At 32.4% G+C, this 123284-nt stretch overlaps 8 protein-coding genes, 2 long non-coding RNA genes and 1 pseudogene across 16 annotated transcripts; 5 read left to right on the top strand and 6 right to left on the bottom strand.

Annotated features, from left to right (window-relative positions):
- Nucleotides 1–5751: 5751 nt before the first annotated feature.
- Nucleotides 5752–8665, bottom strand: LOC105778273 (guanylyl cyclase 1). 6 transcript variants are annotated; one of them, XM_052621643.1, is made up of 11 exons: nucleotides 8518–8665; nucleotides 8084–8120; nucleotides 7867–7977; nucleotides 7660–7784; nucleotides 7440–7551; nucleotides 7279–7353; nucleotides 7008–7096; nucleotides 6742–6803; nucleotides 6358–6430; nucleotides 6176–6251; nucleotides 5752–6072 (listed from the first exon to the last, which is right to left on the bottom strand). In XM_052621643.1, exons 2-11 carry the CDS (start codon nucleotides 8090–8092, stop codon nucleotides 6028–6030), a joined length of 777 nt encoding a protein of 258 aa, XP_052477603.1. In that variant the 5' UTR covers nucleotides 8093–8120; nucleotides 8518–8665; the 3' UTR covers nucleotides 5752–6027. The 6 variants fall into 6 exon arrangements, with proteins under 6 accessions (XP_052477603.1, XP_052477605.1, XP_012457406.2 ...); XM_052621645.1 differs by having other exon boundaries at nucleotides 7867–7964; nucleotides 8518–8664; XM_012601952.2 differs by having other exon boundaries at nucleotides 7867–8120.
- Nucleotides 8666–11944: 3279 nt separating this feature from the next.
- LOC105775713 (uncharacterized) lies at nucleotides 11945–13049 on the bottom strand. The gene is made up of 2 exons (XR_008189792.1): nucleotides 12654–13049; nucleotides 11945–12389 (listed from the first exon to the last, which is right to left on the bottom strand). It is a non-coding gene; the product is annotated as an uncharacterized LOC105775713 (long non-coding RNA).
- Nucleotides 13050–15363: 2314 nt separating this feature from the next.
- Nucleotides 15364–16902, bottom strand: LOC105775712 (F-box protein CPR1). Its single transcript, XM_052622932.1, has one exon. The coding sequence runs from the start codon at nucleotides 16888–16890 to the stop codon at nucleotides 15655–15657; it is 1236 nt and encodes a 411-aa protein (XP_052478892.1). The 5' UTR covers nucleotides 16891–16902; the 3' UTR covers nucleotides 15364–15654.
- Nucleotides 16903–35479: 18577 nt separating this feature from the next.
- LOC105776569 (rop guanine nucleotide exchange factor 5) lies at nucleotides 35480–38492 on the top strand. Its single transcript, XM_012599298.2, has 7 exons — nucleotides 35480–35935; nucleotides 36082–36198; nucleotides 36303–36457; nucleotides 36703–36777; nucleotides 36868–37158; nucleotides 37237–37593; nucleotides 37673–38492. Exons 1-7 carry the CDS (start codon nucleotides 35665–35667, stop codon nucleotides 38231–38233), a joined length of 1827 nt encoding a protein of 608 aa, XP_012454752.1. The 5' UTR covers nucleotides 35480–35664; the 3' UTR covers nucleotides 38234–38492.
- A 1190-nt stretch (nucleotides 38493–39682) lies between these two features.
- On the top strand, nucleotides 39683–40437 carry LOC105776571 (uncharacterized). Its single transcript, XM_012599299.2, has one exon. The coding sequence runs from the start codon at nucleotides 39813–39815 to the stop codon at nucleotides 40350–40352; it is 540 nt and encodes a 179-aa protein (XP_012454753.1). The 5' UTR covers nucleotides 39683–39812; the 3' UTR covers nucleotides 40353–40437.
- Nucleotides 40438–40485: 48 nt separating this feature from the next.
- On the top strand, nucleotides 40486–42269 carry LOC105776572 (uncharacterized). Its single transcript, XM_012599300.2, has 2 exons — nucleotides 40486–41891; nucleotides 42000–42269. The coding sequence occupies exons 1-2, from the start codon at nucleotides 41540–41542 to the stop codon at nucleotides 42014–42016; spliced, it is 369 nt and encodes a 122-aa protein (XP_012454754.1). The 5' UTR covers nucleotides 40486–41539; the 3' UTR covers nucleotides 42017–42269.
- On the bottom strand, nucleotides 42255–45103 carry LOC128034027 (7-deoxyloganetic acid glucosyltransferase-like; annotated as a pseudogene).
- Nucleotides 45104–45788: 685 nt separating this feature from the next.
- Nucleotides 45789–47089, bottom strand: LOC105776573 (uncharacterized). Its single transcript, XR_008190282.1, has 4 exons — nucleotides 46811–47089; nucleotides 46633–46729; nucleotides 46448–46551; nucleotides 45789–46358 (listed from the first exon to the last, which is right to left on the bottom strand). It is a non-coding gene; the product is annotated as an uncharacterized LOC105776573 (long non-coding RNA).
- Nucleotides 47090–53340: 6251 nt separating this feature from the next.
- Nucleotides 53341–54170, top strand: LOC105778678 (uncharacterized). Its single transcript, XM_012602426.2, has 2 exons — nucleotides 53341–53821; nucleotides 53941–54170. The coding sequence occupies exons 1-2, from the start codon at nucleotides 53470–53472 to the stop codon at nucleotides 53955–53957; spliced, it is 369 nt and encodes a 122-aa protein (XP_012457880.1). The 5' UTR covers nucleotides 53341–53469; the 3' UTR covers nucleotides 53958–54170.
- A 43159-nt stretch (nucleotides 54171–97329) lies between these two features.
- On the top strand, nucleotides 97330–98475 carry LOC105778531 (ribonuclease MC). The gene is made up of 4 exons (XM_052622559.1): nucleotides 97330–97363; nucleotides 97636–97868; nucleotides 97952–98141; nucleotides 98333–98475. Exons 1-4 carry the CDS (start codon nucleotides 97330–97332, stop codon nucleotides 98473–98475), a joined length of 600 nt encoding a protein of 199 aa, XP_052478519.1.
- Nucleotides 98476–106812: 8337 nt separating this feature from the next.
- Nucleotides 106813–108468, bottom strand: LOC105778396 (uncharacterized). 2 transcript variants are annotated; one of them, XM_012602086.2, is made up of 6 exons: nucleotides 108188–108468; nucleotides 107977–108004; nucleotides 107575–107744; nucleotides 107363–107438; nucleotides 107169–107223; nucleotides 106813–107059 (listed from the first exon to the last, which is right to left on the bottom strand). In XM_012602086.2, exons 1-5 carry the CDS (start codon nucleotides 108320–108322, stop codon nucleotides 107207–107209), a joined length of 426 nt encoding a protein of 141 aa, XP_012457540.1. In that variant the 5' UTR covers nucleotides 108323–108468; the 3' UTR covers nucleotides 106813–107059; nucleotides 107169–107206. The 2 variants fall into 2 exon arrangements, with proteins under 2 accessions (XP_012457540.1, XP_052478749.1); XM_052622789.1 differs by lacking the exon at nucleotides 106813–107059 and having other exon boundaries at nucleotides 107314–107438.
- Nucleotides 108469–123284: the final 14816 nt, after the last annotated feature.

Below are 123284 nucleotides of genomic sequence, written 5' to 3'. Positions count from 1 at the left end.
ATGATTATTGAATATTGAAGAGTCTCAGATAAAATGAAAGGTAAAAAAAAAAAAAAAGGCAATGTGAATATGTTGGTTACTATCTTCATGCTTAATTAATAATGCCAAAAATTATAATGAGTAGTTTGGTTCATGAAATCTTACATTCTCGGCGGTGATGTAAGATTTTGGAACACAACTATCTGTTTAGATTTCAAACATTCTCAACAAAGTCAAGGTTCTGGAATATAAGAGATAATCTCAATATCACATTTTCCAAGTAACTCCACGTACCACATTCAGCACAAAATATGAAATTTGGACAATTTTATCATTTACTTTTACAATTTATAATTATTCAATGAACTTAAAAGTAGTTTTACCAATTTTTGGAAGGCTAAGGCGATTGCTTCCCCCTTTGGTTTGCCCTTGCATGTGCGGCTCATACCTAAAGTTATCAGATATTGTTAGTACTCATATTAGATCTATCAATTTTTACTCAAACATGAACACCTAGCCTAATCAACCCGAGCTAAATTTGATAATAAAAAGTTAATAACCTAAACTTGTATGACTATAGAGCCTAAAATTAATTTAAACTCAAAGACAACGACTTACTAAAATGACTCGACCTTCAACACAAATTCAAAACAACTTAAGCTCAAGATGATCCAAACTTAATTGACTTATAATTGAAATTACTCGAACCTAAAACTAACCCTAACTGGAAATTTAAAATTTTAAAAACCAAACAACTTGATTCACTCAAAAACCAATCCAATCTGCACAATTTTCATTCATCCTTATCTAACACACAACATACTTTTAAAAAACAAAATAAATGTATGAAAACACGTTCACATGCTACATAGGTAAACATCACTTTTAAGACATCACAACTTCCACGAAAAAACATAAAAATCGAATGAAAACAACCGATCCATTGTATTTATATATCTCACTCCATCATGATAAGCATACATCCAAACTTGTCACCACATCAGCTTACCAATACGAAAAATTTAGATCACAAATAAAATAAAATAAAAATCATTTACTACTATTTTGTTGATTTGTACTATTATCTACTCAATCAACATTTAAAATAATAATTAATTTTTGGATCTGATTTAGATTTTTTTTCTTCTTTTTGGGGATTGTTTACACGGAATTTGGACTTCAACCTTCAATAAATACAACTAGAGAACGATTTTGCAAAAAAATGGTCTGAAAATTGTTTTTTATAATGTTTGTGAAATGTCTTTTTGCAGTGGATCCACATGGTTTTAGGAAACATCTTGGTAATAAAAATGGGTAATGGAAGATGAAAGAAAAAAACATGAACAACTGATATCCATGTGTCTATTTGGAGTAACCTAAGTCAATTTTATTTTATATGTAATGTTTCCTTGTAAGTTCTTGAGATGAAAAATCTCAGAACATTCTTGATAATAAAACTTTTGTTTTTGGTATCAATAATTAATCATTTAGATCTTTCATTTCCTGTCTGTAAATCAAACATCTGGTTAGTAACAGCTGTTTTAACAGTTCTTTGATAATCTCAATGTTAAATTTGGAACTTCTTATAATCCTTTATATTGCAAGGAAGATAATCAAATTCTTTTTACACGGTGAATATGTAATTTAATGTTAGTTTATTATTCTGATATAACGCTTGCAAAAAATCATGTTTATTTATAGATTGATACGAAATTAATAACAAAATATAACCTAATTGATTTAACTATTTTTTGGTGGAGATTGAAATTTTAAAATTTAAAATTTATATATAATACATGAGTTAATAGTAAAATTTAACTATTTTAATTAAATATTAAAATTATAAATACAAATCAATTGGATTAACATATTCTCTATAAAGTATTTGTGGCAATATGTTTGCTAGTAATTAAGTCGATGTCGGCATGGGGAAAGAAGAAAATCAACGTTTTTCATTTTCAATCGACTTTACACTTGCATCGAGTTATTGGGAGTTTAAATTTTGGATAATATTAAATTAAAGGGATTAATTTTTAATTTTGTAATAGTTCACAAATTATGTAATTTGAGATCAAATATTCTAAGTATTGGGATATTAATCATATATTAATTGGACTTAATTAAAACCGAATTTTGAATTGTTGATGAATAAAAATTAAATCAATTTGTTCATATAAAGTCTTAATTGAAATTTTGAGAATTTGAAAAGTTCTGATTTAAGCGGTTCAATTTAATGCTTATAATGATTGATTAAAATAAAACGGTTTATACAGTTAATTACTTGTAACTTAACAAAATCAAAATTATTATTTTATTTAAAAATCAAAATAAATGTTTTTTTACATCAATTAAGCTATTAGTGTAATGGTAAAAAGATTGTATTGATTCAAATCATTAATTAACATTTAATCCCGAATTCAAACCTTGAACATAGAACGTTAGATTAATAGATCGTCCGATTCACAATTCGGTTTCGATTCGTTTTTATTCATTTATCAAGTCAGAATGACCATGAACAAAAATTTTTAGGCTCATTTATATTTATTTATTGTCCTTTGTTTTGAAAAAAAATTGCTAATTTATTGTTCGATAATTATAGATTAATAAAATTATTATTGTTTGTGTGTTTATTTTATTTATAATATAATCATTAATATTTATATTTGATTATTTTGTTTAAAAATTAAAATATATGTTAATTTATTGTTTGTTTGTAATAATTCATGAACATTGTTCTTGAATATATTTTTGAACATGTTTATTTAAATTAAATGAACAAACATGAATTCACATAATTTAGGTAAACTACACTTAAGATCATTAAATTAATAGTAAATTTATATTTTGGTCACTCAACTTTAAAAAGTTACAAAATAGTCACTAAACTATTTGAAAGCTTTCATTTAAGTTATTGGGCAATTAAGTTTTTTTTTTTAAATCGGGCTAGCAAGCTCCAATTGATGATGCATCAATCAATAAGGTGGATTAGTACCCATCGATGAGTAGAAGAACATATCTTAGCTCCAAGTCGATTTTACGATCATGTCGGAGATTAGTAACTATTTTGATTTTGGTTTGTAGATTCGTGATGTTCAAAACTATTTCATTAAAAAAATTTAACTATAAAAGAGAAGGTGAATGAGAGTTTTCGATTGGTTCAACTGATGTACGAAGGTCACACAACATCGATTTTAATAGCCCAACGATTTAAATGAAAACTTTCGAATAATTTAACGACTATTTTGTAACTTTTTAAAATTGAATAACAAAAACATAAATATACTAATAATTTAATGACCTTAAATGTAATTTATCTTAGTTTTAAATAAATAAATACAAATTAAATACGAACAAGCTCATAAATCAACAAACAAAAAAAATATAAATTCAATTCGATTCATTTACAACCTTATCGGACAAAACCCGAAATAAATAAGTGAAAGTTATGGGGTTAGTGTAAGGGAAACAAAGGACATGTTCTCATTGTTATGCGGGAAAAAATTAAGAAAGGTGTGTCGGAAGCCATGCCAATAATTCCTTGTTTTTGGAGATTCTTGGAAAATACATGTTTCATTTTATTGGTTATTTAACTTTGCATCTCAACCTTTTTGACTAGGATTGCATTAAATAATTATAATTAAAAAATTATTCATATAATTAAAAAAATATTTGGTATACTGTTAGTAGAGTTTTTAGACTTCGTAAATAAAATTGACAAGTGTCTTATAAATGAACAATAAAATATTTAGAAAAGAAATACATGACAAATTTTTAGAACTGCTTGCAGAATAAAAAAAATATATACTAACAATGTACCAGATAGTTTTCTTTTATCCATATGTCCACAAGCACCACCGCCATCATCAAACATCCTTTTCTTCCACTTGAATATGTATGAGAAATTTTTTGGTAAATAATCGATGAAGTTTTTAAATAAAGGGTTTACAGATGTTCTATAGAGATATAGTAAAATATTTTAAAAATATACGATAATTTTTTTTAAAAATTACTTATGGAATAAAAAACGTACACTAACAATGCACCAGATACAAGCCCATAAAAAATACAATTATATTACAATAAAATTTTATTTTATCCCTATGTCCACAAGCACCACCGCCATCACCAAACATCCCCTTCCACTTTGACATATATGAGAAATTGTCAATAAAATTTTTAGATATAGGGTTGACAAGTGTTCTATAGAGGTATAATAAAATATTAAAAAAAAAAGAGACATCAACATTTTAAAATTACATGTAGAATAAAGAAATACACTACCAATATACCATACACTCAACCATATATATAGATATAATTAGTATCTAAAAACATGTCTAAGTTCCTTGTTTTAATTTGATAAATTAAGTGTATTAGGGTTTGGTCTCAAAAGTGTGGATTAGGAGCCCTTGAAACATGGTTTTGTTTTTCTTTCTCCCCAAAAATTGAGGGCTTTGGTTTAGTTAATTAATAATTTTAAATTACAATACCATCTGCTTAGTCACAGATGCTTTTGTCACATGATTTGTAATTTTTTAAAACTTTTTTTTAGGTATAAATGCACCCATGGTTCATGGCTTTTTAAGTCCTCTCATTCAAATGCTTTTTGTAACTTGTTTTAGAATTTAATTATATAAGGTTAGCGGAGTTTTTAATTTTTACAAATAAAAGTAGGAGTTGACGAGTGTTCTACATAAATATAATAAATTATTAAAATATGTATATTTAAAAAATTATATGTTAATTTCTTAACTTGTTTGTGGAAAAAAGATACACGGCTAATTTAACATATATATTTATATATATTATGTTTATTTTATTTGCTTGTAGTTGAGAGATAAGAAATATTTCTTTTTCTTTTGTAGATTTTATTGGTTTGTTTTAAGATTTTAATTTACCAAACATTCATCTATATATATATATATATTATGTTTATTTTATTGGGTTGTTCAAGTTGGTTGTCGAGACAGATGTGAAAATTGTAAAGGCACAAAAATGAGACCAAGATTGTTTATTTAATTTGAATATAGTTAGATATGTTTAATAGTCGGGTTATTTGTTAAAATTTGAAAGCCCATTCAAAATTTGAAAGGGTTTGGATAAAAAATTAGATTCATTTAAAATATGAGCGAAGTTTGGGTTTGAACATTCGAGGCTTGAATTTACCTCGGTCCGACCCATTTTCTAATTTTGTTAAATATTACATTATGTAATTTATAAACACACACAAAAATTAAATCTATGGTAATATATAATACTATAACATAAATATTAAAAAAATGTTTAGTTATCTATATATAAAATTAAATTAAAAATTAAAAACAATATAAATATTTAAAAAAAATAAAAAAATAATATAAGTGAGCCTTAAATGAGCTAAGGTTAACTAATTACAAATATAAACAGGCTAAGACAATTTTAAGTTTATATTTTAGATTAGATGGGTTTAAACAAACATAAAATGTGATAATATCATACTTAAGATCCCCTTGGACTCGACCCAACCCGTGAACGCCTCTAATTATAATCCTACACCATTTAATTTTATCTCATTATCGGCTGGCAAAAACCGATTTTAGCCAACTATAGACCATCAATTTTCAATTTAACTGCCATCAGTTGATCGATTCAATCGGATTTTTCTAACAATGCATAAAGGACAGTAACCATCCATCAAAAGAAAAACACTTGATCTTCATTCATGTGAGATTTGACAAGACTTGAGTTTCATCAAAGGGACAAGTTCCCAACATTGTTAAAGAAATATGAGTATAAAAGAAAAAAGAAAACATGATTTATTATACAACAATTATATATTGCAATATACAATTTCATGTACAAAATGAATGCATTGTTGTACAAATTGCCAGTAATTTGCAGATTAAAAATCAAATCATTAGACCAACTACACCATACAAAGACTAGTTATTTCTTCCAAGAGCTTACTATACACAATCTTCAAATACGAGCAAGTGCAGAAAATGGTGAGGAGAGCTCGACAAACAGTTACATGGCATGGATCGTGGCATATACATGAAGTACAGAAAATTATAAGACGGAGTAGTTTGGTTTCCGGCTCTCCTCGAGTGATATCTGCATAGGGAAAATACCGATGCTTGAATTCATGATAAATGATGTTATAGTCCATTTCGTTGTTCAATTTGAATATGATGCAATAAGGTAAAAGATAAATTACCAGAAGAAGATCTTCGTCGGTACCGAAGGATTTGCGTGCTTCTTCGAGACACTTTGATGAGACCCTGTCGTGTTCCCTGCACATCAGGAACTTGTTGGATAATCCACCAGTTTATAAATGGATTTTTGGATTCAATATATTGGTAGCTGTTAAAGAGTTATCAAAGGAAGCTTAGATTGTACCGAGAACTCGAGGGATCTCTGATCTCGAACTCGTCTGTTCCGGAATCGTAGCCGCATATCACAACATAGTGACCTACAAAGAGAACAAACTCCTTAAAAACTAGATCAAATGTAGAGTGATTGTTCTGTTATCAACCGAATCGAATTTGAGCTTCGAAGCAATAATGACGAAAATGTTATCAGTCAGGTTATTAATCTAGTTTGAAATAGTTTAACGAGCCAGGATGACTATTCCTATGGTTGAACTATCCGCCTAACACTAGCAGTCTTGTATTTATATAAAGCAACAGCATGATATATAAAAGTTATTACAATGATATGTATCCTCATATCAGCATTCTGTTTAGTATTTTCAAATTGTATACGAAAGTGTGCAACACTAACCGGTATATCCTACATCGTTTCCCTGAAATCCAGGGATGATGACATCCTCCATCCAAGACTGACTGCAATGCAAGATTTCAGCAGAACTATTCAGCACAAACTAGTTAAGAAGTCATCATTATCATGCAAGAACTTAAACCCGCTAAAATGCCCGAGGCAAACAAAGGGGGAAATACGGAACACTGGAAATACAAAACACAGCGGAAAGTTGTACAATAACAATTTACAACCGACCAGGGAAAAAGTCTTAAAAGGAGAATGTATACCTCAATTTGTACTGGTCAACCAAAGCGATTGCAATATACTTTCCCGACAAGATCCAACAAGAGATTTCTTCACCACTGATGGACCTGCACTGTAAAATGGGGAAAAGTTCATAACCCCAAGCAAAAGGTTTAATTGCGACAAAGATCATCGGAATTATGCCACACAGAGAAAAGACAGAGTAAAAGGGAGCTAAAACTTTCATCACAAACAATCGAACGTATCACTACATTCAATCAAAATGCAGTCATGATTTAATGTTCCAGTGAATACCCCTATATTGATTCCTGCTTCCACCGCTTTTTTAAATAGCGTATCTACTCGAACCAGATCGTTAGGCAGTTGCTCCTGCAGAATAGTCAAAGAAATGTGAAAACCACACACCGTCTATTTAAGCATTTAATCATGCGTGTCATGGTACAAAGATAAATTACCTTATAATATGTCTCACCGGAGTAGTTCGGGTTAGCTCCGAATGTTACGGTATAATAGGAAAATCTAACCGAAAACTTTTGCAGTAAGTAAGCTAGATCAACTGTCCAAATGCTGCATATACACAAATGCAGCTTATCATCAAAAGATGAAATGAAATGATATGAATGTACATCATATCCGAAATTTCTGGGTTTTTGATACATCATAACGACAACATACCTAGTTGTGCAGCAAAGTTCAGCTAAATTCTCAATACTACAATCATTAACACCAATAGTAGTTAAAGCCATTAACACACAAGCAAGTCCACAATCCCAAGAGAACAATTGGTTTACATGTGGAACCTATAAAACACCATTAAAACAAATTCATAATTACAGCTTGTAACACAAGGTAACTTCAAAAAAATCCCATAATTTCACTCACTTGAACGAAATGGGATCGTGGCAACATCGATTTGTGGCTGATTCGATGCTCAAAACCGTAGCATCGTGTTGTGGTGTTCATTTGATCTTCATCTTCATCTGTTTTAAGAATCTTGTTTAAAAGAAAATATAAAGGCCACATCAGGAGAGACCTGTTTTGGATTAAATTATAAAAATTATGCCACTGAGAGCAATTATTTTAATTAGTTAATAACAACCTTAACCATCAAATCCTCTTCCTCTTGCAAATTTTTCCTGCAGAAAACATTAAAATAATTGAAACTGATTTCTAATAGCTAATATAAAGCTCATAAATTTCCCAAAATATGGTTAATTTTAAGAATGTTGAATAGATTAAAGTCAAAATTAGCTTTCTTTGCATTAAAATTAACTATTTACAATCTAATTAATTAACAGAAAACAACCTAATAAAAAGCAACGAAATTCGGGGGGGGGGGGAGGGAGAATCAATAGCTTTCAAAAAGAAACAAAATTAAATTCTTGGTTTCTGATCTAAAGCACGTAATATTACGAAGAATTATAGACAGGGGATTGAAACTCAATCAATAAAAAAGGGGAAAATCGAAGAACTTGTAGAATAAATGTAAATAAAAACCCGAACTTTTGAAAGAAAATGAGGAAAACGAAATACCTTTATATTTGATTTTTTTGGGTTTCGGAAGCTTTTTTTCTTTCAATTGCATGAATCTGGTTGGTGATTTTCCATTTTCTTTTTTTGGAATATCCCTTTTCTCTGTATTGAAGACGACTTTGAAGGAAAAAAGTAACATGTGGAGGAATTGCATTGGCCTTTCTAAAGTTAAAAAGAAACATATTAAAAATATGTATTATTAATTTTATTTTTTTTTGGCGAATTACAATAATAGAATAAAACTCGAATAATTAGCGCAACTCAAACTTAGATTACACCTGAGACAATGAACACCCTTGATGTTATAAAAAGTAAAATGATTATATGAAAGAATCTGGTTGAATGTCATATCAGTAATTTCATTTTGAATTTTAGCATTTTCATCCTTAAAAATATAAAATTCAAATGAAAATTTTGAAATTCGAATAAATTATTGAAAATGAATAATATCCTTATTTCATATAATTCATTCTCATTATAAAAATTATGTGTATATATATATATAAAGATATTGAATGTTATCGAAATGGGTTTGTGTTATTTTAAATTCGGGTAGTTTTGGGTTTAAGATATTCAAATTTGTTAATTGGGGTTTTTGAGTTTGATTATCTTTATTTTATGTTGTTTTGGTTGCTTTTAGACGATGTTGTTGGATCGGGATATATACTATTTGGATAAAGAGACCGAATTGACCTATGAGTGAATTGTTTAGAATTGATAAAAAACAAAAAATGTAGACAAAAAAAAATTGACTGTTGTATCAACTTATAATTTTTTTTTGCTATTGTTTTAAAAATTATGAAAAAATATGAATTTTATGAATTTTTCAATTGTTTATTTAGTTATTGATGTACTAATAGTTAAATTGATTGAATAAAAAGTGATAGTCTAATAAGTTTGATTATTAGTTCGATTTTTAAAATATTGATTTTCCGACATATTCAAGTTATTTTCGGATTCGTTATTTTAATTTGAGTTATTTTGAGCACAACCCATTTTAAATTAAGGTTATTTTATAATTTCAACTATTTTTACTTGTTAGATTTTGAGGATATGCTATGAGCTAATCAGACACTAAATTCAATGCATCTAGATTTTAACGATAACAGATCAATTTAATTAGAATAGCCACAATATCACATGCCATGAGAATCGAAACAAAACATAACTTATCACACAAGATAACATACACACAACAGAAACAACAGATTTCATTGATCGGATAATCATACATATCATTCATCGGAGTTTACAAAATCACTGACCTAACTAAACTTACCCAAAATAGATTTATACGCCCATGTGGCCCACACACCTTATCTAGCACAGACTATGTGTCCCACATGGCCTGGCGTAAGACCGTGTGGCTCACATGGTCTGACACATGGCTGTGTGGCTCACACTGTCTAGCACACGATCATGTGGCGTTGATAGTTTCAATTTTACTGTTTTACGAAGTTTTGAGTTAGCATTACACAACTAATTACTTTCGGGATGTCGGCATAACACCAGCACACCAAAATCCTAGAAGAGGAGATTGCCAAAATCCTCAATTCGTCGGGAGAGTAAGCGCTGCACAAATCTCACTTGAAGATTATAATAGGAAGAATCACCATTTGAATGGTGGCGAAATAGAAAATAGGCGGCACAGAGTGAACAACAGAGCGCTATTTTGCAATTTAATGGAAACCAGCGAGAAGAAAGAAAAAGAAAAGATAGAAGAAGTAGATAGCTAAATAAATTTGACAGAAGGAGTTGCAACAAAAGAAATCCACATGAAAAAGAAAATTTAGTTACATAAATTGAAGACTGAGAAAAGAATCAAAGGAAAATTAAAAAAAAAGAAAAGAAAAACAGAACGTGAGGAAGTGGAAAAATGGGACGATAAAAGTGGGAGAATTTTAGGTGATGTTAATAATTCTACTTTGCACATACAAGATTTGAACTTGAAATCTATGAGTAAGCTAAGGCCTTACCATTGAATCAATAAACTCATTCTTATTACAATCAAACAAAATTTTTAGATAAGCTAGCTGCTACTAGCCAGATATAGGGATAAAAAATAACCAAAATTTAAGGGAAAGAAATCGAACACAGGGCTTGAAGCACTCATCCAAAACACTTATCCATGTAATTAAGTTAACTTTCTTAACACAACTCCTACAACCTTTAATTAAAAATAGGGCGTGAATCCTCTTGATTCATTAACTCAATTTCTACTAACTCGATTTTTGGGATGTGACAAAATGAAATATCTAAACCTCAAAGTCAAAGGTGTATGACCTACACACTTGAGTCCCAAAATTAGCACTAGCCCACTTTACAATGCCCATCAGACAAAAGGTCAATTTATTTAAGGTGGATTGGATTGGCCAGTTCAAACAATTCAATCAATAATAGATAATTTAGTTTAAAATATGTCATATTCTTGTATTTTTTCAAAAATTTGAAATTTAATTTTTTATTTTTCGGATTTAAAAGTTCAAATCCAATTGTTATTAACAATATATTTATTTTTTTGCTAAATTTAATTTCATTACAAAGTCAGTTTTTAACTACATGAGCATCAAGTGAGTATTTTTTCATTTCAGAAGGTCACACCAACAAATTTAACAGTGCTAACAACTGAACTTGGATTTTAAAATCTGAAAAATAGAGGGATTAAATTCTTGTAAGTAAAAGTATAGAGACTAAATTTTAAATTTTTTTAAAAAGTCATATTTTAATTATAATTTTAATGACTTAACAGTTTACATATAATCAAAAATTTGTTGACACGACAATAACTTTAACAAAAATACTACATCTACCTTGTTAGGTCACCCTCGTTATCAGCGATATCCTCGTCAATAATACTTTCAACACTTAACTTCGTTAAATTATTACTTCCACCTTCTAAATTAGTTCACCAACATTCTCCTCCTCTACCAAATAAAAATAAAGAGTATGCAAGTCAACTATCCTTAACAACCTGGCCACTCTAATTATATACCTATTACTTGTCACTCACATACCTACAATTTAGTAACATCACATCATATTGCCGACCTAACCAATAATCAATGAATGATAGGTTAACCTATCACAAAATGCCAAGTGGCAAGGGGTTAATCAATTTATATACTCCTTAGCAAATGATTTTTCTCTCTTTTTCTTCATCCTTGTTAAACCTTTTTCAAGCATCACACTCAAATCCTTCCTCTTCGTTTGTACTCCTTCTCTAACCGACTCCAACATCTTTACATCGCGACTCTCGACCCATTGGATAAACCATTACATCTGCTTCCACCATATTTTTCTTTTTTCTTTCTTAAAAAAAGAACCTTTTATCAAAGGTTACAATGTTCTAATTTGTTAGGATTTATAATCATTGTTGTGGTTGAGAATAAAGTGAGAGCAAAGCGTATGGATAGTGGAAAAGAAAGAAGAAGATAAAACATAGAATTTTTATTTCTCAAGTGGAGGTCAAAAAGTCTTGCTATTTAAACTCAAACCAACAACTATTATTATGTATAAAATATATGAATAGAATGATTCAATTGATTAAATTAAGTAAACTATGTATAAGCCCAAATTTGCCCAAGGCCCAAAAAATGGCCCAAAACCCTAACAGACCCAAACTAAACTAGACTTGGCCAAGTCTAAACCCGAGCCCAGTACCCAAAACACAGACCCTAGCCCAATTACAGACCTAACGCACTAGCCCAAATGAACCCAACTCAATTTGACCCAAAACTAAAGTCAGCCTTTCTGAAACCCTAAGCGCCGCATCTAGGGTCTTTAGACCCTTGGTCTTCTGGCGCCGCACTTAGCCGTCACCCGTACCTGTCACCACCGGACGTCCCATCGCCCCACTTGTGCCCATCAGCCACCTACAAAGAAGAAAACAAGCAGAGACAAGACAACAACAATAGCAATAGCAATCGGTTATAAAAGCCGAGGAAAAATGTAACTATTACTTCTTCCAACTTTTGTAAAAAAAAAAAGAAAAAACACATATTAGCAGAAAGAAATAAAAAGCAAGAAAAAACATTCAAGGTGATTTTTTTTCTTTTCGGTTTTATAGATTTTTCCTATTTTTTCTTTCTTTCATTTTTTACTCATACGTAAACAAAAGCAAATAAAAAGGAACTTACCAGACAGTCGTGGCCTCGCCGTTGGAGGCTTCTCCTCCGTCGTTTGGCTCGGGCCTAAAGGGGGCTGGAAAGTTTTATTTTTCTTATTTTTACGGGTTGAGAGAGCTTGGCTCTCAAGGACACCATGTGGTGAGGCGAAAGGCCATTTCACGACGCCGGCCACCGCATACGGTGGCGGCCACGGCCACGGCCGGCAACCATGGCCGGATTTGGGGATTTGAGAGAGAGCTCCAAAGCTCTCTGAATTTTTTTAAAAAAAGGATGAATCTGTTTTTTTAGGGCTTTTTTTAACATTTATATCAAATGAAAAACGACGTCGTTTCACCTGGGGGTCTCAGTGCCAAAACAGCGCCGTTTTGCGCGACTTGCGCGTGACCCGACCCATTACCAAGAGGATCCGCGTGTTTTGTGACTAGGGTACAATTACTACCCTAGTCCTTCCACTTTGTTAATTTTTTTAAATCAAGTTTTATATTTTTAAATTTTACCCCATAATTTTTTGGGATTTCAGTTCGGTCCCTATTCGACCGACGCCGTTTTAGAGGAGAGGGGAAAATTGCCCTTCCAGCCCCTCTATGTTATGTGCGCGTTCAAAAGAATCCTTTCCCTTTATTTGTTTACGGATTTGCCCCCTAAAATTATGTTTTAAATTCAAATTAGTCCTTTTTATTATTTTTGCTATTAATTAATTAATTTTAACAATATCATTATTTTTATTATTATTATTATTTTTTAATGTTATTACTATTATTGTATTTATTGTTATTACTTATCTCATTATTATTATAATTATTTATTCATTCATACAATTTTATTTCAAATCTAGTTATATATGCATACATTTTCATAATATATGTGTACACGTATTATATTTCTTTTAAAAAAGAAAACTTATATATACATACATGCTCATACATATATATTGTATATTTTACATACATATCTATACATATATTTATCTATATACATATTTTTATTTTCATGAATATATACATACATATATATTTTTATATTCTATGATTTTATATATATATATTTGCACATCTATATATATCTATATACGCATGCTTATTTTTATAAATACACGTATATAAAACATACTTTTGTACACCTTTTATAATATATATATATACACGCATATATGTATGCATTTGCTTATTTACATTTTATATATAATAATTTTAAAATGTATACATATGTATGTAACTTTTACATTTACATCATCTTATTCATTTTCTTTATTTATTTCTTTATTTGTATTCACATTATTTAGAATGAATGCTTTAATTTTATTGTTGGTATGTTTGCCATGGTGTACTATATTAGTTTGTCTTTTTATTTATTTTATTTTATAGCCCTTGCTTGTATTATTTTATTTACATTATCATCATTGTTATTACGTTACATCTATTTTTTATTCGGACTCGTCAAAAGGGAAAAGTTTCAAAATTAAAAGCAATACTCGGTATTTGGGATTTTAGAGAGAATTGAGTCCTAATGTATTGGGTTCCGATTTTCTTCGTTGAATCTAAATAATTGAGAGTGCTCTTTAAAATAAAAAAGGTAAATAAAAGCTCATTATCGGGAATTCAATACGTTGTGTTCTAATGCATTGGATATGACGTGTTGTTCTCTTGAGACGAGGATTTTAAAAAATAATAATAAAATAAATAAAGGCAATATTCAATGTTTAGTATTTTGAGAAATTGTGCCCTAACGTATTGGGTTGCAATTTTTCTATGACTTAAACAATTGAAAATCCTTTTAAATTTTATTGTGCGAGCTCTTAGATAAGCTCATTTCTGAAGAGGCGAAATATTGTGCCCTAACTCATCATTGGGTGTAACATTTTCTCTTTCCAAAATGAGAGGATCTTAACAAGTAATTTGATTTTTATAAGTTTTAAAACAAATGATCATATTTTAAATCTCTTCAAAGTTTTCAATTTTCGATGCTAAGACATTAATTAATCAACTAGGTACCAATTTTGGGTGTGACGAGGATGCCAATCCTTCCTCGTACGTAACCGACTCCCGAACTCGTTTTTCTGAATTTCGTAGACCAAAAACATTATTTTAATAAATCCAAACCGTTTATTAAAGTGACCCGATCACACCTCATCAAAAAATATTGGTGGCGACTCCCGTTTTCATTTTCGTTTTCAAAAACTAAGTCGACCCCGTTTTCACAAAAAAAAATAGTGTCGACAAACTAAAAATCAAAAGTATAATAGGATAAAAAGTTGGAATAATTTGGACAAAATCCACCTAGACAACCATCCTCTTATTTTAGAGCTAAGTATTATTTTTACTTGTTGGATTTTGAGGATATGCTGTAAGTCAATCAAACACTAAATTCAATGCACTTGGGGAATATAATGATGATAACACTAACATTGCAAGATAAGACGAGAAACTAGATGTAATCACAAGAGTTCGGCATTTTTTCATTAAATTGTGCATTATAAAAAAACAAATAAATAAAAGCACAAATTTAGGGTAGGGCACGTTACTCGACTGACATGCTACCATTATAGTCAATAAAGACAATAATGAAGATACAGAGCACACTTATCAGGGCTAACACTGGTACATTGTTTGAAAAGTCGAAAAATCTCCACTCATCAGGGATAGAGCTTTGAATTTCATAAACAACACAATATTGTGTGCTTTTTTGAGGGTATACAATGCAAAACTTTGTAATCCCGTAATGTTATGCATTTTGAGCTTATATACATTTCCCCACTTTGGAAGTTTATTCATACAAAATAGCATTTTCAAACTATGGCAAAAATCTTATAAAACACTAAGCAGTTAAAAATAAACATATACTTAACAATTCTCCAAATCCACAAACCAGACAAAGGCTAACATCTCAAACAATAGTAGCAATATCAAGAAGCTCAAAACAAAAAGTTCCAATTACATCCTACACCTTTATGTTCTAGTTCCCTATCCATCTTCATATTGGGTATCCATTTCATGCATATTCCTCTTCATATTCAATATTTTTTTGATGCATCTCCAGCCAGTTGACGTATTATATGTTTCTCATGCTCTTGTATTCCATTGATACGAACCAGGCTCTCAACATAGGCGTGAAGGGAGATGGACTCTTGAAAATGATCTAGATAAGTATTAATCTCAAGCTCCTTAAGCTCTTGGGTGGAGAGGTCAAATAGGACTATTTCATTATTTGTGTCTCTAAGAAATAGCTCACCGTTTTTCCCAAACCCTAATGGGTGTAAAACTCCAGAAATAGATTCAATACTGAATTGTTTAGTCCATGCTCCTTCACTCGTAACCCATAAATCAAAAGACATGCCAGTTCCTTCCAATAGGCAAACAATGACACTAAGTGATCCATTAAACATCAATATATTATCATAGTAATGTAAGCAAGACCCAGTAATTTCTGGGAAAGGTAAAATTGAAAACTTCTGATTTGCCAAGTCAAATAAAAGAATTAGTCCAAGATATGCCTCTGTCATTGTTTTCCAATAGCAAATCCCATCTACATAATTATTTCCCAAAATTAAATCAGTTGGTGTATAAAGAGGACATGGAAGTTCCTTCCAGGAATCACTTCTACTTGAATACAACTCAACTTGGAACTCATAATGAGGATATGCATATCGTTGCTCTTCTTCAATATTAACAAAAGTACGAGTAACAAATGGACTATGATAATAAATAAAACTAACAAATCGTATGACTTTGTAGTCATTAGTTTTAGAATCAAACCCCAAAGCAGCGTGGTCGAAAGAAACGCCATATAAAGCAAGGTTACCTTCCATGGGGGAAAGATATGGAGGGCGTTGGATTGAAGATGGTGGAAGGATTTTAAACTCTCTGGTTGATGGGTTCCAAAGGGCAGCCTTATCCGTTGAAGGTTCTTGTAAACACAATAATCCATGGCAAGCACCATAAACAGAGGGGATTGCATTCTTAAAAAAAGGCAAGTGAATGTTCTGTTTGACTAAATCTTTTTGATCTTTTTCGTTTGAAAGTTGAGAGAGATAAGGTTGGAAGGTGTTACCATCATGGCGTCTAAGAAGTAGATTAAGGTTGTTGTTTTCAAGGTTGTTGTGATAATGTTTAAAAATGAAATGAGGAATTTGAAAAGAAGAACACCAATACTTACAAACACAGTTGAAGCGAATAAGGGATTTAACTGGAAGCTTTGACAGAATTTCCATAACCAAAGCTTCTGGTAATTCAATTCTTGCCATTTGCATCTTCCTCCTTTTATTTGCAATTGACTAACAGGAATAAATAAGTGACATCTATGGTGCAAAGAAGCATAAAAGGTAAGCATAGGAAAATTTCCTTTTCATCTCTAACCACTGCCAAATTTACTCGCCAAAAAATAGGTAAATTAGTTTTTCAAGAAAATTAGTCAATTTTAATTTTTCATACAAATAAATATTAGAATATGACCACTCATAGGAGAACATCAATAAAAATTAATAATTATTTAAAGAGATAATGTTATATTTGGCCTCTGAATTTTAAGAAAATATCCATTATGCTCATTTGAACTATCAATATGTATTTTATTATACGACATGTATTTTTATAAAATGTTCAATGTGATACTTATATTGTAAGAATGTCTAATGTGGTTAGGGGTGAACAAAACTTAAGTCAACTTGAAAAATAATATTTTTTGAACTTTAAGTTAATTGAGTTATTCGATTTTTAAGTCAATTCAAATAAGTATTTTGAGTTTTGAGTTTTGAGTTCAAGTCGAGTTAAATTGTACAATTCAATTAACTCGAATAATTCAAATAATATAATATTATGAATACCTAAGTAATAATTCATATCGTTTTTTATCGAATAATAAATCATATAATTTATAGGTCATGTTTGCATTATTTTTATATTCTATTATTATTTTTATATGTATTTTTATCTTATTTAAAATTATGAGTTGAAATATCTAAACCTCAAAATTAAAGATGTATGACCCAAATACTTAGAGTCTCAAAATAAACACTAGCCCAATTTGCGGTGCCCATGAGACAAAGGGGGATTAGATTGGTCTTTTCAAGCAATTTAATCAATTATGGATAATTTAGTTCAAAATATGTAATAAATTTTTGTATTCTTCGTACATTTAAAATTTAATTTTTTTATTTTTTGGATTTTAAAATTCAGCTTCAGTTGCTAACATTGTTATTTTTGTTAAATTTAATTTTATTATAATGTCATTTTTTTACTACTTGGGTGCCAAGTAAGTATTTTTTTAAAACAATTGGACTTGGATTTTGACATCTCAAAACTAGAGGGATTAAATTCCTATAAGTAAATGTATAGAGATTAAATTTCAAATTTTCAAAAAAAAAAAATACAGGAACTTAAGACATATTTTAATCATAATTTCAATGGTTTAACAGTTACATATAATAAAAAATTTGTTCACACAATAATAAGTTTAAAAAATGTTACATCTACCTCATTAGGCCACCCTTGTTGATACGAGCAACTCAGCCCAATTCAAAGGCCATAATAGAGATGAGCTTAGTTTCCCTCAAGGCCCAATTACGAGATCCAAATCCAAACAGATAAAATCAAAACTCAACTTAGTGGTTCAAGACTTTATCACGAAAAAAATTCGAGAAGAAAAGTTGAAGTTTCAAGACGATGAATTCTAGAGTAATGATAAATTAGAAGAGACTAATTATGTTCGTAGGCCTAAATTCTCAATCTATGATGACAAGCCCATGTGAAAAATGCTAACAAGCTTAGGCATTTCACTTCAAGAACCCCAATTTATCTCAGAAGGCTAGACGTTTCATATTAGGTTTAAGTTTTAGGCTTAATTTTTATTATATATGAGCCCAATATATTTATTAGCTCTTATAATATTATTATTATTTTATTCTAAATTTTTTTATAATTATTAAGTATTTTAAGTTATTTAGGAATTTTATGTTAACAATAAAAATTTAGTTTAAAACTACTTATTGTTTAGATTAAAATTAGAGTTCTAGTATACTTAGGAGTTTTATTTAGATTTATTTAGCTAGCCTATATATAGGTCTTTGCATTGTACATAATATAGACAATTCATTATTATTCTATTTCTTTTTTAAGTTAATAATTTCTCTCTGGATTTTTCTTTTCAAGCATTTATCTTGAGTTTCTTTTAGAAGAGTTTTAACAATATTTTTAGATTGTGGGGATCATTTTCAAACTTTTTCTTACCAAGGTTTTTATCTTGGAGGGGAAATTAGAGCCGCTTGAAGTGGGTTGTGGATTCTTTGTGTTTCCAAGGCTTCTTAGGACTTCTACACGCCACGTTCTATCTTTCCATTTATCTTCTTTATTCGCTTCCTTAATCTTTGATTTATTATTTTATTTTAGTTATTTGTTTTAATTATTTTATCTGACTTGGATTTAATTTCATTTCAGGTTGTGTCAAAATCCAAGTTTCTTTCCAAACTTCTAGAGCCTAAGTCAAATCTACGATTTTAACAAACTTTACGATCCACTTTCGCATTCATCCTTCTCATCCTTTATCACTTGTTATCAACGATATCCTCATCAATAATACTTACAACACTTAACTTCGTTAAATTATCACTTTCACCTTCTAAATTAGTTCACCAACATTCTCCTCCTTCACAAAAAAAAAAAACCTATTCCACTAGGTTGCCAAGAGTATGCAAGTCAACTGCCCTTGACGACCTAGCCACTTTGACTATACACGTATTACTTGTCCCCTACATACGTACAATTTAGTAACATCACATCACCTCGGCCTAACTAATGATCAATGAATGATAGACCGACCTATCATGAAATGCCTAGTGGTATGGTGTCAACCAATTTATATACCTCAATTACTCCTTAAGAAAGGATTTCTCTCTCTCTTTCCTTACCCTCTCCTTTGAACTTTTTCAAGCATCACACCACATCCTTTCTCCTCATTTGCTCTTCCTTCTTCTCTAATCAACTCCAACATCTTTACATCGTGATTCTTGGCCCACTGAATAAACCATCATATCTGTCTCCACCATATTTTTCATTTTAAGAAAAACATTTATCAAAGGTTTTAATGCTCTAATTTTTGAGGATTTATAATCAATATTGTTGTGGTTGAGAATGAAGAGAGAGCAAAGCATATGGATGATGGAAAAGAAAGAAAAAGATAAAACATAGTTAGAGTTTTGATTTCTCAATTGGAGGTCCAAAAAGTCTTGTTCTTAGAACTCAAACCAACAACTATTATTGTGTATAAAACGATATTTCATATATTTGGATAGAATGATTCAGTTGGTTAAATCAATTAAACTAAAAACTAAAGGTGTGATCGAACAAAAAATTGGAATAATTTGGATAAAATCCACCTACGACAACTATCATCTTGGATTTTGAGAATACGCTATGGGCAAATTATCCTTAAAGACAGTTTTTACATGCCTCAAGTTTTAGTACTCGAATTTTAGATTTTTATTTTTCTATCCATTGATACAAAATTGTTGTCTTCAAGATGTTAGTCCAAGTGATTCTTTGGCAAAGAAGTCTTTTATGAATTTGGCAAATGAAATCAAAGTAGAAGAGACTTTTCAATCCATCATTTAAATGAATAATTCATACCCTTGTTTTGCATGTTTAGACCATCTAATGGCCAGCCTTTTAAGTGCCACAATCTCAACATATATGATGAGTTCTTTTACCAAAATATTTATTGATTTTAATGGTTTTTTTATGATTTAATATTTTGTGTAAATCATTAAGATACAAATATTGGACATAAACTTGTGCATGATACATGAATGAATAGTTGTAATATTTTAAACATAGGACTAGTTGTATATATGAATTGGATGAATAAACTTATCTAAAAAATAGTTTATATTAATTTATATATAATTAATAAAATTAACTATTAAATAAAAATTGGATTAGGTCAAGTTAGTTCCCAATTTTTTTGGAATCAATATATTTAAGAACGAAGTTAGAAATTTTTTAGCGGTTGAGAAAATTTATATAAAATTTAGGAGATTAAAGTTAATTTTGTTAAAAGGGTTTAAATTGAATTGACAAAAAAATTGCCAATTTTCCACTAGTAAAAGGGTAAAAAATCTTAAATTAATCAATTATTTATTACATGGGGCTATAATTGCAATTACACCCTTTAGCAATGGGGCTAGGGCCTCTAGTCCATAGCTTCGTCCCTGTAAGTATCTTTTATGTCAATTTTATGATCCATGAAAATTAGTCCTTTTTAGACTCGCAACTATCTCTCTTAATAACGTTATCTCTAAATAGCTTAAATTTAAATGTTATAATATGCTTCAAGTTTTTGTACTTTCTGTATATTTGGAATTTAATCTCCAATTTTTTATTTTTAAGAACTTAGTCTCTCTATTTTTGAATTTAAAAATTCAAGTATTGTTAATATTGTTAAAATTCTTCATTAAATTTGTTGTGTGACATTCTAAAATTTAAAAAAACTCAATCGATAATCATGTTACAAAATATGACATTATAATGGCCTTGAATTTAACATAAAAATTTAATGGTGTTAACACTTCTTTAAATTTACATAAGAATTTTAATTAGAATAAAATATTTAGACTAACTAATGACATTATAAATGTTGAATCACCAAATTATAAAAAATAAAGTATAGAGATCAAATCTAAAATTTTAACATAGTATAAGGACCAAAATTGAAATTTAACTATTTTTATATAATTAAAAAGTAGAGAGACTAAAACTGAAAATTTACCATTATTGTTAAAATTTGAGGTGATAGTTTTCTGTCACTTGCTCTAAACTATGTGACAAATTTGCAAAGTTATCACTGCTAAAAAACAATTATACACACCACCTTAGAAAATTATTTACTTAAAAGATTTCAAAGATAATTGGTGTAGTAAACGTGGATCAAACACGTGACCTTCAGATCTTCAATCTGACGCTTTCCCAACTGAGATATCCTTGTAAATAATAAAATTGTTTATTTATTTATGTAGGAAGGTTGCAATTTACAAATACTTTAAGTGTTTGATGAAAATTTTTAAATTAATCCAAAGCTTTATTATACAAAAAAAGATATCAAAGATTCCATAGAGAGTAAATAATATATAAATGGGATTATTAAGTTAATACCTAAGAAGTTGATTTTAATGCAAATTACTAAAAATATAAAAATCTTTTATTTAAAATGATATATATTATTTTTATATATAAAACCTTCCATTTAATGCCTAAAAACCTTTGGTTTTTCATGTTGAGAAATTCATGGTTCCCCCGAAGCACATTACATAAGGTATTTGATAAATAATGAGACGGATGAATGCGGAAGCGGATTGTAAAGTTTGTCAAAGTCGCAGATTTAACTTAGGGCTCTAGACGTTCGGAAAGAAACTTGGATTTTTGACATAGCGTGGCATGTAGAAGTCCTAAGAAGCCCCAGAAACACGAAAAATCCACAAACCCCTTCAAGCGACTCTAATTTCCCCTCCAATAAAGAAAACTTGACAAGAAAAAGTTTGAAGATGGTCCACACAATCTAAAAAGATTGTTAAAACTCTTCTAAAAGAAACTCGAGAAATTCTTAAAAAAAGAATATTCAAAGAGAATTTATAAACTCAAAAGAGAAGTTGAATAATAATGAATTGAATGAATTGTGTACAATGCAAAACCCTATATATAGGCTAGCTAAATAAATCTAAATAAAATTCTTAAGTATACTAGAACTCTAATTTAATCTAAATAAATAGTAGTTTTAAACAAAATTTCTTATTAACATAAAACTCCTAAATAACTTAAAATACTTAATAATTATAAAAAAATTGGAATAAAATAATAATAAAATAATAAGAGTTGATAAATATAATATTTGGCTCATATATAATAAAAAATAAGCCTAAAACCCGAACCCAAAATGATTTAAACTCGAAAAAAAACCCGAAACTCGTAATTCCCGTCATAAGTACCCCGCTCAAAAATTCTGGTCGCGTAGTCTTCACTAAAAAGGTCATAACTTGAGCTCCTAACCTCAAAATCGAGTGATTCAAAAATACATTTCGAAGCTAAGAGATATATCTTCAAACGCCATGAGACATCTCAACCCAGAAATGCCAGGATCCTATCCAAAAAGTCATCGCAAGTTTGCTGATTTTCCAAACTTGAAAATTGGCAGCTCCGGTGAATGGAATTTAATAAATTTCACCCCATCCGTGCATGTATCATTCCCTCTGTCCTCGAAAAGATTCGTCCTCAATTCTTGTATTTGATTGAACCCTAATTTGATTTGCTTAGCCTTTAACATTGTTATTGGACCTTGAGGTAGTGTGAGCCCATTACATTCATAGGTCTAAAATTGGGCCTTGAAACTCGCATCAGTATTGGTGATGATAGTACTTCAACAATGATTGCTAAATTGTACATGTGAACTCCTTCATGAGGAATTGCAACCAATCACCGTAGCAACCAACTTATCACTTTTTTTTTGTTTCTAAATAATTAGAACTGTAATAGCATATTAAAAAATAATTGTAAATTAATAGAATTAAAAACTTATTATCATTTAGTTCATTTATGTGTATTACATTTTTATTGTCTGTGTACCAAATAATTATATATATATTATAAGTGTAATTTTAACTTAGACTTAGAAGTCCCATAAAATAATAATTTATAATTATATAAATAATCCAATTCGAAAAATATTTAAACTTCGAACTCGAAATAACTTAAATACAAAATTTTTATTTAAAAATGGTGAGGGATATGTATATGATGAAAATTTTGAATTATTTGAATACAAATCCATAAATCTCCCTAAACCGAATTGTTCATTATCCAAATCTCCAAATCCAAGAACTAGGCAAAGGCTAACATCTCAAACATATAATCCAAACAATAATAGCAATATTAAGAAGCTCACGACAAACAATTCCTATTACATCTGACACCTTTATGTTCTAGTTCCCTATCTATTTTCATATTCAGTATTTATTTGATGCATCTCCAACTAGTTGGCGTATTATTTATTCCTCATGCTCTTGTATTCCATTGATACGAACCAGACTATTATTATGTATAAAATATTTGAATAGAATGATTCAATTGATTAAATTAAGTAAACTAAAAATCAAAAGTATAATAAGATAAAAAGTTGGAATAATTTGGACAAAATCCACCTACGACAACCATCCTCTTATTTTAGAGCTAAGTATTATTTTTACTTGTTGAATTTTAAAGATATGCTGTGAGTCAACCAGACACTAAATTTAATGTATTTAGTGAATATAAAGATGACAACACTAACATTCCAAGATAAGACAAGAAACTAGATGTAATCACAAGAGTTTGACATTTTTCATTAAATTGGGCGTTATAAAAAAATTAAAAGCACAAAGTCAGGGTAGGGCACTTTACTCGACTGACATGCCGTCATTGTAGTCAATGGAGGCAATAATGAAGATACAAAGCACACTTATCAAGTCAATATAGTCATTAGTTTTAGAATCAAACCCCAAAGCAACGTAGTCAAAAGTAACGTTATTTAAAGCAAAGTAAGCTTCCACGGGTGAAAGATATAGACGGTGTTGGATTGAAGATGGTGGAAGGATTTTAAACTCTCTGGTTGATGGGTTCCAAAGGGCAGCCTTATCCGTTGAAGATTCTTATAAACACAATAATCCATGACAAGCACCATAAACAGAGACTGACATCTCAATGAAGGGCAAGTGAATGTTTTGTTTTACTATATTTTTTTGTATCTTTTTCGTTTGAAAGTTGAGAGAGATAAGGTTTGAGGGTGTTACCATCAAAGCGCCTGAGAAGTAGATTAAGGTTGTTGTGATAATGTTTGAAAATGAAATGAGGAGTTTGAAAAGAACACCAATACTTACAGACATTGTTGAAGCGAATGAGGGATTTAACTGAAATGACTTGTGTTTTTATAAAATGTTTAATGTGGTACTTATATTATAATAATGTCTAATGTAATTAAGGGTGAACAAAATTCAATTCAATTTGAAGAAATAATTTTTTTCAATTTTCAAGTTAATTGAGTTATTCGGTTTTTCCGGTCAACTCGAATAAGTAATTTGAGTTTTAAATTTGAGTCGAGTTAAATTTTACAATTTAAGTAACTCGAATAATTCAAATAACTCAAATAATATAGTAGTGTAAATACTTATGTAATAATTCAAATCATTTTTTATCGAATAATGATTCATATAATTATTTTTATATTCTTTTATATTTTTTAATCTCATTTAAAATTATTAGTTGAAACATCTAAACCTCAAAGTCAAAGGTGCATGACCCAAATACTTGAGTCTCAAAATAAGCACTAACCCAATTTGTAGTGTGGAAAGTGGATTAGATTGGTGTTTTCAAACAATTTAATCAATTATGGATAATTTAGTTCAAAATATGTAATAATTTTTGTATTCTTAAGAAATTTAAAATTTTTCTTTAGATTTTAAAATTCAATTCTAGTTGTAAATGCTAGTTTTTCTTTGTTAAATTTAAATTCATTATAATGTCATTTTTAACTACACGAGGGTTAAGTGAGTATTTTTTTAACAACTTGACCTGAATTTTGAAATATTAAAACTAAAGGAATTAGATTCTGTAAGTAAGATATAGAGACTAAATTTTAAATTTTGAAAAAATACAAGAATTTAAGACATATTTTAATCATAATTTAATGGTTTAACAATTTACATATAACCAAAAATTTGTTCTCACAACAAGAACTTAAAAAAGTGTACATTATTTTTATATATAAAAACTTTCCATTTAATGCCTAAAAATCTCTTTGGTTTTTCATGAAGTTAGGAACTGACTTGAGAAATTCATGGTTCCACCAAAGCACATTGCATACGGTATTGGTGATGATAGTGCATGAAGAATAATTGCTAAAATGTACATATGAAATCCTAATGAGTTGCCTAGAAGTCCAAACATTTATTATCCAAATCCGAAAATCAAGCTAGGGTAACGTCTCAAACATATAATCCAAACAATAATAACAATATTACGAAACTCACAACAAAAAAGTTCCTATTACATCTTACACTTTTGTTCCCTATCCATCTTCATAATCAGTATTTATTTAATGTATTTCCAACTGGTTAACGTATTATTTGTTCTTCTTGCTCTTGTATTCCATTGTTATGAACCAAGCGCTCAACATAAGCATGAAGGGAGATGGACATTAGAAAATGACCTAGATAAGCATTAATCTTAAACTCCTTAAGTAATTAGGTGGAGGGGTCAAATAGGACTACATCATTTGCGTCTCTAAGAAATTAACTCACCATTTGTCCGAAGCCCCAATGGGTGTATAGCTCTAGAAATAGATTCAATACTGAATTATTTAGTCCTTACTCTATTCTTAACCCATAAATCCAAAGACATGCCTTCCAACCCGTAAATAGTAACACCAAGTAATCCATTAAACACCAATAGATTAACATAGCATTATGGGAAAGACCTAACAAGTTTTGGGATAGGTAAAATCGACAACTTCTCATTCACCAAGTCAAAGGAAAGAATCAGTGCTCTAAAATCAAGATATGTCCCCATCTCTGTTTTCCAATAGCAAATTCCATTTAGGTAATTATTTCTCAAAATTATACCAGTTGGTGTATCATTAGGAGATGGAATTTCCTTCCTGGAATCACTTTTAAGTGAGTACAACTCAACTTGGTACATAAAATGAGGATGTGGATGTTCTTCTTCACTATTAAAAAAGTAAGAGTAACAAATCGTATTTGTAGTCATCAAACCCAAAAGCAGTGTCGTGGAAATAAACGTCATCTAAAGTAAGGTAACCTTCCATGGGGGAAAGATACGAAGGACGTTGGATTGAAGATGGTGGAAGAATTTTAAACTCTTTGGTTGATGGGTTCCAAATGGCAGCCTTATCCGTTAAAGGATCATGTAAACACAATAATCCATGACAAGCACCATAAACAAAGACTTCATTCTTAAAAAAGGGCAAGTGAATGTTTTGTTTTAAATAGATAATGTCAAATTTATGAAAAGGGCTTTCAAATTTATCAAATAATATTGAAAAATGCACAAAACAAAGTCAATTTGTCAAAAATAAGTCTAAAAATTCAAAACTAAAAATTAATATGAAAAAAAAATCAAGAACTAAACTACGATGGATAGTTTAAAAAATCTAAAAAACCTGACCGAACCAATACCATCCACATAGCAATACTCTATTTATTTATAGAAAAGAAGGCGCCTACGTATTACTAAAATATTTGAATTTAATATTATAATCATCACAAAAATGACATTATAATGGACTTGAATATTTAACAAAAAAATTTAACGATCTTCTTTAAATTTACGTTAATTTTAATTAGAATAAAATATTTAGACTAACTAATAACATTATAAATGTTGAAGTATCAAATTATAAAAACAAATCAAGTATAAAGGTAATATCTAAAATTTTAACACACTATAAGGACCAAAATTGAAATTTAACTAATTTTATATAATTAAAAGTAGATAGATTAATGATTTATCTATTTATGTATGAGGATTGCAATTTATAAGTACTTGAGTGTTTGATGAAAAGGATATAAATTAATAATATAATATAAACTACCATGCCACAATATTTATATAATATACAAATTCTTTATACCCATACAAACTTCATTTATGCCTACAACGTAATTTTAAAATCTAAAGGTGTATATAATTTTAAATTTTAAAGATTTGATATGTATTTTATCTTATTTAAAGTTATATATGAACTGAAATATCTAAACCCTATGAACCAAATATTTGAGTCTCAAAATAAGCACTAGCACAATTTGATTTCATTTAAGGTGGATTAGATTGGTTTGTTGAAACAATTCAATCAATTAATATGGATAATTCGGTCGGATAACCGAATTAAAACTACATATAATTTGTATTATTAATTATTAAGTTCGGTTAATTATCTGATTTTGAATTGAATTAACCGATAACCGAACTTCTAAAAAATCATTAATCGACCTCCACCCAAATTAAATTGATTAATTGAACTAGATCAGTTCAGTTGGTTAATTCGATTTTGATCGAAATTTGAACACCCCTACTCTCTTCCCACTAAATAAACCATCATATCTCTCTCCACCATATTTTTCATGCACCACCCTTCATTCGGTCCGGTCATCGGACCGAACTATAGGATACTATAACATTCTTAATTACCAATGGGGTTAAGACCTCTAATTTTATCCCTCTAAGTATCATTTATATCCATTTTATGATCCATGAAGTTGATGTTTTCAAAATTCGTAACTCTCTCTCAAAAACATTATCTCTAAATTAAATTCGAGCTAACAATACGTGATATGTAAAACACACTGTACAGTGTCTAACCATCAACTTTTTAGTTTTGAAAATTTTAAGTCATGAACAATATTTTAATAATTATTCTTTAGTTCCATATGCCAAGCAAATCATGAAATTGGAACAACATATAAACAAAGTGGATCACGAAGATCTGATTTCCTCCTTTTTATGGAACTGTTTTTATTTTTTTAAAACGATATATATATATATATATATATGAAATTCATGCAATATATGTGTACAAAACTTTGCATGAAAAAGTTCACTCAAACCATTTCAAAGTATAGCTTCAATTTGTATATTGATATTATAAAAATTTTGAAAACTCTAAAGTCAATTATGTATAAAATATACATAGATTTAACTTCAACCTTTTACTTTGTTATTACAGAAAGTAATCCGGTACATTTTTTAAATAAATAAAGTTGTAGCATGCTAATAAAGAAATATAATAAATATCGAGATTTGAACTTAAATTTACTTTGGGTAAATTGTTAAAATAGTTATTTTTGTTTGTTTCAGGTTATATTTTAGTCATTTATGTTTGAAATGCTATGCTTTAGTCACTTATGTTATTGCGTTGTAATATTTTAGTCACTGAGCCATTAATTTCCGTTAACGGTGTAACGATAAGCTGACGTGGCACATTAAATCATCATTTCAAACGAAAATTTTAGGTTAAATTTTTTAATTAGTCTCTATATTTTTTCATTTTAAGCAATTTAATTTTTTTCCTTTTATCTTCTTTTAACTTTTTTTTTCATTCTCTTCTGCATCTCCCTCTGTTTTCCTCACTTCTTCATTTCTTTTAACGTAGTTTTTCTATGTTTTCCATTTGTTAAAACTAGTCAGCAAACTTTCTCACTCGAAAAATTAAATTTTTCTAAAAAATAAAAGTATAGAGATTAGTTTTAACAAATGTCAAACATAGAAAAACTACGTTAAAAGAAATGGAGAAGGGAGGAAAACAAAAGGAGAAGCAGAAGAGAATGAAAAATAAAGGAAAAAAAAAAGAAAGTTAGAAGAACATGAAAGAAAAAAAATTTCTCAAAATGAAAAAAATATAGGGACCAATTATAGAATTTAACTTAAATTTTTTGTTTGAAATGATGATTTAATGTGCCACATCAGTTTACCGTTACACGGTTAATGGAAATTAATGGCTCAGTGACTAAAATGTTACAACACAATAACATAAGTGATTAAAATATAACATTTCAAATATAAGTGACTAAAATGTAACCTGAAATAAACAAAATGGCTATTTTAATAGTTTACCGATTTACTTTTATATCTATAATTACAACCAATTGAATTAAGTTTCAAAATAAATGATGCATGTCTCTCATTTTATAAAGTCAAACAATACGGAATAAACCAACATTTAGTATTTGAATTTGATTTTTTTCTCAACTTAATATCTGAATTTTTTATTCATATTAATCTCAAACTTAACTTTTTTTTCTCTCTGAACTTAAATTCCATCAAAGTATAGACTGTGATGACGTCACTACATTCATCGTATCTTAACGAAAAACTACTAAATTTTAAAACTAATGTAGACTAAAACAAATTTAGGGATCAAATTAAAAAAATTCCCGAATTTAGAGACTAAATATTATTTTATCTCTCTACAAAGAATAAACTAACGGTTGGAAATTTCAAACTGGCTCACTTGTTTTTTTTACCTAAAGCACCATCAACTTTTTACATTTTCATGTAATTAAACAATTCCTAGGATTCATGCAAAATTCAGACAAAAGGGCTTTATGTTCAAACAACAAGAAAAGGTCAAAATAGTAGATAAGAGAATAGTGCTTCATTTTTTTTTACACTAAAAAAGGACCAAAAGGCAAAAGTGGTTTCTGTCTTTTTTTCTTCAACTTTCCCCCCTCCAAACGGCTATATGTCATACTCCAAAACCTTCAACCTTAATTCAAAAATCTCTATCTCATATTTTATAGTTTTATATAAATTTTTATTCATTCAAATATTTGTGTTATTTTAATATCATTTTTGTCGGTTTTTTTATATAAAGAGTGAGAATAATGATGTTTAGAGATCGAACTAAAAGCCCGATGTCGTTTTTTATTGTATTTCATATCATATTTTAAGTTTTTTATATTAATATTACCAAGTCTACCCAAACCGTATTTACCATTCAACTTTCTTGATATTCATCGTTTACCTATAAGTTAAAATATGTTATAAGTTTCTATTCGGTCCTTATACTTTTCATTTTTCAAAATTCGATCCAATTGTAAACATAATTCAATTTTTTGAACAAGATAACAATTGGACTTACATTTTAAATTTAAAAAGTAAAATGACAAAAATGTATAAAAATTATAGCATATTTTAACTTTATTTATAATTTAAAGCTCTATATATTGATATAAAATTTAACATTATTGTTAATTTATTGTATACATATATTCATTTATTCACTTAGGGTTATATTTTTATTTTTCAAAATTACTATATCTATTTTAAAAATTTTACCCTTTTAATAAAATTATTTAATATTTAATGCAAAAATACACAAGACAATATGATATGGGCCCTAACATTTTATTTTTCTCAACTTCTAAATAAATTACTTTCATGGACCATCACGGCTTTATATTAACGGTTATAAATGGTAGTTACATTTGAAATCTACTTTCTAGTTAATGTATTTTTTATTATTAAATAATAATACGAGTTGGAATGAAGTCTTGGTCGAAATAGTAAAGTTGAGGTATTAAAAATTTTGATATCTTTATAGTTCGTGCTCTTGAATATCATGAGTCGATTTAGCTTCTATGGTATTCAAAGTCATCGAGACTTTAGCTTAATGGTAAAGTAGAAATTCTAAGAATTTTGAGATGTCAAATTCGAATCCCACCGATATGGATTCCCAAAGTAGAGGCCTTGGCCCTCATTGATCAAGTGGGAAAATATCTTTAATTGTTCCTCTCAACTATTAATTGTTCATTTAAGTCCTTTAATCATTCAAATAAATGGAAGTTTTGTAATTTTTGCTCTCCAAGAATAAAATTTATAGCTTTGGCCCCCTTGAAATTTTAGAATTTTATCTCAGTCCTCCCTAACTTCATCCTTGGCTAAGCCCTATCTAGATTTATCATAGTTATTAGGTTATCCGTTTGTGCTAAACGATTCTTATTGTAGCCATATAATAAAACAATAATTTTAATAGAATTAACAATTGAACTTGTATTTTTAAATTAAAAAATGTAAAAAAATTATTTAAAATAAAAAATAAGATGACTAAATTCTAAATATACAAAAAGCAAAGGGACCTAAAGCACATTTTAACATTATATAAATAAGATAATGACAACTTGTGGGTCCTTATTAGGTTAGTTGTTGTAAACTGAAGCTCCCCAGTTACTATCAAAATTGATGGTCCATTGTGTATAATATAAATCATTCTTATAATTTATTTTATTCAAATATTTCTATTTTGAATTTCGTTCCATATTAAGATACAATTTTGTTCAAATTAGAATTTTTAGTAAGTTAATAATTACTGAATATTCTTATTGAAATTTGAAAGTGACTTCAAAAACAAATATAAAAATTATTTTTATTTAATTATTATACATATGTCAAATATTTTAGGTTTTTTCTACTAATAAATTTTAATTTTTCTTTCGAAATTATTTTGATTATTGAATATATTAAAACATCAGATTAATCGAGAATCGATGGTTTATTAGACCGAAATTACCTATAAAACTAAACATATATATTTTTATATGAAGACAATCATTATAATTAAGGGTCAGCAAAATTCAATTTAAACTTTGATTAAATTAATTAAACCAACCCACTATTATTGAATTTCGTTTAACAATTAGGTTAGCTAAATTTATATTGATCAGTGAATCAATTCGATTATAATTAAAGGTTGATTAGTTAAATCACTGTTTATGAAAAGCTGACCAAACCGATGAGTTTAATGAACATAAATAAAATGGGAATTAACCTTGTTTTACCCTTTTAGGAGTTGTTGGCATTGAAATTGGGGGCAAGTTGAGAGAAATGGAAAAGAAAGAAAAAAAGTGGGAGTCCCATTGATTAATAACATGGGGTGCATAAATGAGAATTAAACCTTCTTTAAAACTCACCACTCAACTATAACCTAACCCAACTATTTTGCATTATTTCTACTTTTCACTATATTCCCTTTTAACTTCCTAATTATTCACATCAATAACAACCTGTCCCGTGTGCTGGTTTGATGATCAGGGTGTTCGTCGCCCCAGGTGTGATCTGTGTTTGAGTCACACTAATCGTGTTGCTGTTAGGGCTTTGCCCTTCTCTTGTATGATATTAAGGCCTCCTTTGGATCCTAGTTTAGCATCAAGACAAGTCGTTTTTTATCGATTTACGCAACCGCAAAGACAAAACCTTCTTTGGATGGCCAACTTCCAGTGCAGTGGAAGGGAGTAGATCGCGCCACACTCCAAAATTTCCACTGCTCCATTTATGCCCAATTGAAAATTCAAAATTACAAACACAGCTTACATGCCTTTTTTGTCCCTTTTCATTTATTAATAAATTGAATAAAGAAAAGTAAAAAAAAAATTTTGATGGAAAAAATAGAAAACGTTGATGGCTAAAGAAAAAAATATTTTATTATAAATTTATATTTTAATATTTTATTAAATAAATTAATAAATTCACATATATTAATAATTTTAAAAAGTAAAATAATTTTAAAAAATTCTATTATATATCAATTCTAATCTGATGTCCTTAATAGTCATTTTTTATTCTCACCTCACTGTTATAGCTGCGTTTGAATCCAAACATACACTCCACCATTGTTTCTAATCTCACCGTTATAGTATTTAATCTTACCGTCACAGCTGTTTTTAACCTCATCGGAGGTAAACACACCGCCCATCCAAACTAAGCCTAAATGTTCTTTCTTTAACTTGAACTTAAGACACTTTTAGGTGTTTTAAGGCTGTTATTTTCTTTTCCTTTTTTTTTTAAGTGCATGGTCTAATTTAGATTTTGATCCGACTATTATGGAAAAGTTTACAATTCAAATCATATATTTTAATTTAACATAATTTAGTCCTCTTAATTTTATAATATTATTAATTAGTTCAAATTTTGTTATGGTTAACTAGTCTTGTTAAAGGGCTGACATATAATTTTCTAAAGAATAATTACATGACAAGTGAATGCTTAAGGGTGCTTTAAAATTTTTTATAATCAAACAACTTAATCCAATATACTTATGCTTTAGATTAAAAAAAGTTTTGAATTAACATTTTAATGAAAATAGTTAACGATGTATAACTAATATCGCTATAAAAGTAAAAGGATTAAATTATATTAAATTAAAGTAAAAAGACTAAATTGCAAAATTTTATATAATAGAAAGGCTAAAATTGTAGCCAAACCATTCACTGTTCTACAACGAAAAAAGGTAGGGTTACCTCTGTACAGGATTACTCAACTATTGTCGTATTTCTTAATATCTTTTAACGTTTATATTTTTTGTCAATTTAATTTTTATTCTTATTTTAAGTTAAAATTGACCTCAATTCTTTTAAAATTTAAATTTGATTATCAGTCTCTCAAAAAAGTTAAATTAATTTAATAGAATTATTGATTAAAAGGTTAAATTTTAAACATGACAAACAATATGTACTTCATGCTCTTTTTTTTTGAAAATTTATGAACTTTTATACTTTTATAATTTTTGAATATTTTTAATTTTAAAATATTTTTGATATGACATATAAGAAAAATAATATCATATTAGCATGAAAGACGCGTGGGATATCATGCTAACATTATTAAAAATTAATATTTTAGTCAATATTTCATTAAAGAAAAGTAAATTGACTTATTTTGAAAGATTAATGGGTACATTTAGCTTCAAAGACAGCTAAATTGACAAAAATGTAAAAATTGAAGACTAAATTTATCATTATGCCAAAATAATAATACAAAAGTTAAAAAAAATAAAAAATAACTATTTTCACAAAGGGTGAACTACACCATGAGTAGAGGTGTGCAAAATTTGGGTAAAACCAAAAAAATTCGGTTATCGGTCGGTTAACCGAATTTTTTCGGTTGGGGGTTGGTTAATGGTTAATTCGGTTCGAAACCGGTCGGTTAACCGAATTTTTTCGGTTTAACCGAAAAAATTAATAAATAAAATTATAATATATAAATAGACCCACTATTCACCTAAACCCAATCCAAACCCATGTATTCAACCCAACCCAATTACCCAACTCAACCCAATCATAAAAATTACAAATAATTTAATAAATAAAAAAAAATTCTAAAACTAAAACTAAAACTAAAACTAAAGTCTAAAAGTCTAAAAATAATTTAATTATGTAGTGATTCAATTCGGTTAATTCGGGTAATTCGGGTAATCCGGTTAATTCGGGTAATCCGGTTAATTCGGGTAATTCGGTTAATTCGGTTAATTTTTAACCAAAAATAAAAATATATAATTTTCGGTTAATTCGGTTAACCGACCGAATTAACCGAAAAAATTTCGGTTCGGTTAATGGTTAAAAATTTTGAAAGGTCGGTTAATTCGGTTAATGTTATTTCGGGTCGGTTAACCGAATGAACACCCCTAACCATGAGTTACTCAAACTATGTGTCACTTAACTAAAAAAAGTTACAATTTGGTTATTGAACTATTCGAAAGTTTTTATTTAAGTTACTAGACTATTAAAATCGATGCTATATGACTTTCTTTGTTTGCACAGTTTGGACTAATCGAAAGTTCCATTTCCCTTTCTTTTCTATAGTTCAGTGTTTTTTCATAAAACAACTTTGAAGGTCAAATCCTTGAAACAAAATTCAACCAACTTTTTTCTCTAATATTTGACTTTGACCGTCAGATCGATTTGGATTTAAAGTATGTTCTTCTACTTGTCAATGAATGCTGATCTCCTATACCGATCATTGAATCGTTGCTTGGAGCTTGCTGGCGGAACTTTAAAAAAAACTTAATAGGCTAATGACTTAAATAAAAAATTTTGAATATAAGTTCAGTGATTTAAATGAAAACTTTAGAATAGTTCAGTGGTCAAAACAAAAATTTAACCATAGTTTAGTGACTGACGGCGTAGTTTACCCTCTCACAAAACAACCGTAATAAAACCAGGGAGGGTAAAACCGTAAGTTCACATGGATTGACACATCCATCAGCTGTGTCTTAAAAGTCCAACTTGCTGACGAAACGACAGCGTGCTAACACTGGCCCACTTCTTCTGTTATCAATTATTCTCAACGTATTCTCTACTCACAAAACTGAAAACGAAAGCTTTTTAAATTATTTTTCTTTTAAAAATTACTCCTTTTTTTTTTCAGATTAAAAATTGCTCCTTTAATCCTAAATGAGAGACAAAGACAAATCCAACAAAACAAACGGATCCAAAAAAAAAACCCCAATTTTTATTTTGTTTTTTCAAAAAAAATTTCAAAGAGAGACGTTACCCTATGGCACGTGCCAATCTTTCTATCTTTCTGACATTTCAAAAATCAAATCTTTTAACTCTCTCATCCCCTCTCTTATTATCTGTTGGTACCTCAAAAATTTAGTCTTTGCATTCAAGGGGGAAAAAAACTTAAAAAAAAAGGGTAGCTATTAGTTAGTTAAGCACCCAATGGAGCCATTGTTGAAGAAGAAAGGTGATTGGTCTGAATCAGTGAGTGGTTCCAATGGTGGTGAGTCTAAAGAGAGTAGTAGTAACAGTAGTTCAAGTGGATCAAGTTCTGATAAGGTTAGAGGTTCAGGTTCACCTCCTCTTTTGGGTTGGCCTATAAGGAGAGCTATTACTACTACTCCTTCAAAGAACTCAGATGTTTGTAATGGGGATGATGATAAAGTTGGTAATCAAGTTGATAAGTTTAAAAAAATTGGTTCTAGGATTAATGGTTAGTGGTGATGCTTTTTTTGAGCTCAAAATGTTTGATCTTTTGTTTCTTAGATTGTTTTTGGGGTTTGGGGTTGGCTAATTTTGACCAAAGTTTGAACCTTTTTTGTCTAATTCCTTTTTCTTTTTTGTGTGTGAATTTTTTAGAGATTGATATGATGAAGGAGAGATTTGCAAAGTTGTTGCTTGGTGAAGATATGTCAGGTTCTGGAAAAGGAGTTTGCACAGCTTTGGCTATTTCAAATGCCATTACCAATCTCTGTGGTATATATTTTCTGATTTTTGAGCCTTTTTTTGTTTCAATTTAATTAATTTTGTTTATCTGTGATTTGTTAACTTAGATTTGAAAAAAAAATACTATGTTTTAGCTACTATTTTTGGGCAATTATGGAGATTGGAGCCTATATCTGAAGAGAAAAAATCCATGTGGAAAAGAGAGATGGAATGGCTTGTTTGTGTTAGTGACCATATTGTTGAGCTTATACCATCTTGGCAAAATTTTCCAGATGGAAGCAAGCTTGAGGTAATTTTGTCATTTTTTAATCATTTTGTTTTGGTCCATTAAAAGGTTATAAAAAATGAAGAAATATTTCAGGATCATGTGAAATTTCTGAATTTTGCTTTCTCAATCTGTACTTTCTTTCCTGAGAAAGCATGGGAAAATAAAACATCTTCCAATCTTTTGGAAAATTTTCACTGTTGTAGTTGAATGATGATAAGTTGGGTTGTTTCTTGGATTTTAACTGTTTGTCATGTGATTTTTCATAGGTGATGACTTGCAGGCCTCGATCGGATATTGTCATTAATCTTGCCGCGCTTCGTAAACTTGATACCATGCTTGTTGTAAGAACTAACAATGGTTGAATTTATGTTTAATGGTTGTTGTAATATTGGGGGGGGGGGGGTAACATGTTCATGTTTTTGCTGGTGCAGGATATCTTAGATAGTTTTACCAACACTGAGTTCTGGTATGTTGATCAAGGGATTATAGCCCCCGATGCTGATGGCTCGGCTTCCTTCCGACAAACGTTGCAACGCCAGGAGGAGAAGTGGTGGTTACCCGTGCCCCGTGTACCTGCAGGTGGTCTCAGTGATGATTCGAGAAAGCAATTGAATCACACCCGGGAGTGCACAAATCAAATACTGAAAGCTGCAATGGCCATCAACAGCATTTCGTTAACGGAAATGGAAGTTCCGGATTCGTACTTGGATACTCTTCCAAAGGTATGTATGTTCATGAATTGCGTCTAACGGACAATGCTGAAAGGTTTGTATTTGATCTCTCTTGAAATGTTGTTGCAGAATGGAAGAGCTTGTTTAGGTGACCTAATTTATAGGTATATTACTTCGGATCAATTCTCGGCCGAATGTTTGCTTGATTTCCTGGATTTATCCTCTGAACATGTTGCTCTCGAGATTGCAAACCGCGTAGAAGCTGCAATATATGTATGGCGTCGAAGATCTCATTCGAAGCCTCCTATTAACCCAAACCGATCCACTGCAAAATCATCATGGGAAATGGTGAAGGACCTTATGGTTGATGGAGACAAGAGAGAATTTCTAGCAGAAAGAGCTGAAACTCTCTTGCTTTGCTTGAAGCAACGATTCCCGGGTTTGACTCAAACTACATTAGATACCAGCAAAATCCAATGCAACAAGGTTTGGAATTTCGAACCTGAAAACTACTTCATATCCCCTCTGAATGTTTTTATTCATACCTTATTTTTCGAACTTTCAGGATGTTGGAAAGTCCATTCTTGAAAGCTATTCAAGAGTTTTGGAAAGCCTTGCATACAACATCGTTGCACGTATTGACGATTTGCTATATGTAGATGACTTAACGAAGCATTCAGACAAGTTATCATCAGTTCCTACGGTTAGTGTAATCACACACAAAAAGGTTTCCATCCCGTATACGGTACCAGTCTTGAACAGCAGCACTCCCTACAAGACATCGATCTCTACACCAAGCTTTTCACCCGCACCGCTAATCAGCCCTGCAAAGGGAGAAAGATCTCCTTTTCTCAAGGAGAACAACCACAACAGCAACAACAACATCATTAAGCCGCATCGCCGAGGCTTCGGAGTGAAGAGGGTCTTGACTAATTATCTCGGGGTTGATACGAAAGCAAAGATATGTGGTAATCCAACAACAGATAGTACATCAATCCTCAAGAACTCCAACAGTACAGAGAACACAGGGAATCAAAAGGGTCATCAAATCATATCGAAACAATCATCGGCGAACCAGAATGGGACCAAAACACGACAAATTCCTCCACGATATACGGTCACTTGAGAGAAAAAATTTCTCAAATTGATTAGTAAAAGACAGAAAACTTCTCTGGTCGTAGTAAAATAGTGTTGTGTATGAGTTAAATTTCCATATTTTTTATTGGTTGTGTTATTCTTTCTTGTAGTAAATTTGAAGCAGCTATTATTATATGATTAAAACAGCCTACTTTTTATCGTAGCTGTTAACTAAAGTAGTCAGTACTATACTGATGATTTGTACCATTTGTGTTTCGATATAGATACCATTTCGTTTTACCTTAAAACCGATATGTATATGGTCCCAAGTTGCCATCTACTTGGATGTTGTGTGTGGAATGTAATTGGGCCATGAGATGTTCACCTTCTCTTTTGGGGACTTTGTTTTTGGTTACTAACACTTTTTTCTAGATTTGATGGCTCGGCCCGTGAGAGGAGGCTTGGACAAAAATATGCTCCCGAAAAAATAGTTTTGGGTAAAAATCGAGGTTTGTTTTCAAAATAGGGTGAGCTTTAGGTAAACTTTTTTGGCCTAGTGTCATTTGGCTATTATATTATTACTATTTTATTGTTATTATTTGAATATTGTATAACTTTTATTTTATGGTTAATTTTGATACTATTTTATAAGTATTCGCTTACTAAGCTGTACATATCTTAGTGTTATTTTAAAATTTTGTGTATTTGATGTATTATATTTTTTAAATTTGTTTTTATATAAAAAGAATAATATACAAAAAATTAATACTACCAAACTAGGTTGGGTTTGGACAAAATCTTAAGTCTATTTTTAGGTTGGGCTAAGCTCGAGACTAAAATTCTATTGAGGCCCGACCTGGTCGATGATTATCTCTACTTCTATCCATAATAGTTTCAATAAAATATCATTCATTATGGTATTACCCCTTGAGAGTTGGGAACAATATGCCATATTGAAAAATTCGGAAGTAATCTTAAGTTATGGGGTTGATCTTTTGGCATACTTAATTTTATTCTAAATTTTGTATGCAACAATCATTATAACCACCACAACTTTCATCATTATCATGACCACTTATCGTTACATTTGTTCTCTAAAATTTATTCTGATCTTCCTTTGCATCATCTTTCTAAGACATCCTGTTTTGTTAGTTTATAACGTCTCCCACGGCATAATAAAAGAATCCTCTAGCGTTATTGATCTATCATTTCAACTCAAACTGTTTAAGACAATTAAATTTAATTCAACTAAATTGATTAGAATGATTAATTCGATTTTATATGTAATTAAAAAAATGTAATTAAACTTAATTTATTTCTATCTAGATTTAATTATGGGTCGAACTACACTCTAGGCTTGCTAAAAAAGTAAAAGCATCTGGACAAAATTATACACTTGAAAAATGGGCTGAACAAAAAAAAATCATTTTCTAAACGGCGACGTTTTATTTTTTTTAAACAAACCGAAAATTTTCGTCCTCTTTACGCAACTCTTTCTTTTTCTCTTTTCTACACATTTTCCGGGAAAATAAAAAACGCCATAAAAGTTTCAACATAATAGAAAAACAAGACAAAGATCTGCTCAATCTAGTCTCCTTGTGTAAAAACCTCTCCCCTGTCCTAAAACAATGACAACCAGCATCCACGTCACTGCTTTGGACAGCGTCGTGAACGTAAACTCCCTTTTCACACTCGCCGTTTTTATCGGTTTAGCTTGGAACCCATACGATCCCAGCAACACACTCGTAGAACCAAACAGCGGATGTGCCCCAACATCAAAAATCGCCGAGGATTTGATTAAATTTCATGTCTACTCCTTCAGTTCTTTCCTTTTCTCCAGCCTCGTAGCTTTAGCTATCAAGCAAGCAATCAAGCTTTCCAAACCCCATACTTTTAACATCCATGTTACTTTCCGTGGATCCGAGTTTTTGGAACATGTTGATGTTAATAAGACTTTGCTTCGGGTCGGTATGGTGGTTTCGGGTGCTGGGTCAGTTGCGGGTTGTGTTTTTTTGATGTTGGCTTTGGTTAATGTTGTTCAGATCAAGGTTGGGACTTTAGCTTGTGGGAGTGGACATGCTTTTGCGGCGGTTGTTCCTTTGGTTATTTTGGTTCCTCTTGCCCTTTTGATCTATGTTTGTGTTGGACTTTATGCTTTTACTCGTTAAGTATTGGAAACTTTGGGAATGTATGTTACTTTTGGGATGTATTTTAATGAATTAAAGAGGAAAAAATCTGTGAATGTTGCTTTAATTTGCAGTGTTTTTTGGGTTTATTTTGCTGTTTGATCTGTTAGTTTCTTTTTATTGTATGATTTAGATGGAATTTTATAGTGGGGTGAAGTGAAAAACAAAAAAGATTGGTACTTTGAGAATGTTGCTTGAATTGTTCTTAATTTGCTGTGTTTTTTTTTTTGGGTATGTTTTTCTGTATGATCTATCTAAACTATAAAGGTATAAAGATTGAAACTTTGGGGATATTGTTTTTTTTTATAAGGAGAAAGGGGTTGTGCAAAGATTAAACCCGGGATTGGTGTCAACTGAAGATTTGTTACAAGTCCTTTGTTCTCCCGTGGTTTAGTATGAGTAAGGAGAAATCGTGGCGAAAATGGGAGGTTTATTGTCGTGAAAGATGTGAAACGAGCATGTTTGTTAAACTTTTTAGCTTGTAGTTTGAGAAAATCTGTTTTGGTTTGAAAGAATTGGTTTAGTAGGGGAGAAATTAGCTTCAGGTTTTGGAATGGTGAGTCGTGTTTGGCGATTGCTGGAGTTTGTTTTTGAATTGACAGATGAGGTAAGGTAGATACGAAAACCGCATGAAGAAAGATCTGAATTTCTACCAAATCCTCAAGTTTTGAGCTGAATGCCCGGGGAAATAAAGTAAAAAATGCAACTCAATGTAAAAAGAAACTGAAAACAAGATACGTATTAGCTCAGAAAGGTAGAGTAGAAGTGGGCACATGTAGGCAATTGATAGACTAGGTTTTTATAAGCTAATGCTGGCCGCTTTATTCGATTGTTTCCTGCACTATAATTCTATTGCTTTATTGACTTTGGCTTTGGCCGCATGATTCTAGTTTGTATGGATGCTTAAACAGTGGATCGGTTTCTTAAGGTTGTTAGAGAAAGAGCACACAGAGAAACAAGGTGGAATATATGACTTACTGGTCAGTTCACCTGAAATCAATGTTCTCAAATAGTTGAGCAAAGACGTTTTCTCTAGTTCCATGTCCATTGTAATTGCTTGAATTCATCTTTATTCAGCTATTTGATTCGGTATAAATTGTTGAGAAGTGTTTTTGTTATAGTTCAAGTTGTTGTAAAGTGTCCGTTAAATCTTTGATTGCATTGAAGAGATGGAAACTCCGGTGAAGTACATGTGCATTCTTGTGTTTGTTGTGAGTATGACCATTGCAGGGTTCAATGGAGTGGATGGAACTAGTAATTATTATGGTCCCTGTGGGAAACATGACATCGAGAAGGAGGCTCAGAAGCTGGCTCCATGTACATACGCAGCTAAATATTTCAGAGCTCCTGTTTCCGAGCGTTGCTGCACTATAATGGAGAAAAAACTCAACAATCCAAGTTGCCTTTGTGCTATTTTGCAATCTCGTACGGCATACAATGCGGGAGTGAGGCCAGAAGCTGCGGTCACCATTCCAAAACGCTGCAACATTGCTGTTCGTCCTGTCGGTCACAAGTGTGGAGGTACATTTTGCATAATATTCATTGCCGCAGTTTTCATTATTATACTTTTGACATAGAATGCTGGTTAGTGTTATTCTGATGAAGCTATTGTTTGTTTATTTGTTGCAGCTTTCCCGTTTGTTTAAGACCACTCCCATTGTTCATCTTCCTGCACTACACTACTCGATTTTAGCAGTGCAAGTATGCCGGGTTTTGTCGAAGTTGCTGGTCGATATAGTCGGTAAAGCTTCACTATGAAACCCTAAATAAGTGTGTAATTGTATCTTTCAATTATAAGTGAAAGTGTAGTTGTTTCTTTGAATAATAATAAATAAAAGGACACTTAAAGAAAAATAAAGAGTTGGAGCATCAAAGATAATATATTTATGGGGTTTTCAAGCTCATTATTCTAATATCGTCAATTAAACGATCGAAATTACTATAAGAAGATCCATCGGCACTAACAGATCGATTGGTTACCTTAGCCATTTCAGATGCTGATATCGCGAACTCCTCCTTTCGATCCACCATCACATCATTCACCATTTTCTCCACTATTTTCCTATCGCAAACATCCTTCATATCCAACCCTATTTTCTACCCCGCACTCACAACCCTACTATTCACTTGTTGATCAGCAAAGTAAGGCCAACAAATCATTGGCACCCCGGCAACATGTTTTCCAAAGTCGAGTTCCATCCACTATGTGTCAAGAATCTGCCGATGGCCAGGTGGTTCAACACTGCCTCTTGCGGTGCCCAATCTGACAATGTAGCCTCTGGCCTTACTCTTCTTTGAAAGCTCCTTTACAACATCCTCTCCTTCATCTTTTCCAATCACGGAATCTTGCCTCACAACAAACAAGAAATTCGTTTTATTATTAAGAAGTCCATACCAAAGCTCTACGAGCTGATCCCTTGATGTGCTCGTGGTGCTACCTAAACTTGCATAAATAATGGATCGATTCGGTTGCTTATCGAGCCAGGCAATGCAACTTTTATCCTCTTCCCAAAGGGCATTCGGAAAGTGATCAAACCATTCTCAATGTTTTGCCTTGAGTCTATTGTTTAATTGAGCATGCAAGGGTCCAATGGGGTAGACGTTAGGGCATTTGGTGCGTATTTGAGATAGTATAGGCCCATCGAGCTCTTCGGTGGGGTTGAATATCAAGGCATTGCCTTGAGTGATCTTTTGTGTTTGTTTTATGATAAGTTGAATGATTGGTTCATTAATGTCACTAAATTGTTTTCACCAATAAATTGTTTTTACCAATTTAACAATTAAGTTACTAATTAAAAGTTGAGTTTCTACTATTGGTGTCTAATAATATTGTTGAAACTTGAAATTCATTCTACTTGTAGACCCGGTCGACATACTCTCCAAAGTTGAATTACATCCACTATGGGTCAAGAACCCACTAATAGCCCAATGGGCCAATACCTCCTCTTGTGGAGCCCAACCCACTATGTACCCTCCTTTTTTTTTTTTTTTCCCTTCCACGAGCTCTGCCGGTACATCGTCGTGTCCCCTGTCGTTTTCCGGTACAATTTCGGGCCTCAAAATCCACAAAAACCTCTTCCCAGTATTAACAAGCCCAAACCAAAACTCCGTGAGTTGTCCTTGACAAAACTGCAATGCTACTAAAACTTATATAAATCATAGATCCCTCTGATTGCTTGTCAAGCCATGTGAGGGAAATTCAATCCACCTCCCTAAAACTATTCGAGGACCGATCGGACAATGTCCGATTTGTGGCGGCAAGTCTTGTCTTGAGATGCTCATGGAGAGGTCAAAAGGTGTAGATTTTGGGACACTTGGTCTGCATTTGAGATAATGTAGCTTCTTGTAGCTCTTCAAAAGTGTTTAAAATGAGTCCATCGGCCTTGAAATTTTTCTTTGTTTCTCGGGCCATAAGTTGAAGAAATGTGTCCATTAGATCACTGGCTTGGCAGAAACTAGGAAAGATCTAGGAATCTAAGAAAAGTTTCTATGCTTGGAACCTTGTTATCAAGCAATACATGTCTTGGTTTTCTAATAATTTTGGTTAAATTCTTGTTTTCGTCCCTAAACTATATTTAACTTGGGATTTAGTCAATGTACTTTAATTTGGTGATATTCTTATGGTTATCTGATATGGGTTTAAAAAAACTTGAAACCCCAAATTTTTTATATTTTTTATGTCATTTAAAATGTAAAACTACTATAATATTCCATTAATTTATCATTTAAAAAGAAAACTAATTTGTAATAGTATCAGTGATTTGGACTAAAGCATAATGTTAAAGGAATGTCGGTCTCAAACCCCAACGAAAAGTATCGTTCATGTGTTGGGATTTTGTCTCTCTTGTATTTTGTGGATGTAAAGGTAAGGCCTTTAAGCCTTGGTTGGTGGTTTGAACTCCCGCAAGCGCAATATGCATAATTAATATTTTGCACAATATTGACATTTCTCCCATGAGCTTACAAGTCATATCTCCATTAGTCAAGGTGCTTCTTAAATTCCGGGAACCCTTTGGGCTCTCCATGGAATACGAGAGACAAAATCTCGACACAAGAACAATACCTTCCGTTGAGGGTCCGAGATCACCCTCCCCTCAACACATAACATCCATAATAATAAGATGATCAAATTATACCAAATTAAAATTTAGGAACTAAATTCTCAAATTGAGTATAATACAGAGAGACAAAACATTATTTTGACAAAATAACACACTTGTTAGCTGTTTGAATTGGAAGCTAAACTTTTTGCTATATTGAAAGAGTATGATATGACAATGACGTACCTTTGATTGGAAGCTCTCCTGCTTGATTCATATAAGAAATAGAGAAATAGACTCAAATGCAACCAGCACTAATGGTACAAAATTGAATAATGGGGATCCCAAGCTCATTAGCAACATCAAAGGTAAGCCCTAAAGCACCATCTCCTATGATACAATCCGGAGGTGGGTTATCAATTCCAAGCTCTCAAACATATCCCCTATGGCATGGACTACAAGAGGATGATCTTGGGGAATCCCATCCGGTATGGTCTCGAATTTGAACCCTGGATATTGGGTGAAATGGGAAAGAATATAGATGTGACAAACAAGACATTCGTGGTTGTACTTGGGGTTTAAGAAGGTGACCTTGAGGCTTGCAAGTGCCAAAAGCTCAGCAAGCTTGAGCATGGAGTTCACATGGCCTTGTGCTGGGAAAGGGAAGATGAGTACGTGAGGAGATTGGTGCATTGCCTCCACCTTTTGTAAAAATTTAGCATTATAGTAAATATTAAAAATCAAAATATATTAATGTGTACCAGTTTAAACTATATAAATTGTATTTACTGTCCAAATATATTATTTCTCCAATTTTTGTCTAACAATGTAATCTTCGAATTTTAGTTCTATTAGTGTTTTTTAATCCGGAATGATGCACGGATTTTGTTTTAAACTAGAAGTTATTTAGTATCATCATATCCGATAATTAATTTTAACAGCACGATCAAATACATAAATCATTAATAAAAAGACTTAACTGAGATGCTGCAATTGTAGTCAATAGAGACAATAATGAAGACACAAAGCAATTCATGGTGTTATCTATTTAAAATGCTAGCTAACACAAACTGGTACATTGTTTGAAAAGTTGAAAAATCCAGTGCCCCTGTATGATGCAAGGAATCCCCGCACCCATCTGCAACCTATTACAACAGCACAGGGACTTCAAGTACGCATAGGTACATTTATCACCTAAAACTATTAAGTAAGTTATCTGTCATCTAACCAAATTTTTGTTTTTTTATTTAAAGGCTTTTGTTGCAAAGTGATAAAACTCTTTGGCAAGACTTGCCCATACTAGGAGATGAAACTTGAAACATAAAGGTTGTATAGTAGAACATTAGTTGTTCGTGAACTAATGTTCTACTACTCTAGGAGATGTATACTTGTTATGGAAGGCCGAGACCATCTCATCCCTTGGAACACCTCAAAATTATTCAAACTTATTTTACGGCCAGTGTAATAGCGGATCCAGTGTCACAGAATTTCCATACGTAGATTTACCACGATTGTCTTATGTATTTGGCAAGCAATACAGCCCTTTCGATTTCAACTTTGGCCATAGTATGGGTAAGTCTTGCCAAAGAGTTTGATCACTTTGCAACAAAAAGCTTTTATATAAAAAACAAAATTTTGGTTAGATGACAGATAAATTATTTAATAGTTTTAGGTGATAAAAGTACCTATGCGTACTTGAAGTCCCTGTGCTGTTGTAATAGGTTGCAGATGGGTGCGGGGATTCCTTGCATCATACAGGGGCATTAGATTCTCTTGAGCATCTTGTGTTCAGATTCCGTGTATTGTAAATTTGGTTGGGATTGGGGCTCTAGAGTTCAGACTAGAGCTGAAAGCTGAAGGAGGCAATTGAAGTGCCAAGCAGCTGAGGGAGGCAATTGAAGTGCCAGCTTGTAGAAGTCTATAACCGGAGTTGCTGGCGGATGGTTTTCTGCAAATGCTACCCATAATGAAAAACGATACAATGCATTTTTATAAATTTACAAATAAAAAGAGAAGTACTCCATATATAGATATTACATGCATGGATGGTTGAGCTGTGACTGGATGATTGTGCTTTGCAAGCAGCTGGTTTATGATCTCCTTTATAAGCTTGGCACACATATTTCACAAATTTTTCAGTCCTACAACCGTGAAATAAATATTTAAGTTACTTGTCACAAAATGTTTACTTCACAATGACATCAAGAGAGAAATGAACAAACTCGCTTGTCTGAGTGGCTGATTATTCACCACCACCCATGGCACATATTCATGAGGTGGCTTCAGATGTGCAGTCTCGCTAGCTTATTGCAGCAGAAGCTGCATTTTATTAAGTTGGAAATTCAATGTTAGAAAAAGCAGAGGAGGAGTGTTAGTTAAACGCTAAGACATGCAACCTACCTTATAACCAAATCCAGTAGTATAGCATTTGTTGATTATCTTCTCATTCAATCTTAGCTAAAGAGGATGGGGGAAAGCCAGAATATTGCAAGAGCAGCCAAAATATAGAAGATCAATGGTTGAAGATAAGCCATTGTTTCAGTGGTGGCTTTTGCACAATGCTGAACCTCCATTATGCAAGGCTTCTTATAGTTGAGAATTGGGGTGATGGTTTTCTGTCACTTTCGCTAAGCCATGTATAGGATCAAAATTAAAAATTGACTATTTTTATATAATTAAAAAGCAGAGGGCTTGAAACTGAAAATAATTAACTATTATTGATAAGAATTAGGGTGATTCTGTCACTTTCATTAAAACATGTGACAGATTTGCAAAGTTATCATCCCTAAAGAAACAATTATACACCACCTCAAAAATATTTACATGAACATTGCGAAGATTTATACAGTTAAAATTCTTCAATTAGATTTATTAGCGTGCCATTCTAAAATTTTTAAAAGAAGTACTTACTCGACAATCATGCCATAAAAATAGTATTATAATGGACTTAAATTGAACAAAAAAATTTAACGACATTAACAATTCTTTAAATTTATGTCAGAACTTTCATTAAAATAAAATATTTAGACTAACTAATGACATTATAAACGTTGAAGCACCAATTTATAAAAAATTCAAGTATAAAAGTCAAATTTAAAATTTTAACATAGTATAGTAACCAAAATTAAGATTTAACTATTTTATATAATTAAAAAGTAGAGGGTTGAAGCTGAAAATTAACCATTATTAAGTTTCCTGTCACTCTCAATAAACCATGTGACAAATTTGTAAAGTTATCATCCTATATACCACCTTAAAAATGATTTATATTAGGATTGAAAAGACAATAAAATAGAACCTCATGATCTCATGGTTAAAAGTGTTTAATATTTTAAATATAATTTGAGTTCGAATCGTATTTATTATTTAAATTTTACTTTATTATAATTGACTAAAAAATATATCTATTTATTTACGAAAGTTGCTATTTATTTACAAGCACCCAAATATTAGATGAAAAGGATTTAAATGAATCCCAAAGCTTTAATGCACAAAAGAAAACGTATGCCATATAAAATGGGATTATAGTAAGTTAATGCCTAAGAAACTGATTCATGCATGGTAAATTTCATTTAATGCCTAAAAAGCATTTTGTTTTTTCATCAAGTTAAGAATTGACTTGGTTTTTTACGAAACCGACTCAAAGAAATTAAAAAAAAATATAAAATTAACTTAGAAATAAAATCTTATATGAGAATGACTCATTTTTTTACAGTGTCATGGTTCCACTAAAGCACACTGCATTTGGTTTAAATCTTGATTACGAGTATGATAACTAATGATTAGTGGAGAAAATGAATTAATTTATTTTTATAAGTACCAACCACGACTACATCAACTGTTATTCCTTCACATGCAATAGTGTAGAATAACAATTTAACAAAAATGGATTTACATTCATATATATATGAACTTACCTACCATAATGCTAATGCAAATTCATGCATCAAAGTCTCAAAATTATAATGTGGCTTTGGTTGACAGGTATTTTTATGCATAAAAATATATTCATTTTTGTTAAATTGTGATTCTTCATGTACTTGTATGTGATTCACAGCAGCAGGCTGATTCTTTCGTTTGCTGAGTAAATCCAATTATTAAAGGTGCTCGAAGTCAAATATTAATCTAAATGTTGCAATAATAAATGCAAAAAGGGAGACTATGGGTGATTGTCGCCGGTCATGCCATGATAGAAAGGGATAAAATAGGGGGGCAACCAACAAAGCCAAGACTTAATCCATTTATCAAATCCAAATAGTGGAACCTAGCTATCTCGACCATCAAAATATATCCAATTTTGTTAAATTGTGATTCTGCCTACACTTCTATGTGATTCACAGATTAGCTTAGTAATATTCTTTCATTATTTGTTGAGTAAATTAAAATTATTGACGGTGTTCGAGGTGAAATATTAACTTAAATGTTGCAATAAGTAATGTAAAGGGGAGAAGGAGTGATTGCATATCATACCATAGATAGAAAGGGACAAAAAAAGTGGACAACCAACAATGTCAAGACTTCCATTTATCAAATCTTTGCTATTTTAGCTCAACCATCAAGATGTAACGTAGTAGTTTATCAAACACTGTTGACGCGTGTAAGGGATTTAACTGGAAGCTTTGAGAGAATTTCCATCACCAAAGCTTTCGCAATTCAAATCTTGGCCTCTGCATTCTCTTTTCATTTTCTTTGATTTTATTTGTAATTCAGTAACAGGAATAAATAAGCAAGCAAATGGGAGTTGGTAGGTGTCAGCTATGGTACAAGCCTTAACCATGAAGCAAATAAGCATTAAAGGTAAGCATTTAATAGGCAAATTTGACTAAGAGGAATAAATAAGCAAGCAAAATGTGAGTTGGTAGGTGTCATCAATGGTGCAAACCGTAAACATATTGAAGCAAAGAAGCATAAAAGGTAAGCATTTGATGATCCATTATAATTACATGTCATTTAGGACACTTTCCTTGTTTGCATGTGTATCCATGTGAATAAGGATTAAGATAAAATATAATATTTTTCTTTTGAATTTAGTCCCCAATTGTTTAAGAATTAAGATAAAATAGTTTAAATTTAAAGGAACAATATGCTCCACATTTATGCATTCTCTGAATATTTAGAATTTAATTGCAATTTTTTTAAATTTAGTCTCTATTTTTAAATTTAAAAATTCAAGACTGTTAAAATTCTTCTAGAATTAAAAAAAAAAATACTAACTCCATAATCATTATAAACATTATAAGCATTGAAGCACAAAAAATCTCAAATTTTAACATAGTAGAGCAAATTTCTTTATCAAAGTCTCAAAATTATAACGTAGAATTGGTTAGCTGGTATGCATAAAAATATATCCATTTTTGTTAAATTGTGATTCTCCCTAGAGGTGATCATTGGTTGGGCGGCCCGGCCCTGCTCGACGGCCCGCCCGAAATATGGGAGGGTTCGAGTAAAAATATAGGCCCGAAATATGGGTTTAGGCAAAAAATGAGGCCCGTTTAGAAAACGGGCCGGGCCTCGACAAAACTTTTTTGGCCCGGCCCGGCCCGAATATAATAAATATATATTTTTATTTTTAAAGTTTTTTAAAATATTTTTTATTTTCAAAATACAATTTTAGTGTTTATTAAAAAATGGGCTGGGCCGGGCTCGGGCTTAAGATTTTTTCCCGGACCGGGCTTGAACAAAATTTTAGGCCCATATTTCGAGCCGGGCTAGGCCCGGGCCTAGGATGCGGGCCGAAATTTTTTCTGAGCCCGGCTCGGCCCATGATCACCTCTAATTCTCCCTATACTTGTATGTGATTCAAACTAGCAGGCAGGTTATTTCGTTTACTTAGTAAATTAAGTATTAAAAATGTTGAAAGTCAAATATTAACTTAAATGGTGCAATAATCAATGCAAAAGGGAAACTATGAGTGATTGCATATCACACCATAGATAGAAGGGATAAAACAGTGGGACAACCAATAAAGGTAAGACTTCATCCATTTATTATGGAACACCGAACATAAATGATAAATCGAATATAAAGAAAATAAAAAATTAAAATCTTTTGATATCTAAAAGTTTATGGGAAATGTAAAGTGAAATAAATACAAATATAGAAAAAAATATTGATATTACACGCAAGTTATGGAATTCCTTACTAAATATGATTTGTAAATTGGGGTTAAGATACACGCTCCATTACTTTTATCTATTAATATAAGATCGATGTAGTATCCGTCTATTAAATGTGAAAATTAAATTTGTTTATATTGTATGATGCACGAGTTTTGTTTTATATATAATTTAAAGTATATTATATTTAGTTTTTAAAAATTGTTTCAAAAATTCTAATGTTTCATAGATATCGTGATTGAAAAAGTAAAGAGATTTATGTTTTAGAATTAGATTAGTGGTCGAACCGATCGACTATCAATTTTCGATTTAATTGGTTCAATTAATCTTACCACAAATTCAATTAAATTGTAATAAAATAATAAAATATATTATAATATCATTTAAATATATGAAATGTTATTTCAGACAAATCAATATTAATAATCAAGTCGATCTTCTTTCAATAAATCCTAATTTTAGGTGTATATGAATACTATATATATATTGCTTTCAGTTTGTCTTTTTGTCATTTATTTCAAAATTAAAAGCTCTTTATGGCACTTTTCCTTCGTATTATTTTATTTTTACTCAACTGGAAGTTAGCAAATTTAGATAAACAATGAAAAATAATTTACTTTCTTCATATATGCCAACTTTCCCATTTAAGACTTTTTTCAGAATATGATAAAAATAGTCACTCTATGGTATATATGGTACAAAATTTCATTGCAATAGTGTATTAAATAAAGTATTGTTTAACCTGTAATTGCATTTCTTAATGTGTCAAAATCTTCATTGCAATAATGTGTTAAAATGGTCACTAACGTTACCGATTTATAATATTTCGGTCATTGAGCTGTTAATTGTGACATTTAATCATCATCTTAGATAAAAAAAAAGGTTAAATTTCACATCTAGTCTCTATACTTTTTCTTTATGAATTAAAGTAGAATTAAGCTCAGATATCACATTGATAAACAAAACTTGACGTACCAAATTTGACTTTATGAAAGAAGACATACTGCATCAGAACAAACCCTAAAGTACAGGAGCTAATTCTGAATTATCCCATGGCAATATTTTAATTTATTTACGAAAAAACATGATCTTACTATCTTATGATTTGGGGAAAGGAGTATTTGAGAAAGAAGATAAAGACCGAGAATTGGCATCGGGATTGAGAGGAGAAGTGGTAAGTTTTTGAGGAGGTTAAGGTTGCCTAACAATGTCAAAACTGATCAAATCAAGGGTACAATGGAGAATGGTACATGTGCTTTCTGTTGTTGTGCTTGTTAGGCAAAAAAAGCTTGTCAAAGAAAAGAGGGTAAAATGTGATGATTTGGAGGTGTTTAGAAAAGATTCTTTCACGTGGGTGTGATTTAGAGTTCTAATGAAGTTGTCTAAAGATTGACCTATAACTCTAAGTATTAGAAGTGAAAATACACAATACATAATATTTATTTATATTTCCATTAGAGATAGTAAGAAAATTTGTGTTGCAAGTAATAAAATAAAGAAAATTTAGATATAGACTTTTAAATTTGCCTTTAGGATACAAGAAGCAATACTCAATGGCAAAAAATAAAAAAATAAAGTAGCAAAATAACATTTTAAGCATTCTATGTTTTTCATCGGAAGTGTCACTTAGTATATAACCTATTTTACTTGTTTATTTTATTGTCAAAATTCTGAATAAATTGTTAACTTTTTATCCATAGATAATATCAACTAATTTGTTACTGTAATATTAAAATTAATTAATTTAATATCCTTTTAAAATTTAAAAATTATTTTATATTTCTAAATTATCATTAACAAAATAAACTCAAATAATTCATATTTAAAAATTGTCTATGAAACTTAATTATTTTTTATTATATAACTCAAATCTTCCGTACAAAGCTAAAAGTTAATTAAATTATTTTCTTGTTCTTTGTTTGGAATGGAAGATAAATTAGTTTTGGGTAGACAAATTATTGTGTTCAGGGCTTTTAATCATTTTTTATGGCCAATAGGCTAGTAGGTTCATTGTTCACTTCTTTCTCTTTTGGACCAAGAATTTCGGCCTTAAAATATAAAAATTCGGTTCAAACCATCTCTCTCGATATTCATATGCGACAAATTACCAGTCCAACTAGTTAAATTTAAATAGCTATATATCGAGAGTTTAACTTATATTAAGATGAAACTCAAAAGTGTATTTAATGAAAATAAATTTTAAAAAATGTATTCAATAAAAATATGAGAATTCATATTTTAAAATATTTCTAATTAATATTATACACTTTCTACCACTAATCATTCCTCTTTAATAATATTTTAACTCTAATTAATGTTGATTAATTAAATAATTTAATGTTAAACTAAATTTATAATTTTAGAGAAATGGTAAGATTTAAGATTTAGTGTCTAAATGGATTTAAGATTATAGGGTCAAGGATTTTAGAATTTTATAAAATAGATTAATTTTAAAGTAAAAAATAGTAATAGAGTTGATTAATTTTATTTGAGTGCTTAAAAGTGATTTTCTAAGATTGTGTTAAGTTAAATTTATATATATATATATATATATATATATATATATATATTACCTATCCGAAAACCAGAACCCCATCAGCCCACAAAGATGGTGTAGGGTAAAATCGAAAAAAGTCAACGTAGGCAAATGATAGACTCGGTTTTTATAAGCTAATGCTTAAACTGTGGATCAGTTCCATATATATGGTTGTTTGAGAAAGATGTAATACACAGAAAAAAGGTGTAATTGATGACTTAATGGTCTGGTAACTCGAAACCGATGTTCTTAAATGGTAGATATAGCAGCTGACATGACTTTTTCTCTAGTTCCATGTCCATTGTAATATGTGGAATTCATCTACTTGTTTGGGTATAAATTGTTGAGAAGTGTCTTCCTTTGAGTTCAAGTTGTAGACAAGTATAGCTGAATATTGCATTCAAGAAATGGAAACTCAAGTGAAGTACATGTGGGTTGTGATGTTTGTTGTGAGTATGAGCATTGCAGGGCTCAACGGAGTGGAAGCAACTCATGATTACTATGGTCCCTGTGGGAAACATGACATCGAGAAGGAAGCTCAGAAGCTGTCTCCATGTACATACGCTGCAAAATACTGGAGAGCTCCGGTTTCTGAGCGTTGCTGTGCTATAATAGAGAAAAAGCTCAGCAATCCAGGCTGCCTCTGCGCTATTCTGCAAACTCGTACCGCATACGATGCGGGGGTGAGGCCAGAAGTTGCAGTGACCATTCCAAAACGCTGCAACATTGCAGTTCGTCCTGTTGGTCACAAGTGCGGAGGTAAATACAATTTTGCATGCTGCAGTTTTCATTACCTTGACTTTTGACATATAATGCTTTAATTGATAGTGTTGGTTTCATTCTGATGAAGCTATATATTGTTTGTTTATTTGCTGCAGGTTTCCCATTTGTTTAAGATTGACTCCCCCATGGTTCATCTTCCTGCACTACACTGCATAGTATTAGCAATATAAGTATGCTGGATTTTGTGGAAGTTGCTAGTCGATATGGTCGATGAGCTTCACTGCGAAATCCTAAATAAAATTGTAATTGTATGTTTGAATAATAAGTGAAAGTGTAGTTGTTTCTTTGAATAATAATAAATAAACTGTTACTTATCTTTGCAAATAATTTGCTTGTTGTTTATTAATCTCTACTATATAGATTTTTTTTTTGAAAATTGCTACTTGATAGGTAATTTAAAAAGAGAAATTGCAACACATAAAAATATAAAAAAATTTGGGCAAGAAATCTTCTTGAGTTTTAAGTAGGTGGAATGAAAGAAATGTTTCTTAAATGGGAATGAGATTAGCTATCAAGCTGGTTTAAAAGGTGGAGTTATGTTCACATTTGAACTATATGAATTTCATATCTACCTAGATAATGGTTTTGAGAATCCTTTTTAACACCTGGAATACGATTTTTTTTTTCAAAACATTGTTGATCTATGGGGAGAGGTAGTATCGACGGAAGAATCACTCTTAGAAGTTACAACTATGATAAAATAACTATGAGGATTTTAACTAATTAATTAAGTGAAGTTTTCATACTCAATCACAAAGATTATCAATTCCCAATTATAGTTTTAGAATGTGGGGATGTATTGACATTAGTTCACTAATTTTGTCTATAAAAGATTCTGAGTAATCCATATCTCTGGTGACATTGGTGTAGGAAAAATCAAATTGAAAATAGTGGAATCAAGCACAACAGAATTTTAGGAATTTTATTTAAAATTGACCCATTGTGATGTTAATAGCAATAAATCTATTATACAAATTATACCATGTTTTCGAATTAGTGAACTTTTTTGTTCTCGGCTTTCGACCTCGTAATCTTCTCTATTATCCTCAACATCGATTTGCTAGAGTGTGGACTCCATTCACAAATCGACGAACACTTTAGTGAAACTTTAAGAGCTAGAAATTGAAAGACGAACTCTGTTAAAAGATAAATTTTATTTGGAAATAAATTCTATATTTTAATAGAATATTAGCATACATCAGGTGTGTATTTGGCGTTGCCCTTAGTCTTTATTTGTAAATAAATTAACAAGCATTTCAGTTTGAACAAGGTGTCACTGAATAATAATATTTTAATTAGAAAAATGACTTCTACTAGGAGTATACAAGCTAGGGGATGTGGTATGCCCTTTTTGTGACTAGGTTCTGCGCCCATCCTATGAAACTGGGTCTTGTTAAGCTTTGTCATTTATCGAGTCAATTATATGTGTTATTTGATCTTTAAACTAAATTATATAAATTTTTGCAGCCCAAAAGATATATTTACTATTCTAAAGAAATTGTTTATTCATTTAATTAATTAAATAGTTAAATAAACTCATTAAATTACTCAGCGCAATTCTAATTCTATTAAAATTATGACGACTTTATAGTACTAAAATTTATGAATAAATCAATTTAATTAACTTGTTCTCGTTAAACTATGTTGACTTTATTAATTAAATTTCCACTTTCAACTTTGATTATTTAATTACAAAATAATTAAATAATAATTTGAAGTAATTGATTTCATTCCGAGTCATCTTCTTGTCTACAGCAAGAAAGTGAAGCTAGTTAAATAAAAAAAAATGTAGATTGATTAAATTTATAGAAATAAAAAGTAGATGGATTAAATTTTAAATGTGTAAAGAGTGTAGGGACTAGGAGCATATTGAACCATTTAAATTGAATTGGTTATACATAAAGAATTCCATAAAAGGTCAACAAATATGACCAATGAAGAAAGGCCCGATTTCCTATGAAACACTCAAAGTTTCTGGCTGGATGCCCACTGAAACAAATTGAAAATCACAACTCTCTCTATATATAATATAGAGAACTAGGTATGAGGTAAAGTAGGTAATTGATAGAGTAGAATTTATCGTTTTCAGCTTGCGCTGCATGATGCTAGTTTGTATGAATGCTTTAACTGTGGATCAGTTTCATATAGAGGGTAGTTTGAGAGAGATCTAATACAGAGAAACAAGATGCAATTGATGACTTAATGGTCTGGCAACTCGATCAGTAACCATCAAGAATATTTCCATGATAATTACATCTTACACATTTACGATCTAGTTCCCTATCCATTTTCATATTTAGTATCTATTTGATGCTTATCCCTCTTCATATTCAGTATTTATTTGATGCATCTCTAGCTGGTTGACACGTTATATGTTCCTCGTGCTTTTGTTTTCCATTGATACGTATTAGGCTCTCAACATAAGAATTAAGGGAGATGGACTCCAATAGGTATTAATCCTAAACTCCTTAAGATCTTGGGTGAAAGGGTCAAATAACACTATTTCGTTATTTGTGCCTCTAAAAAACAATTCGCCATTTTTTCAAAATCCTAAAGGGTGTACAACTCCAAAAATAAATTCAATATTGAATTGTTTAGTCCATGCTTCTTCACTCATAACCTATAAATCAATAGAAGTGTTAGTTCCTTCCAATGGGTAAACAGTAACACCAAACGATCAATTAAACACCAATAGCATAACATCGTATCATGGGAAAAACCCAACAAATTATGGAATAGGTAAAGTAAAAAGCTTCTCATTCGCCATGTCAAATGAAAGAATCAGTACTTTAATATCACGATACATTCCTGTCGTTGTTTTCCAATAACAAATTCTATCTATGTAATTATTGTATATAATTAGGAAATGAAATTTCCTTCCAAGAATACATAAAATGGGGATATGATGTTGTTATTCACTAGTAACAATTGTATGAAATTTTCTTAATCATAAGGTAACTTAGGATGGAAGAAGGATATGGAGGCATTGGATAAAGAAGCGTGTGTGGGCACGTATATATATATATATATACATGAAATATACGTGGACTGAGGGATGAATTTAATAAAAAAGAATAGTATTAATAAAAATATAAAGATTAAGCCAAATTTACCGGCCACAATAATTTTATGAGAATGGATAGAAATAAAAACAAAAATTTAAGAGGGGTAAGTTTTAATTTGTTCATACTTTGGACATGCAAAAGAAAAATATACTTTTATATCTAGAAAAAGAAAACTGAGTTAATATTTGCTTCCGAAAAATCGTAGTCTTGCAGATGAGATATAAGAGGGCGTAACAAGTGTAGGTGTACACTTGATGTTAGGTCCTCTACTTTCGGCACATAATTGGTGTTGGAGACCAAGCATTCATCATCACCCATGTCTCACTATTACATTTACACCTTATTTATGTAAATAAATATTCTCATTCACTTCTTAATATCCAAATCCAATATCTTAACTAAGATTCTTCACATTCAATATGAACAAGCAATCCAGGAAGGTATTGTTTGTTTTCTTCTTTTATACCTCCAGCTTCTCGTTAATGTTTAATATTCTTGAATTCAGATTTTATTTTTTAAATGCATTTTGCTTTGAAACAGGAGTTTGAGACCACAAATGCACAAGGTGATGTAGAAAGAAAGGTGGTAACAATGGACTATAGTTCATCAGCAGGGAAGGGTCCAGAGATGAAGGCCGTGCAAGTGACTCACCAACATCCGCCAACCAACCAGAAGACCAGCGGCGGTGTCCTCACCGGTGCCGCTGCCGCTGCCACATTGGCCCTGGAATCCGCAAAAGATGCAATATCTCGAAATTAAATGGAACAAATGCTCCCATTAAAAGATTACCCTTTCCGACTTCAGAATTGCTTACAATTTTCATTCTTTTGGGAGGGTATTAAGACTATATGATTTGTATTTTGTGTAGGGTATTTGAGCAATACTTCTATGCTTGTCTTGTAAGTACACAATATTCTTATTTAGAAATTATTATTGTTAGTGTGATTATTGTGAAGCTTATGTTTGAAAACTGACATGTTGCATTCTCATTACACCAAAAAACACTTAGGTGATTTTTTTTTTTGTGAAAGAAAATTACTAGTTGTATGTTGACTTTATGAAAACATTTCTGTTTAAGGCTTAAATTTATTTGTTCTAAATGTTTAACAAGAATGAAAAATATTTAAAAGAAAGTCTACTAGTGAAGTAGAGAAAGAACAACAAGAAAAGAATGAATAGCTAAAGTGAGGTACAAAACAATTCGAAAAAGGTACATGCATGTTATTCAATTTGGAGATCAATGGATGAATTGTTTGATTTCATACAATTATAGATTTAGCCCGTATTCTCCAACTGGATCATTCTTAGATCATATATTTATCAAAATCTGAAATTTTAATCTTGACTCAAATGACAATCGTTAGACCATATATGTATGAATAAGAAGCTGGCGTAACATTACACATATGATAACGTGTTTGCAGCATCAGATTTTGGAAATAATAGAATTTAACTTAATGGATTTAATAGTTATCGTTCGGTGAAGATTGAAATTTTAAAAATTCGAAAAGTATAGCGACTCAAAATAACTAAATTAAAGTATAAAGACTAAATCCACAATTTTCATAAAGTACAAGGACTAATAACATAATTTAATTTTTAGGCAAACTTCATAAATGTGTTACAAAGATGACACTTGATTTTTACTTAGATAAAACAATAAAAAAGCTATCATATCAATATTTTTAATTTATCTATCATAGATGATAAAGTTTAAATTCAATTGATATCGATATTGTTATCGATATAGGAGTACATGAATCGAGAGTGTTGAAGTACACTTATTCCTAATTTTGTATAAAAAATTACACTTCCATAAAATTTTTTTATCTAATTTAGATGTTGTCATATAAGCTAACTTACCTGTTAAAAAATTAATTATATATATATTCCTAAAAAATTAATTTGCCTCGTTTTTTTCCAAGTTTATTGGATGGTAGTTAGAGTGGGAAGAGTAAATATTATCTTTTCCTAAAATGGATCTAAATTATGCATTAAATGCTTGCCTTTTATGCTTATTTGCTTCATGGTTAAAGGTTGCCACCATAGATGACATCTAACTTTTAGGAAGATGCAGATGCCAAGATTTGAAGTGCCAGAGGCTTTGGTGATGGAAATTCTGTCTAAGCTTCCAGTTAAATCCCTTACTCGCTTCAACTGCGTTTGTAAGTATTGGTGTTCTTTTTTTCGAACTCCCCATTTCATTTCCAAACATTATCACAACAATGTTAAAAACAATAACCTTAATCTCGTTCTCCAACGACATGATCATGGCACGGCCAACATGCCTTATTTCTCTCAAAGTTCAGTCGAAAAAGATGAAAACTTTTTAGGAAAACAAAACATTCGATTTCCTTTTTTTTAAGAATCAACTACCCTATGTTTATGGTGCTCGTCATGGATTATTCTGTTTATACGATTGTTTAACAGATAAGGCTGCCATTTGGAACCCATCAACTAGAGAATTTAAAATCCTTTCTCCATCCTCAGTTCAGGCCATACTTATGCCTGTGTTTATTTTAACCACGGTGCTTTTGTGTTTGATTCTAAAGCTGATGACTACAAATTCCTACGATTTGTTACTCTTTCTTTTGTTAATACTGAATATGAAAATGAATTTGCTGAAAATCTGTCCCAGAGTTGTATTCTCTTAAATGTGATTCTTGGAAGGAAATTTCATCTCCTAATTATACCCCATGTGGTTTAAATTGGGGTGATAATTACTTTAGATGGAATTTGTTATTGGGAAACAACGATGGGGTACTATCCTGACGAAAAATAACTGATTTTTTCATTTGACATGGCTAATGAGAAGTTTTCGGTTTCACCTATCCCAAAATTTTTTGAGTCTTACCGAGAACACTATATTCAAGAATTGGTGTTTAATTTAATAAATCGCTTGGTGTTTTTGCTTACCCTGTAGAAGGAATTGACAGATCTTTTAATTTATGGGTTAAGAATGAAGGAATATGGAATAAACAATTCAGCATTGAATCTATTCCGGTGTTTTCAACATATTGGGGTTTTGGAAAAATGGTGAAATGTTTCTTTTAAACACAAATTGTGAAGTAGTTTTGTTTGACCCCTCTTCCCAAGAGTTCAAGGTGGTTGGGATCAAGACTTACATGGAGCATCATCAGCACTACATCTCCGTTTTTGCTTTTGTTGAGAATCGGGTTCCAATTAATGGAATACAAGAGCACAAGGATCACATAATATGTCAATTAGTTGGAGATGCACCAAATAAATATTGAATATGAAAAGGGATATGGATCAAATAGATACCGAATATGATAGCGGATAGGGAACATGAACATAAATGTGTAAGACCTAATGAGCATTTTTCTCTTGATATGCATTTTATGTAGACTATAGTTACTTGTGAGCTTCTTCATATTGTTGTTATTGTAAAAATAGAATATCGGTAATGACAATATATCATAAAGAAAATAGAAATAGAAATAGAAATAAAAATAAAGAACACACAGATTTTACGTGGAAACCCTTTCGGGAAAAAACCACGGGCAGAGGAGAAGAAAATTCACTATGTCGAATTCGAATTAATTACAAGAGGAGTAGACTATGTCTATTTATAGGCTTGTAAAACCATATTCTAATAGGAGTGGAACACCTTATTCTAATCAATATCAAATAGATGGAGTTAAAAATGTTTAAAAAACCTTATTCTAAAATAAAATAAAAGAAGTATAATTTTATAGGGATTTTACTTTTATTTTATTTTACCATAGTATTTTATTTAAATAAGGATTCGGGTCACTTAATTCTAACAATCTCCACCTTGACACGAATTCTTAATGAACAAGTTCTTCATCGCGAACTTTCAACGAACAAGTTCTCCACCTCTTCCATAAAACCCCTTAAGGGTTTATCTTCAACAATGAACACCAACCAAGTCTAAGCAATGCTCAAACTTGGTTATAGGAAGTGACTTAGTCATCATATCTGCAGGGTTTCATGAATACTAATTTTGCTCACAACAATATCACCACGAGCAATAATATCACGAACAAAATGATACTAAACATCAATGTGTTTTGTTTTCTCATGAAACATTTGATCTTTTGTAAGGAAGATGACACTCTGACTGTTACAAAATATTGTATTGACTTGAAGGTCTTCATTGAGTTCACTAAAGAGTCCTTTCAACGAAATAGCTTCTTTACAAGCCTCAGTAATCGCCATGTACTCAGCTTCAGTGGTAGATAAAGCGACTGTAGTTTGCAAAGTGGCTTTCCAACTGATTGCACAACCTCCGATTGTAAAGACATAACCTGTGAGAGATATTCTTCTATCGAGGTATCCAGCAAAATCAGCATCAACATACCAAGTTACTCCTTCTTTAGTTCTTCCAAACTGTAAACAAACATTGGTAGTACCTCATAAGTATCTTAAAACCCATTGAACTGCTTTCCAATGTTCTTTACCGGGATTCGCCATATATTTGCTAACTGCACAACTGTATATGATAAATCTGGACGTGAACAAACCATGACATACATGAGAGATCCCACTGCACTAGAGTATAGAACATGTGACATGTACTCAATCTCATCATCTGATTGTGGAGACAAAGCCGATGAAAGTCTGAAATGGGCTACTAAAGGAGTACTAACAGGCTTAGCATTCTGCATATTGAATCTGCAAAGAACTTTCTCAATGTACCCCTTCTAACTTAGGTACAATTTACTTGCTTTTCTATCTCTGAGAATCTCCATACCAAGTATCTTCTTTGCTGGTCCCAAATCTTTCATCTCAAATTCTTCACTTAGTTGGGCTTTGACCTTTCTTATCTCTCCTTTATCTTTCGCTGCTATCAACATGTCATCAACATAAAGGAGTAGACACACAAAAGAACCATCACTGTTTTTCTTAAAGTAAACACAACAGTCAAAGCTACTTCTTTTAAAATCATGAGAAGTCATAAAGGAATCAAACCTCTTATACCACTGTCTTGGTGACTGTTTCAAATCGTAAAGGGACTTTTTTAGCAAGCAAACACAGTCCTCTTTTTCTGAGACTGTAAAGCCCTCTGGCTGTTGCATGTAAATATCCTCATCAAGTTCTCCATGTAAAAATGCAGTTTTTACATCTAACTACTCAAGCTCCAAATCATGCATGGCCACAATACCAAGCAATGCTCGAATCGAACTATGTTTCACAACTGGAGAGAACACATCTGTGAAGTCCACTCCTGGAATTTGACTGTAACCCTTTGCAACAAGCCTTGCTTTATATCTGGGTTCTTCAACTCTTGGAGTCACCTCTTTCTTTTTAAACACCCATTTACAACGAACAACCTTTTTACCTTTAGGAAGTTTCACAAGATCCCATGCTTTATTTTTGTGTAATGATTCCATCTCCTCTTGTATAGCAAACATCCACTTTTCTGAGTCTTCACAACTAACCGCCTCAGAATAATTAGATGGCTCTTGGTTTGCATCTATATCTTTAGCCACATTTAAAGCATAAGCAACTTGATCAGCCTCGACATACTTCTTTGGAGATTTAATTTCTCTTCTAGTTCTGTTTTTGGCAATAGAGTATTGTGGTGAAGAAGCAACTCTATTTTGAATTTTTGTACTGGCTTCAGTAGTCGGCTCTGTTGTAGATTCTGTATTAATCTGATGCTCCACCTACTTTTGATTTTCTTTATCAGAAGAGTCTTTAAGAGATAAGTTAGGTAACATAGCAGTTTCATCAAAAACAACATCTCTGCTAATCACAACTTTTCTATTTTCAGGACACCATAACTTATACCCTTTTACACCAGCTTTATAACCAAGAAAAACACATTTAATGGATCTCGGTTCCAATTTTCCATTATCAACATGAGCATACGCAGGACAACCAAAGATCTTTAAATCAGAATAGTCAGCAAGATTACCAGACCATACCTCTTGTAGAGTCTTTTTCTCAATGGCAATGGATGGAGATCAGTTGATCAAAAAACATGCAGTAGAGGCTGCTTCGGCCCAAAATGACTTTGGTAAGTTGGCATTTGACAACATACATCGAACCTTCTCCATGATCATTCTGTTCATTCGTTCTGCAACGCTGTTTTGCTGTGGAGTATGACGAATTGTCAAGTGTCTCACGATCCCTTCTGACTTGCACAGTTTATTAAACTCATCAGAACATAACTCTAAGCCATTGTCTGTGTGGAGATATTTTATTTGCTTTCTCGTCTATTTTTCAATCATATTTTTCCAAGACTTAAATGCGAAAAACACATCGCTTTTCTACTTTAGGAAGAACGCCCACACTTTTCTGGAAAAATCATCAATAAAAGTTAGCATATAATTAGCTCCACCTCTCAAAGGCACTCTGGATGGCCCCCATAGATCAGAATGAATATACTCCAATGTTTCTTTCGTGTTATGGATTCCTCTAGTGAATCGAACTCTCTTTTGCTTCCCAAAAATGCAGTGCTCACAGAACTTCAGTTTGCAAATTCCTTGCCCATCAAGAAGTCCTCTTTTGCTCAATTCCGCCATGCCATTCTCACTCATATGCCCTAGGCGCATATGCCTAAGTTTAGTAATATCATCATCTGACAAGGAAGAGGATACGACAACTACATCACTAGTAACAGTAGAACCCTACAAAACATATAACTTAGTAGTCTTTCTCTACCCTTTCATCACAACGAGAGAACCTTTGGAAATCTTCAAAACCCCACTTTCAGCTATGTATTTTTACCCTTTTGAATCAAGAGTACTCAACGAAATTAAATTTCTCTTTAATTCTGGAACATGTCGTACGTCACTAAGTGTTCTAACAACTCCATCAAATATCTTAACTTTAATTGTTCCAACACCTGCAATTTTACATGAATCATTATTTCCCATCAAAACAATACCTTCAGACACTATTTCCTAAGTTGTAAACCAATCCCGATTGGGACTTATGTGGAAGGTGCAACCCGAATCAACGATCTACTCCTTGCTCGCTTTAGAATTGTTGACAGAAACGACTAAAAGTTCACCATCACTGTAGTCTTCTACAACATCAGCTTTACCGAAATTTTCTAGTTGTTTTCCATTTTGATTCGCAGCCTCCCTTTTGATCTTGTTCTGTAGCTTATAGCACTCAGATTTAATGTACCCTTTCTTCTTGTAGAAGTTACAAGTTTTACTTCTGTTTGAAGACTTCGATCTACCCTTAGATTTACTGCGAGGATTCCGTTCTTGTGTCTTTCCATGATCATCATCGGCATTCCGATCTTGTCTCCCACGAACAATAAGACCCTCTCCCTGAAAGTTGGTTTTAACCACAAGATGCTTTATCTTATCATACGAGGTTAAAGAATCATAAACCTCATCAACTATGAGAGACTCACGGCTATATAAAATCGTATCTCTAAAGGTTGAATAAGACGGGGGCAACGAACAAAGTAGATTCAACCCTAGATATTCGTTATCATACCGAACCTCCATGGCCTCCAAGTTTGAGAGAATTTCTTTAAACACTGTTAAGTGTTCGTGCACAAATGCATCTTCCTCCAAACGATGAGCATAAAGACGCTGCTTCATATGCAGCTTGCTAGTTAGAGTTTTCGACACACATATTTGTTCCAACCTCTTCCATAATCTAGCGGCGGTCTTCTCCTTCATCACATCCTGTAAAATTTTGTTAGACAAATGCAGATGTAACTGTGTTAACGCCTTTCTATCCTTGCGCTTCTTCTCTTCCTTCGTCAATGTTGAAGGCATCTTATCTACCTCTAGTAGGGCTTCCTCTAAGTCTATCTGTGCAAGAATTGCCTGCATCTTTATCTGCCACAACGCAAATCTGGTGTTGTGATCCAACAGCGGAATTTCATACTTCAAAAACATCATTGTCGTGATTGAGATGAATAACCCGGAAGCTCTGATACCAATTTGTAAAAATAAAATATCGGTAATGACAATATATCGCAAAGAAATATAAATAGAAATAAAAATAAAAAATGCACAGATTTTACGTAGAAACCTTTTCGGGAAAAAACCACGAGCAGAGGAGAAGAAAATTCACTATGTCGAATTCAAATTAATTACAAGAGGAGTAGACTATGTCTATTTATAGGCTTGTAAAACCATATTCTAATAGGAGTGAAACACCTTATTCTAATCAATATCAAATAGATGGAGTTTAATAAGGTTTAAAAACCTTATTCTAAAATAAAACAAAAGAAGTATAATTTTATAGGATTTTACTTTTATTTTATTTTACCATAATATTTTATTTAAATAAGGATTCGGTTCACTTAATTCTAACAGATTATTGTTTGGATTATATCTAAAATGTTAGCCTTTTCCTAGTTTATATACATAATTATCGAATGATTTTACAACTTTCCAAGCTCAAAAAGGATTATCTGATGTAGTCAATTGAAAACACTTTTGATGATAATTTTATTGAAATTAGTTTAATATATTTAAAATGCTTATATACAAGGAAACATTACCTTTATAAGTTCTTCTTTTTACATTTAATAATGCAACAATTAGTTTCTTATCAATTAATTTTTCTAACAATTGCCCTTCAATTTCTACAAGACTTCCAGTTGCATATACATCACAATAATTAGTTTTTCGCACAAACACCACTATAGATCATGACTCTTAGCGGCGCCTATAGTCACGACCTTTAGCTGCACTTTTATCACAAACGCCGCTATAGATCACGACCTTTAGCGGCGCTTTTCTCACAAACGCTGTTATAGATCATGACTTTTAGCGACGCTTCTCTCACAAACGCCGCTATAGATCATGACTTTAGTGGCGTTTCTGTAATGGCCCAAATTTGAGGTTATCGGAACAGTGGTTTCGGGACCACAAATCCGATGAGAAAAATTTTATTTTTCTTATATTTTATGGTCTACAATTTCACAAAATGATTTCGTGAAAATTTCGTTCGAAAATTTCGACGTTTAGCACTCAATTTAGTCAAAAGGACTAAATTGTAAAAAGTGCAAAAGTTGAGTTCTACATGTTAGAGGTGTCTAATTGTTATGAAACTTTAAATTGGAGGTCCTTATATGGTAATTATACCATTGGTAACTTGGTAGACAAAAATGGACATGAGATAAGTGAAATAGAAAATTTTTAAGTTAGGGGCAATTTGGTAATCTAGTAATTAAAATGAATTAAAAGGGAAAAAGATGGAAAAAATCATCATCTTCTTCATTAGGACGAAATCAGCAAGGGGGGAAGCCATAATTAGGGTTTTCAAGCTTCCAAGCTCCATAATCAAGAAGTACGAAACTCGAGGTTAGACAAAGGGAAGAATAAAGTTGAAGACTAAGTTGGTGAATTTGGCTATAATTAGTACCGAGGTAAGTTTACGGTAAATAAATGCAATATTTCAATATTTATTATTAATGCTGTTAATTTCAAGAAATTATGAATTTATTTTATGAATTTATTTGATGATGATCCAAGCATGAAATGATAGAGAATTAAAATTTAAAAGTCTCGTTGATACATAAGGATGGTACTGGATACGAATGTCATGACATTTGGGTAAAGAGATCCCATGTAAGACCATGTCTGGGACATGGCATTGGCATCCTTAAGATCATGAGAGGTCCCATGTAAGACCATGTCTGGGACATGGCGTTGGCACCGAGATGAGAGGTCCCATGTAAGACCATGTCTGGGTCATGGCATTGGCACCGAGATGAGAGGTCCCCTATAAGACCATGTCTGGGAGATGGCATGGGTAACAACATGAGAACATCCCATGTAAGACCATGTCTGGGACATGGCTTTGGCATGTTATTATCAGAAGAGACCCGAGTATCCTTATTATTCCAATGTAGCTCAACGGGCTTGTAAACGAATCATGTTCATGAAAGTTCAGTTTAAAGCATAAATGGCAAGCTCAGGTAAGTTGTAAGACTTAAGAACTTATTATACTATCAATTGATGTTCAACGATGCAGCAAGAGTTGAGTAAGTTATGCACACAAGTATTCTAAGTAAACAAGTAAGAGAACTAGTATGAGATTAACTAAAGAGTAAACTAGAGATATAGTCACTTGAGTTTAATTATTTGTGTGTAATGTTGTTATTTATTTGCTAGTAAACTTACTAAGCTTTATGCTTACTTCTTTTATTTCTCTTTCTCTTAAAGTATTGCAAAGCTACTTCAAGGATCCTAAAGAAGTCGGAGATCGTCCACACTATCAACCACAACTCGCTCGGTATTTTATGTCGAACACGTTTGAGTTATGGCATGTATAGGGATTTAGTTATTTTGTATGTTTGTAATGATGATTTTGCTAATGAGTGATGTGTAAGTATTTGATGATGTATGGTCATTAAAATGGTTAAGGATGAAGGTGTTTGTTGTTATGAAAGATTAGGTGATAAATTATGCATGGAAATCATGAAAGGATAAAATTTTGCAAAGAAACAGAATTCAGGCAGCACAGTGACGTGAATTTGAAAAATCACCTAGGATGGTATAAAATGAATTAGAGGGTGAATGATATATGGAATTAAATCTTGTTGAGTCTATTTTCATGGAAAAATAACAGTGTAGCAAAAGGAAATTTATATTTTAAGATATGTGAATTTTAGTAAGATAGGGTCAGAACTGTTTTGGAGTCCCCTGTTCTGAGTTTAGAAAATAATTACAAATTGTACAAAAATGGTTATGAGTTGAAATTTACATGCTTAGATTCCTTAATGAGTCTATTTTCTGTAGGAACAAGTGGAATAGCATATGAAAATCCTATAATGAGAAAAGTTATTTTTAGTAACAAGAGGTCAGAATAGTCGAATGGTGAAACAGGGGAGACTTTAACTAATAAACTGTACTAATTGGCTAAACCAAAAATTCTAAAAATTTTATGGTAGGAATATATATGAGTCTAGTTTCAAGGAAAATTTACGGAGTTAAATTTTGAGTTCCGTAGCTCAAATTATAATTAATTTAGTGACCGCTGCGCAATTGGACAGCTTTGCTGTAAATAGTGAAAATAATTTGCAAAAGTAAATTTTTATGCTCCGAATTAGTAAGATAAGTTAAGTAATGCCTCGTGCTCGACTCTGGAAACGGTCTCGGGTAAGGGGTGTTACATTTTGTTGGTATCAGAGTAGGTTTAGTCGATTCTCGGAAATATGCAGTATGAATAAGAGTCTACCTATACATGCCATACTTATATATTTTGATAGTGTGACGACTCCTGATGATTTTAAAATGTTTTCTTTTATAGTTATGGATCCTGAACGAGCTAGTACAGATGAAGTAGAGAGTAATGCGCCTATTCCCGCAGAAGGGACGGTGCCATCGATGTTAATGTTAGTGAAAGACCGCATCGATAGACAGGAGGAGGAGCTAGAGAAGCCTTCTTCCAAGCCATGATGATTGGTTTGCCGAGTTCGTTCGCACGAATCCAGCTATAAGACCTCCACCCTTCAAGAATCACAGTTCCCCATGTAGCTTCCCCAACTGCAGTATAGTTATCGGGAGAGACCACTGTTGATAAGATTAGGAAGCAAGGGGTGAAGAATTTCGGCTACCAAAGATGATGATGCGAAAAGCGAATTCGGCTTGAGAATACAATCGGGTTTTGAAGAATTATCTTGTACTCGGAAGAATGTATAAAGTGTGTTGTTTCACTTCTTCGAGATTCACTTACCATTGGTGGAAGACCCTCGTGTCAATAGTACCGAGTGAGAGGGTTACCTAGGATTTCTTTCAGGAGGAGTTTCGAAAGAAGTACATCAGCCAGAGATTTATAGATCAGAAAAGGAAGGAGTTTCTTGAGCTAAAACAAGGTAAAATGTCTGTGGATGAATATGAACGCGAATTTGTCAGACTTAGTAAGTATGCACGGGAATTTGTATCCACCGAAGCCAACATGTGCAAGAGATTTGAAGATGGACTTAATGATGATATTCGATTATCCGTGGGTGTCCTGGAAATTAGAGAGTTTGTTGTTTTGGTTGAGAGAGCTTGTAAAGCAGAAGATTTGCTAAAAGAAAAAGAGAAAAGCAAAACTGGAGCTGAAGCGCAGGATGCAAAGAAGAGGCAGATGAGTAAATCATTTCAGTCTATGTCTAAGAGGCCTAGGGAGCTCTCTAGCGGATCATATTTTCCAGCTAGATATCCTGGCCGAAGCAGGGGCAGAAGATTTGAGGGTTCTAGAGCTCAAACCACTACAGTTGCAAGTACTGGCAGTACTCGACCTCCTAGGCCGGAATGTCCTCAATGTGGGAGACGCCACCCCGGAGAGTGTAGAGCAGGTGAAAATGTTTGTTTCAGATGTGGAGCGTCCGATCACTTTATTCGGGATTGTCCTGAAACAGCTAAAAGAGAAGAGATAACGAGTGTGAGATCAGGAAATACTCCTACCAGAGGTAGACTGCAGAGAAATCCAGGAGTGAGAGCGAGTAATAGGAGTGCATCCAGAGATTCAGCAGCGAGATCAGATGTTAGAGCACCCGCGAGAACATATGCTATTCGTGCTCGTGAAGAGGCGTTCTCTCCTGATATAATTACGGGTACATTTTCTCTTTATGACACTAATGTTATTGCATTAATTGATCCTGGCTCTACACATTCATATATATGCACGAAATTAGTATTTGTTAAAAATTTGTCTGTTGAACCTACTGAATTTATGGTTAAAGTCTCTAACCCCCTGGGCCAGTTTGTGATGGTGGATAAAGTTTGTAAAAATTGTCCACTGATGATAAAAGGTATTTGTTTCCTGGTTGACTTGATGTTATTGCCTTTTGATGAGTTTGATGTGATATTGGGCATGGATTTGTTAACTCAAAGATGACGCAGAGAGTAAAGCGTAGACGTAAATATGTTGTACTGAAGTGCCAGAATGGAGAATTACTTCGGGTTAAATCTGATCAGACTGATGAATTATCTGATGTAATTTCAGTGATGTCACCGTAGGTGTGTCGAAAAGGGTATGATGTTTATTTGGCGTATGTGTTGGATACTAAAGTATCTGAGTCAAAGATACAGGCAGTGCCAGTTGTATGTGAATTTTCTGATGTGTTTCCAGAGGAATTACCGGGGTTGCCACCAGAAAGAGAAGTGGAATTTTCTATAGATTTGATTCCTGAACGCCCCAATTTCCATAGCTCCGTGATCGTATGGCTCCTCTGTAATTAAAAGAGTTAAAGGCACGCTTTGTGAACTTGTTGATGAGGTTTTGTTCGTCCGAGTCATTCACCTTGGGGTGCTCCATTGCTTTGTGAAAAAGAAAGACGGGTCTTTGAGATTGTGTATTGACTATCGACTTAATAAGGTAACTATAAAGAATAAGTACCGCTGCCTCGAATTGATGACTTATTTGATCAACTGAAATGTGCCATAGTATTTTCAAAGATTGATCTCCGATCGGGTTATTATCAGTTATGGGTAAAAGAGCCAGATGTTCCAAAGACAGCTTTCAGAACCAGGTATGAGCATTATGAGTTTCTGGTTATGCCGTTTGGGTTGACTAATGCACCTGCAGTATTCATGGATTTGATGAACCGGATATTCAGATCGTATCTAGATAGGTTTGTAGTAGTTTTTATTGATGACATTTTAGTTTATTCTCGGGATGAAATTGATCATGCAGAACATTTGAAAATAGTGTTGCAAATTCTGCGTGAAAAGAAACTTTATGCTAAATTCAGTAAATGTGAATTTTGGCTTCGAGAGGTAGGTTTTCTCGGACATATTGTATCCGCAGAAGGCATCAGGGTAGATCTGAGTAAAATTTCAGCTATTGTCAATTGGAGTCCACCGAAGAATGTATCTGAAGTTAGAAGTTTCTTAGGTTTAGCTGGTTATTATCGGAGATTTGTACAAGGGTTTTCTATGATAGCTTCTCCAATGACCCGCTTATTACGTAAAGATGTTAAATTTGAATGGATGTAAAAATGCCAAGAAAGTTTCAACCGATTGAAGGAGTTGTTGACGAAAGCACCTGTGTTGGTACAGCCTGAATCGGGTAAGGAATTTATTATTTATAGTGATGCATCATTAAATGGTTTGGGTTGTGTCTTGATGCAAGAAGATAAAGTAATAGCCTATGCTTCAAGACAACTTAAGCCACATGAAAGAAACTACCCGTACATGATCTCGAGTTAGTCGCTATTGTATTTGCATTGAAAATATGGCGGCATTATTTGTATGGTGAAAAGTGTCATATTTATACCGATCACAAAAGTTTGAAATATTTGATGACACGTAAAGATTTGAATTTGAGACAACGCAGGTGGCTTGAATTGATAAAGGATTATGATTTGGTTATTGATTACCATCCGGGTAAGGCTAACGTGGTAGCTGATGCTTTGAGCCGAAAATCTCTATTTGCTTTACGAGCTATGAATGCCCGGTTGTCACCGATCGATGATGGTTCAATCATAAATGAAACGAAGGCTAAATCAATGTTTCATCAACAAATATGTGAGGCTCGAAAAATGATGAGAAGTTACAAGCTAAACGGGTACAATGTGAGTCGTAATGATTCGTAATTTTGATCGAGACCGATGGTTGTTTATTATTCGAGGCCGAGTATGTGTACCAAGAATTTCGAGCTTATACAGAAGATTCTACACGAGGCCCATAGCGGTACTATGTCTGTACATCCGTGGAGTAATAAAATGTATAATGATTTGAAAAAGATGTATTGGTGGCCGGGTATGAAACGTGATATCTCTGAGTTTGTATCAAGATGTTTGGTATGTCAACAAAGTTAAAGTGAACATCGTACCTTCGGGTTGCTTCAACCAATCACTATACCGGAATGGAAATGGGAAAGAGTCACTATGGATTTTGTATCTGGGTTATCGATGTCTCCAAAGAAGAAAGATGCCATTTGGGTAATTGTCGATCGATTGACAAAGTCCGCGCACTTTATTCCGGTATGTATGGATTATTCTTTAGATAAATTGGCTGAATTGTACATATCTGAGATTGTTAGACTACATGGAGTGCCTGTCTCCATTATATCAGATAGAGACCCCCGATTTACGTCTCGTTTCTGGAACAAATTGCAAGAAGCTTTGGGTACTCAGTTTATAGTTCTCCGGTTCGGTCGAAAGGGTAAATTGAGTCCAAGATTTATCGGACCATATGAGATTATAGAAAGAATTGGACCAGTTGCTTACCGATTGGCTTTACCACCGGAACTCGACAAAATTCATAATGTATTTCATGTATCTATGCTACGACGGTATCGATCGATCCTTCACATGTTATTACTCCAATGAAGTAGAAATTCAATGGATATGACTTATAATGAAGAACCGGTTAAAGTATTAGCACGAGAAACAAAGGAGCTTAGAAACAAAAAGGTAACTGGTGAAAGTGCTATGGCAAAAGCACGGGATTGAGGAAGCAACATGGGAACCGGAAGAGACAATGAGGAAGCAATACCCGAATCTCTTTACTGGTAAGATTTTCGAGGACGAAAATCCTAAAAAGGGGGGGAGAGTTGTAATGGCCCAAATTTGAGGTTATCGGAATAGTGGTTTCGGGACCACAAATCCGATGAGAAAAATTTTATTTTTCTTATATTTTTATGGTCTACAATTTCACAAAATGATTTCGTGAAAATTTCGTTCGAAAATTTCGACGTTTAGCACTCAATTTAGTCAAAAGGACTAAATTGTAAAAAGTGCAAAAGTTGAGTTCTACATGTTAGAGGTGTCCAATTGTTATGAAACTTTAAATTGGAGGTCCTTATATGGTAATTATACCATTGGTAACTTGGTAGACAAAAATGGACATGAGATAAGTGAAATAGAAAATTTTTAATTTAGGGGCAATTTGGTAATCTAGTAATTAAAATGAATTAAAAGGGAAAAAGATGGAAAAAATCATCATCTTCTTCATTAGGACGAAATCAGCAAGGGGGGAAGCCATAGTTAGGGTTTTCAAGCTTCCAAGCTCCATAATCAAGAAGTACGAAACTCGAGGTTAGACAAAGAGAAGAATAAAGTTGAAGACTAAGTTGGTGAATTTGGCTATAATTAGTACCGAGGTAAGTTTACGGTAAATAAATGCAATATTTCAATATTTATTATTAATGCTGTTAATTTCCAACAATTATGAATTTATTTTATGAATTTATTTGATGATGATCCAAGCATGAAATGATAGAGAATTAGAATTTAAAAGTCCCGTTGATACATAAGGATGGTACTGGATACGAATGTCATGACATTTGGGTAAAGAGATCCCATGTAAGACCATGTCTGGGACATGGCATTGGCATCCTTAAGATCATGAGAGGTCCCATGTAAGACCATGTCGGGACATGGCGTTGCACCGAGATGAGAGGTCCCATGTAAGACCATGTCCAGGTCATGGCATTGGCATCGAGATGAGAGGTCCCTATAAGACCATGTCGGGACATGGCATGGGCACCAACATGAGAACATCCCATGTAAGACCATGTCCTGGGACATGGCTTTGGCATGTTATTATCAAGAGACCCGAGTATCCTTATTATTCCAATGTAGCTCAACGGGCTTGTAAACGAATCATGTTCATGAAAGTTCGTTTAAAGCATAAATGGCAAGCTCTGTAAGTTGTAAGACTTAAGAACTTATTATACTATCAATTGATGTTCAACGATGCAGCAAGAGTTGAGTAAGTTATGCACACAAGTATTCTAAGTAAACAAGTAAGAGAACTAGTATGAGATTAACTAAAGAGTAAACTAGAGATATAGTCACTTGAGTTTAATTATTTGTGTGTAATGTTGTTATTTATTTGCTAGTAAACTTACTAAGCTTTATGCTTACTTCTTTTATTTCTCTTTCTATTAAAGTATTGCAAAGCTACTTCAAGGATCCTAAAGAAGTCGGAGATCGTCCACACTATCAACCACAACTGCTCTGTATTTTATGTCAAAACACGTTTGAGTTATGGCATGTATAGGGATTTAGTTATTTTGTATGTTTGTAATGATGATTTTGCTAATGAGTGATGTGTAAGTATTTGATGATGTATGGTCATTAAAATGGTTAAGGATGAAGGTGTTTGTTGTTATGAAAGATTAGGTGATAAATTATGCATGGAAATCATGAAAGGATAAAATTTTGCAAAGAAACAGAATTCAGGCAGCACAGTGACGTGCATTTGAAAAATCACCTAGGATGGTATAAAATGAATTAGAGGGTGAATGATATATGGAATTAAATCTTGTTGAGTCTATTTTCATGGAAAAATAACAGTGTAGCAAAATGAAATTTATATTTTAAGATATGTGAATTTTAGTAAGATAGGGTCAGAACTGTTTTTGGAGTCCCCTGTTCTGAGTTTAGAAAATAATTACAAATTGTAAAAAAATGGTTATGAGTTGAAATTTACATGCTTAGATTCCTTAATGAGTCTATTTTCTGTAGGAACAAGTGGGAATAGCATATAAAAATCTTATAACGATAAAAGTTATTTTTAGTAACAAGAGGTCAGAATAGTCTAATGGTGAAACAGGGGAGACTTTAACTAATAAACTGTATTAATTGGCTGAACCAAAAATTCTAAAAATTTTATGGTAGGAAGATATATGAGTCTAGTTTCAGGGAAAATTTACGGAGTTAAATTTTGAGTTCCGTAGCTGAAGTTATAATTAATTTAGTGACCGCTGCGCAATTGGACAGCTTTGCTGTAAATAGTGAAAATAATTTGCAAAAGTAAATTTTTATGCTCCGAATTAGTAAGATAAGTTAAGTAATGCCTCGTGCTCGACTCCGGAAACGGTCTCGGGTAAGGGGTGTTACAGCTTCAATCACAAATGCTGCTATAGATCATGACTTTTAATGGCGCTTTTCTCACAAACGCCGCTATAGATCATGACTTTTAGCGGCGCTTTCATCATAAACGCCACAAATTTTGGCAAATTTGTAAAATCTGACATGGAAACCAACCAAAAGTAGCAAATATAAATGATACTTCAAATTCAATGAAAGATATATCATATAAATTAATAAATGAAATATAATTCAAATTATTCTTACAATAATGTTAAAATGTTAAAATTATTCATACAATTGTCTAAGATGGCAAATTTTGTGACTGTTGGAACATCTTCATCATATTATTCTCAAGCTGTTGTTGGAGTGCATTGTACTTTTTGCTCTGCTCTGCTTCCTTCGCTGCTGCCTCTTGTTTCCTCACAGTAGCCTCTTCTTTAAGTTGTAGCTGGAGTTCTTCATATTTTCTTTGAACTTCAACCTCTCTCGATGCTGCCTCTGCTTTAAGTTGAGTAATTTGCTCAACTGTGGTTACTTGCATCTGAGCTTGTTGGTCTCTTAACCTCTGAACTTCAACTTGAGCCTGACTCCCCGAAGGCATGTATTGCTGTGAGCTGGATCCAAAATATTGGGTTAGGTTAACAAAAGATCATTGAAATCGAACCCGACCCTATCGCTCAGGACCCAAAACTTTAGTAATAATCTGATTATCAATGTTGTGAACATTAACAGAACTATCACTCGAGGCAATCGCTTCATACTCCGCCTTTTTGTCCTTTAGTTTCTCTTAATAAATTGATTAAAGAGTTATAAAAAAAATATATAATAAAAACAAATGTGACATAACTTAATATTATGTAATAAGCAAACGACGAATTAAACTATTATAATTAAACACTATAAATATTTAAAATAATTCAAATTTTATTAACTAAACATACCATAATTTCTGCACCTTCAAGAGTCATAAGAGATCCATCTTTCTTCCTGTGTGTAATGTCAAAAAGCTGAAGGCGTCCAACTTTTTGACCTGACGACAGTTCTTGCAATATAGAAGTGAATATATTATTTAATCGAAAGTAACAATATATTTGACACTATTAATAGATTCAAAATACATCGGCCTCAGCTACACAAGCAAAACTCTTCGACCAAGCTGTGTGAGTGAATTTCTATTTTTGCCTGCTGGTTTTTCCAACTCGTTCACGGTCCTACATTATGAAATTATTATTACATATGTAGTAAAATACTATAAACAGAAATAATTATAAGAGTTTGGAAGTACGTAATACCTCTCCTTTCTTTGAGTTGCAAAATCTAACCACATCTTCCCATTGGTACCTCAGCATTCCCGGCGGGACATTTCGTAATTTCTCTTCGAGGGATGTTTTTGTCTTGAAATATTCTTTCTTTAAAGTACTCTTATGGTCTCTCCATCTTTTTCCCAATACCTTCTTGACATAATTATCGGAGACCTCTAAAGCAAATCTCGCATACAAAAAAAAACAAGCTTAGAAAGTAAATATAAATGAAACCTAAACCAAAGTATTATAAATTACATTAAGGTTATGTTACCTTAATATTATCGAGAGCTTGGTTTTTGTTACTATCAGGCATTTGATGCCATGACTCGTAGTTGATAGGCAGCATATTGGCATTTCGTGCTATAATGCCCAAATATCCTGCTAAGAGTGGAGCTTCTGATCCAACAGGCTGACCAAAACTGTTCCTACATACTTTGACACGCTCGACTGGATCTAACTCATACAAATATTTGAGAAGCGTACGTCCTCGACCTCTGTGCGTCCCACCACTTTCAACTAAAAAATGATATGAGAAATATAAGAATTTGAAAAAATAATGAATAATAAAAGTCAACACGCATGTAAATTAAATTTAACATTACTTGGTGGTTCTGCAGGTTTGTCAGGTGTATTCAGAACATTTGAAGATCCAATAGTAGTCTGTTGTTCACTAATTGTTTGTTTTGAGTTTGGAGTATTTTGAAAAATACTTAGATCTCGCAATCTTCTTCTAGTCATTTTATCTGCAATTCACATACAATATTTCAAAATTTAGTAACTAATTACAACAATAACAACACATATAAAATAGTTGAAATATTAAAAAAGACCAAGATTTAAATTATTATATTACATATAATTAGTTAATCGTAAAATCTTACTACATCATAATTCGTAAATATCTTCATCAACATCCTGACGAACCCATTGAAATTGTGAACTAGTACTAGGGATATTTTAGTTTAAGTTTTGTTCTGGAAAAGGCAAAGCTCCTGATCTGTCGTCGATGTCATCTCTACTTTCATTGCCCATGTCAAACAAGCCTCTAGGGATGTTACGGAGTACAACATACCAACCCTCATCAGTTGGATCTTTTAAGTAAAAAACTTGCTTCACTTGAGATGAAAATACATACAGCTCATCTATCAATTGTTGTCCAGTGTGAATCAATTGAGAGAAGTTCACCATTGTAAAACCAAATTGATCTTGTTTAATTTTGCGAGTAGTATTAACATCAGCCCAATCACATCGAAATAAGATAACTTTCCATTTGCCATAGTAATCCAACTCAATTATGTTAGTAATAACTCCGTAATACTCCACATTTCCCACAACAGGATTATTGTCCCTAGCACTAGCATAACTTGTTATTGAAGAATTAACAACTATTCCATAATTTTGAGTTCTCCTCAATCTCTCTCGATATTTTGTATGAAATCTGAATCCATTGATGAAGAATGCACTATATCTTTTTACTACTCTATTCGAACCTTGGGAAAGCCATTTAACTTCGTCGCTGACATCCTTCCCACTCCAAACCTATTGAATGGAAAGTAAACTGAGTAATTATAAATGTTATGAGCAAATATTATTATTTGTCAATGAAAGCTTTAATTGCATACCGTTTGGCTTAACCATTCATGAAAAGATTCTATGAATAACTTATTAAGCTCTCGATGTTATAATCTTCGAGAGAACGAACGATATCTTAAGATTTGTTTATACTCACTATGTTAAAAAAAGGTTGAATTTGTTAGAAGATAAACAATTTATAAATGATGAATATTTATGTATTATGTAACTTACTTCCGTAATGGTTCCATTGAATCGTGGTGAAATAGAACATATCGATGTGCTTGTACCCACAATCTATCATCTAATTCTCTGATTTCAACTTTGCTGATCGGTTCTCCATAACTTTGAAACAAATAATTTTCGGCAAAGTTATGATCAATAAGCCCAGCATTTCTACTTGGTCTATTTGACCTTGTTTCAACATCTTCCAAATATCTTGAACAGAAAGTCATACATTCCTCTGCCAAGTAGCCTTCAGCAATCGATCCTTCTGGATAATGCTTATTGCGACAGTAGGACTTCAATTTGGATAGGAACCTAAACACGATATACAACATTATTAGAAGTTGTAACTAAAAAGGCATAGAGGTGAATGAATGAATATTTTACAAATAAATTAACACCTTTCTATAGGATACATCCATCGATAGAAAACGGGTCCACCAAGTATTGCTTAATGCAGGAGATGGATTAGCAAGTGCACCGTAATAGTGAAGAAAGAAGGTGGAAAGATCTTCTCCAAGTTCCATAAAGTCAAAGCGGCTCGATCTTGTACTTTCTCAAGTTCTTGAACATCTAAAACTTTGCCACAAATGGCTTTCATTATATTGGATAATTCAATTATACAAGACGTCACCTTTTTTGACATACAACATCGTACAACAACTGGCAGTAAATCTTGCATCAAGATGTGATAGTCATGTGATTTTAAGGAATATAGTCTTTGATCTTTAATACTAACACTTCGAGATATATTTGATGCATATGCATTTAGAACCTTTATATCCTTCAACACCATGCAAAACACTTCTTTCTCTATCTTCGACATTGAAAAAATAGAAGGCGACAACTGATATTTCCCATTGGAAGTGCTTGAGGATGAAGACTTTGCCGAATTCCCATATGGAATAGATCAAGTTGACTCTGAAGATTGTTTTTCGATTTCCCATCGATATTCAAAATTATCCCGATGATGTTTTCTCAAACATTTTCTCAATGTGCATGACATCAAGATTGTGTCGTAAAATATGATGCTCCCAATAAGGAAACTAAAAAAAATACTTCTTTTTTTCCACAAGTCTGCCTCATTAGAATCATCCTCTTCATCATATTCATCATTAAATTCATCATTTGATCTTTTATTTCTTTGCGTGTTCGGCTGTTGGTTCATCTTCTGATAACTAAAATTCATATCTTTCAACATGAATAATATTTCAGATCCACCGGTCTGCGAAGGAGCTTCTTTGAACTCTTCAGTACCGTCAAATAGATAACTCTGAAATCTAAATCTATGATTTCCTGGTAACCACTGATGATGCCCCATGTAAGAGAACTTCTTCCCATTATATAACCATTGCGAACATGTTTGTGCAGCACAACAAGAACAAGAATAACGTCCTTTGGTACTCTAACTAGATAAATAGGCATAAGCGGAAAAGTCATTAATAGTCCACATCAAAGTTGCACGTAAATTAAAGTTCTCCTTTCTCAGTACATCGTATGTCTCAACACCAGCCCATAATTGTTTTAATTCTTCAATAAGTGGCTGCAAATAAATGTCGATATCATTCCCGAGACCTTTCTCTTAGGGATAATCATAGATAAGATAAGGGAAGATTGCTTCATACAAATCCACGGAGGCAAATTGTAAGGAACAAGCACTACAGGCCAAGTACTGTACGCAGTGCTCAAGATCTTGTAAGGATTAAATCCATCAGATACTAGCCCAAGCCTCACACTCCTAGGATCGCTTGCAAAGTTTAGAAATTTACTGTCAAATGATTTCCAAGCTAAAGAATCCACCGGATGCCTTAGTAATCAATTATTTGTTCGTCCATCATGGTGCCACCTCATCGACTTGGCTGTCTTCGACGACATGAAAAGCCTTTGAAGCCTTGGTGTTAGTAGAAAATATCGTAAAATCTTATTTGGCTTCTTCCTTGACTGTGTGTCATTTTCATCATCATTCCCATCGTCTATGTTTCTATTCATCTAATGGGATTGACCGCATACATGACAACACTACTGGTTTTTCCGGGTACCCCAATACAACATGCAGTCATTCGGGCAACTATGAATTTTGTTGTACCCAAGACCTAAATCTTTTATCATCTTCTTCATATGTTTGCATGAGTGAGGGATTTTTGCAGACGGAAACATATCTCTCAAAAACTCTAACAGCATTGTCAAAGAGTTTTCGGTCCAGCCTCCCAAATATTTTAATTGAAAAAGACGAATACAGAAAGACATTTTTGAAAATTTTGATCCCTCATAAAGTTCTTCGTTCATTTCATTAAATAACGCGTAGAACTTCGCCGCTTCTCCATTCAGCTCTTCATGAGGTACAGTTCTTCCCGTTTTGGTAAAAGCATTTCCACCGATATTACAATCATCAGATGCCACAAAGTCGGCTAGGAACGATTGGAAACCATGATGGTGCATATTAAATACATCCCGTAACATACCTTCCATGTCATTTCCCGTAACAGACTGATGATAAGCAGTACTAGGAAAAGATACATCCATCGTTGAAGAGGAAGTACTAGGTGTGCATTCTCCATGGAAAATCCATTTATTATAACCTCGAATAAACCCATCAACAATTAGATGCTCGTGTACAACTTCACGATAATGCCAGTTTATGTTGCCACACTTCTTACACGGGCAAAGAATCTTGTTCTCTTGGCTTGCATATTGAAATGCAAAATTTAGAACAGTTTGTACTCCATTTCGATAATCGTTGCTTACCCTTGACAAATTCATCCAAGACCCGTCCATTTCTTAATTCTTGAAGTCTGATGTTCACAATAAATTACACGGGTAAGTTGTTCATTTATAAGTATAAATGAGTTATGTAAGTTATGATATGATATGATATATATTTATGTATTAAGTAAATTATGTAAGTTATGTATTAAGTAAATTATGTAAGTTATGTATTATATAAGTTATGTAAGTTATGTATTATGTAAGTTATGTAAGTTGTGTATTATGTAAGTTATGTAAGTTATGTATTATGTAGGTTATGTAAGTTGTGTAGAATGTAAGTTATGTAAGTTATGTATTATGTGTTATGTGTTATGTAAGTTGTGTATTATGTAAGTTATGTAAGTTATGTAAGTTATGTATTATGTAGGTTATGTAAGTTATGTATTATGTAAGTTATGTTAAGTTATGTAAGTTATATAAGTTATGTAGGTTATGTATTGTGTAAGTTATTATGTAAGTTATGTGTTATGTGGGTTATGTAAGTTATGATATGATAAATATTTATGTATGTAAGTTATGATATGATTGATAAATTTAAGTTATGTAAGTTATGTATTATGTAAGTTTATGTATGTAGGTTATGTAAGTTATGTAATGTATCAATTTAAAAAATATATATAAATTTTAAAAAATATATATTAAAACTATATATAAATATTAATAAGTTATGTAAGTTATGTATTAAAAATTTAAATTATGTAAGTTATGTATTATGTAAATATATTAAAACTATATATAAATATTAATAAGTTATGTAAGTTATGTATTAAAATTTAAATTATGTAAGTTATGTATTATGTAAGTATATCACTTTTATGTATCTTATTTATAATTATTTATAAAATTTAAACATTTATTAGTAATAAATTTGAAATATAGGTTATATATCCTGACCATTATGGGGTTATATATTAAACATTTAAGTTATTTAAGTAATGTAAGTTATAAATTTTAAAATATATATAAATATTAATAAGTTATGTAATTTATGTATTAAAATTGATAATTCATTGACATTCAATCAATTAATCGATCAATTTTTGTATGTAAAAGATTATTAAACATTAACATTCAATCAATTAAACAAATATAAGGTCGATAATTTATTAAATTAGAAGTAAAATTGATAATTCATTGACATAAAATAAAAATCGATAAATTATTCACATTAAACCGAATAAACTAATCGCCCATAATTTATTCAATTACTCAAATATATAAAGTGATTTAAGAATTATATAATAATTTGTCTAATTGTTTTTGCTTGGGTAAATAATACATGGAGAAGTTAGAATCATAATTTAAACCTCAAATTATGTAATAAGCTGCAAAGTTACATGCAAATTGAGCTAGAAACATACAAAGCAAAAATGATAATTAAAATCGATAGCTAGAGGTTTAAAAGCAAAAATCGTAATTAAAACTCCTTTTAAAACTCAAAATAAAAATTAAACTATAAAGCTAAAATATAACCAAATCCAAATTTAAACAATTGGAGATGTTTTTAAAGAAAACTAACTACGGAAACATAGGAATAAATAACTTAAATTTCCTCAATTTAGAAGCAAACTTCTGGAAAAAAAACACAAGTAAAAAATAGAAGTAAACAGAAGATTATTTAACTAAATTTAGATTCAAATCTAAATTTGAATTTTAATTATCACAACAATCAACTTAAATTAAATTAAAATCTTAAATTTGATTCATTTTAACTGAAGTATGGCTTAGCACAGTTGAACATAAAACAACTGGAATCCCCACAAATGAACAAACCAGACTCTGAAAATAATAATACATAAAAACCAATGATGATTGTTAGCAAGCAAACAGGACTCTATATTTCTTCAGAATTACCATATGAAATATCTAATATCAAATTCACTTCATTATTAATATCAAATATTTAACGATTTTGATTTAGATGAAATATCTAATATCAAATTCACATCAAAGATCATTTGACAGTAGCCTAAATTTAGATTCTAAGCAACCATTCTTTTACATCAAAGAACAGTTGACAGTAGCCAAGCCGATGTCTACAGCCTGTCTCCAGTCACAATTTGGGCAAAGCAGCATTCACTCTCATAGCCACAAGATATAATTACATACATATACATTTTTTTTTATAGTGCATTCAACAAACACATGAAGTCATCAAAATAAAATGCTAGAAATATGTTGTAGGCTTCAAAATTTAGCTTGTCCTCAATTGCAAGTTAAAAAAAAAAAATCAAAAAACATAAAAATTAATTTGAACCATTGAAGAGAAAATGCAAAACAAAAAATGGGGAAAGAATCGTTCAACATCAAAGTTAGGTCCTTAATCCAAAGTATTGAGACAAAGCACCACTTGCCATTATTAACTTTTAGGCTAAAACCCTTAGGGACATTAATGACAGGCATGGTCAAAATATGCAAAAAGGGGAGTTAATTTGACTCATTTTTTCTTATTGGTTTTGATTATATATATTCAATCCAAAATTCGCCTAAGCAAATTACTCGTATACTTTTTACCTGCCATTATTGACAGCTAATTTCATACATCATAAAAAAATAATTGTTCAAGTCAATTGGACCGAATATTAATTAAAATATCCATCCCCAATCAGATCAATTAAACTGATAATTGAATTGGTTAAAATAGTTGAAATATTTTTAATAGTTTATTCAATCGAACTGGACAAAGGTTCCATTGAATCGAGAATTATTGGTCTAACTGCTTCAATCACCAACTTGCATTTGGTATCTAAACTTGACATATACAAATTACTTCAATATTCTAACAATGTTATTTTTTATAAGGTAGTAAAATAATCAACGATAATTGAAATGTGACAGATGGCATGAAATTTCATTTTGTATTTTAAATGTTCCTACTTTTAGTTTAGTTTACATTTTAATTTAACATAATGAATTTCTTTTATTTTAGATTTTAAAACTCTTGTTTTCATTTCCAATATCTCTTTTGTTAAGCAAACTGGAGCATATTGTTTGCCAAATTAAGTTTCAGTATCAAAAAAAAAAAAACTTAAGTACCAATTTTAAAAAAATTAAATTCAGACACCAAATAACTAGAAACATTTAATAACCATATGTAATTAGTATTGAACCCTAAACCCCAGAAATGAACAAACCCTAGCATGCATATCCACATACAAAATTAGGGGCTTTAAAACAGTTAAGCAAAAATGATAAAATAAGATTAACCATCGAAAAAGTAATTCCCAAATTTCACTATATACTTTCATTACAAAAAGGCAAAATGGGGGATTAGATGCTTAAAAAGTGACCCTTGCTTTCCCTCATGTTAGAAACTTGAGAACTAGTTGTTGAATATTTGTAAGTTGGATATGTAAAGGTTAAGTCAAAAGGAAAAGAAAAGCAAAACCTTGGAATTTTTAGAGACGAAACTTGATTAAATAATTTTGGGATGGTATTCATCCCTAATTATTTTCGTATGTTTTTACGAATTTGGGGACGGAATTCGTCCTTAAAGCTTTAGGGACGAAATTCATCTTTAATTATGAAGATTATTTTTCATAATTATCCCTAAAAATTTTTAAAAATAGTTTTTAAGAATGCATGTAAGGGATTACTTAAATTGTCTCCAAATCTATTAGGGACATTTTTAATCTTCCCAAAACCCCTAAATTTTGTAGTGAACTATGCCATATAAACTAACTTTCCTTATTTGTTTACAAATTTTTGCCTTGTTTTTTTCCAAGTTTATTGGATGGTGGTTAGAGAGCGAAGATTAAATATTATCTTTTACACGCAAATTAGAGAAAAAAAGAGAAGAAGATGCAGATGCAGATGCAGATGCCAAGATTTAAAGTGCCAGAAGCTTTGGTGACAGAAATTCTATCTAAACTTCCAGTTAAGTCCCTTATTCGTTTCAACTGTGTTTGTAAGTATTGGTGTTCTTCTTTTCAAACTCCTTGTTTCATTTCCAAGCATTATCACAACAACCTTAAAAAAAATAACCTTAATCCCCTTCTCCAGCGATTTGATGGAAATGCCGACATCCCTTATTTCTCTCAACTTTCAGTAGAAAAAGGTGAAAACTTCTTAGTAAAACAAAACATTCGCTTTCCTTTTTTCATTCACGATACCCCCTATGTTTGGGGTGCTCGTCGCGGATTATTTTGTTTACATAGTGCTCTCATGGATGATACGAAGGTTGCCATTTGGAACCCATCAACTAGAGAATTTAAAATCCTTCCTCCATCCTCAGTCCAACGACCTACTTACCCAGGCCTTACTGTTGAAAGCTGGACTGCAATGCAACATGGAGCCAGAAGCATGCTACTATCGAGATCAGCAGCTATCGAGCTCAGCTCACTTTGCTTGGTGCGCACGAATGGTTTTTGGACCAAATGAAGCAACTGGCATTGCTGTTTTGTTTTGTTGTAATTTAGTTCAGTTTAATTGCAACTAGCTTTAATAGTTAGTAAGATTAAGTTAGTGATTAGATAGTGATGTAAAAGCTGATATGTCAGCTCATTTTGTATTTGACTTAAGCTTACATTGGTTGTAAATTAGTGGAGGCAGTTAGATTAGTAGGTAACTGTCAAATGAACAAATTGTAACTCCTTTTATTTTCAAATTTTGAATAAAAAAATGATCAGTTACAACTTTGCTGAGTATTTGATTTTTGTTCATTTTTTGCTTTGCTTTGCTTTTCTTTGCTTCGATTCTTCTTGCTTCAGTCTTGCTAACACTGTATTGTAACTTTGTTTGATGTTTGCTGCTGCCAGTGTTCCAACAAATGGTATCATGAGCCCGAATCTTTGAGAGGCCATTTTTTTTTTGTACTTTGTTGAGTCTAAATCAAAACCATCAGCAAAGCTTAAAATCAGAAAGGATCAAAGCACTTAAAATCAGTTTAGCAGAATGAGTTTCACTCCACCACCTCCACCAGTGTTCACTGGTGAAAACTATCACATTTGGATAGTTAAAATGAAGACTTATCTCCAGGCACATGATCTTTGGAGTGTGATCGAGAATGATGCTGAACCACCTCCATTAAGAGCCAATCCCACCATTGCACAGATGAGGCAACATACTGAGGAGCGAGCCAAGAAGCATAAGGCTATGGCCTGCTTGCAAAATGGAGTCTCTGATGTGATTTTTACTCGCATCATGGCCTGTGACTCACCAAAGGTGCTTGGGAGAAGCTGAAGGAGGAGTTCATGGGGACTGATAAGACAAGGCAACAGCAAGTGATTAACCTCAGGAGAAACTTTGAGAATTTGAGGATGAAGGAGTCTGAGACCATCAAGCAGTACTCAGACAGGATAATGGCCATTGTCAACAGCATTAGGCTCCTGGGAGTGGACTTCACAGAGAGCAGAGTTGTTGAAAAGGTCATTACAACTCTCCCTGAGAAATTTGAGTCAAAAATCTCTTCACTTGAGGACTCGAGGGACTTATCAGCCATTTCATTGTCTGAGCTGATAAACTCCCTGTATGCACTTGAGCAAAGGAGGGCAAATAGGCAGGAGGAGAATCCTGAAGCTGCTTTCCAGGCTAAAGCCAGTGAAGGCTCGAGTGTGAGTGCAAAAGGCAAGAAGCCCTGGCATAATAGAAGGGTCAAGTCAGGAAAAGATGAAGCTAAAAGGGTGTTCCCACCATGTGTTCATTGCAAGAAGACAACACATTCAGAAAAGTATTGCTGGTTTAGGCCAGATATTCAGTGTAGAAAGTGCAAGCAGTTTGGCCATGTGGAGAAGGTGTGCAAGGGCAAACCAATGAAGGCTGCTCTGCAACAAGCTAGACCTGCTGAGGACATTCAAGCTCAGGAGGAGCATGTGTTCACAGCAACTTGCTTTGTTGGCACAACCAAGGCCAGCAATGATTGGCTACTAGACAGTGGTTGCTCACACCATATGGCAGCAGACGAGAAGCTGTTCAAGGGCCTAGACAGAAGCTTCCACTCGAGGATTAGAATTGGAGATGGCAAGCTGATTGAGGCTAAGGGCAAGGGCAAGGTGTCTTTGGTTAGCACTTGGTTCGTGTAATGTCGATCACGATGTGCTTTTGTACCTGATTTAGACCAGAATTTGCTTAGTGTAGGCCAATTAGTTGAAAAGGGCTATACATTAGTTTTCAAGGATGGTTGTTGTACTGTTCAAGACATGAATGGTCTGGAGTTAATCTCAGTCTCTATGACTGATAGATGCTTCATGTTGGATGTTAGCCAAGTAGAAAGAAAGGCATACACCAGCCTTGCTGATAACACTGATTTGTGGCATAAGAGACTAGGCCATGCCAATTTTAGATCTCTTGATTTGCTACATAGGCTGAATTTAGTTGATGACATTTCAAAAATTGAGGTTAATGGGAATGTTTGTGAGGTTTGTCAGCTTGGTAAGCAAGCTAGACTACCTTTCCTCGCCGACAAGGCTTGGAGAGCTCAAAACAAGCTCGAATTGGTGCACTCTGATGTTTGTGGCCCTATGAGAACACCCTCAATCAGTGAGAACAGATACTTTGCCCTGTTTATAGATGATTTAACAAGGTTGTGCTGGGTCTACTTCTTGAAGCTAAAGTCAGAAGTGTTTGAAGCCTTCTGCAAATTCAAGGCTTATGCTGAAAATCAGTCAGGCTGCAAAATTAGAGCCTTGAGGACTGATAATGGCTCTGAATATGTGTCTGAGAGATTTCAGAAGCTTTGTGACAGTGCTGGGATTCACCATCAGCTCACAACAGTCTATACTCCTCAACAGAATGGAGTCTGTGAGAGAAAGAATAGGACTGTGCTGAACATGGCCAGATGCCTCTTGTTTCAAGGTAAGCTTCCAAGCCAGTTTTTAATGAGGCGGCCAACACCTCAGTGTATCTGCTCAACAGACTGCCAACTCGAGCAGTCAAGGATAAAACTCCTTTTGAAGCTTGGCATGGAGTCAAACCTGTGGTAACACACTTAAAAGTGTTTGGCTGTGTATGTTATGCACTTATTCCAGTAGAGAAAAGGACCAAGCTTGAGAGCAGAGCAACTCCAGGAATCTTTGTTGGCTACAGCAGCAACAAGAAGGGCTATAGAGTGTATGATCCTACAGAAAGAAGGTCTTAGTCAATGTGGATGTAAAGTTTGATGAGGAAAAGTGTGGAATTGGAATGGTGTTGAAGTCGACATGTCCGAAATGGACCAGTTGAACTTGGTTCTTGAACCCATAGAAGAGGGACCAGGAGAAGATGTTGTAGATGACATACCAGTGAGGGGCACTAGAACTTTGGCTGATGTCTATCAGAGGTGCAATGTTGCTGTGATTGAACCTTCAGACTTTGAAGAGGTCGCTAAGAATGTAAGTGGATGAAAGCTATGGAAGCCGAGTTGGAAATGATCAACAAAAATCGACTTGGGAGTTGGTGAGCGACTGAACACAAGAGGGTCATAGGAGTTAAATGGGTGTACCGGGCCAAGTACAATGCTGATGGCTCATCGAACAAGCACAAGGCCAGCTTGTGGTGAAGGGCTACTGATCAAGCAAGATGGTGTTGACTACCTAGAGACTTTTGCTCCAAAGTGGCAAGATCGATACAATTAAGTCATTGTTTGCTTTAGCATTTCGTAAGCGATGGAGAGTTCACCAACCGGATGTCAAATCAGCATTTCGAATGGTTTTCTCAAGGAAGAGATCTTCATCGAGCAACTGAAGGTTTTGAAGTTGTTGGACATGAAGACAAAGTGTACAAGTTGAGAAAGGCCTCTATGGTCTCAAACAGCACCAAGGGCCCGGTATGACAGAGTTGATGCTTACGACCAATCTTGAATTTGTGAAGAGTCTTAGTGAACCTACCCAGTATGTTAAAAGGTCGAACATGAAACCTTGCTGATTGTCTCCTTGTATGTAGATGATTTGCTTGTGACAGGAGCAAAGTTGAGCTCATTGATGAGTTCAAGGTCCAAATGCGACAAGTGTTTGAGATGATGATTTGGGGATCATGACTTACTTCCTTGGCATGGAAGTGCACCATCGATCGAGGTATCTTCATCACCAACACTCATTTGCTTTGAAGATCCTAGACAAATTTTGCATGCATAATCAGAAGCGGCCAAGACACCAATGGCTCAAGGAGAAAAGTCGACTAGCGTAGTGATAAGCAGAGGGTTGATGAGAGGCACTATCGAAGCCTAGTTGGTTGTCTGTTGTATCTAATAAAGAACCGTGCCGTACATCATGTTTGGTGTCACTGTTATCGAGATTCATGCATTGTTGCAATGAAGCACATTTGAAAGCAAAGAAAGAGGGTCCTTAGATACATCAAGGGCAATCGCTAGTTTTGGTGTAATGTTTGAAAGTGGGAACCAACTGAAACTAGAAGGCTACTCGACAAAGGATCAAGGCAGATCCCTTGATGACATGAAGAGTACCTCGGGATACTTCTTTACACTTGGATCGGGATGTTTTCTTGGAGTTCAAAAAGCAAAGAACTGTTGTTTCATCCACACCAAGCAGAGTACATTGTTTGCAAGAGAGCGATTAATCGAGCCATTTGGCTAAGGAAGCGCTTCATGACCTTAATGAAACTCAAGATGAAGCAATCGAAATTTGGGTGGATAATCATCTCTAGCTGCAATAGCCAAGAACCCGTGTTCCATGGTAAGACTAAGCATTTTAAAATCAAACGCATTTTGTTAGAGAGGTGAACAAGCAAAGGAAGTCAGCCTTGTGCATTGTAGCTCAGGGGCACAATTGGCTGACATAATGACCAAACCCTTAGGGTCGCTCGATTTGAATCTTTGAGAAGTGCAATTGGAATGTGTTGCATATAGTCCAAGGAGGAGTGTTGAAAGCTGGACTGCAATGCAACATGGAGCCAGAAGCATGCTACTATCGAGATCGCAGACTATCGAGCTCACTCACTTTGCTTGGTGCGCACGAATGGTTTTTGGACCAAATGAAGCAACCGGCATTGCTGTTTTGTTTTGTTGTAATTTAGTTCAGTTTAATTGCAACTAGCTTTAATAGTTAGTAAGATTAAGTTAGTGATTAGATAGTGATGTAAAAGCTGATATGTCACTCATTTTGTATTTGACTTAAGCTTACATTGGTTGTAAATTAGTGGAGGCGTTAGATTAGTAGGTAATCGTCAAATGAACAAATTGTAACTCCTTTTATTTTCAAATTTTGAATAAAAAAATGATCGCCATAACTTTCTTTGAGTATTTGATTTTGTTCATTTTTGCTTTGCTTTGCTTTTCTTTGCTTCGATTCTTCTTGCTTCAGTCTTGCTAACACTGTATTGTAACTTTGTTTGATGTTTGCTGCTGCCAGTGTTCCAACACTTACCTGTAAGCATGTTTTTTTTTGACTGCGGTGCTTTCGAGTTTGATTTTAAAACTGATGACTACAAATTCATACGATTTGTTACTCTTTGTTATGTTGATAGTGAATGTGGAATTGAAAGTCCTGATGTGTCCCAAGTTGAGTTGTATTCTCTTAAATGCGATTCTTGGAAGGAAATTCCATCTCCTAATTATAGTCCATTAGATTATTGTTTGAGTAATAATTGCTTAGATGGAATTTGTTATTGGATAATAGCAACGGGGAACTCTCCTTATGAAAAAGTAATGATTCTTTCATTTGACATGGCTAATGAGAAGTTTTCGGTTTCACCTATCCTTGAATTTGTCGGGTTTTTCTCAAAAACCAATATTAGCGTATTGGTGTTTAATGGATCAATTGGTGTTCTTGTTTACCCGGTGGAAGGAATTGACAAGTCTTTTGATTTATGGGTTATGAATGGAGAAGAATGGACTAAACAATTCAGTATTGAATCTATTCCTGGAGTTGTCGACCCATTGGGGTTTTGGAAAAATAATGAACTATTTCTTTTAAATTCAAATTATGAAGTAGTCTTGTTTGATCCCTTCACCCAAGAGCTTAAGGTGCTTGGGATCAATTCTTACCTGGATCATCATCGAGAGTATGTCTCCCTCTTTTTTTACGTTGAGAGCCTGGTTTCAATCAGTGGAATACAAGAGCATAAGGATCATATAATACGACAACTAGTTGGAGATGCATCGAAGAATTTAAATAGAAATATAGATCAAGTAGATACTAAATATGATGATGGAAAGGGAAGTTGCACATAAATGTGTAAGACCTAATGAGCATTTTTCTCTTGATGTGCACTTTATGTTGACTACAATCACTTGTGAGCTTCTTAACATTTGGTTTATATGTTTAAGATGTTATCCTTTTCAACTTTTCAAGCACCCTTGCTTTCTTTATCAAAGGATTGACTGATGTAGTCAATTGAAAAACCCTTTTGATGATAATTTTTATTGAAAAAATGCTTATATACAACGAAACATTACATTTGATAATGAAACAATTAGTTTCTTATATTTTCGTTGGATTTATTCCTTGAACTTTAGCATTTGATACAATATCAAGAAAGTATCTTTGAACTTTAATATTGCTTCAGTAAACAATACTGCTGATATTTGATATCATATTTTCAAAAATTACATCTTAGTCCATCAAAATCATCCTTTGTAATTTTCCTGATTTTGGTGTGCCACTGATCTGATTTGCGTAACTTTTTTGTAAAACTGACACTCTCAAATTTCAAGTGTTTTGGTTTATCACCATAATGCCAATTTGGATATGTTGTTGTTGGTTTTCACAGAGAACTAACAGAAACAAAGAAAAATAAGAATGAAAGGGATGATTGAATTTATTAACCCAGCAGCTCTTATATACATGCGTAAAGTAACAACCTCAACAGAAATTTAAACTCCTACTACTACTAAGAAGCTAACAATTCTCCCTAGGATTAATAAAACTTTTACAGCTCTTAAGACACTAACATTCTCCTCCAGACTTAAATGCTGCAGATGCCTAAGAAATTTAAATCGACTAACATAAAAAATTTTGTACAAATATCTGACATCTCATCCTTTGACCTGCAATCAACTAGTTTCTTCATTATTCGCTTTCCATGAATTCCTTCTTTACTAGTACTGCTTCAAGAGCTACCTCCAATTGTTTCCTGACCTTGAATTCCATCTTTAGTACATCCAAATCCAAATTCCACAATTCAAAAACATCACCAGCTACTCTAGAAAAGTCATGGGAGTGGCCAGATTACCACCCCTTCCTCCAAGGTCTTGTGTTGTCACCATTTATGATTTGAATAATAGATCTTCTCGCTACCAATAATTCCTTTTCCAACTTCACATTTTGAACTGAAAGCCTGATTATCTCACCAACTAGATTCTTAAACCCAACAGTAGTTACAAATGTCAATTCTTTCGCATATGAAATTTCTTCAGTCAATTTTTTATTTTTAAAACATAACACATTGTTCTCTTCTGAAAGTTGCACCTGATTCAATTTTAGACTTTCACTCTCGATCTCCTCAGATTTAACCCAAAAAAATATATTCGATTCGGATTCCATCTTGATCGACTCAATTTGAAAAAATTTCAAATTGAGTTAAGATGATAAAATATAATTCGTCAACTCGATTAACTCGAAACTTTTCCATTCGATTTGATTTGATCGAACGTTCACCCCTAGTCAGGCATACATAATCCAGCAACCACTCAAGACTAAGCTATGTCAGAAGTGAATAAATCTATAAACGGATTCGAGATCTATTCTACTTAGGTTCTCCCCGATTTACTGTCAATGCAGTCAATCATAGCTATACATTTATCTTTTAGGAGTCATTCAATCCGATGCTCAAGACAAAAGATCTCTCATATTAAACTTAATAGATAACATATAAGTTTTTCAACTAGTTTGCTAAATTTTTGTTAGAGAGAGAGAGTCGTTTTACTAACTTACCTCATTTGTTTAAACATTTTGCTATGAATTATAAATATCATATGAAACTGATTTTCCTACAATATCAATTTGCCTTGTTTTTTTCCAAGTTTATTGGATTGTGGTTAGTGAACGAGGAGTAAATATTATCTTTTACACGAAAATAAGGAAATTTTTTTCAAAAATGCATGTAAATAATGTATTAAATACTTTCCTTTTATGTTTTTTTTTTCTTCAAGGTTAAGGTTGCCACTACAGATGACTCCTAACTTTTAGGAAAATATAGTTACCATAGATGCAGATGCCAAGATTTGAAGTGCCAGAAGCTTTGGTTATGGAAATTCTGTGTAAAGTTCCAGTTAAGTCCCTTCTTCGTTTCAACTGTCTCTGTAAGTATTGGTGTTCTTCTTTTCAAACTCCTCGTTTCATTTCCAAGCATTATCACAACAACCTTAAAAACAACCTTAACCCCGTTCTCCAACGATTTGATGCCAATGCCAACATCCCTTATTTCTCTCAACTTTCAGTTGAAAAAGATGAAAACTTTTTAGTAAAACAAAACATTTGCTTTCCTTTTTTTATGCACGATACCCCCTATGTTTGGGGTGCTCGTCACGGATTATTTTGTTTACATAGTCCTTGCATGGATGATACGGAGGTTGCCATTTGGAACCCATCAGGTAGAGAATTTAAAATCCTTCCTCCATCCTCAGTCCAACGCCTTACCTACCCAGGCCTTACTTGTGACTTTGTTCATTTTGACTGCGGTGCTTTCGAGTTTGATTCTAAAACTGATGACTACAAAATTATACGATTTGTTACTCTTTCTTTTGTTGATAGTGAATGTGAAACTTCAAGTGGTGATGGTATGTCCCAAGTTGAGTTGTACTCTCTTAAATGTGATTCTTGGAAGGAAATTCCATCTCCTAATTATAGACCATTCGATTTATATTTCAGTAATAATTACTTAGATGGATTTTTTTTTGCAAACATTAACGGGGAACACTCCTTATGAAAAACATTTGATTCTTTCATTTGACATAGCTAATGGGAAGTTTTCGGTTTGACCTATCCTAGAATTTGTTGGGTTTTATCCACAAAACGATATCTTCGAGGCATTGGTGTTTATTGGATCTCTTGGTGTTATTACTTACACAGTGGAAAGAATTGACATGTCATTTGATTTATGGGTTATGAATGGAGAAGTATGGACTAAGCAATTCGGTATTGAATCTATTCCTGGAGTTGTCAAACCATTACGGTTTTGGAAAAATGGTGAAATGTTTCTTTTAAAGATAAATTATGAAGTAGTCTTATTTGATCCCTCCACCCAAGAACTTAAGGTGCTTGGGATGAACACTTACCTGGATCATCATCGAGAGTACGTCTCTCTTTTTTTTTTTAATTCCAATCAATGGAATACAAGAGCATATGAGTCATATAATACGTCAACTAATTAAAGATGGATCAAATAAATACTGAATGTAATCTTTCCTAGTTTATATACATAATTATCATAATGATTTTACAACTTTCCAAGCTCTCTTGCTTTTTTATCAAAGGATGGACTGATGTAGTCAATTAAAAACCCTTTTGATGATAATTTTATTGAAATTAGTTTAATATATTTAAAATGCTTATATACAAGGAAACATTACCTTTATAAGTTCTTCCTTTTACATTTGATAATGCAACAATTAGTTTCTTATGAATTAATTCTTCTAACGATTGCCCTTCAATTTCTGCAAGACTTCCAGTTGCATATACATCACAAAAATATTAAAAATAATAATAACAAATTTTTATTAAACCTGAATTAAACACTAAAAGTTAACATTTTTATTTTTGGACACCAAAACATAAATTTTTGTCAAATATAGGTGTACCAGATTAGACCAAAATAACATAGGTACACCTTAGAAAAAAGTGTCAAATCCTGGTTCCAAGTGATATATCAAGTCAAAATTAAATATTCAAACATGATTTATTTGAAGATAAATATTTCTAAAATTTCTCAAGTATTCATTTGAACTTTTTCAAAAATTTTAAAGTTAGCAATTAGATTTCATATGTGCTTTCTAGTAAGCATAATTGTCAACCTCTAACTTTGGAGTACAAGATGTAAAAGGACCTCCCAAAGCTCGAATCTAGCAACACCAAGGATCTCCACTAGCTATGTTAAGTGGTAGACTCTTATACCAATTGTTAAAATGAAATTGAGATAAGTTACGTTCTTGAAGTAGTGACAAGGGAGTGGGCACTCCTCAACATTGCAGTTGAAACAATAAACACAAACATGAGACAAAGTTTGATTTCCCTATATTTTCAGACCCTACCTCAATGAGAAGTATCTATTATATTAAAACTTTTACACAATGATCCTAAATCTATCACACACTCATGACAATTTCCTCACTTGTATCTTTGAAGACTAGAACTCTCACTACTAAATTTACCTTGTGAATTTAACTTGTAAAACCAGAATATAAAAGGTTTTACTAGCAAATTGCAAAGCGAAGTTCCTCACTTGATCAGACTTAGTGCTCTAAATTATAAGTACATAAATATATACAAGCCTTTTAATTATATAGAGTTGTTTGAGACTTGCTAACATAGAAACGATTTATCACAATCCCTACTAAACAACATATTAACTAGGGAAATATAATATAATAAGAAGAAGCAAGGTAAATAAGGATTCTTGGAAACCAAGACTTCAACGATCTAATACAACTTCCTTGATTTAAGGGATTAGATAAGGGTGATTCGATCTAATCCAATTCTCCAAATAAGTTTCCCCAAGTGATATGACCTTCATTAATGGGCTAGACATTGACACATAAATAATTATTAATTTTAATAATTTTAAATAAATAAAATTTAAAATCTTAAGTATCTTTGAAATGGCTAGATAAATTTAATTATCACAAAGATAAATAACATTATCATAAATATAAATATCATTTCAATATCATAAAGAATATTTATCTTAATATTTAAATTTTTATCATTAGATTTTTGAAAATTTTACAATTTAATTTAATTTTTTATTTCATTAAACTTCAAAATTATCATAAAATATGTACTATTTAATTTAAATTTAAGATGACGACATATATAGTTATTTTATTTTAACAAATCTATATAAATGTCCACAAGTATGGTTTAAAATAAAGTGGAAAGGAATATAAAGTTGGGGAAAAAGTGAATATTGTAAAATCCACATGAAAGATGAAATTTGTGTTGTTGAAGTCTACCATAACATATGAGGACTACAATGAATTGTTTTAATGTATTTTGGAGTTGAAAAAATCCACAAAAAAGAAGATTAAATTAAAAAAGAAATTGTTAATTGGCACATGGTTAAGCATTATTTTTTCCTTCTTTTGGAACCCAGTTTGAGCTTTGCTCAAAGATGGATGCATCCATTAATTGAGCTAAATAAGAACAGCCCATGCAGTGTGTATGGGGCCATAAATTTTACAATTAATATTTTAGAAAAGTGTACAACTTATATAATCACATGGTTTACCGAAACCTGTCTGCATTAGATATAGCAACAACATTAATTGTTTCTTGTCACATGGTTTACTGAAAGGGAAAGAAAACAATAGTCATCATCCCCATTCTCAACTATAAAAACCCTTGCATAATGGAGGTTCAGCATTGTGCAAAAGCTATCACTTAAACAATAATGGCTTATCTTCGACCATTGATTTTCTTTATTATGGCTGCTCTTGCAATATTCATGCTTATTTCTCCCTCCCATTCCTCTTTAGATAATGTTAATGACAAGGTTACTGTGTCACTGTACTATGAAACAAGTTTATGTCCACGTTGTGCCTCCTTTATCTCCAATGACCTCGTCAAGGTCTTCCACACTGACCTCCATACCATTATCAATCTAAGGATGAGTTTGGATGGGCGGTGCGTTTACCTGCGGTTAGTGTAAAAACAACGGTGGCGGTGAGATTAGATACTGTAGTGATACTGTAGCGTGAGACAAAAAGTAATCTAAACGCACCGCACCGCACCCAATCGCCCATCCACCCACCCTAAGATTGGTCCCTTGGAGCAATGCTGAAATCCATTGCTAGGTTTCCAACTCCATTCTTCATTTTAATATATTTTCATTATTAACTAATGAAGTTCAATTTCTTTCTTCTACTGTAACTAATTATAGTTTATGCAACAATGTGCACCATGGAGAAGAAGAATGCCACTTAAACACTATACATAGTTGTGTCATCCATTTCTGGCCTGATGTGGTAACTTCTATTAGCCATAAGTATTTGTACTCGTCTCCAACTCGTGTTTAATTACTCTACTGTGGTGCAGAAAGAACACTTGGAATTCATTGGCTGCACAGAGCAACAAAGCTTAAAGGGGGGGCCCGTTGAAGCACTGTGGAAAAATTGCAGTGAAAAGCTGAGATTGAATGATGTTGGAACATTGGCAGCAGCAAAAGAAGAGAACAGAGAGCACAGAACAATGAAGCAAGATGCAAGAAGCATTTTTACTTGCTCACAAATGTGCAGCAAGGAAGCTTATGGCTGATAGCTCATTCAGCTCATTCATTCAACTAGAAAAACAATACATTTATAGTCAAATACATCACCAAATACTACCTACTATCACTAAGGAGCCTAGTAACTTGATAAACATTGTTTGTACACGTAAACAAGCCACCTAAGCTAGTCATTCAACACCTAATGCATCAAGTTGTCATCAACTTGTTCATTTTCAACTAGTTTAATTAGAATGAAACTAAAGAGAAAACCTTGCTGTTACAGCAAGCATACGTGCTGCAACATGTCATCAAGCTGTATGCAGTTCAACCAAAAAATGTAACAGCAGCATGGTTGGCCAATTTCCAACAAATGAGGAGATAATCAACAAATGCTATACTACTGGATTTGGATATAAGGTTGGTTGCATGTCTTATTATTTAATTAACACTTCTCCTTAGCTTTTTCTAACATTGAATTTCCAAATTAATAAAATGCAGCTTCTGCTGCAATATGCTAACGAGTGAATATGTGACATGGGTGGTGGTGAATCATCAGCCACTCAGACAAGTGAGTTTGTTTATTTCTCTCTATTGGTGTGACTGTGAAGTAAAATTTTGTGACAAGTAACTTCAATATTTATTTCATGGTTGCAGGACTTTGAAAATTTTGTGAAATATGTGTGCCAAGCTTATAAAGGAGATCATAAACCAGCTGCTTGCAAAGCACAAGCATCCAATCTCAGCCCAACCATCTATGCATGTAATATCTATATATGGAGTAGTTTTCTTTTGATTTGTAAATTTGTAAAAATGCATTGTATCATTTTTCATTATGGGTAGCATTTGCAGTACCCCAACCGCCAGTAATTCAAGTGGTAGACTTCTACAAGTTGGCACTTCAGTGGCCTCCCTCTGTTTGTAGCTCTACTCTCAACTGTAAACTCCCAATCCCAACTGAATTCAAAATACATGGAATTTGGGCGCAAGACGCTCGTGACACGCTGGTGCCCCCATATGATACACATCATCCCTACACCAATCCACAACCTATGACATCACAATCAGATCTCAGAGTATGCATACATACATTCTTCGCTTGAAACTATTAAGTAATTTATATGTAATCTAATCAATTTTTTTGTTTCTTATTTAAAAGCAATTGTTGATAAGCGATGTAGCTCTTTGGAACCAATTGCCCACACTATGGCCGAAGTTGACATCGACAGGGTCAGACATTGGGTTTTGGTTCAAGGAATGGATGAAACATGGCACATGTTCCGACTTTGCACATCATCCTCTGTCATACTTCCAATCGGCCATACAACTTAGGACAAATTTAAATTCAGGTATATCGAATAAATTGTTTTTATTTTCCCTTCACATTCCTATTTGTTTAATATACTTTATTGTCTCTTATTTGTTTTAATGAATTTTGGGATTTAGCTATGGGACTCACACGTGGATCCACCTATACGGTTCGATAAGTTGCGGACATAGCTTTCCGACTTATAGGAGCATCTCTACAAATTTCATGCAGTAAACACAGAAGAGCTAGAGTTCTACTACTTGGGGAGATGTTTATCTGTTATGGAAGACCGAGGCCATCCCATAACTTTGGAACTCCCCAAAATTGTTCCAGCTTATTTTACGGCCTGTGCAGTAGTGGAGCCGATCCCATAGAATTTCCATAGTCAACTTTACCACAATTGTCTCATATATGTTTAAAAATGTTTAATGTAATATCTGAATTATCAGTATGTGTTTTATTACAGTACTCTAAATTATCATATGCGTTTTATTGAGCTAGTGCTTATTTTGAGACTCAAGTATTTATGCCATAGTTTAAAATAATTCAATTAATATTACATATTTTCAATATGTTTTTTATCTTTATAAAATCCGTTCAATAAATTTAAATGATTTAAACTCAAAATTATTTGATTTTGAAATAACATTAATCTAAATAAAGATTTAAAATTACCCAAACCCAATCCCATAACATTCAATATCTTTCTCTATATAATTTCTACTGCTGTTATATAATAACTTTATTCTTCCAATTTTCGATTTTCTTTTTTTTTATTGATTGAGTTTCAATCCTCACCATAAATATTTATGTAAATTTATGTAGAAAGCCCTTTCCATAAATAGTTCTAAAAATTATGATTTTACAAAACTTTTAAATTATTTTCATTATTTTAAATATATATAATAAAAATTAAAATCAATTATATATTAAATAAAGAAGAACTCAATTCGATTGTGGATAACCGTAATTGCTAAACTTACATTTTATACTCCGTCAAAACAGCTTGAGTTGCCTTGTCACATCCCAAAATTAGGGGTAGAAGAAATTTAAATTTTTTAAAAGAATAATAAGAATAGGATAAGCGAACTTAGAATGCATTAGAAATTAATTGTTGATAAGAATAGAATACTAGGCTTAATGGCTAAAGTGTTAAGCAAGCTAAGGTCTTATATTCAAACTCCCTTGATTGCATCCTTTGTTGATTTTTATTCATTTTCTCTACTTGGCCAAAATCCTTAAAACCAATTTCTTGAAGGCTTATGTTAAGACTGAGTTTGCTAGTGTTAAAACTTAGCATTCTCTTTGGTCCTAAGTTTGGAATTTTTGTGCATTTTCAATTAAAATATTTTATTCTCTTATTTTTACCCCATAAGGTATTGAATTCCTAATTTTAAACTAATTCCTTGCCCAAATAAAAAATTGTTTTTATTAATTAAGTCCTTAATTTAAATCAATCCTAATTCTTAATTCTATTTCAGTTAGGGAAAAAGTTTTATAAATAGTTCATCTTTCAAACCCTAAAATTTTTATTTAAATTTTTTTTTAAAAAAAACTCTCAAAATTAGGGTGAGCAAAATTTGATTCGATTCAAAAAACTCGATAAAAAATTTAAAATTTTAAAGCAAATAGTTCGATAAAAATTTGCCATTGTTAGGGACAGTGACAGAAAACTATCACCACAATTCTTAGCAATAATGGTTAACTTTCAGTTTCAGTCCCTCTACTTTTTAATTATATAAGAATAGTTAAATCTAAATTTTGGTCCCTATATTGTGTTAAAATTCGAGAGTTGGCCTTTATACTTTTATAATTTGGCACTTCAACGTTCATAATGTCATTATTTAGTCTAAATATTTTATTCTAATTAAAATTCTGACATAAATTTAAAGAAGCGTTAACATCGTTAATTTTTTTTGTTAGCTTCAAGTCCACTATAATACCATTTTTTGTGACAAACTTATATTAGCATTGTCGATCAGGGCTGAAGCTAGGAAAGTTTTATTTTGTTTCCCAGAGAATAACATGACTTTAGCAATGAGTTTTTGTAGGAATCCCTTTTTGGATATACTCTTAAGCAAAGTAGGAACCCCCCCAAAAGACCACCTTCCCTAACACATCTCTATATCGCTCTTCCAAGTTGATTCTTCTTCTACTTCCTCTTTTTTTTTTCTTTTTTCTTTTTTGTTTAAAAATCAGGAGAATACAAGCTAAAATACCAGAAAACTTGAACATATGCTACAAAGGATTCAGTACGATCATCCCCCACTTTTGCCAAGAAACCAGCCCACCTTTTCATCTCAGGTCTAACATCAGCATCAATACAATTCAGGATCATACAATACAAGCTTGGGCAAAGTTGATTGTTTGAGCACCAAGAAATTGCACGCGCAGAATATGATTCAATAATGAGACCACGCGAGGCATCGCCTTTTCATTGGATAAAACACTCTAGTGCCTTGGAGATCGCCATCAACTCCGCTTGTCCTTGCTCGATGTCTCCCAACATACTAGAGAATAAAGCTTTCAAAACTCCATTGTGGTCCCTGGGAACTCCGCCACAACCATTTTGCCAAAGAAAAATCATTCCTCAAGGCCTTTGCTCGATGTACATTGGCTTGAAGTTGTTAAATGACCTGTTCTTGTGAGGCAATGTCAGCAGTGAGATGTTGCAACATCCTCTGCTCAAAGGTTGAAAATTGCCCAAGAGTGCCACTCTTTGTGCCAACTAGTGTAGGCACTGCTTCTCCAGAACGTACTTTATCTGGAGGCACGGTTCCTGGATTGGCCGTGGTGTGCTTCCCTTCAAGCCACTTGTAAGAATATTAAAATCTACAAACTTCCTCTCATACTTTTTAGTGGCTAACACAAGTTTAGAATTTTGCTTAAACAAATTTTGAAAAATTGAAGGAGTGAAAGGAAGACATAGCCTGGCGTACACTCTATCCGCATGCTTGATGATCTTCTGAAAGATGAGTTTCCCAAATTGAATTGTGTGGCATCATAAATCTTCCACAAGAGAGTGGTCATTTTCTTGGTAACTGTATTCCTCTGCCTATTGGGAATCCAGTTCCTAATTGCAATTACAAATAAACCAACATACGTGGACTCTAAAGTGGATGTTTGTAGTTTAGTCGTCTGTAGTCAAGTGAGATGAACTCCATTGGTGATCGTCTTAACCATGGAGTCATAAGATTCCTCTAGTTCAACATCAATGAAGCATTGTGTTTACATTATTCTACGAAGTTATACGATTTGTTACTCTTACTTTTGCTGATAGTGAATTTGAACTTCCACTTTTTAATTTTATGTACCAAGTTGAGTTTTATTCACTTTTAAGTGTTGAATAACATGATTGGGAATACCAGGGCGATGGCACAAGAGATCCTTGATTAACTTTTGGTGGTGGTTGATTCAAGAGTCTTTATATCTTTTATATACTTAGATATGATGGCATTAGGTGCTTTTGGATTCACTGCACCTGTGATGCAGTGAAATTTTTCACCTCACAACTACAACTAGTCTCTGATTACTAAATTTTAACCGTGCCACCTACGCATACCTCACAAATAATGCATCGATTGTTGTCAAACTTGGTCTTTCATCCTCAATTTTTTTCTTATATACATAATATAAATAATTTCGTACTGAATATTTTATGAAGTCGTAATTGTTAGTGTAGTTATCAAAGTGGTTAAGATTGTTATGGTGGTTATTGCTTGCAGTTAGTCTGTTACCAGTAGTTTCTTTATTTTACGTATGTCTATAAATGCATGAGACTTCTGCATGCATTAAATGAGATATAATGAAAAGTAAGAAATAATTCTTTTCTGAATATTTTGTATAAGTCTAACATGGTATCAGATGTAAGGTGTTTCTTGGTGTTATTCGCTTGAATATCCGCTGTGTATGTTCAGTATGGCTTGCAATTCTGTTGATGGAGTTGTCGACAGTAGGATTTTTTCAACAAAGAAGATCAGTGTTCTTCTTGATGATAGCAACTATTTGTTGTGGTGACAACAAGTCCTTTTGGCAGTCAAAGCACACAAGCTTCAGCGTTTCTTGGATGAGAATCAAGATCCTCCTAGTCAGTTTATTTCTGATGACAGTGGTGGTTGTTGTGAGAATCCGGAGTTTGCACATTTTGAGCAACAGGATAGTGCGCTTGCGTCGTGGCTGTTATCTTCTATCAGTCCGTCTGTCCTACTTCACCTTATTGGCATGTATACAAGTGCGAAGATCTGGAAAGCGGTTGTCACCTTGTATGGGAGTAAAACCACGTCCAAGTTGATGTTTTATCGGCGAACTTTGCACTCTCAGCGCAATGGTGAGTTGAGTATGAAAGATTTTTTGGTCAAGATTAAAGGCTGTTGTGATCATCTTGCTAGTTGTGGTGAAATCATCAGTGAGCATGAGCACATCACTGCAATTCTAAATGGGCTTCCTCCAGATTATGAATCGGTTATTACAATTGTCACATCCAGCCAGGTGCCCTACACGGTTCAAGGAGTAGTGTCTATGCTTCTTGATGCTGAAGCGCGACAACAACTTGTGAGTACTGAAATTTCTAGTTCTGCTAATGTGGTGTCTCATCAATCATCTGACTCCACAGTTTCTAATGACCCCATTCCTTCTTATCAACCGTCGTCTATGAATCGGGGGCGTGGATGAGGTCGTTCTTTTCACTCAAAGATTCAATGTCAGTTGTGTGGGAAGGCTGGTCATCTTGTTGATCGCTGTTATCATCAGTTTGACTCTTCCTATAAGAGTAACAACTACAGGCCTCCACCACAAGCAAACATTAGCATGGTTGGCTCGGGTCCTTCTACTACGCCTTGGTTCTCTTCCTCTCAACCTTAATGGAATTCATCAGGTTGGTGTTTTTCCACTCTTCCATCGTCTACTTGGACTAATCCGTTTGTTGGTAGTCCTTCACAACAGGTCCCTATGCCTTCCTCTGGCACAGCTCCAACACCACCTCAGGCATATGTAGCAACTCCTGAAACTGTAGCCAATAATTCCTGGTATCCGGATTCAGGTGCCACGTATCATTTGACAAATTCAGCCAGCTCCATTGGTGATACTGGATCTTTCAAAGGACCAGGTAAGGTATTTGTTGGCAATGGTTCGGCTTTGCCTGTTATGTCTGCTGGACAGTCGTCCTTGCTTACTCACTCTCGACCTCTGTACATGCGATCCTTGTTACTCGTTCCTGGAATTACTAAAAATCTATTATCTGTCTCCAAGTTTGCTAAAGACAATCAGGTCATGTTTGAATTTTTCCCTGATCAGTGGCAGGTGCGTGATTTGAAGACAAGAGAGATTTTACTTCGTGGATCAGTTCATCATGGGTTATACAGACTTCATATTAATCAGTCTACTGGAACTCATACATCTTCTAAGTCTGCTCAGTGTTTTTCGACTAGTGTCAGACTTCCTCTTAGTGTTTGGCACTATCGACTAGGACACCCCTGTCGTGCTAATCTTACAAAAGCACTTATACGATGTAATATATCGTTTACTGATAGTAATAAATTTGTTGATTGTGTTGCATGTCATCTTGGTAAGGAATGTAAGCTTCCTTTTTCAAAATCAACAACTGTGTATACGTCACCCCTACAACTGGTTGTGGCTGATGTTTGGGGACCAGCTCCGATTGCTTCTAATGGTTTTCGGTATTACGTTGCCTTCACTGATGCTTATTCTCGGTATACATGGCTTTATTTTCTGAAGAACAAGGCTGATGTTCTAACTGTGTTTCCACAATTTCATCACCAAGCTGAAAGAATACTTGGTACAAAGCTCAAGTCTCTACAGACAGATGGGGGAGGAGAGTTTTAGGCATTGAAAACTTATCTGAATCAACAAGGTATTGTGCACCGACTCACTTGTCCCTACACATCTGCTCAGAATGGTCTTGTTGAGCGCAAACACAGGCAGGTTGTTGAAACAGGTCTTTCCATGTTAGCTCATGCCTCAATGCCTCTGATGTTTTGGAATGAAGCCTTCTGCAGTGCTGTATTCTTGATTAACAGGTTACCCTCTCATCCTTTGAGTGATGTCTCACCGTATGAAAAACTATTCCAAACAAAACCTGATTACTCTTACCTTAGAACTTTTGGTTGTCTATGCTTTCCCAACCTTCGACCATTTACCAGGCAAAGTTGCAATTTCGGTCAATACCCTGTGTTTTTCTAGGTTACTCCTCAGTACATAAAGGTTATAAATGTAAAGATCCCAATGGTAGAGTCTATGTTACCCGTCATGTCACTTTTAATGAAAATACCTTTCCATACAAAACTTCTTTTTCAACAGTCACATCACCTACTTCTAGTCCACAAGTCAGTGCTAAGCTTTTGGTTGTTCCTTCTCCTCATGTATTGTGTCCTAGTATTCTACCTACATCTCCACCAAATACGTCATCTACCTCCACTACACCTGTCCTATTACATTCAAGGTCTCACTCACAATCTGCTCCCTATAATGTAATGCATAGTACACCTACTTCATTTATGTCACCCTTATCGTCTTCTTCTCAACAATCAGTACCACCCCTCAACCCGCACCTATGTCGTCTTCCACTCAACAATAAGAGCAACCCCTCCAACCTATGACTCTCAACAATCATCACATGGTTACCAGAAGTAAGGCTGGAGTTTTTAAGCCAAAGGCGTATCTTAGTACAACAGCTTATTTTCCAAAAGATGATCCTTTCAATATTCATGAGGCAATGATGTTTGAGTGTTGGCAGGAAGCAGTTTATAGTGAGCTACAAGCTTTGGCTCGAAATAATACCTGGACTCTGTGTTCCCTTCCAGAGAACCGGAGAGCAGTAGGGTGCAAATGGTTGTTTAAAGTTAAAAGAAAGTCTGATGGCTCCATTGATAGATACAAGGCTTGGTTAGTTGCAAAAGGTTTTTCTCAACATGCTGGGTTTGATTTTCATAATACGTATAGTCCAGTGGTTCGAGCTTCCACCATTCGCACTGTTCTTTCACTTGCAGTTATGCAGGGGTGGTCTCTACGCCAAGTCGACATCAACAATGCTTTCCTCAATGGTAAGCTCACTGAGGAAATATACATGGACCAACCTCCTGGATTTGAAGTCTCAGGTGTCTCTGGTCAGAAACTGGTGTGCAAACTGAATAAAGCACTGTATGGTCTGAGACAAGCTCCTCGCGCCTGGTTTCAGACTCTTAAGGAGTATCTCGTGAATCAACTCGAGTTTCGAGCGTTTAAAGCTGATTCCTCCTTGTTCATTCGTGTGTCTGAAGGGAAGTGTCTTCTACTCATGGTATATGTTGATGACATTGTACTTACTGGAAGTCATGATCAAGACATTGAAGATGTTGTGCACCGTCTTCACAGCAAATTTGCTCTCAAGGACGTGGGAGTACTCAGTTTTTTTTGGGCATTGATGTTCGACGCACATCGCAGGGGCTGATGCTCAGTCAAAAGAAATATGTTACTGAACTACTTGAGAAGACTGGAATGCTTGGAGCAGCATCCACGCCAACTCCTATGGTAAGCATGCCTAAGCTAGTAGCTTCTGATGGCAGTCCTCCATTCTCTGATGTGCACTTATATAGAAGTGTTGTGGGCATGCTTCAGTATGTTTGTATTACACGACCCGACTTATCATTCTGTACTAACAAACTTAGCCAATACATGAGTGCTCCAAGTGACACTCACTGGAGAGCAGTCAAACGTGTATTAAGATATTTGGCTGGCACCATGGACCATGGTTTGCACCTTACAGCAGGACAACTAGAACTGGTAGGATATTCGGATGCTGACTGGGCTTCTTCCCTAGAAGATCGTCGCTCCACTTCTGGATATGTGGTATATCTTGGGTCAAATCCTGTGGCTTGGTGTTCAAAGAAACAGTCAGTAGTCTCTCGGTCCTCTGCTGAAGCAGAATATCGCAGCTTAGCTAACTGTGTGTCTGAACTCTTATCGATTCAACAGTTGCTGAATGAAGTTGGAATGTCAATGTCCAAGATACCAACCATCTGGTGTGACAACTCTTCTACAGTGTCCGTTGCTGAAAATCCCACTCATCATACCAAAATGAAGCACGTTGAAATAGACCATCATTTTGTTCGTGAAAAGATACTTGCTGGTTGTTTACAAGTCAATTTTGTTCCCTCTGCTCAACAAATTGCAGATGTTCTTACAAAACCAATCACCCCTAAGCAATTTTCATCCTTCAGATGTGCTCTTCGAGTGCTGCCATCAAGAGATCTTTGTAGTATAAAAACAAACAAGCAAGGGGAATGTTAGAGTAGTTATCAAAGTGGTTAAGACTGTTATGGTGGTTATTGCTTGCAGTTAGTCTGTTACCAGTAGTTTCTTTATTTTACGTATGTCTATAAATGCATGAGACTTCTGCATGCATTAAATGAGATATAATGAAAAGTAAGAAATAATTCTTTTCTGAATATTTTGTATAAGTCTAACAGTAATAACTATCCAAATTTTGTAATTAGAAACTTGAATGAAGAATATTGTTGTTTTTGCTCTTTACCTTATGCCTAAATGTAATAAATATATGTTCTGTCATAATTGAATGTTAGTGTTAGATACGATTTGATCCTTTTTTATTATTTTAATTTTCCACATTTTTGAAGGGTTTTTGGAGTTGCATCTCGATACTCATGTCTAGATATGCGTTAGACATGGATGTTCAACTATAGCATGAACATTAAAGATAATGTATACGTCAATATTATAGCTATATTAATAGATTTCCTAGTGGGAAAATTTCCCACTAGCATAGTTCAGTACATGAAGATAAGACTAGGCAACCAAAACAAAAGTAGAAGAACAAGATGCCACACACACTGACCTAGATACATTCAAATACATATACATATACATGTATATGCTTCTACTATTATGGTAGCTATCTACTAGCTTATTATCCAGAATAATAAGGTTGATCAAACTCTACCATTCCTGCAAAATGGTTCATAAACATGAATTTAATCACCTAAACCACATTAAAATAATAACATATAAGCTCAAAATACATAACAGAATGGGATTACACAGTTTTCATTTATACCTTGAGTTGACACATTTGCATTATTTTGGATGGAGACGTTAGTAATACAGTGAGCCTGTTCAAAGAAACAATAGTTGATTAAACACTATTCCGTACTATCATTCTATGTTAGTCCAACTCGGTTGAGAATGTCAGGCATGAATACCAGTAACACAGCTATCGCTAATGCGTAAAAGAATTTCATAGCTTCGTACCCTGCCACCAATTGCCCCTTGAAGCACCATTAGAATTGATTCCAATGGGATCATCTTCTTCCCCTTCCTTCCTGAACTGTAAAAGAAAAAGACCAAGAATTGAGTATAAAAGAAGATGCAGAACCTTTGTGTAAAGTACACAATATTCTCTCAAGTTTGACATGTAAAAGGGTATCAGTTTAAGGAATATTGTTATGTGTAAATACACTTACATATAGGGGAGCATCAGTGGTTTGCTGCTTTGGAGAATAATATTCTTGGCCTCCATAGTAGATAGATGAGCTGAGATAGCAAGGTTCCATTGTTTCACTGTGATAAATGGATGAACTCTTGTCATTGTTGGTTGTGCCATTGCTTTGTCCCTTTCCATCTGTGGTATGATCTACAACATAACATTTTTTGCAACTTTTGAATTATATTCCCTCATACAACTTCATATGTCATTAAGTTGCTTGAGAATCAAGCAAAAAAGTAAACTTTGTGACTTAGCTATCACCATTAATTTGACTCCATATACATACATACATATATATATATATATATATATATAGTTTTCATCTAAGAAACAAGCATACGAGGCAATGAAAGGCAATTATTCCATGTACCCCTAATACCTGAGTGAATAGAGTCCTTCCCTTGAACCTGGAATCAGAAACAGAACATAATTTAGACATTTTCAGCACAGTGAATATAGTCAAACATTTGATATACATACTTTTAAACAATCATTAACTTAAAATACATAAACCCCATCAAAGTTTCACATATTTGCAGGCATAACAGTTGCCTAAAGAGTAACGGGTATTTTAAAAAAAAGTGTTTTACCGGTGGTGGAGGTGGGAAAATACTACCAAGAATCTCACTAGTGGAGGATAATGAAGGAGAGTCCTTAGGAGAAAAGAGATGATGTAAAGAAGATGAAGAAGAAGAAGAACCATTCACTTGACTTTTGTTTTCCATATCAGATTCTTAAAAGAGGAACTGAAAAAAAAAAAAAAGCTTTCTTTGTCAACCAAAGAACTGATGTTTGAAAGATATGTTAACAGTACAAAGTCCCTCAAAAAAGGAGACCAAACACAAACATAGAGGAATTGGCAAACAGAGAGCGAAAGACTGCAAGATGTGGAAGTCGGTAAACCGTCTTCAGCTATTTATAAGCCATTTAGGAAGCATGGGCACGAATATGACGACATTTTCTTTCTTTCTTTCTTTTATAAATAAAATCACAAGAAGACACCATAATAATACTCTTATCACTATTATAATAAATATGTTTCATCTAGTTGCTATCACTGAGTCAATTCGAGATTCATTCAGAATCAATTTTAGTAAAACAATTAATATTAATAAAATGGTGTTTTCATTTTTTAATTATTTTTCTATGAAATGATTAAATAATTAATTAAAAATAAGCATAATGATAAATTTTAGCACATTAAATATTTATATATTGCAACCCACATAACAATTCATGTTATTTTTCTCTCGCAAGGAGAATAAAATCATAGATGGACTTGCCAAGATGGTTTGCGACAGGAGATTAGGCCTTAGACTGTTTGGAGATTCTCTTAGAGAAATTAACTTAATTACTTTCGTATAATTTATTTCTTTTCACAAAAAAAAGTTATGAATAGTTTTAAGTGTTATATCGACTTAAATTTTTTTAAAGAAGGAATAAAAACACTCCAGTTTACTTAATCACATTTAATTCAAACTTTAAATTTGAAAAAGATGTTTCATTTTATGAAAATATAAAATCAATTAAAATAATATTATTTTGAAATTTTACATCCGAGATCATATTCCTAATATAATATATGATTGTCCAAATCTAAGGAAGTTCAAAATTTATCACTCATATTTCTAAATTGATAACCTAAACTAGTTTTAAACTCTTCCATATTTCTTAAAAATAAAAATACTTTATACTATTTTTATTTAATATTTAATAAGCTATATATATGTTTTTCCTTTCATTAAAATTTTAAAATAGATAATCTTATCATATTTTTAACATTTAATTTAATTTGATAATATATTACAATATTAAAATCGGGTCAAATGGGATCATGCTCAAATCTTAAATGTTAAAATTCAAGTCTAGTTCATATTTTAAATTAGTTTAATTTTCTTACTCAAATTTACTTCTCGAATTTAACATTTTTTATCGAAACTTACTAAAATATTTGACCCAACTTCAGACTTGAATACTTTTTTTTTAAAAAATCTTTCATGTGAAATTTTATATTTCGCTAACAATATAGACTCATTTAGGGTGAGTTTAGATGGGCGGTGCAGCGCGTTTAGGTTATTTTTTTATCTCACACTACAATATCATTACATTATTTAATATCACCGTCACCGCTATTTTTACACTAAATTCAAATAATCGCACCGCCCATCCAATCCCACCCTTAATTTTGTTTGTGGAATTTATATAAAATACTTTTCCTTTTAATTAATTATTTTTCATTTTTGGTTGATGTGTGGGAATATGCTTTATGTTGTAAAATTAATTAACAGTTGACTCCTTTAGTCTTTTCAACATCATCTCTTTATTTATATTTATTGAATTTAAAAGTTATTTATTTATCTTGTTTTGTTTTGTTTCAGCTTTTGGAAGAATCGCAGAAGACACCCTCATCCAATGCAATGGGTATATTAAGCAATCTATCTATTTATCTTCCTTACATATCTTTCAAGAATCAATGACCGAATATATTGTTTTCAGGGAAAAGCAGAATATAAATGTCCTGATTTTCTAATATATATATATATATATATATATATATTCAAATTTGCAATTAAATATTGTATTATGCATAAATTGTGAGTTTAGTCCTTATATTTTAATTTGATTAGTTTTAGTTCATATACTTTTTCAAATTTTAAAATTTTAGTCTTGACTAAACAATAACTATTAGATTCATTAAGTTCTACTATTTTCAAAAGAAGATGCTGCAAACATATGATCGCGTATGTAACATAATATCAATTTATTAATTTTTTACATTTATTTACAAAAAAAAAGCTAATTAATGGATGTAAGGGCTATTCTTTGCGTCAATATTGAAATTTGGAAAGTCTATGGGCTAAGAATGATTCATCCGAAAGCATGGACTAAATCTATAACTTTACGCGTAATGCAAGTTTTAAGATATTCAAAAGAAGTGCGCATATTTTCTTTTTCGAAATTAAGGTATTTACTGTCAATGGCAATAGTTTATCGACTATTTATTGAATAATATATTTATTATGATACACTTGATAATTTTTATGGAGGGACCAAAATTGAATTATAAAATTTTGAAAACGTTATGATATAATTTTATTATTGTACTACTTTTATAACTTTCAAATTTTTATAAATTAAAGAATAATTATTTTTTCTATTTGTGAGGGAGGCAAAAATACTTGACAGCCTCTATCTCACATCTGTTTTATGTATCTAACTTTTAATAAAAAAATATACTTTATTATCGGTTCCGTGGGTTTCATTTTGATAGCTAAGTATATATGCCCAAGAATATGCAATCTTTAATTAAAAATATTTTGATTACGTGATACCGAAAATAATTAAAATAATATATTTAAAACTAACACTCATATGATTAATATTTTAACAAACTAACTATTGAAATCATCAATGTACTTGTATTTGTCATACATGAAAAATTTTAAATCGATCTAAAAATATTGTATATATTAATATTTATTGAAGTATTGAAAGTTTTTACATAAAATAAATAGTCGAAAAACTTTAATTTACATCAAATTTGATATGCATAATCTATATGAATATAATATAAAATATGACAGTTAGATCATTAGAATATTGGTCATACAAAATATACGAAAGGGTGTACCAGTGTAAGTGAATCCTCTCACTTTTAAAATTTACATGATATAAATGATTATCATATCGAAATATAATTGATCTAACATAATCAACCTAAATTTAACATTATTAATCATTGAACCTGATTTTTAAAATGAGAAAAATAAAGAGATTAAATTTTAAATTTTGAAAAATAAAGACATAATTTAACCTAATACAAATGTATGAATTATTAGATCTATCATGCAAATGAACATTCTTTAGTTAGAAATTCCAATTTTTGGTTATTGAATTTGGTGGAACATTTGGTCATTTTTGAAATCCACATCAAAGCTGAAAAACAGTGTTGCTGAAGTCTATAATAAGATTCTTATTCCTAATTTTGAGCATAGGGAGCCTCCTTTAACATTTGAGAAGTACAATGAATTGTTTCAATGAATTTTGGAACATAGATGTGGACTAGCAAGGTTCAAATCATCCACACACAAAAAAATGTAATTACTTATATATATATATATATATATATATATTCATAAAATTAGATTTTTTCATTAAAATTTTCGAGTCGAATTGAGAATGGTTTCAATTTTATAATTATTTTTATGATTTTATAAATTTTATTAAATTTTATTGTATATATTTAATTTTAATATTGTAAAATTAATATACTTGTGACATTTGCTAAACTCTTTAAAAATTTAGACTATATCGCATTTACTATGTGGGTGAAATAAAATATTTTTGGTATTTTTTAACAATAATTATTAGTGGAATGATAAAAATTATATATAAACATTATAAATACATGCTCGATATTTGAATATGTGATTTTAATTACTTTATTTAAAATTATATAAAAATATGATAAGACAAAAAGTAGTATCCTTTAAAAGAAAGAATATATTTATTTTTTAACTAAATTCATACATAATTAACCTATTAAACCAACTCGATTAAAAGTTTTATGATAAGTATAGAAAATAAAATCATGAATCTAATAATGTTCCATTTCGATGGTTTTATTTTTACAATTTTAAAAGGGTAAATTACAAAGATAGTTACTAAAATTAATTTTTTTAAGAGTTCAAAATAAAAAGTTTGTAATTTAAGTATTCATGGTACATAGTTCGATTATTTTGATCACTCCGTTAAAATCACAAACAATTAAAAAATATTATAATAACAAATTTAGCCCTCAACTTTTATATATTATATCGATTGAGTCATAATTTTAAAAAATTAACCCTCAAAATTTACAATTGTTTTCAATTTAATCCTAATTCTAAAATCCAAAGAAATATATAAAAATACATAGACGTTTTCAAAAAAATATAATAATAAATTTAAATTTTATATTAATCTTAATCTTAATATAAAATAAAGTAAAAAGCCCTCCTCACCTCGTCCCTCTCCCTCTTCCCCTCCCTGACCAGACCTATGTAATAATGGGCAAGATTTTGGTTAGCGTAGAGCAAGACTTCCAAAGTGTGGCCCCGCGCTAATGTCAGAGAATTGCAAAAGAGCGTGGGGTGTAAGCCCCGTTTCGTCCCGATTGTAAAGCTATGGTATGCGATGCCAAACACCATAGCTTCATTGGCCACTGCATTTACTATACGATACAGGTAGTAACCTTGGTAATCTACTTGTTGCTCATATGTTGTGTCTGTTGCGAACATCCAAATTCATGTCATGCAGGTGGTATAATTTGATGTAAAACCAACAGCTGGTTGCTGCATACCCTTGCTGCATCCGATGACTGTTGATTGTGTAAGCATCTGGTTGCCAATGCCCCGTTGCAATGCTTTCATTGAACTCTAATCGGTACCATGGTCCTGACACAAGTTCTACTACGCTTCAGAATAATTGTTTGATCTTCATTAACAAGTTGAGGACTAAATTTATTATCATATCGATTTTTTAACTGCCATGTTGGCTTGTTATTTGTGATTCTGAACTATGTACGTGAACGCTTAAATTACAAACTTTTTATTTTTAATGTCTAAAATGAAAATTTTTACTAATTGGATGACCATATGTATAGTTTACCCTTTTGAGAGCACCAAGCAAACATATCCTCTATGATTAATCAATATACTAAAAATGTAAAAGGATTCCCTTGATAATTCAATCAAAATGTTAGGCAGTGGATGCCAATTTCTCTAAATTATTGCAAACAACTTGAGTGTTAAATTTCAAAAGCATAATTTTGTTTCCTAAAATGTGTCTAAAGTACTTTATGATTATATATATTCTCTACTGGTGTTCCCTTGTTTTAGTAATTTCTATAGGTGAAGAAAAGAGTAACTCATAATTTGACAAGATTGATTTTTAAGTTTATAGGAAAATTAAAAAAATTGTTTTTAAGCGGCCAAGATAAAAATTATAAATTAGGGGTCAAAACCAGAAATTTTATATGAAAAAAACCTATGTTGAACTATTAGTTTCCTAGAGGGACTAAAAATGAATTACACCATTTTATAAGACAAAAGCCTTTTATAAGACGAAGGTAGGGGTAGACAAAGACTTCGCCCATTTGAAAATTTATATTTTTAACCAAAATTAATAATTCAATTTAAAAATTTTATAATTTTATATAAACAAAATTCTTGATTTCATCTGGACAGTGAAATTATAAATTTGATATATATTAGATTTTATCACACTGATGTAGGTAAACGAAAATATTTTATATTAAAATATATATTTATAAAATTATTTTAGGAGTAGTAGTCTGTTTTATATAGTATAGATATATTGATTGTCCTTTAAAACAAAGATATTTTAATAATTTCACAACTGAACTGATTGTTGAATTAATTGACTCATGATATTAATCTAATAAACTATTTTAAATAAGTACACAGAAATCTTAAAAAGAATTAATGGTTTTAGAGAATTATCAATCATATCAAGAAACCTTGTAGATTCACAATATCAAAAGCTTGTGAATCAAACTAAAAGCATAAATGGGTGTAATTAATTCCCAATTCAATTAAAACTAGTTTACCACTTTACATACATAAATTCTGCTAGAAATCCAAAACCTCACACTTGAGAATTTGATCCAATAGTCAATTTGCATGGAAAGTGAAAGCAAGAGAGAACATTCTTAGCTAGTCAGAATCTATGGCCTAACTTTTCATGTTTTCAAATTCTCATTAAATATGAGTGTCCATGTTGAAGTATTAATGGTATAAAAAACTTTACAAGTGTATACTTTATTTGGTTTTACATGATGAATATTATTATTTAAATATTTTATTTTGTTGTTGTCACGAATTAATTAAAATAATTTAGTTGGAAAAATAAGAGTTAATATAAATAATTGAGGATAGGGTAGAACGTTAATTTAATCTATACTGATATTTAGGATTGACAGAGTTGATATCGCTCATCAATTGAGATAACCGAGTTCTAACTTAGTTGAAAAATTATGAAAATCTATTTTTATAAAATAAGGAATATTATTATGACGATATTTTTGTCATTTTATATTTTAGGACAAAAGTTAATTTAATCTATACTAATATTTAGGATTGGCTGAACTAGTATCACTCATCAATTGAGACAATCGAGTTCTAACTTAATTGGGAAATTACAGAAAACCCATTTTTATAAAATAAGGAACATTATTATGACGATATTTTTGTCATTTTATATTCTAGGATAGTAATTTAATCTATATTATTATTTAGTGCTAACCGAGTTGGTATCAATCAACAAAGACAATTGAGATCCAACTCAGTTGAGAAATTACTAAAATCAATTCTTTTTATAAAACAAGAAACATTATTATGAGGGTAAAATCTAAAAATCACATTTGACAAGATTTGAACTAAAGCACCATAATTTTAATATCTTAACTTTAACATTTCAAATAAAATCTCATTTTATTTTATATCAATCTATTTTATAAATATAATTGTTATATAAATTTCTTTTACCATATCATAATCTAGTAATTCTTAAATATTTTCTAACAAAGCAAAATTCACAAAGAGTAGAAAAGTAAAAAAAAATCACTCATTTTCACAAATTCACTAATTCAACAATATTTTTTAATTTTTTTCTAATAGCATTCAACAATTTTTAAATGTTTTTATTTGGTGATATATATAACTCAAATATGAACAAAAGCAAAACTCATTTGTGCCACTATTCTGAAAAAATGAAAATCATCATGAAAATTACAAGCAAAACTTGAAATGTTTTATTTTTATTGTATTTAAAAATAACTAATATAGGGTATCATCATCAATTCGTTATCTGAAATTGATATTTATTGTAAAAAAACATAGCTTTAATCTTATAGTAATATTAATCATATATTCATATAAATGGTTACTGATACTTCCATGGAAGACATTTAAGCTTTGGGCAAGAATAAGAAGCATCCCATGAGCTCCTACATTCACCTCCCTCACCATCACAACATTTGCACACAACTCCAAGGGTGGCCAAATTTGCATACCCTCCTATCATAAACAAATTGATACTCTTTCAGAATTCATGTAAAAAGAAAACCGAAATAAACCCAAAAGAAATTATTTATTACTAACCTCGTCGATGAACACGTTTGAGGATTCCACATTCAACACGTTTGAAATTCGAAAATGTTAGTACCACAATGAGAAGGATGAAGAACACTAAATGTTTAGCCATGTTTAGGAAGCTTTTGAAACTATAGTTTCAACAATGCTTTGCTTAAATTCTTTAATAATTAAGGAAAGACTTTAGAAACAAAAAATGTGTTTGTGGGATGATGTTTCAATTGATCTCCTTTATAAAGGTTTTAGGGTATGATCACCCACGCGTTTTCATTTGCTTCAAAGTCTCGTAAAAAAGGTGATTTCTCAATACCTATGATTTTTTTACCGCACGTTAAAAAATAATAATAAAGTTTGCACAACAAAATTATTTTAAAAATGAATAATTGATTTGGAGTTTTATTTATAGAGAGTAGAGATAGAGGTTGTGCAGAGATTGAATCCAAGATTGATTTTAACCAGTATTTTCATAATCGAATCAGACCAGTTGATCAAATCGATAACCGATTAAGGTACCGATGTAAAGAGAGGCAAAAAAAAATGATTGACTCACAAACTGATCAGACTAGTTGAATGGGGCTAAAAAGAAATCAGTTGAACCACATTTTATATTTTTTTTTATTTTATGAAATTTTAACAATTTATTTAATTTAAAGCAGATACTTTGGTTAGACCGATCAGATTGAAAATCGATTGTCTAATCAGTTCGGCCATTGATCTAATTCCAAAAACACTGATTTTAACTGAAAAGTTGAATATAAATCTTTTGTCCCTTTATTTATAAAAATTAATTGGTCATCGATTGATTTGGAATTAAATTAGAACCTTCCTATATTTTAATACAACCAAACTTTGAATAAATAATTCACAATTTTCAACTGATCCCAAATTTTGGAGAAGTCCATTTATTTTCTTTAGGATAATAAATTATCTAAATTATGCTTCTTCTTCTTTTTCGTTTAAACTTTATATATACAAAATTGAGTAAAAATGTTGAAGTCTTTTTGAGGGAAAAATTAGAACAAGCGTGATTTTAATCGCAAGTTCAATTATTCACTAATCGTTAATAGCGTGTTCGTAGGTTAAAAGTAAAGCTTTTTACAATAATTTTATGTGATTTTGTCAAACTTGTTAATCGGGCCCAATCCTTTTAATTGAAGATTAATATGTGTGAAAACGACTATTTATTACGGAAATGTGTTAGAAGAAGTTCATGCATTTTTAATTGATGGGGATGGGTTAGAAAGCAAATTGAAAAGAAAAGGTAAATTTTATTTAATTAAAAGAATAACAATCTACATAATTTAGGGAAAACTATCATCAAATTTCTAAGATGTTTCGGTGATACTCTTTTCCTACTCAATCTTGTGATGCACACACCTCTCATTCCAGTTAGTCTAATCTCTTCGCCCACTCATGTGGGTGCTCACACTAGTCTCTTGATTTGCTATCCTTTCGTTACGACTGGTCCAATTTAATTGTCCTCATTAGGAGAAATCAAACACGCAAGTATTAATGATCTGATGCTACCTACCGCAAGTCATTATTCTATTCTCAAAATACATGATAGAATTTATAATTAGGGTCGAAGTTAAAATTGTAATTTTTATGATAATAAAAATATAATTTTATCATTTTAATATTCTATATTTTTATAATTTTAGGAAGGAAAAAGTTTAATTTTACATTTATTAATGATAATATTCTGGAATGCCATATTTTTATGTATTAATTACATATTTATTTTGAGTATGATCCTACTAATTTGAGCTATTAATGGTTTTTTTATCTTGTAGGGACTAAAATGAAGGAAAAAGGAGATTTGGGGGCAAAAAGCGTGAATTTAAAGATAAAATGGGTCAGCATGCGAAATAGGAAAGAAGTGGTGCCGAAAATACAAAGTGTGGAAGACTTGGGGGCAAAAGTTCAAAGAAGAGATTTTATAAACACAAGGCTCTATTTAAATTTGAATTATATTATGATTATTGTTAAGATTATTATTTAGATTTAATGTCAGCTTTTATCTTTATTTATCTTTTAGAATTTAAATAGGAACAAACTAGGTTTTCTAAATACTATAAATAGGGGATGGAGTGACACAAATTTTACTCATCTTTTCTGTAAAAGCTCCCTCTCCCAAAAAGCTCTAACTTTTGTTCCTTTCATTTATTCAATAAAATTCCATTTTTATTAAGTTTATTTCATTTTTCCCAAAAAGCATAAGCCACTAAATTCATCTAGCCAAAGGTTGCCAAGATTCCCCAAAAAGGGTTCATGAGGTTTAGAATCCGCGCTTAGCCTTCTCAATGAATATTCATCGTTTCTCCGTATTACGGGACTGATGCTTACATTCATGTCCTTTCAAAAGTGATCTTTTCATCTTGTGCAAAGGCCGCCGCGTTGTATGTTTTGAGAAGGTTGCACAGTCAATTCGTTAGCTTACTGCGTCAGTGGCTGTCGAGCCCAAGAGACAAAATGGCATGGCATTCGCCATTGAGAAGTGATGATCTAGTGCAAGACGGTCCCACAAAAGTGACGGTTGGCTAGAGTCTGGCTCCTCTATATCGTAAGTCTAAAATCTAAGTGGAGTTGGTTGTCGCAGGCGTCTTCTTCTACTATAACTGGCTCATTCTGTTATGAAAAGGATCATCTAAAAGCCTAGGATTGAACCTAAGGAGGATCGAGATAATCGGAGGCTGGAATCTCTCAATCAAAGACTCTCTTTTCACAACTCTGTTTATTTTTACAATTTCAATTTCAATTTATTCAATCTCAATTCATCCAAACTTTTAATTCTATTTTTTATTTTTTTACCAGGTACGCTATTTTTCTTGGGCACGACTCTGCCCAGGATCTCGAGAAATAGGAATTTGTGCAAATTCAGTCCTTGAGGATTTGACCCTACTTCCCTTATACGATTCTTTTCGTTATTTTATAGGGATAGGATATTTTTGGTGCTCTCAACGACGTATCAAATTTTGGCATCGTTGCCAGGAAATGGTAACGTACTAATCTTGTTTCTTTTATTTGTTATGACCAGATCTACTCCAGGAACTCTTACGTTTGATTCAGAAATAGAAAGGACTGCGAGAGCTAGTCACAAAAAAATGAAGCTACGGAAAAAGTAGTCAGAGGTGGTAGGGACTCAGAGTAACCAACTGCCGAAAATAGAAGCAGGTGACGAAGTTAAGTCTAGGGTTAATGAAAACCCTACTCAAACACTAGAGAACGAAAGAATAGGAATCGATCCACCAGAAGAAGTGCTTATTGCTAGGGTTAACGGAAACCCGAATCTAGCACATCAACCTATGGCTCAAACAATCCGGCAAATGGTCGAAGCTTCTATAGAACAACTGCCATTATGCATTGTGTATCCTATTATGGATACTGATTTTGCACTGAAGTTAGGATTAATCCAGTTACTGCCAACTTTTTGCAGATTAATTCATTTACTGGTAGGGAATAGTTATTTTATCTACCCTTGGATCTATTTCAACTTGGACTGATCTTTCTCGTTTGTTTCTCAACAGGTTTTTTCCAGCATCATATACAGTTGAGTTAAGAAGGGAGATTGTTGGGATAAGGCAAAAAGAAGTAGAGTCTCTTTACGACTATTGGGAGCGATTTAAGAAGTTGTGTGCAAGTTTCCCACAACATGGTATAACATAATAGTCTCTACTCCAATACTTTTATGAAGGCTTGAAACCCATAGAAATGAACATCGTATATGCCGCAAGTGGAGGGGCATTGGTCAACATGACTCTCCAACAAGCAAGGGACTTGATATCCACGATGACTGCAAATACTCAGCAATTCTGAGCCAATCCTAAACCCACTAGAAGGGTTCACCAGCTAAGTATTTTAGCTTTAGAAGATAAAGTTGATCGACTTACTAATATCATGAATTCTTTTTTTGTAATAAAAACAAGACCAACCCGACCATGCGGAGTTTGTGTAACACCCGAACATATAACAGGCGCATGTCCTAGTTTGTGTGATGATACTATAGCCCATTTGGATGCTATGGGGAATTTTCCTGGACCATCCCAAAGACGATATGACCCTTATGTTAATACTTATAACCCAGGGTGGAAAGATCATCCCAACTTGAGTTACGGATCTAACCCACGGTACAACCAGCCATACCAAAACTTGATTCTATAACAGCCGCGAGATTCAGGTACCTCTCTAGAAACCATGGTCAATAAATTAGCAGCTAGTGTGCATGATTTCCAATAGCAAATACAACAACAAACTCTTGATTTCCAAAAGGAAACAAAAGATTTTCAACAGAAAATCGAGGTGGCTATAAGAGAATTGACCACATCAATTGAGAAAATGAACTCATAAGGAAAGCTGCCATCACAAACGGAACCTAACCCAAGACAACATGCAAATGCAGTGACGTTGCGAAGTGGAAAAGTACTAGAACCAAATCCTGGCAGAAATCTTGATCAAGATTCCACCTAGAAAAAGTAAGAGAACAATGAACAGGTCCAAACAAAACCTCCATTGCCTATAATTCAACCTTCGTTTCCAGGATGATTGAACCAACATTGGAGAGGTAAGAAGGAAAAAGAGATCCTCGAAACATTTAGAAACGTCAAGATCAACATACAATTGTTGGATGCCATCAAACAAATTCTGCGGTATGCCAAGTTCCTTAAGGAGCTTTGCACCAACAAGCGAAAATTGATTGGAAATGAAAGAGTAAGTGTTGGTGAAAATGTGTCTGCGGTGTTGTAGCAGATGATGCCAGTAAAATGTAAAGATAGAGGCATGTTTGCAATACCATGCAAAATAGGCCACTTAGGAATTAAAAAAGCTATGTGTGATTTAGGGGCCTCCATAAATGTAATGCCTTTTTTTCTTTTTATTAATGACTTAACATGGGTTTTTTTATGAAAACAGGTGTTATCATTCAATTAGCAGACAGGTCTATTGTGCATCCTGAAGGAGTCCTTGAAGATGTATTAGTGAAAGTCGATGGACTTATCTTTCCTGCGGAATTTTATGTGATAAAAATGGAAGAGGATAACGCTCTTGGGTTTTCAGATATCTTGTTGGGGCGACCTTTCCTTAGTACTTCAAATACTAAGATTGACGTGCGTAGCGAAACCCTCACGATGGAGTTTGACAGGGAGATCGTGAAGTTTAACGTTTATGGCGCTATTAGTCACCCCAGTGAAATTTTGAACGTAAGCCCTGTCGACATGATTGACTCATTAGTAGAAGAAACTTTTGAGTCATCTTATGGAGATAAACCTAAAACGATGTTTGATGATTTTGAATCTATTAATGAATTGTTGTCTCCGATGAATACAAAACTTCTACCTTCTATTGTGTAGGCACCAAATCTGGAATTAAAACCACTTCCCGAGCATCTCAAATGCACATTTCTGGAGAATGATGAGACCATTGCTGACTTAAAAGGGGTTAACCCCTTGACATGCGTTCATAAGATTTTCTTGGAGGAAAATAAAAAACCAAAGCAAGAGGCGTCAGGACGATTGAACCCAAATATGGGGTGTCAAGCTAACGACGTTAAACAAGCGCTTGTTGGGAGGCAACCCAATTTTATTTTTATTTTTATTTTTATATATATTTTATTTTTATTTTTATTTTTTTATTTTTATTTTCTTCATGTTAATAAATTATATTCTCTCTTCTTATATCCAAGAAAATCGACGAGAAGAAAAATTAAAATTGGAATGACATCTTGAAGGAATGGGAATAGGAGCCGCACCGCAGCCTTCATTTCCTTCCTCTCCTCCACGTGATGCCAAACCTTCCACTCTTTGCAACTATACGTGAATGACAATAACTACATGGGGAGTTTTTCTAAAATCTTTTTCTTTCGCATATTTTTTTCTCACATCGAGGACAATGTGTTTTAAGTAGGGGAGGCATTCAGCATTATTTCTGTCATTTTATCTACTGCTTTTACTATTGTGTTATTGTTGCTGCTACCTTGTGCTCGTTTCTGCCCATATTTATTTTTTTAGAATATTCTGCCTCTTTTCATGCCCAAGATTTTAACCAGAAATTGTCCACTGTTTGACCTGCAAGCATGATTCTTGTCTACTGAGTTAGTTATAATTTTTCTAGTTTAATTTCGTCTCTATTGTTTTATTTCTATTATGCTAAAATAATTATGATTAATAGAGTTAACCCTATCTTGCTTATAGTAAAATCGATTAAGTCTAAATGCAAAGAGGACACTTAATACAATTGCATGCTAAAATTATGTTCATGATTGTTAGGTGGTTGCTGGAACTTATTTTTGACACTTGATTGTTTTTCCTAGTCCTCCAAAATTAAAATTTCGTTTCATGATAATAATAAATTTTGATGCCTTTGTGGTTATGAGCGCAACTTAAAACGTGACTGACTGAGTAATCGGGGTAGGGTGCTTGGGTTGTCATCCTACTTCACTTCAAAAGGTTGTGTGACGTGTTAAGAATGTGTTGGGATGAGTAACCGGGGTGGGGTGCTTGGTTGTCATCTCTCTTCGCGTCAAAAGGTTCAATATATTCTTAAGAAAAAACATATATAAATATAATAAATTAGGAGTATGTTGGGCTGAGTAATCAGGGTGGGGTGCTTGGTTGTCATCTCTCTTCACGTCAAAAGGTTCAATATATTCTTAAGAAAAGAAAAAACGAAAAAAGGAAAAACAAGTAAAAATAATAATAAAGCAAATAGGGTGTCTTGGTAAGTTTAGTAAATTACCTAATTTTCATGAAATAATCCAAGTCGATTTTGATTTTTGTATGTTTAAATTGAAATATTTTTTCGGTTTTACTTAAAGCAAGCTAAAGGTTCTCTTTATTTTCATATGGATTTTGCCTTTTATAAAATTTTGGAGTGATACTTCTTTCAAGGTAAAATCTAAATTACATGGTGGATAGGAACCATAGTTGAGGGCAAACATGGGCTAAGTAGGGGGAATTTGATAATACTCTAGAATGACATATTTTTTATGTATTAATTACATATTTATTTTGAGTATGATCCTACTAATTTGAGCTATTTATGGTTTTTTTTATCTTATAGGGACTAAATTGAAGGAAAAAGGAAATTTGGGGGAAAAAAGCGTGAATTTAAAAATAAAATGGACCAGCATGCGAAATAGGAAAGAAGTGGTGCCGAAAATATAAAGTGTGGAAGACTTAGGGGCAAAAGTTCAAAGAAGAGATTTTATAAACACAAGACTCTATTTAAATTTGAATTATATTATGATTATTGTTAAGATTATTATTTAGATTTAATTTCAATTTTTATCTTTATTTATCTTTTAGAATTTAAATAGGAACAAACTAGGTTTTCGAAGTACTATAAATCGGGGATGGAGTGACACAAATTTGACTCATCTTTTTTGTAAAAGCTCTAGCTTTTGTTCCTTTCATTTATTCAATAAAATTCCATTTTTATTAAGTTTATTTCTTTTTTCCCAAAAAGCATAAGCCACTAAATTCATCTAGCCAAAGGTTGTGGAGATTCCGCAAAAAGGGCTCATGAGGCTTAGAATCCGCGC

Source organism: Gossypium raimondii, chromosome 10, assembly GCF_025698545.1.
Source record: "Gossypium raimondii isolate GPD5lz chromosome 10, ASM2569854v1, whole genome shotgun sequence".
Classification (NCBI taxonomy): Eukaryota; Viridiplantae; Streptophyta; class Magnoliopsida; order Malvales; family Malvaceae; genus Gossypium; species Gossypium raimondii.
This window is presented reverse-complemented; position numbering and strand designations above follow the sequence as displayed.

Bases quoted from the DNA above. Each gene is read 5' to 3' on its own strand.
- LOC105776571 (XM_012599299.2), top strand. From the start codon at position 39,813: ATGACAACCAGCATCCACGTCACTGCTTTGGACAGCGTCGTGAACGTA.
- LOC105778396 (XM_012602086.2), bottom strand. From the start codon at position 108,322: ATGGAAAACAAAAGTCAAGTGAATGGTTCTTCTTCTTCTTCATCTTCT. The intron at 107,745-107,976 runs GTATTAGGGGTA...GTTATGTTGTAG, and splicing joins GAAGGACTCTATTCACTCAG to ATCATACCACAGATGGAAAG. The intron at 107,439-107,574 runs GTAAGTGTATTT...TTTCTTTTACAG, and splicing joins CCACTGATGCTCCCCTATAT to TTCAGGAAGGAAGGGGAAGA.
- LOC105775712 (XM_052622932.1), bottom strand. From the start codon at position 16,890: ATGCAAATGGCAAGAATTGAATTACCAGAAGCTTTGGTTATGGAAATT.
- LOC105778273 (XM_012601952.2), bottom strand. From the start codon at position 8,007: ATGTGGCCTTTATATTTTCTTTTAAACAAGATTCTTAAAACAGATGAA. The intron at 7,354-7,439 runs GTAATTTATCTT...ACTATTCTGCAG, and splicing joins CCGGTGAGACATATTATAAG to GAGCAACTGCCTAACGATCT. The intron at 6,073-6,175 runs GTAATTTATCTT...TTCCCTATGCAG, and splicing joins CCGACGAAGATCTTCTTCTG to ATATCACTCGAGGAGAGCCG.
- LOC105776572 (XM_012599300.2), top strand. From the start codon at position 41,540: ATGGAAACTCCGGTGAAGTACATGTGCATTCTTGTGTTTGTTGTGAGT.
- LOC105776569 (XM_012599298.2), top strand. From the start codon at position 35,665: ATGGAGCCATTGTTGAAGAAGAAAGGTGATTGGTCTGAATCAGTGAGT. The intron at 35,936-36,081 runs GTTAGTGGTGAT...TGAATTTTTTAG, and splicing joins AATTGGTTCTAGGATTAATG to AGATTGATATGATGAAGGAG. The intron at 36,458-36,702 runs GTAATTTTGTCA...GATTTTTCATAG, and splicing joins CAGATGGAAGCAAGCTTGAG to GTGATGACTTGCAGGCCTCG.
- LOC105778678 (XM_012602426.2), top strand. From the start codon at position 53,470: ATGGAAACTCAAGTGAAGTACATGTGGGTTGTGATGTTTGTTGTGAGT.
- LOC105778531 (XM_052622559.1), top strand. From the start codon at position 97,330: ATGGGTGGTGGTGAATCATCAGCCACTCAGACAA. The intron at 97,364-97,635 runs GTGAGTTTGTTT...CATTATGGGTAG, and splicing joins ATCATCAGCCACTCAGACAA to CATTTGCAGTACCCCAACCG. The intron at 98,142-98,332 runs GTATATCGAATA...AATTTCATGCAG, and splicing joins TAGGACAAATTTAAATTCAG to TAAACACAGAAGAGCTAGAG.